This window comes from Eumetopias jubatus, unplaced genomic scaffold (genome assembly GCF_037043125.1).
Source record: "Eumetopias jubatus isolate StellerSeaLion01/CBP00866 unplaced genomic scaffold, mEumJub1_p1.0 scaffold_7, whole genome shotgun sequence".
Classification (NCBI taxonomy): Eukaryota; Metazoa; Chordata; class Mammalia; order Carnivora; family Otariidae; genus Eumetopias; species Eumetopias jubatus.
In genome coordinates this window covers 129,242,412-129,385,763 of record NW_028274813.1, presented here as the reverse complement: position 1 = coordinate 129,385,763, position 143,352 = coordinate 129,242,412, and the positions used below count along the sequence as shown (strand labels likewise).

Genomic DNA, 143,352 nt, shown 5'->3' with positions numbered 1-143,352 from the left:
AATACTATCCAGTAATAAAGAAGAAGGAGACTATTGACAACAGCAACATGGATGAATTTCAAATGCATTTTCTAAGTGAAAGTAGTCACACCCAAAAGTTGCTTATTTTAGGATTCCATTTATACTACATTATGGAAAAGACAAAACCATAGGGACAGAGAAAAGATAGTTGCCAGGTGCTGGGTATAGTGGGGAGCAGATTAACTACAAAAGGCAGCATGAGGGATATTTTGGTCGACGGGGGAGTGATAGAACTGTTCTTTAACTTGATTGTGGTATTTGTCAAAACTGTGCTCCAAAAAAAATGAATTTCACTGTATGTACATTTTAAAATAAATGTTTTTAAAGCATTTAATAACTGTACCAGAAGAAAAAAAGAAAGAAAAATGCAAACACTACAGCCTAGACCACGTGGGTGGGCAGCTCAGTCCTGCTCAGTCCAAAGAGCGAGTCTCTCTGGGTCCAGCATGGGTATAAGTGGAGGCAGAAGCCCCATTAGAGAAGTTGAAGGGGCACTACCTGCCTAGAAAGGCATCTTCCAGCACCTGACTCTGCCCTTTGCACAGTCTGGTCAAGCAACTCCCTGTGTCTGTAGGCAGGGGTTCTGCCACCAGATCCTGAGCTTTCTATTTCTCTTCTGTTAGACCCAAATCCTCTTAAACAGAAGCAAATGGAAGTCAAGAAAAGAAGCCAAAAGCTCACGGTAGAATCAGCAACTGGGGTTGAATGCCCAGCTGAGCCCAAGTAGAGTGTTAAGAGGTGAGAACACCTCAACAGAGGTGACCTGCAGAGGTCCTACCCTTCTGTACAGTGGTCTTCTTCATGAGCCCCACGCTCAAAGCCTACGCTGCTGAGTCTATGTCATTCTGCAGGTTCAATGAGATGAAACTCAATGTATAGCCCCAAGCAGCACCCAGCCAATGTTGGCTGCTGACTTTTGTCAGTGTGACTTACATTTGGCCCCTTGATCCTAAGATCTGCATCCTGGGGTGGGAGCCCTGGTTGAAGGTAGAAGATAAACAATAAACTCATGTTACACAGCCACATGTATGGCCAAACATCCTATAGAGTACACAGCCTGTAGAGTGCATCCAGGTACTGCCCCATGCCCCACCCCTCACAGAGCCAACAGATTCAAAGAGGCTGTGTGCTTCCATGAATAAGTGTGTAGTCTAAGCTCAGTTCTGCACAGAACAAGACCCTCAGTTCCCTGGGGAAAGGTATGGGTCTCACTCAAGTTTCCAGTTGGCTTGGCAGCAAGCATAGGCTTAGGTCACATAGAGTGGTAGATGAATGAATGAATGAATGAATGAGTGAATCTTGCTGCATGCACTGTCATCTGTATGTATCAAACCAAATGATCAAAATTGGTGAATAAATCATAGAGCACAAAGTAGGTAAGTTTGTGATATGTCCCTCCAAGGGCTGTGTGAGCATTAAATGAGGGAATTCATGAAAAGCACTTAGGACAATACAAGGAACAAAGCAAGTATCAACAAACAGTGGCTCTTATGATCATTATCCCAATCATTATCACTATTCAGCTGTATCAAAAGAATAGAGTAGCCAAAGCAGGAGTGAAATGTAGATGCCGCCTGCCTGTAAACCATGGACTGCCCACAGATTTAATGAAAGGGGCTGAATTAGCAGATTGCCCCGTAGGGCCTCTATCACTGTAATAACAAGAAAGTCCAAAGGATGGGTTTTTAATGGTGCTTTTTTGCTCCCCAGCCTCCAGGAATAGCAGGGAATAGCCAAACACCTCCTGATCGCCCCATCTTATATATCGTCCCCAGCATCCTCTGTGTGTTGTTGCTATTTGTGTGTTTATATGTTTCTCCATCGCGCTCTCTGAGCAAATTTGATCTCATCAGCAGCTAGGAAACAACAAGCTGTGATCTCAAGTCTTTGGAAGGTCCGCTGGAGAGGCAGCATCTTCCTAGCAACAGTTGCCAGGCAAGATTCTGAGGGTAGACTCAAGTCCCACTGGAGATGAAGATAGATGGAGGGCCATATAGTTGGTATTTGTTTGAATTGCGGGGGTCGAGGGGAGTTGCCCCTACGAAGCGCACATGCAATCGCCCGTTCATGTGCTGTTCATCCCTTTCGTTAGGAGTTAAGGCTGACCTTTTTGTTTTATCTGATGGTCACTCATTTTCTTAAAATACTCAGACTGAAAATTATCCAAAGTCCAAAGTTCCTACTTCTGTTAGACTCAACATTCCATTTTTATAGTCAATATTTCACAAATATCCTCCTTGCTATTCTTAAATGGAATTATAGATGTATAACCTACCTAAGCCCATAATTTTAAAAATAAATATAATGCCCCATAATAGAAATAATATGTGAGAAATCAAGTAATTTCTAATAAAATAAAATGATTTTCAAAATGCAAAGGTTTGCAAAAAAATGTACTTAAAAGACATAATGAATAAATCAGATGCTTATATCTAGTTTTGATGTATTATCCACATTCATTCTTTCTAGGTGACATTTTGAAGTAAGGGCTAAGTACATTACAAGTACAAATAAGTACATTAACAACAGATATAGAATTACCCAGAATTCAATGCCTGCAGGTACAGAGTTAGAATATTGGTCCCTTAAACACTAAGAATGGCATAATCATCAGTGACATGATTTTTTTCAAAATGGTGAACAACTTTTGGTAAAGCTACAAACAAGACAAAGTATATGCTTCTTCTGGTTACATGTTACTTGCCTTTCTAGAAAATTCAGTGTATATTAAAACCATGAAACAATGGTGTGAGTTTATATGTAAAACAGAGTTGGGTTTGAGACCCAGGTGATTACAAACAAGTTTTTTGCCTACTTGAGGAAAGGTGCCAGGACGCGATTCAGGATGCCTTATGCACTATAGAATACCATCACTCCCTGGTCTCTACCCACTAAATGCCAATAAAACCATTCCTCCTCACTGCAACAATCAGAAATATCCCCACAGTTTCCAAAATGTTCCCTAGGAGCACCAGGATTTAACCCAATTCCCTTCATTACAAAGGTATAAACTGAGGTTCCTTGTTCAAGGAAAAGCCAAGATGATATTCAGACTCTTCTAACTCTCACGTTAGGTATTAGAGCATTAGCTGAAACTTTGTGAATCCCCTTCACTCCTTGGATGTGTAAACATCAGTTATGAGATAAGATATTCTGATATTATCCATGGTTCTATTTATCTCCACCTCTCTCCATTTTCAAAAGTAACCTTGATTTCTGATTGCCAGTGATTTCTTGTCTGTACTTAGTTGTGAACTCTTTGGAAGCTCTGATTTTGGCAGAAAGGCATTGTTCTTTAGAGAAAAGAATCATTTCTCCACTTGCTTATTTCACTTGGGATGGCTCAACAACAGAATTTATCAATGCTCAACCAGTGGAGGACAACAGAATAAAACCATGTAGGAGGTCACAGTGAAGAGTTTTTATTTCATTCATATGCCAAAAAAAAGGGTGTGATATTCGGATATTAAGAAATATATATTTGAGGGGCATCTGTGTGGCTCAGTCGGTTAAGCATCTGCCTTCAGCTCAGGTCATGACCCCAGGGTCCTGGGATTGAGCCCGGCATTAGGCTCCTTGCTCAGCTGGGAGCCTGCTTCTCCCTCTCCTTTTGCCTGCCACTCCCCCTGCTTGTGCTCTCTCTTTCTCTCTCTGTCAAATAAATAAATAAAATCCTTTTAAAAAAATAAAAGAATAAATATATATTTGATTTTCATCCCGAGTTCCTGGACAGAACTCCTAAAACCCTTGGAATTTCTGAGTGATAGGGGTAAGGAATGTCTTTTGTTATTCATAATCCCTTTTAACCACACCTGAGTTTATGCTAATGAGGTGACTACTAAAGTAGGGGGCTGGTTGCCAGGGAAACCAACATTGTGATTAGAGGGTAGAACTTCCAGCCTCAACCCCTCACCTCCTAGGAGAAGGGGCTGAAGGTTGAGTTAATCACTAATGGCCAATGACTTAATCAATCATGCTACATAATGAAGCCTCCATTAAGAAAAATCCTTAACTGAAGGGTTTAAGAGAGCTTCCCAGTTGTTAAACGCTTGGAGGCTCTGGGAGGGTGGTGCCCCCCAGGCAGGGCATGGAAGCTCCACACCCCTTCTCCCATACCTTGCCCTAAGCATCTCTCCCATCTAGCTGTTCCTGAATTGTATCCTTTTATAATAAACCAGTAATCTAGCAAGTCAACAGTTTCCTGAGTTCTGTGAGCCATTTAACAAATTACCAAACCTGTGAAGGAGGCTATGGGAACCTCCAATTGGTAGCTAAGTTGGACAGAAGTTGTGAATGACCTGGAGACCCACAGGTGGATTGGCATCTGAAGTGGGGGACATCCTGTGGGACTGAGCCCTTAACTTTCAGGGTCTACAAAAACCCCAGGTAGAGAGTGTCAGAACAGAATTGAATTGTAGGATACCCAGTTGGTGGTAGAAAGCTGAGAATTGGTCGGTGTGGAAAACCCACCCATTCAGTGAAAAGAAGGAAACAGTTTTTCCTTCGAAAGATATTGTCATGTCTTAAGAAAAAGAGTTTTATCATCTGATTTACTTTCTTAAAAAAAAGTAGTAGATGTCATGTATTAAGATTATTATCAATAAGGGAAACATTGAGGGACTGATGCATGTTCAAAGGTGATGTCCAGGATATGGAGGAAGTAGACACTAGACACCAAAGGAGAGAAAACTGAGTTGGTGCTGTTGAAGAGACGGGGTGGGTTGGAAAGACGAGTTCACACTTGGAGGTGCTCATGGACATCCATGCGGAAATGCCCAACAGGCCTTTGGCAACGTCGCCTGAGCTTTGTGATGAAGGGGCTGGGCTGGAGGCCCAGACTGGGGGGTCATAATGAAGGATAAGAGAGTGGACACCACAAGATTAAGTTCAATCACCCAAATAGACATGTGGAATAGGGGAGAAAATACAGATTAGGGCTAGAAGAAGCTTCAGGAAAGCCCAAGGGGCAGAAAGAGGCAGAATGCGAAGAAAGGACAATGAGAAGAAAGAAGCAGGAGAAAAAGGAAAAAAGTGTTGCCAAAAAGAAAAGCCACCAAGGACAAGGTCTTGTGAAGTTTTACAACATACACTGTCTGGTTTAATCCCCACCACGACGCTGACAGGGAGGTAATATGGCGAGTCCCGATTTATATTTGAAACTACAGCAAAGAAAGGGTAAGTAACTTTCCCAAGAATGCACGGCTAGTAAGAGACATAACTAGAATTTGAAACCGAGTAGTCAGACCACAAAGACTATACTCTTCCTTCCAGCTAAATTAAAGGAAACTACAGACTAAAGATTGTGCCTTGGATCAAGCATTTATAAAAGATGCTAAGGAAAACCCAGGTTTTCAGCCCATACAGTTGAGCTGGGGGCTAGGACAACTGTTCTAGATAAAGCCCCTCAGGTAGAGGGCAGAGCCAAGGATGAGGGTGAACTCTGCCATTCTCCATTCGTAATTCTTACCCTCATGCAGTCCTCAGCACAAGCATGAAGGTGGAAAATTTATCATTGTGGATTATATTGTCTTCTCAACAAAGCAAGAATTACTCCCCCAAATAGATCTTCCCAAATGAGTAAAGGGATGAACAAAGAAAACATGAGTCCAATTTGGTATATAGAGCAAATGAATTTGCTATGAAAATGTGGAAAGCAAAAGTGATTGGATCACTGACACTGGTAATTTCTCACTCCTAATCCTTAGCAATCAGGTCATCCATGTGAAACAGCGATGCCTACACTCAGGACCGGTAGTAAGAGTAGAGTCCCAATCTCACCCCATAAAAGAAAACCAAGTTTGGACTAATCGGTCCAAGTCATCCCATAAGAATGGTGTCCTGCCATATTGAATAAAACTATCCTTACAGAAAAAAAGATGAAATCCATGGCTTATCCTCAAATTTGACAGTTATTTGACTTGTCCAATCTCCTTCAGGAGAGGAAAAACCAGGTGATGCTCAAAACCAAAATAACAATCACAGCCTTATGAGGCTGTGGTGATGGAGATGAAGAGAAGTGGAGAGATTTGAGAGAAACTCAAGAGATAAAATCAACAAGACTTGAGTGTGCATAAGATGTGGGCAGTGAGAGGGAAGGAAGTGTGGAGGCTGACATGTAGGTGTCCTCCTATAGAAATGGGGTGACAAAGATACAAATGTAGGAATCCGAAGGGGTACGCGCACCCCGATGTTTATAGCAGCAATGTCCACAATAGCCAAACTGTGGAAAGAGCCAAGATGTCCATCGACAGATGAATGGATAAAGACGATGTGGTATATATACACAATGGAATATTATGCAGCCATCAAAAGGAATGAGATCTTGCCATTTGCAACGACGTGGATGGAACTGGAGGGTGTTATGCTGAGCGAAATAAGTCAATCAGAGAAAGACAGGTATCATATGACCTCACTGATATGAGGAATTCTTAATCTCAGGAAACAAACTGAGGGTTGCTGGGGTGGTGGGGGGTGGGAGGGATGGGGTGGCTGGGTGATAGACATCAGGGAGGTTATGTGCTATGGTGAGCGCTGTGAAATGTGCAAGACTGTTGAATCACAGATCTGTACCTCTGAAACAAATAATGCAATATATGTTAAGAAAAAAAAAGAAGAAGATAGCAGGAGGGGAAGAATGAAGGGGGGTAAATCGGAGGGGGAGATGAACCATGAGAGACAATGGACTCTGAAAAACAAACTGAGGGTTCTAGAGGGGAGGGGGTGGAGGGGTGGGTTAGCCTGGTGATGGGTATTAAAGAGGGCACGTTCTGTGTGGAGCACTGGGTGTTATGCACAAACAATGAATCCTGGAACACTACATCACAAACTAATGATGTAATGTATGGTGATTAACATAACAATAAAAAATTTAAAGAAAAAAAAGAAATGGTGTGAGTCACTGATTTGGGAAAAGGACAGATTGAGGCAGAAAGATCAGTTTGTGGTGATGGACATTCTGAATTTGAGCCAAGATGTCCAAGAGGTTGTTGGCATTGGTCAGGATTTCCAGGGAGGGGTCTGAGTTGAAATAGGAATGACTGGGCCATCCTCATGTAAATGGTACCAGACGCCATTAGGGTGAAGGACACCTCCCAAGGTTTAAGAGAGACAGAGGCAGCAAGAGCACCTAGGATCCAGTACTTGAGGAACTCCCAACACTTAATGCAGAATCGGGGAAGTGTTACTTCACAATGGTCAAGTGAAGAGAGTGTTTCAAGAAAGAAGGAGTGATCGTCATTGCGCAACACTGTGGAGCGGTCAAGAGAGTACTGCAAAATACCCAGTATTTACAGTGATAGGTCATTCATGCTTTCAGTAGGAACTGTTTCCATGGTGTGATAGGGACAGGAGCAAGATTGCAGTAGGATGCACAGGGGCTGTAAGGAAATGAAGATGTAAGTGCTGCAAAGCACCCTCTGACATATCTCCTATTGTGCTTAAAAGTGGTCCATTACAAAATTTCTGCCCGTGCGCGAACCCGCAGCCCGTGGGCAAGGCTGGGCTCTGCGTCCTGCATCCCACATCCCACATCCCACACCCTGGTCCTTGGTCCTCGGTCCTCATCAGAGAGTGGTTCCTCTCCCAGGGAAATAGGGAGGACACAACCGTAAGTGTCTGGGGGTGGCTTACTGGCAGGAAATGGGGGCCACTTTTTGGCCCCTGTGCTGAGCCCAGCTGACTGGTAGCAGACCTCTGGGCTTTTCCCTTGCCCAACTGGGGTTCTTTGTATTTGAATGAAAAGCTTCACTGTCTCTTTCCCCATTCCCACTGCCTTTAATATCAATACCACTACTAATAACCAACATTTGGAGCCACTGCTACTCAAAGTGGGGTCCCCCCAGCAACAGCATGACGTCCCCTGGGAAGTGGCCAGAGATGCAGAACCACAGGCCGTACCTCAGACTTGCTGAATCAGAGCCTGCATTTCCACAAGACACTAGGTGGTTCATTTGGAGAACGAATTATATGCATTTATTCCTGATTCCTCAAGACAACCCTGTCAGTCAGGTGGATTATCTCCCATTTACACTTGGGGAAGCAGGTTCAGAGAGGCTACATGCCCAATGCCACAGAGCAGAGGAGCCAGGATTTGAACCTCTCCTTTTAATCACCGCAGTACTGGCCTTGCCTAGCTGCGAGCCGAGGCAGCTGACAGTGGGCGGGTCCCCACCTAAGGGCTGGGCAGCGGGGAGGAGCCAGCCTGCGGGGACTCCTGTTCTGGTGAACACAGCTCTGTACCAATTAAAGCCCCAAGGGCTCTCTACAGTTCCGTGCATTGGAGGGAGGGGGGCAGGACACTGGGAGAGAGGGTCAGGAAAAGTGATAGAGGTTGTGGCACCAAGTTGAGCCTTGATAGATGGGAGTCCCCAGGCAGATCTGAGGACTGAGGGCAGAGCCAGGCAGAAGGAGGCTGGCAGCAAAGGCCTGAATGCAGCAAACACTGGGGGAACGCCGGGCTTAGCATGCAGCAAAGTCACCGGGGAACCTGATTAAATATTAAAGCCTGCTTCTCTGGCCTAATGACAACAAATGACAACAAATGCTAGCTCTGTAGATCTGGGGAGGAACCTGGGAATATGCATTGTCAGCTATCATCCCAGATCATTTCTATGCAGGTGGTCCCCAGAAGGAGCCTTGAGAAATAAAACTAAGCAGGCGTGCATGGCTGTCCTCCAGGGAGGAAGGAGGAAGACGTAGGAAATGAGAGTAGAGAGGGAAACAGGGCCTTGTGTTCCTGGAGGCTAAGAGATTGAGGAGAAAAATCCAGAGTCAGAGGTCAGATGGCTCCTTAGAGCATTCTGATCAACAGCTGCCTCTCCCACTGAAATACTAGCTCGTTGCTACTGCCTTGCTCCCCAAGTGTTAGTGCATAGTAGGTGCAAAGTATTTCTGGAAGGAAGGAAGGGAGGGAGGGAGGAATAGCGGCAGAGTACAGAGAGGTTTGGAAGGAGGGTAGGAGGCTGGAAGTCTCTTACTGTGGTCTGAGCAGAGGATAGGGACCTGTCTGTGGCAGGGGAATGGGAGCAGAGAGGAAGCACAGAACATACTATCATTCTGGCAGATTCAAGGCCATAGAGGCCTCTCAGTGCTCTTTGGAGGCATTTCTATATTTCTGGCATATTCGGGAATGTCTATGAAACTAAAAAATTTACGGGACATAATCAGGACCAAAATGTATTGCAAAGCCTGCCCTCCACCCCACCCCAACCCCGGGAAGTATTATTCTTCAAGCACAGACAGCTGGGCAGTGGGATGGGGCTCCTGCTTCTTCCAAACCAGGGCACACCCAGACCAGGCGGACATGACCATAGCCGCTCCAGCCAGAGGTTTCGTTCTGGTTTGGCAGTCACTTTGGGGTTTCTGCGTCCTAGAGACATTTAACTCTGTACTTAATTTAGGTTTAATAGGCAGCTGTTATATTAAATAGAGACCAGCTGAACCGATTATTCAAGACCCAGTTATGGCCATTTAACAACTGTGGTTTGACTGCTACATCTCAGTAAAGGTTTTCCAGTACTCCATGATTAGTACGATCTTGCACTCGGCCACTGTCTTCACCCTACCACTGATCTTTCTTTAACTGCTGCCTGAGGGCCTGGAAGCTCCCTGCTCTGCTTCTTCCCCTGGTCCCCACATGGCTGAGCATCCCCATCGGAGAATGAATGAGTGACCACACAGATCCGAAACACGGAGAAGGAGGGCCCTGCCCTGCAGACGAGGAGCGGGCTCTTGTCTGCACACCGGCTCCAGTCTACACAGCTGGTCATCCGGATGCGGGACTTGCCTACTAAAGGCAACTTTTTGTGGCTTTGCTGGGCAGCTGGGGGGGCCACAGCTGAGCCCAGGAAGCGACTAAGGCACTTGGGAAGGCCCTGGGAGAAAAGAATCTGTATGTAAGAAAGAGAACCAGGATACTGTAAGGATGCAAATTCTCTGCAAGTCTCTAGGGCGGTGTTACTGGAAGTGTAATTCATGGATCAGGGCTGGCGTGAACCTGTCCTCACCGGTCCACAGACTGAGAATGAGCATTCGGAAACGTGGGCGGCCATGTGAAATTGCTGTGACGGCCAGCATGAGATCAATGGACCTGGCTGGTCGAGCAGGGTGTAGACCGGTGTGGGCATTGTTGAACCCGCACGCAGAGCAGGTGCGCGTGGCCCGGCCGGCAACCAGTCCTGGGTGCTAGGAGCATGTATCTGTCTGCCAATGTTTGGAAATGGGAAAACTGATCTTTGTGCTCAGTTTGAGAACCACTGCTGGGTTGCTCTTGCTCCCATTCCGTTTGTTTCACCACACTGCGGGCACACTTCAGGGCACACAGCAGGACTTTTGAAATCAATCTGTTTCCTTTTTTAAAAAATCAAGAAAACTATGTATATACTAAAAATCACCTAATTGTACACTTTTTTAAAGATTTTATTTATTTATTGGAGAGAGAGAGAATGAGAGAGAGCACATGAGAGGGGTTAGGGTCAGAGGGAGAAGCAGGCTCCCCACTGAGCAGGGAGTCCAATGTGGGGCTCCATCCCAGGACCCTGGGATCATGATCTGAGCCGAAGGCAGACGCTTAACTGACCGAGCCACCCAGGCGCCCTACCCATATGTGTTTTGTACAAACTATGCTAGACAGTCTTCACTGGCCCTTCCAAATCCACTCTCCACCTTCTGTGCTGTGCCCAGGGGGCTGGTCTCTACAGACCGCATCACTCCGAAGGACACCCTCTGAAGAGTAGAGGTCAAAGAACAGAGAGGTCTGGGCATCTGCTGTCCAGCGCCCCGCGTGCTGGGCCGCGGTTGGGCGATGTCTGGGTATGTCCTTCCACAAGAACACTAGTCCCGGTACCTGCGTCCTCGGGGGGCTCACGGCTCACTGCTGCCAGCCCCAGAGTGCTTCACCACTCCCAGGTGGGTCCCCTCAGCTCGGCTCACATTTAAATACCCCCTCCACTAACGTTTGCCATCCACCCTCTTGGTACGTGCTGTCTGCCCCCTTCGCCAGGACTCTGACTGAGACACAATTCACACGGATCGCATGAATCTTCTGCAAGCCACACCTCCTTTGTCCTGTTCTCTTAGAAACAAAACCTTCCTCTCAGTGAGAGACAGAATACTGGTCCACAGACCTAAGGGCAGGTATGAAATAGAGAAAAATGTTAGCCATTGTAGAATCATTGGAGAGCTTTATCCTGGGTAAATAAAAAACTTCTAAAAGATGTGTTAAATCTGCTTTATGCAACCTTTCAAAGGACAGACTTTTACCCAAAAGTTGCCAATACTCCAAACCCAGATATACTGCTGGAGGCTCTCCACACACACACACAAAAAAAGAATATCTCTGAGAAGAGAGCCCCACAGGGACCACCAAGTCTATCTCTGACATTCACTGCTGAATTCACAACTGATATTTCCGACTGCGTGCTGCACATTTTTGCCTCGATGTCTTATAAGTGCCTCCGAACGCCACATACACAAAACCGGCCAGGAACCTGGACTCCCCCCTCCCCTCCCCTTACCTAAAACAGCTGCTTTTGTCAAGCCTTACTAAACATCTTAAAAGTCCATTAAATCCAAAGATCCCTATTTCATGGGATTGGGGTACATTGTATATGCCCAGAAAGCGGGCCACTAATGAGAATGTGGAATGCACAAAGGGGTTTAAATATTTGACAGTGCTTCATCTTATCACTTCGCTGCCAAAATTTTGTTCTATTTCAAGTATATTTTTAATTGTCTCATTTGAAAACTTGACACTGTGTAACAAACCATGGTAAATAGCAGTCCTGTCATTGGCAACTGACTCAGGAACAAGCACATGGACTCAGTTCAGTCAGTCACCCAGCTGTGAGAGGGGATGTTTTCTGGGGACCTTGGGGGAAGTGTTCTTGTCCTTAAGGAAGATCAGAGGGTGAAGTGGTCCCTCTTTCTCCCCCTGGATATGCATTTGGCCCCAGTTACTCTTGGCAGCCTTCTTACAAGGGCCTAAGAAACAGCCTCAGCATGAAAGCATCTATATTCATTTCCTATTGCTGTGTAACAAATTGCCACAAATCTAACAGCTTATAAAACAAACGTATCATTTCTTACTTTCTGTAGTGTGGTTATGGTGAGGCTGGAGTCTCTGCTCTGGGTCTTACCAGGCTAAAATCAAAGTGATTCTAAATAAGCCAACTGTCTTTGATGTTGCTGCTGATGATGATTATAATATAATAATAAAGCACCAGATATCAAGAACTATTCTGCCCTCTTACATATATTAACTCACTTAATCCTATGAGGTGGGTACAATTCTTTTTTTTTCTAATTTTATTTTACTATGTTATGTTAATCACCATACATTACATCATTAGTTTTTGATGTAGTGTTCCATGATTCATTGTTTGCACATAACACCCAGTGCTCCACGCAGAACGTGCCCTCTTTAATACCCATCACCAGGCTAACCCATCCCCCACCCCCCTCCCCTCTAGAACCCTCAGTTTGTTTCTCAGAGTGAGATGGGTACAATTCTGATCCCATTTTACAAATGACGGAATGAAGAGAAAACTCAGGGAACTTGCCAAAGGCAAGACAACTAGCTAATGAATGTTGGTTCTAGGTGCAAACCCAGGTAATCTGGCTCCAGAGTCTATCTATATTCCTACCACAACTCTGTGTCAGTGCATTTCCTTACTGCTTAAGCTGACTCTAGGTGAATTTTCTTTATTTGCAGCCCAAAACATTCTAATCAATAATGGTGGCATCAATCAAAATCTTCACAATTTGCCCCCTCATGCATTCCCTATTATCCCTTTTACCTACTTTCCCTCACTGGAAGATTTTATTGCTTTCTTTTCTAGATGATCCTGAGTCCATAATCAATCCTGTCTAGATGTTTTGTGTGCCCATCCAGAGCAAATATTCTCAACAAGGGCAGAAAATCCTACTAGGAGACATGCTAGAAATGTGGGGGGTTTCCATTGTCCATTATTTAGTGGCCAGGATCCCGGGATGCCAAAGGTCTCAGTGCAGGAAATTGGAATTGCCCTGCATCCTCCACAACTTTCAAATGTACTTACAGACATTTGTGTGGGAGATAAAAAATCTACTTAAAATAATTGAGCTTAAAACCTAACTCCAGTTTAGGGGTGCCTGGCCAGCTTAGCCAGTACAGCATGCAACTCTTGATCTTGGGGTGGTGAGTTCGAGCCCCACGTTGGGTGTAGAGATTACTTTTAAAAAATTAAAAATCTATCTCTGAGCCCAAGGGAGAAAAGAGAAAAAAAATTAAAAATCTAGGGGCGCCTGGGTGGCTCAGTCATTAAGCATCTGCCTTTGGCTCAGGTCATGATCCCAGGGTCCTAGGATCGAGTCCCGCATCGGGCTCTCTGCTCGGCGTGAAGCCTGCTTCTCCCTCTCCCACTCCCCCTGCTTGTGTTCCCTCTCTCGCTGTGTTTCTCTCTGTCAAATAAATAAATAAAATCTTTAAAAAAATAATTAGAAAAATTAAAAAAATCTAACTCTAGTTTAGATATAAAAAACAAGGTCATGGGGCGCCTGGGTGGCTCAGTTGGTTAAGCGACTGCCTTCGGCTCAGGTCATGATCCTGGAGTCCCGGGATCGAGTCCCACATCGGGCTCCCTGCTCGGCGGGGAGTCTGCTTCTCCCTCTGACCCCCTTCCCCCTCGTGCTTTCTGTCTCTCATTCTCTCTCTCTCTGAAATAAATAAATAAAATCTTTAAAAAAAAATTAAATTAAATAAAATCTAAAAAAAAAAAAAAAACGAGGTCATTTTTTAGACAGTTTTCCCAAAAATGCAACTATAATAAAAAGTGTTCTGTTTAAAACTTTTTAGAAGATGTTAAAACATTTTAAAGTAAAATGTTAAAACTTAAAACGTTAAAAAGTTTTAGAAAATCCTATCACCTCTGGCAATACCACTCATAGCATCTCCATTGCCGGTAAACACACCTGAAACAGGTCCACAGTCTGAGGTAACAGCGCTCACAATAATCCTATGAATGTGCACAAATATACATATATATTTAGCCCTTACTTACACAACTAATGAATCATTGAACACTACCTCAAAAGCTAATGATGTACTATATGCTGGCTAGCCCTTACTTCAAAAGGTCAAATAAAATTTGTACTTCATTATTAAATACAAAATATTCTCTTATAACTACTTCCCATTATTTCTCCTTCATCTGGCAGTGAAAGCCATATTTTTTTAATTATCTGTGTAAATAAGTTATATAGACCATGAATTTCATTTCAGAAGCATAGACAAGGCATTGCAACATGATTGTCACGGAGGGGAGGCTGGCCCTTTAGGGTTGCCTGTCACTGGTCTGGTTTGCCAACCACCACTGTCTCATATACACCACTGTGGGGCACAGACAGATAATTTCCCTCTCTCCCTCTGCTTTACAGGAATATTTAAAAAAAGGAAAGTAAATGGCCAATGAGTTCTTTAGAGGATTCACTGTATTAGGATTTGGTGACAGCATCTTCTATGAGCTCCTTTTACAAATGAGGGAACAGAGGCCCCAAAAAGTCAAGATGAAGAAGTAGGTGTCACCTGGTGCACTACTAGAAACCCCCATCTCTGTGCCCTTGGCCCTTGGCAGCCTGGCCCAGCCCCTGATGGCCCACTCAGACCCTCCCTGGCTTGGGATGAGTACCAAGGGAGGAAAACAGCATAACAATGACCTTGGCCCACAAGCCAGGGATGGATTATTCACGCTCCACTAGAGTTCTCCAGAGAAACACCAATAGGATAGACAATGGATATTTATTATAGGAATTGGCTCACCCCATTATGGAGACTGAGAAGTTCCATGATCTACCATTTGCAGGCTGGAGAACCAGGAAATCTAGTGGTATAATTTAGTTGGAATCCAAAGGCCTGAGAACAGGAAGAGCCAATGGTGTAAGTTTCAAGTCCAAATGCCCAAGAATCAGGGGTGGGAGCACATAGTGTAAGTCTCAGCCCTGATCTGAAGGTCAGAACACCAAGAGTACCAATGTCCAAGGGCAAGAGAAGATGGATGATCTAGCTCAAGCAAAGAGAGCAAATTCACCCTTCCTCCACCTTTTTGTTCTGTTCAGGTCCTCAATGGATTGGTTGATGCCCACCTGCATTGGTGATGGTGATCTTCTTTACTCAATCTATTGATACTAATGCTAATCGTTTCTGGAAACACCCTCACACACATAGCCAGAAATGTTTTATCATATATCTGGGCATCCCTTAGCCCAGACAAGTTGGCACATAAAATTAACCATCATAACCATGAGAGACGAAGGACTCTGAAAAACAAACTGAGGGTTCTAGAGGGGAAGGGGTGAGGGGATGGGTTAGCCTGGTGATGGGTATTAAAGAGGGCACATTCTGCATGGAGCACTGGTGTTATGCACAAACAATGAATCATGGAACACTACATCAAAAACTAATGATGTAGGGAGGAGTAGGAGACCTAGATTTCGTCTGGTCTCAGGAATTCAGCTGAATAGGGATCAAACCATTCTGAACACCTACGAACTCAACAGGAGATCGAACAGGAGAGTAGCAACAACTCTCTGAACAGAGAAGCGACCACTTACTGGAAGGTAGGACGTGCGGAGAAGTGAATCCGAGGCGATATTCGGGAGGATAGACGGCGGGGGAGGGGCCTCCGCCGGCGCTTCTGGCAAGTGCTAGAGCCGCGGAGCACAAAATCGGACCTTTTAGAAGTCGGCTCCGCTGAGGGACGTCGCTCCAGTGGCTAAGCGGGGGTGGAACCCTCGCAGGACAGTGGGGTCTCAGGACCCTTGGGGTCACAGAAAGACCGGGGGAGCCTGAGTGCAGCAGAGCTCCCAGGTATCGGAGCGGGGAAGCCGGCTGCAGAGACGGAGCCGAGGCGCGGGCTCTCAGCTCGGGGTTGCCATAAACTGTGATCCGCGGCCCAGTCGGGCCACTGCTCCTGCAGCAGGGACCCAACAGGCGGCAGATCCGGGGAGACACCCCTTCCTTCCCGGGGAGGAGCGGCGCGGGAACGCACCGCAGGGATCTGCTGGGTTTGGAGACTCCACACGGGGTCGGGTGCCAGAGATACAAACGCTCGGTCACAGGCCGGGTGAGCACAGAGTGCGGCCGGAGACCAGAGACAAGGGAGTGACTGCTTTTCTTTGGGGGCACACTGAGGAGCAGGGCCCCGAGTTCTCAGCTCCTCCGGGTGGAGATTGGGAGGCCACCATTTTTGCCCTGGTCCTCCAAGGCTGTACGGAGAGCTTGCAGGGAACAAAAGCTCCTGAGATCAAACCTGAGCAGCATGCTTAGCCCGGACCGACAAGGGAGGGGCAATTCCGCCTCCGGCAAAGACATTTGGAAACCACAGCAACAGGCCCCTCCCCCAGAAGATCAGCACGAACAGCCACCAAGCCAAGACCAAGTTTACCGATCAAGGAGAACGGGAGAACTCCAGCGCTAGGGAAATACTGCACATAGAATTTATGGCTTTTTTTTTTACCATGATTCATTAGTTCATCAAAGTTAATTTTTGTTAACTGTTTTTTTTCTTTTTCTTCTTTTTCCCTTTTTCAACCAACATCTTATCAATCTCTTTTTAAAAAAAAAAAACATTTTTTATTTTTCATTTTTAGAGTCATATTTTATCCCTTCATAGTAGTTACCCTTATTTTTGGCATATATATATATAAGTTGTTCTCTCTTCAAAATTTTGAGATACAGTTTCTTCTAACAGATCAAAATATACCCTAAATCACTAGTGTATGGTTCTGTTCTAGTCTCCTGCCTGATCACATTCTCTCCCTTTTTTCTTTTTTTTTTTAAATCTTCTTTCTTTTTTCAAACAACTTCTTATCTTATCAAGTCCTTTTATAAAATCTTTTATAATTTTCATCTTTACAGTCATCTTCTATCCCTTCATTATATCAACCCTTATTTTCTACATATATGTCTTTCTTCCTTTAAAATTTTAGGAGGCACTTTTTTCTAACAGACCAAAATACGCCCAAAATCTAGTGTGTGGCACTGATCTATGCACTAGCCTGATCATATTTGATCACATTCTGCTTTTTTTGTATTGTTCTGTTTTTGTTTTTATCTTTTTTTTTCTTTTTCCTTTTTTCTTTTTTTTTCTCTTTCTTTTTTCTTTCTTTCCCTTTCTTTTCCCCTGGTTTCAGGTCTTTTCTGATTTGTATACAGTATATTTGCTGGGGACGTTGTAAACCTGTTAGCATTTTGTTCTCTCATTCATCTATTCTCCTCTGGACAAAATGACAAGACGAAAAAAATCACCTCAGCAAAAAGAACAAGAGGTAGTACCATCAACCAGGGACCTACTCAATACGGACATTAGTACGATGTCGGACCTAGAGTTCAGAATCATGACTTTAAAGATACTAGCTGGGCTTGAAAAAAGCGTGGAAGTTATTAGAGAAACCCTTTCTGGAGAAATAAAAGAACTAAAATCTAACCAAGTCGAAATCAAAAAGGCTATTGATGAGGTGCAATCAAAAATGGGGGCACTAACTGCTAGGATAAATGAGGCAGAAGAGAGAATCAGTGATATAGAAGACCAAATGATGGAAAGTAAAGAGGCTGAGAAAAAGAGGGAGAAACAACTACAGGATCACGAGGGCAGAATTCGAGAGATAAGTGATTCAATAAGACGAAACAACATTAGAATAATTGGGATCCCAGAAGAAGAAGAAAGAGAGAGAGGGGCAGAAGGTATATTGGAGCAAATAATAGCAGAGAACTTCCCTAATGTGAGGAAGGAAACAGGCATCAAAATCCAGGAGGCACAGAGAACCCCTCTCAAAATCAATAAAAATAGGTCAACACCCCGACATCTAATAGTAAAACTTACGAGTCTCAGAGACAAAGAGAAAATCCTGAAAGCAGCTCGGGAGAAGAGATATGTAACCTACAATGGTAAAAATATTAGATTGGCAACAGACCTATCCACAGAGACCTGGCAGGCCAGAAAGGACTGGCAAGATATCTTCAGAGCACTAAATGAGAAAAATATGCAGCCAAGAATACTATATCCAGCTAGGCTGTCATTGAAAATAGAAGGAGAGATAAAAAGCTTCCAGGACAAACAAAAACTAAAGGAATTTGCAAACACGAAACCAGCCCTCCAAGAAATATTGAAAGGGGTCCTCTAAGCAAAGAGAGAGCCTAAAAGCAGCAAAGATCAGAAAGGAACACAGACAACATACAGTAACAGTCACCTTACAGGCAATACAATGGCACTAAATTCATACCTTTCAATAGTTACCCTGAATGTAAATGGGCTCAATGCCCCAATCAAAAGACACAGGCTATCAGATTGGATTAAAAAACAAGACCCATTCATATGCTGTCTGCAAGAGACTCATTTTAGACCCAAAGACACCCCCAGATTGAAAGTGAGGGGGTGGAAAACCATTTACCATGCCAATGGACACCAAAAGAAAGCTGGGGTGGCAATCCTTATATCAGACAAACTAGATTTTAAAACAAAGACTGTAATAAGAGATGAGGAAGGACACTATATCCTACTTAAAGCGTCTATACAACAAGAAGATCTAACAATTGTAAATATCTATGCCCCGAACATGGGAGCAGCCAATTATATAAGGCAATTAATAACAAAAGCAAAGAAACACATTGACAACAATACAATAATAGTGGGGGACTTTAACACCCCCCTGACTGAAATGGACAGATCATCTAAGCAAAAGATCAACAAGGAAATAAAGACTTTAAATGACACACTGGACCAAATGGACTTCACAGAAATATTCAGAACATTCCATCCCAAAGCAACGGAATACACATTCTTCTCTAGTGCCCATGGAACATTCTCCAGAATTGATCACATCCTAGGTCACAAATCAGGTCTCAACCGGTACCAAAAGATTGGGATCATTCCCTGCATATTTTCAGACCACAATGCTTTGAAACTAGAACTCAACCACAAGAGGAAAGTCGGAAAGAACTCAAATACATGGAGGCTAAAGAGCATCCTACTAAAGAATGAATGGGTCAACCAGGAAATTAAAGAAGAATTAAAAAAATTCATGGAAATCAATGAAAATGAAAACACAACTGTCCAAAATCTTTGGGATACAGCAAAGGCAGTCCTGAGAGGAAAGTATATAGCAATACAAGCCTTTCTCAAGAAACAAGAAAGGTCTCAAATACACAATCTAACCCTACACCTAAAGGACCTGGAGAAAGAACAGCAAATAAAGCCTAAACCCAGCAGGAGAAGAGAAATAATAAAGATCAGAGCAGAAATCAATGAAATAGAAACCAAAAGAACAGTAGAACAGATCAATGAAACTAGGAGCTGGTTCTTTGAAAGAATTAACAAGATTGATAAACCCCTGGCCAGACTGATCAAAAAGAAAAGAGAAATGACCCAAATCAGCAAAATCATGAATGAAAGAGGAGAGATCACAACCAACACCAAAGAAATACAAACAATTATAGGAACATATTATGAGCAACTCTATGCCAGCAAATTAGATAACCTGGAAGAAATGGGTGCATTCCTAGAGATGTATCAACTACCAAAACTGAACCAGGAAGAAATAGAAAACCTGAACAGACCTATAACCACTAAGGAAATTGAAGCAGTCATCAAAAATCTCCCAAGAAACAAAAGCCCAGGGCCAGATGGCTTCCCAGGGGAATTCTATCAGACATTTCAAGAAGAATTAATACCTATTCTCCTGACACTGTTCCAAAAAATAGAAATGGAAGGAAAACTTCCAAATTCATTTTATGAGGCCAGCATTACCTTGATCCCAAAACCAGACAAAGATCCCATCAAAAAGGAGAATTACAGACCAATATCCTTGATGAACATGGATGCAAAAATTCTCACCAAAATACTAGCCAATAGGATCCAACAGTACATTAAAAGGATTATTCACCACGACCAAGTGGGATTTATCCCTGGGCTGCAAGGCTGGTTCAACATCCGTAAATCAATCAACGTGATACAATACATTAACAAAAGAAAGAACAAGAATCATATGATCCTCTCAATAGATGCAGAAAAAGCATTTGACAAAGTACAGCATCCTTTCTTGATCAAAACTCTTCAGAGTATAGGGATAGAGGGTACATACCTCAATATCATAAAAGCCATCTACGAAAAACCTACAGCGAATATCATTCTCAATGGGGAAAAGCTGAGAGCTTTTCCCCTAAGGTCAGGAACGTGGCAGGGATGTCCACTCTCACCACTGCTATTCAACATAGTATTAGAAGTCCTAGCCACAGCAATCAGACAACAAAAAGAAATCAAAGGCATCCAAATCGGCAAAGAGGAAGTCAAACTCTCACTCTTTGCAGATGATATGATACTGTATGTGGAAAACCCGAAAGACTCCACCCCAAAACTGCTAGAACTCATACAGGAATTCAGTCAAGTAGCAGGCTATAAAATCAATGCACAGAAATCAGTGGCATTCCTATACACCAACAACAAGACAGAAGAGAGACAAATCAAGGAGTCGATCCCATTCACAATTGCACCCAAAACCATAAGATACCTAGGAATAAATTTAACCAAAGAGGCAAAGGATCTGTACTCAGAAAACTATAAAATACTCAGGAAAGAAATTGAAGAAGACACAAAGAAATGGAAAAACGTTCCATGCTCATGGATTGGAAGAACCAACATTGTGAAGATGTCAATACTACCTAGAGCAATCTACACATTCAATGCAATCCCCATCAAAATACCATCCACTTTTTTCAAAGAAATGGAACAAATAATCCTAAAATTTGTATGGAACCAGAAGAGACCCCGAATAGCCAGAGGAATATTGAAAAAGAAAAGCAAAGCTGGCGGCATCACAATTCCGGACTTCCGGCTCTATTACAAAGCTGTCATCATCAAGACAGTATGGTACTGGCACAAAAACAGACCCATAGATCAATGGAACAGAATCGAGAGCCCAGAAATGGACCCTCAACTCTATGGTCAACTTATCTTTGACAAAGCAGGAAAGAATGTCCAGTGGCAAAAAGACAGTCTCTTCAACAAATGGTGTTGGGAAAATTGGACAGCCACATGCAGAAGCATGAAACTGGACCATTTCCTTACACCACACACAAAAATAGACTCCAAATGGTTGAAAGACCTAAACGTGAGACAGGAGTCCATCAAAATCCTAAAGGAGAACACAGGTAGCAACCTCTTCGACCTCAGCTGCAGCAACTTCTTCCTAGAAACATCACCAAAGGCACAGGAAGCCAGGGCAAAAATGAACTATTGGGATTTCATCAAGATAAAAAGCTTTTGCACAGCAAAAGAAACAGTCCACAAAACCAAAAGACAACCGACAGAATGGGAGAAAATATTTGCAAATGACATATCAGATAAAGGGCTAGTATCCAAAATCTATAAAGAACTTATCAAACTCAACACCCAAAGAACAAATAATCCAATCAAGAAATGGGCAGAAGACATGAACAGACATTTTTCCAAAGAAGACATCCAAATGGCCAACAGGCACATGAAAAAGTGCTCCACATCACTCAGCATCAGGGAAATCCAAATCAAAACCTCAATGAGATACCACCTCACACCCGTCAGAATGGCTAAAATTAACATGTCAGGGAATGACAGATGTTGGCGGGGATGTGGAGAAAGGGGAACCCTCCTCCACTGTTGGTGGGAATGCAAGCTGGTGCAACCACTCTGGAAAACAGTATGGAGGTTCCTCAAACAGTTGAAATTAGAGCTACCATTCGATCCAGCAATTGCACTACTGGGTATTTACCCCAAAGATACAAATGTAGGGACCCGAAGGGGTACGTGCACCCCAATGTTTATAGCAGCAATGTCCACAATAGCCAAACTGTGGAAAGAGTCAAGCTGTCCATCGACAGATGAATGGATAAAGAAGAGGTGGTATATATACACAATGGAATATTATGCAGCCATCAAAAGGAATGAGATCTTGCCATTTGCATCGACGTGGATGGAACTGGAGGGTGTTATGCTGAGTGAAATAAGTCAATCAGAGAAAGACAGGTATCATATGACCTCACTGATGTGAGGAATTCTTAATCTCAGGAGCAAACTGAGGGTTGCTGGAGTGGTCGGGGGTGGGAGGGATGGGGTGGCTGGGTGATGGACATTGGGGAAGATATGTGCTACAGTGAGCGCTGTGAATTGTGTAAGACTGTTGAATCACAGATCTGTACTTCTGAAACAAATAACACAACATATTTTAAGAAAAAAGAAAAGGAAGAAGATAGCAGGAGAGGAAGAATGAAGGGGAGTAAGTCAGAGGGGGAGACGAACCAGGAGAGATGATGGACTCTGAGAAACAAACTGAGGTTTCTGGAGGGGAGGAGGGAGGGGGGATGGGTTAGCCTGGTGATGGGTATTGAGGAGGGCACGTTCTGCATGGAGCACTGGGTGTTATGAACAAACAATGAATCATGGAACACTACACCAAAACAAATTATGTAATATATGGTGATTAACATAACAATAAAAGTTAAAGAATATGGAAAAATAAAAAAAAAACTAATGATGTAATGTATGGTGTTTAACATAACAATAAAAAATTATTTTAAAAAATTAACCATCATACACTCCCTCAGTCATTCAACAACCATCTATCGATGCCAACTAGTCATCACTCACCAGCCTGAAGACTGGGGATTGGCCTAAAACATACACCCTGCACTCGGGGGCCAATATTAGCCAGCAGAAGAGAGAAATGTGTGCACAACTAGTTGGGACTCTCTGGGTTGAAAACTCACCCAAGCTGTATGAACAAAGAGCACAAAAGCAAGAGTAAGAAACGTTTGTCTTATTCACACCACACTACACTATTGCAGACAAAACTTTTGCTGCTTCTCCCTTTCCAGTAAAAACAGATCTATTTTGACAGGCTTTTGGGGCACAATATTTTGACCTCCAGGCTCTTTGCCCAGGGTCCATCTATGAACCGAGGCTGCTCTGTAGTGCACAGGCTCCCCCACCAAATGAGTCGACACCCCGCACCCCACTCTCCCAGATTGGAGGTCTGGGGTTCTGTTGACTTTGACTGCAGCTAGCTTTGACGTGCTAAAGCCTGAGACAAATCTGGGGGAGGAAGGCCTCCCTGTGGGGCTCCTCACAGGCCAAGATACTGAGCATCAGAAACACATTTTTCAATCTGAGACTCTGGAATGAAAAAAAAAAAAAACTGTATCAATGTAAATCCCAGGAATTGGAAAAAAAAAAAATCCCAGAGGTTAGGGTAATAATGCTACAATAGGATCTTTTCATTCATTGTCCAAAAAAGAATCATGATCCAAACTGAATTGAGAATGAAACTTTAGGAAGGACTTTACCAGCGTCTTCCCAGATGAGGGAAATCGGACTTTTGGAGACAAGTCCTCAAATGTTGATTTGGGGCCTTGAGAGTGAGCAGGTAGCTTTCCGAATGCCTGGGAACAAATCAGAAGTCTAGTTGGAATTACAGTAGGCCCCCCTTCTCTGCAAGGGCCATGTTCCAAGACCCCCAGGGGGTGCCTGAAACCACGGATACCATAAACCCCATATTCACTATGTTTTTCCTATATATACATACCTTTGATAAAGCTTAATTTCTAAATTAGGCACAGGAAGAGATTAACAACAATAACTGATAATAAAACAGATCAATCATAACAAGATACGTGAATGTTATAGTTATGTGAATGTGGTCTTTTTCCCTCTCTCTCTCAAAATCTTATTGCCCTGTACTTCCCCTTCTTCTTCTTCTTGGGCTGATGCGAGATGATAAAATGCCCACGTGGTGAGATGAAGTGAGGCGGATGACGTAGGAGCTGGGACACAGCATTAGGCTATTAGTAACCTTCTGACGTCAGAAGGAGGGTCATCTGCTTCCAGACAACGCCCGACCTCAGGTGCCTGAACTTGCAAAGCGAACAAAGGGCCAGGGGACAGACTCCTGTATTTACGTTAATCGAGGCGGGCCTAGTGTGGATGATTTCAACCTAAACCCAGCCCAAAGCATCCGTCCCTCTCCCCTTCCGCTAAGCTGACCCTCCCTCCCCAGCCCGAGCACATTTCTCACCAACCCATTTACCCGCCACAAAATGACCCAATTTCGTTTCCATCTCCTGCCCAAAAAACACTCTCTACCCAAAGCTTTTATTTAAATGTTGTCCCAAATATCCCACTTCGCGTTTTAAAAAACAAAGTCGCTTTCGCTAAGGCAACTTGTAACTGAAACCACTATTTCTAATTTTTGCTAGAAAGTTATTGACTAATTTGTGAGTCAAAAAGCTGGTTTCAGCCAGTTCCAGCCCAAGTGGAATGCGCCTTCCCCACCTCCCTGCATTACAAACACAGGACTGTTGTCCATCACAGACCCCTGGCTCTCAAATCCAAGTTTTCACCATAAATTCTGAGAGAAGAGACTGGCCTGGGTGTCTACATCACCCCAGCCCGTGTTCCCAGACGACTCACAGGCATCTGAGCCTACGTATGTCTCCCCAGAGGCCCAGCGCTGCAGACCTGCCAACAGCTGAAAGTTATAAATAGGACAGTTGGGGGGGGGTGAGGATTGAGAGGCAAAATCTAATAAGTATTCAGATGCAATAGGCCAAGAAAGCTCTTTGGAGAGACAAAGAAGAAAAAGATCAGTGGTGTGTTTCTAAAACCAAATGAAATGGTTCGTTCCTGCGAACTTCATTGGTCACGGGGAACTGACTGTCCAAGAAAACCTGAAGAATTTCCCTAACCCAGTGACAACACATGCGGGATGTCACTTTCTCTGATAAGATCCTACGCAGGTTAGTGCCTGGGGGGGGGGGGGGCACTGGCAGGCCCCTCCAGAATAAGAAATCTAAGGGACCCGTGAACCTTGGCATGATGGTGCACAGTAGACATGAAGTATGGCCTGGGCCATTTTCCATCTGTTGGGTGACTCACAATGTCTCCCCACCAGGATCCTGCCTCTGTCCCACTCGCCACTCAACCACCAGCTCCTAGTACAGTGCCTGGAGCAGAGCAGGTGCTCACGGTGTCATGTCTTTACTCCCCGGCCTGGCCCACCTCTGCCCTGAGCGTGGGCTCGCCTCCCCACACCATACGGTAATGCCGCCTCCCCGTCTGCCTCCTCGTGGGCAGTTCGGAGGCCCATCTTGGGCAGCCACATGGCCCTAGCACCTTGCATGCCCTAGCACCTGGCCCACCAATGCTATGGCAGGATGAGTTGCTCCCTAAGGAAGACACACAATTTAAAGACCCGCCCCCTCGCCACCGTTTGTGATCCTTTCCTATTATAATGCATTAACAATTTAGGACTTCTCGGTTTATCCATGATGTCATATATTCCTTCCTTAGAAGTATCTTTGGCTGGGAAGTTATGAGTAAGCTGTTCCTTTATAAAACAACTCAGGGGAGATGAGAAACCACAGGAAGGGAAACAATCCTTTTTGTATCATGCACGAATTACTTCCTTAGTGATGCTTCCTTTTCTGACATATCAGGATTGGCAAGTTTTGTGTGACTGCCAACGTCCCCACTCAGGGGACTACTCACTGATTCCTCTTATAAGGCATTGAATCTTGGGACTTTAGGATCCACCCTGAACACACAGGAAGCAGATGTGTCCTTTTGTGCACCAACCACACTTCGGCTCCTTCCTAGGGCCTGGAAGGGAGTGTTCACTGAGTCCCAGTTTGCCCACGGTCCAGCGAGTCAGTTTCCTGTGTGTCAGGGGCCCTCACTCCAGGCGGCTGACCTCGTGCCCTTGGAGAAAGCCAAAACGTCCAGCACAACTGAAATAAACATCAGCCCCCTGGCTTATCTCCCAGGGCCCAAAAGTCTGGGTGTGTGGGACAGGGGAAAGGGGGCAGATCTGAATGTAACCCCCCCAAACAGAGGGCAGGAGAAGGTGGTAATTTCCCCCCTGCATCTTCAAATTATATTTTACCCCAAGAAATTCACTTGTAATCACCATCCAGTATAAACTCACACTTATTCCGATGGGCAGTTTCATGGATCACTATGTCTAAGCTAGAGTCCCCAGCAATTCAAACACGAGGCTAAGTGTTGCCATGAAGGCATTCCGGAGGTGTAATTAAGGACAATAATCAGTTTGCTTTAAATAAGGCAGATGATCCTAGATAATTATGCGTGGGCCTGGTTTGATCAGTTGAAAGGTCCTACACGCAGAGCTGAAGCTTCCCTGAAGTAGAAGAAATCCTGCCTATAAACAGAGCCTTCAACTTGGGACCTGAGAGGTGCCTGCGAGGTCTGGCCTGTTCTCCCTCCAGGCCTGTGCTATGGATTTGCCTAGGCAGCCCCCACAATCACATAAACCAGTTCCTCTCAATAAATCTCTCTCTCTCTCCCTCCCTCTCTCTCTCTCTGTCTCATACATATAGATCTGTATACAGTATATGTATGTATATTCACGTACACAGATCTGTGTGTATATATATGTTTCATACATAAATACAGATATAGAGAGAGAGAGAAAAGACACCTTACCAAAAGGAATTTTGAGGGAAAATGCACACAGACTATACTTAGTGGTTCTGCCCACTTGGCATGAGCAAGGCCCTGCAAGGCAGCCTCAGGAGAAGTGTGGACGCATAGGAACCCCCAGGGGAGGGGAGGAGTGGTAACAGAGTCAGTAACTCTGAAGTCACCTGAGAGACAGAGAGAAAGAAGACCACACTGATGGCTCCCCTGGTGAGCACAGCATTAGACGGAGCAGGCTATTCCTTCCCAGGAGCAGAGAACAAACCAAGAAAATCCTTGGCAGAAACCTAGTGGGAGACGGCATCATGGAGCCACGGGACACAGCTTGGGCGGTGGAAACGGTGTGAGTCTTGGTGGCAGGCTTCCCCTAGAGACAGTGACTCAAAACAAACTCACCTGCTGGGTTGATGGACCCAACAGAGGGGAGTTAAATTGATCCCAACATGCCCAGAACAGAGGATACCTATCCTGAGAATATTCCTGGGGAAAGAAATCCGAGGGCTTTAGCTCCTTGTGAGCTCAATCGGAACCAATGGTGTTTAAAAACAAACAAATCAGGTGCCTGGGTGGCTCAGTCGGTTAAGTGTCTGCCTTCAGCTGAGGTCATGATCCCGGAGTTCTGGGATCGAGTCCCGCATCGGGCTCCTGGCTCATCAGGGAGTCTGCTTCTCCCTCTGACCCTTCCCCTCTTCGTGCTTTCTCTCTCCCACTGTCTCTCTCTCTCAAATAAATAAATAAAATCTCAAAATAGAAAAAAAATCCATCACAATAGATCAGCAACAAGTTGCAGAAAACATAAAACATGAAACATTCTACCTAGGTGACACGGAAAAGGGGTCGGGTCCTTACAAAACTGGTGGCGGGCCTGGAGGAGCAGGCCCAGAGCTGAGCTTCCAGAACCACTGCGAACAAGCAGCCACTGCCTCAGTCATGCTTGAGAAGCCAGGTAAAGAGGAGGCCACTGTCTCAGTTGCTGGCAGCGGGGGGGCCCCCCACACCCTGCTGTCATCCTCTCCTTCCACATGCCATGGGGAACGTCCATTTAGGGGAAGCCAGAACCAAGCTGCAAGGAGTCCATGCGAATATAGAGCCTGCAGCTCAGCAGCCTCCCAGGAGGGATGCAGGACTTCAGGCTGAAGGAGCTGCCCCGCCCCACTTACCACGTCTATATCTAGGAACACACAGAAAAGCAAGCAAGTGAACAAAAAACCCAGAATCCATAGCACCTCCGAGAGTCTGGAACTCAGAGCAGACCTGCTTCTGAAATCTTGAAAGAAGTGATATCAGTGACTATTGGGGGGCCAATTGGTGGCAGGCAGGGGGCTTTGTCATGCACAAGAAGCAAGTATGTGGATTAAGAGAAAGTAAGGAGATCCTTCTTGGCGATCAGAAAATAGCACAACAATCTTGGACTCTGGGGTCCTGTTTTTAAAGATAACCAAAATACTGTATGTTTACCCCAAAACCCTCCCTCCAGCCCACCTGCAAATCATCAGCACAAAGTTTAATAGCACAGGCCCTAGAGGCAGACTACCTGAGTTTAAATTATGGCCTCACCACGTATAGCTGTGTGACCTTGGACAAATTATTAACCTTTCTGTGCTTCTGTGGCCTTTAAAAACAAAAAAGAGGGCACCTGGGTGGCTCAGTTGGTTAAGCGACTGCCTTCGGCTCAGGTCATGATCCTGGAGCCCCTGGATCGAGTCCCGCATCGGGCTCCCTGCTCAGCGGGGAGTCTGCTTCTCCCTCTGACTCTCCCCCCTCTCATGTGCTCTCTCTCTCTCTCTCTCTCATTCTCTCTCTCAAATAAATAAATAAAATCTTTTAAAAAAAAGAAAAAAGAAAGAAAGGAAATGCATAGAAAAGAAAAGATCATTGTGCCCATCTGCTTAGGTGGGTTAATACGTATAAAGCTCTACGAAGCACGGTAAATTGTTAGCTGTTGCTGGGAGAGATTATATACGAGATTACATTCAAGAGCAAACCTCGAAGTCACAGAAAGGCAGTGACAACAGTTGGGTCGGTATGGGAGCACCATCACACAACACACACTAGCACCATGTGGTGCAGACATCAAACCGGGTTCTCTGGGGGAAATTTAGGAGCCGGGGACGTGGTGGAGCACGTGGGATCCCAGAAACTGTCGCCCCAGCCTAGGTCAGGCAAGGGAGGACTGCATGCCCCAAGACCAAAGCTCCAGGAGGAAAGAAGCCACTCCCCATTATGCTCCACATATTTATCGGGCCTTGGGCAGCTAGAGATATGCTCTTTGGTAACTATGTGGCAAGAGAAAGTTCCCGTTCAGAGAAAGCAGACAGCACCCAAAATTCATTGGCTGGTCCCAGCGGTTCTGCCATTGACTTAGCTCGGCCCACGGCTGAGCCCGCTCGCAAACTGGAGGAGGAAATGAGCCTCCCGCTGTGCAGACTTGTCTCCCCTCCGTCCACTCCTGGGCTCTTGGAGATTTATTAACTGCATGTTCCTCCATAGGCTCTGACTGACACCGGGATTAGTGGTTCCCTTAGCTTTGTCTGGAAGCGAGGCATCAAGAAGGTTCCTCTCAGTTATGTCAGATGGAGGGTGGACATAGCCACACTCAGGAGCCGATGACATTGAGTCTCTGCCTGGGGCATCCATGCCTGGACAAAGAAGACTTACTCGTATATTCCCATTAGCCCTTCACACACTTCCCCAGGACAGATATGCTCATATCTTTCTAATCAAGTTCTCTCTTCCTTAGCTTGGGCGATGAAGCCAGTCTCTCCTTTCTCCCCAGCGATAAAGTCTATAAGGATCTGGGTGCCACCGTTTGTCATTGTAAGAGATCTTAGGGCCAGGGGAGGGGACTGCAGAACCACCCAAGGCAAAGTCAGTTCCAAGTTCATGTCTATTCAGATGTTCTCAGCCTAAGCAATATGAACCCTCAGATGACATAACATAAATTACCATCTATCTCCTGAGGTCAAAGCAGGTACAAAAAGAAAAGCAAGAAGTGTATGGTTCTTTAAATGTGTCCTGTTTGAAAGAAAGGAGGGGGATACAGTTGTCAGAGCCAGGCAGACCAGCAGGCTCTGCGGAAGCTGTCACCAGAGATGCTGGCCCAGGTGACATATGGCCATCTTTGCAGGGAACAGTGGCTTTCTCCTTCAGCATCGAAGTCCACGGTGTGGGCTCTGTTCCCGCTTAGGATCCCAGCACAGATCCAGAAGGCTGGAGTAGAGGCAATCTTCTCCTATGCTGACTGGTTGCTTCCCTCTGAGTACAGTTGCTTCACATACTCTTAACACGGGCAATGTGTACATGAGTAACACAAAGGTCCAGGTCACGATCAGCTCCTTGCATTCATTTCCAGAGGCAATTGCCTCTGTGGGTGATGATCTTAGCAGTCCGATCCCGGATGTCTGGGGGCCCAGCCACACAGTTAGGTCATTAGCAATGGTCTGTGCAATGGTTAAAGCCGGGTTTGGGCATTAACTGGAGGTGGCATTTCCATCTCACAGTGGAATTTTCTAGAGTGTGTGCCACCTTCTGAGAATCTAGTTCCACCAAGCATCGCTACAGAATCCAGGACAGCGAAGGCGTGAAGTATGCTCCTTGCAGGAGGAACCGACCGAAGAAGTAGACGTAGCACAGACAGCTCAAGTGCGCCCAAGGCCACCTACCAAGTGCAAGAGTAGCCACCCCAAAGCAAGTGGGTCATTAAAGTGAGGCGGATTCACGAGCGAGGGGCTGCTGGTAGTCTGGGAAGAGGAGGATGGGCTTTGCTGAGTCTGGGAAAAATCTGCAAAATTATATAAGCTTTGCAGCTGAAAGCTGGGGATCAATAGAAAGGGACAAGATTGTAGTCAGAATAAAGCCATAGATGTCAATGTTTCCATTAATTAAAATAATACGGAAACTTAACATTCAACTTGAGAACGTTTAAGCCCAAGGAGAGTAGATGAGAGGGTATAACAAAGATACAGCAGAAATCAACGAAATTAAAAAAAAAAAATCAAGGAAATTAACAGCCAGTAGAAATGACTGAAAATTCTAAGACCAGCATGCATTTCATGCTAAAAAAAACATGCATTTCAATAGAGAAATGTCTGAAAAACCCTAATACAGATTTTAAAAAGGGAAGAAAAGAGTGAGAGAGATCACACACAAAAAAAGAGGACTGGAAAATAAGATGCAAGAACAGATATGAAGGGGGTTTTTTTGGCTATAAGAGAATACAATGGTACAACTTCATGCTAATGTATTTGGAAGTCTCAATGAAATGAATCACTTTCTGAGAAAACACAAATTACTAAATTTGTCTCAAAAAGAAGTTAAAAAAATCTGCGATGGCCAGCAAGCACGGAAGAAAGCAAACCAATTTCAAAGAACTGCCTCCACCCCAAAAGGCTTTGGGGTTAGACTATTGTCACAGAGTGTTCTTTCAAAAGCTCATGGAACAGATAATTCTCACGTTATGTAAACTGTTCCAAAGTGCAGAAAAAGATGGAAAACGATCCAATTTATTTTATAAGTCTAGCACAGCATTAGGAACAAAACCTTAAAAAAAATGGATGTAGCAGAAAAATGAATAGATTAATTTCAATAAGAAATAAAGATACAAAGACTCTAATTAAATCCTAATTCAATATTAGCACGTTGAATTCAACAGTACAACAAAAGACCGTGGCAGCTTCTGGGGAGACACAGTACGGTGCACACGCTCTTGCCATTTGCCCCAGCAAGGAGGCAGGAATCTCCTGAGGGCCATATGGGGGGGCTGGTGCCTTGACCAAAAGGACAAGGGCTCCCCAGTTTCCCCCAAATAACTCCTCTGTGTGCCCAAGGTTCTCAGCTCTCAGAGGGGAAGCGCTGACAGCCAGGTAGGGAAAGAGACAGCAGGACTAAGCGACAGAAGGAAGATCACTGTCCCCTCTCTGCTCCCTGTCCCAACGCACTGAAAGAATTGCCCCAAAATGGAGGGGACAGTGGGGGACAGTAACAGGACCAAGAGCTAGAGGTCCCTGCTGGAGTCTGTGCAGAAGGCGGCAAAGTGGCAGGATTTAACCTGAATTTGAGATTGAAGTATTAAACCGGGCTGGATATTGGTAACTCAGAGGGACCAGAAGGCCACTGCAGGTCCAGAGAATCTCAGAGTTTGGCTGAAAGAAGTGCCCAACAGACTGGTCATGGTCATACTTTTTCTCCTTTTTCTTTTAATTGTCTGTGTTTTCCTAATTTTCCACAACAAGCATATATTACTTTTAGAAACAGAAAGAAAATTTTAAGATGAAAACTGACATTGTGGTGTGTATGGAAAGGAAAAGTTTGCCATTTAAGGAATGTGTGAAGGAAGCTGTGATATTTCACCCAGGGAAGACTTAGAAGGCACTTATCACACATCTACAGAGGTATCCTTTGTAACCAGAAGCTCCCTGCAAACGTAAGCCATAAATAATAATGTAATAATTGAATAAAGGGTGGGTTAATTCTGGGATCTTTCCAATGCCAGAACAAGGCCCACTGATTTCCAACCTCAGGGAGACAGATTTCAGTTCCACATGAGGACACTTTCTATCAGCTGGGGCAGCCCAGCATGGATCAGCTGGTGGTCCACGTTCTGCACTAAGCCATATTACCAACTTATAAAGAGTGGCCTTAGTGGCCTAAGGCCAGCATTGCAGGATTCCTGCCTACAGGGCTGGCCAAAGCTGACTGTTTAAAGCTAAATCCAGTGGAGAAGGGCGAGCCCACAGCCGGCATCATCAGCAAATAGTGTGGGCCTGAGAGCGTCTCAAACTCGCATCCATGAGGCCGTGTATTTAAAATATTCACTGTGGGGGCACCTGGGTGGCTCAGGCATTAAGCATGGGCCTTCCACTCAGCTCATGATCCCAGGTTTCTGGGCTCAAGTCCCGCGTGGGCTCGCTGCTCAGCGGGGAGTCTGCTTCTCCCTCTTCCTCTGCCCTTCTACCTGCTCATGCTCACACACACACTCTCTCTCTCAAATAAATAAGTAAAATCTTTAAAAATAAAGTAAAATAAAATATTCACTGTGATATGCTTGTAGGATATGCTATTCTAAAAACCTGGCTTGGGGTTGTAGGGATAGGTGGAGCACGGTGGGGGCAGGGGGAAGGCAGGGGAATCTAGGCTTTGGAAAAGTTTAGAAGGCAAAGTCACCCTTCTCCCCAGAGATGATCAGCGGGGCCAGCCAGTGCTGCTGGGAACACTCCTCTCTGAAGCGAAACTCAGGGCATCACGCCCCGCTGAGTAACCCCTGGACCAGATCAGAAGCTGGGCCAGCAGAGGCCCAGGGACCCTTCTTCCTTTATCAGCACCCGGAAAACAAGAGCCCTGGACTGTGCCTCAAAGCCCTCAACAAACAGCTCTCAGCCAAACCCTGGCTACCTTCCAGCACAAAGAGAAGGGACCTGGCAGCCAGGACCGCCTCCTCCCCCCAAGCACCTCGGGCTTCCCCAGGCAGGTCCTTCAGCAGGGGTGACCCTCGATTGCGAAGGACACGGGGAAGAGCAGCACAACTCTGTCTCCCTCTGTTCTTCACAATCAGGCGGTGAGATTGTTCTGGAAGCCGAAGCAGCTAGGAGGAACCTGGACATCAGGTGCACTGTGCAATGGTGGCTCTGGTTAGCAGTCGCGGAGTCCAAACTCACGGGGAGCCCTTGGTTCTGTGGGAGTCAGTGAAACAGACTTTCCTAAAGTAACGAAAGGACCCTGCCCAGGGTTAGAGGGATCAAGCCACCGGAGTCTCCAAGATAATGGTGAGGATGCCCTGCCGGCACCCTGACAGCCACAGAGACTCGGCGCTAGCCTCTGGCTACCTGTCCAGTCTCAACTCCAGCCTCCCTTCCTCCAGCCCCCACAACGCCAGGCCTCCGACACACCTGTGCCTGGGCCTGGCCCCAGATGCTCCCCACCCTGCTTTCTGCAGCAGCCCCCCAGTCATCCTTTCACTTTTCCTGAACGTCTCCTTGCCCACTCAAGACGCATTTTGTTGCTCCCTCCCCATCCTCTCCTAGTGACTTGGGCATGCCTCCCTCCCAGCCTTGAAGATGCTTCATTGTCCCATTCCCTGCCTGCCGCTAGGCTGCAGGCCCCTGGGGGTAAGACGTCTGTCTTCTCAGCTCTGCATCCCTAGCACCAGGCCTGACCCAGGTAGGCACTCGGCAAGCCCAGCTGACTGATGGGTAAAGCAAACACCTCCCAGCGTAGATGTGTCCCTTTTTTAAATCCATGCAGCAAACAGTACTCTGAGGCCAAAGTGACTGCATTTGGCACTGCTTAAAATCCTGATGGCCCACCATCCCTTTCATAACTCTCTAAAGCACACTCTATGCCTCATAAATCAATGTAGGGAGACATGATTATTGTGCGCTTTGGTTAATTGCAAACCCAATCAGCTCCCATAAAAAGCTGGTATTTTACATAGAGCTGAAACGGGCCACTGGCTTTGAAAGTGCATGTGATGCAGTTTCCTGATGGGCAGAGGAACTTCAGGGAACTATTTATCGTGTTCACGAATGACATTCGAGCTATTGTCCATGTTCCTTTTTATGGCATCGTAAAGATTACTTTTTACGGTCAGGCTGGCTGACATCTTCATCAAATGCCCTAATGCGCACATTCACCAAAGGACGATTTGTGCCAATGAGTAACATGCAGCAACATTCAACAAAGGTTTATTGAGTGCCTGCTATGAGCCGGGCACTGAGGAATGGGATCTGTCTCCAAAGCTTTCAAATCCACTAAAAATACTCTCAATTTCACAAGCAGTGAGGACCAAAAAAAAAAAAAAAAAAATAGTCTGCTCTAGTCTCCCCCCTGGGGCCCACTGGGTGAAAATGCACCTACAGTTGCCCAGGGAAATAAAACCTCTCTTCATGGACCTTTCAGGTTTCCTGCAAGGTTTTGTCTCCAGCTGGCTCTGGGGAACTTTCTGTGGCATTCCATCGGCAAGCCCTGTCTCTAAGCAGCTGAGCAATGCCTCAGCCCCAGGAACTCGCTAGTCCAGTCCCAGAGACCGGGGGAAGCGCGGACACTGGCCAATCCTCTTCTCCCCCCTTGTCAAAGTTCAAAGGCACCTTCAGAGCCGAGGGAGCAACATGGTTAGTTAACCCCTAAATCCCCAGGCTTCCCTCCCAGGAAGGTTATGAAAATTAAAGATAACACATTTAAACCACCTAGCATAGTGCAAGGAATCAAGTAGGTACCCAAAAAAGGTTCATCTCTTTGCATTTCTTTGGGCCATGCAATGGCTAGACAAGATCCCCCACGAGCCCACTCCGCCCACCCAGCTACCATGCAGAAGTGGCAGAAGAGGTAGAGACGAGAGGACCGACCAGGGGAGGAGTGTGTCAGAAGGAGACTCAGTGACAGACCAGGCATGGGAGGGGAGGAAGGGGTTAGGTTGAAGATCATGCCAAGTCTTCTAGCCCGGTGACCATGTGGATGGTGACACCATGGACACGGGCAGGGCAGAGCCCCACTTGCTTTGAGAGCTCTTGGCTCTGGCTTTTGCTGTAACTTCTGGGCCACCTCCCCCGCCTTCTTCACTACTAAACTCTGTCCCCCCCCCCACCTTATAGCCGCAGCGCCACCTCCTCCAGGAAGCCTTCCTTCACATTAGAGAAGGAAACAATCTCTCTCTCCTTTAGTGTTGTGTTTGTCACAGCATTCCATGATCATTGGTTCCAATCCCTCTCTGTTAAGGGGGAGCGATGGGCCCAGGTGCCTAGGACAAGAAGGTAAGAAGTACTGAAAAAAAAACGTGAATGAACAAGCTGTACCCATCAGCACTCCAGCAGAAAACAGAATCTAGTGCAGTGGATCGGATAAAGAGACTCTCCTGAGGGAGAGTTTCAGATATGCTGGCAGGGTTTAGGGAACATCAGGTGATGCTGAGGCACCCAGAGGTAAATACCAAATGCTGGGTTGGGGGGGGGGGCTCTTACCACCTCTGGGCGAGGGGCGGGAAGGCATGTACAGGAAGGGAGCAAGGGAGGAAGAGAAGCTGCCTTTGCCCATTCGAGGCACAGGAGCAGAAGGCGCGGAGAGCGTGCTGGTCCCCTCCTCCTCTGATCTCCAGCCCGCGGTTCATATACTGTTGCTGGCTGAGTTGTGCCCTGCTCCCTGCAAAATTCATATGTTCAAGTCTTAAGCCCCAGCACCTCAGAATGTGCCTGTATCTGGAAATGGGGCCAAAAGAGGTCATTAAAGTAAATGTGTTTTTTTTTTTGGGGGGGGGGCTAGCGCACAGGACTGGTGTCCTTATAAGAAGAGGAGATTTGGACACAGGTACATGGCTGGGGCCGGGGGCAGGGACCATGTGAAGACGCAAGGAGGAGGCAGCATCTGCAGGCCAACAAGAGAGACTGAGCAGAAGCTAGCTTTGCGGACACCTGGATCTCGGATCTCCAGAACTGTGAGAGAAAATCCCCAAGTGTTCTAAGCCTCCCAGTCTGGGTGAGCTGTTAACTGAGACCCGAGCAAGCTCCTACAACTACCCCGCTGGAATCCAGCAGACAATACAACATGGCTAGCTGGTCCTTAGGGGTCAGCCTCCTGGATGCCGGAGCAGAGAAGGGCAGAGCACAAATGGGGGGGTAGGGCAGGGGGCAAAGGAAGAATAACCGATAAACCACCGATCATTAGCTCATACTGGATACTGAGAGCGGAGCTCGGAGGCCATTCTGCGCTCGGAACTCGGCATGACTTTGGAAGTGGGAGCTGTGTCGGGGTGAAAAGCCTCTGCGCGGGAGCCAGGTCTTCGTCCCCTGGCAGAGGGGACACCAAGGATTCTGGGAGCCGCAGTAGACAGGAATACAGAGATCATAGTGAATCACAAGCCCGGAGAAGCAACACGCAGACATGGCTTACCCTGCAAGCCCAGGACACAAACGGTGGCCACCAGCGGGTCTTCTCCACGGACTCGGTGAACTGGTGTTTCCAGGAGCCGTACAAACCTCAAGCACCATGACCAGCACGGCCGTGCTCCCATCTTGTCATACCTTCCACGTGTCCGACGGCACACTGCGTTTCACGTGCATTACCTCATTCCAGAATCCCACGATTTCCCAGCAAGAATTGAGCTCTAATTTGCAGGTCAAGAGACTGAAGCTTCCGAGAGGACCTGGCATGTGCCGGGAGAGATTCTTGACTTTGTTCTTAGCACCGGATCCAAAATCAGTGAACCTGAGAAGCACCTGAGGAGCACATTCAAAATGCAGATTCTAGGGTCCCAGGAGAGGAATTGTAATTCAGCGGGTGAGCAGGGGGGTTCCATCATGTACCTGCCTCGGAGTGCACGCATAGCCCCGTGGCCACCGTGTGACTGACGTCTTGGGCGTGCTATCGGTGCCGGGGCGGGGCACAGCGAACCGCTAGTGAAAGAGGAGCAGAGCAATGCCTGCGGGAGGCTGCAGGAGCAGAGAGATGAGTGGGGCCCGGGAGGCGGAAGTGCCCCCTGGACGTGTCGATGGGGTGTGGCAGTGGGAGGGGCCCGCTGCGGGGGCCTTGCCGCTAGCCCCATTGATTGCCGAGGTAGCAAGTGTGGAGGGGGCTCAGGTCTGGGGTGAGTGCTGATGAGGGGTTACGGTGGCTCCACATATGGAGGCAGAGGCTGGGCAGAGGTGTGGGCTGGCGCCAATCCTGGCAACATCAGGGCGTGAGGGCAGGTGACTCTGAGGACCATCCAGGGAAAGAATAGACAGGAAGGAACGCAGTTGCCATAAGGTACTGAGCAGAATGGACAGAGAGAGGGAGTGCAAAAAGCCAAAGGAAGGAGGTAACCGCGTCATATGCTCCCAAAAGGACCAGCAGGACACACGAGGGTCGGAGCAGATTGGACATTCCACGCACCTCCCAGGAGACGGTTGGTCTCTGCTCTGCAGTAGAGCAAGGATAGGGAAAACCAGGAACCTAGGAGCCCACCCACGGGGGATGTCGTCATAAATTACACTGTGGAGTCCTTTGTAAAGCAAGGGAACAACTTGTAGAAGTTTAAAATGGTGAAGTAGGTCCGTATGTGCTGGTGTGGACAGAGATCAGAGCCATTTTAAGTGAAGAAGACAACTTGCACGGCCAGTATATATATAATATAGAGACATCTTCCAAATATCTCTAATAGAGGGAGAAAGAGAGAGGTGCACCAGTATACATTTAGCCGCATGCTGAATGGCCAAGAGTGAAACAAAATTAACAGTCAGCTGAAAAGAGGTCAAATCCAAGTATCCCCACGTAGCATGAACTTTGGGACACAAATCAGTCACGAAGTCTGTAAAAATTCATTACACATACTTTTTTACTGTTAAAAATTTAATAACTGGGGCGCCTGGGTGGTGCCATCCGTTAGGTGACTGACTCTTGGTTTCCACTCAGGTCATGATGTCAGGGTCCTGGGATCAAGCCCTGTGTCGGGCTCCACGCTCAGTACGGAGTCTGCTTGAGATTCTCTTTCTCCTCTCCCTCTGTTTGTGGACTCGTGCTCTCTCCAAAATAAATAAATTTTAAAAAATGTTTTTATTTTAAAAAATAAACATTTAATAACCAAACTGAAGAGTTAGACATGATATCTTGTAGGTAAATAATTATTAATCTATATGTCACACACACACACTAGAGCTAGCAGGAGGGGAAGTTAATTTTTGTCCAGTCCGACCAGGACGAAACACTGCAGGTGGTGAAGCCGACACCAACTTGCTGAGTCTCTTTTCCTCCCCAGTAGTAACCTGCCACCGAAAGGATGTCTCTCCTCTTCTGCCATTGCAGTCCTCCTGGACTATCTCCCCCAGCACTTCTCACGACGTCCCTCCAGAGCAGCCCCGCCCACCGATGGAGCCAGGCCACGTGACCTGCTTCGGCCAATGGCATGTCAGCAGGCAGCGCCCCGGGCGGAGGCTTTGAATGCGCTCCCTTGTGCTCTTGCATAAAATCCCGATAGCTTCGTTCCGGAAATTTGAGTGACCTTCTCCAGGTAATGGTAGTAACTCCAAATTCGCTTCAGCAGCAACCCTTCTCCCCTGCCTGCACTGGACGGGCTGCCTGAAGCATGATCCTTCTTTTCTCTCCCCTTTGTCCAGAGTTTCTCTCTTCCTCTAGGTCCTATCTGGTTAGTGACCCTCGTGGGCAAGGCCGATTAGGGCAGAAGGGCCTAGACCTATTTTCTGGGTGCTGTTGTCCAGCTGCATCACTGCTGCACCTCGCAACTCCAGGGACGGGACGCAGACCTCAGTCCTCAGTGTCCTCAAATCCAGGGGAGGATGGATTCTCCACACGTCCCTCTGAGGCCTGCCCTTGCCAGCCAGGCTTGAGACAGGGAGAACTCCATCCTTCTTGACCCTCTCCTCCAAGGACACCCACCTCACAAGCCTTCCCCTTAGGACTCTAACCCCTGTCCACATCCTCAGGGCAATCACGGAGGGGCGCAGGAGTCGGCCATCATTCCCGAATGCCTACCTGGAAAAATCAGTGATGCAACTGAGCACCTCCCTTTGCTATGGAACACCCGTAGTAGCTGAAGTCTCCGTAGACTTGACAATTGTAACCCCCTGTTGATCACACCCCCTCCAGGACAGTTGGGTGACTTTAGTAACAATGTCCTCTCCCTTTGCTCCTTGTTCTTTTCGTTTTGATAACATTTATTTATACTGCACATCCTTCCTGACCATCTCTGGAATCCAGGAAACCCTTCCCCCTATTGAAAGATCAGGCTTCATTATCTCTCAACCCAAGACTTGTGTCTGCTTCCAGGCCCGCTCTCCTCACCCGAGTCCCTCCTCCTGCCACCAGTCAATTCTACTCCTTGGCTCCAAAACCTTCAGTGGTTCCCCACTGTCTGAGAAGTGAAGCCCCTGGCTGTGTCCAGTTGTGTATAACACCCAGTGCTCAGCATATCACATGCCCCCCTTAATGCCCATCACCCAGTTACCCCATCCCCCCACCCACCTGCCTCCAGCAACCCTCAGCTTTTGCATCCCACCATCATTCTCTATCTTACCACACAGCAACTGTTTGCTAACACGTCGATCTCCCCTCTGGACGGTAGAGGGCCCAGGCTAGGAGGCCCGGATATGTCATCTCTACATGCCCAAGACCTAGCCCAGTGCCTGGTGATAAACACCTTTGACATGTGGGGGTAGCTGGATGGATGAACGGATGTAGAAATGGATGGATCTTTTTTCAGAGTCACCTCCAATCTTTTTAAAAGACAGAAATAAAGGAAAGATAACAACAAAACAATAATGATAATAAAAAGCCAGCTATTGGACAAGGGTCTTCTGTGCCATGGCGGGGGGGGGGGGTGTCCCCAATTTCCAAACCCCTCCTCCACCTTCTGGCTTTAAATCACAATTCTTGGCAAATCCTCTGCAAGTGGCAGAGGCCACCTATGGGGTTTGTTCTCCAACAAGTTTCCCCAGGAGCACAGGAGACACGAACCTGTGCACACAGCTGCTCACCATCCTTCCCCACCACTAGGGACACTCCTTAGATCCCAGCAGCCCCTGCCCGTCTCTTGGGCCTTTTCTTTCTCAGCCAGTCACTCCAGGAGCTACCCCAGGGCCTGAGCCTTTCATGACGACAGCTCCATAAGGTGGACAGGCCTGGGTCTGGCATCTGAAAGGCAGATTCCCACCACCCTTGTCCAGTGGATTTTGGAGACTTTTGGGACAATGAAATCCTTCCTCTAAAAATGGGAGCTTATTATGAAGCTGGATACAGTTGCCAGATCTACCCCCCTCCCCCATTTAGCAGCCATCCCTACCCTGCAACATTACCAAGCCACAGGGCTCTGTTGGCATGAAGTTTAAAACGCACTGCCTTCGTCTTGAGTCTGGGCTTGAGCCTTGACCTCCTCCCACCCACTGAAAATGCTCAGGCATCCTTCTGGCTATCCTAGGCCCCTCCAAAAACAGTGTCCTGACTGAACCCCAATAACTTAGCTGGGCCCCAGAGGCCCCTCTGCCCCCGGCAGGCTCGTCTTCTCATCATACTAGGTCCCTACCATGAATGAAGAGGTTGTCCAGAATTATAATGCCACCCAAAGCTTCTGCTGCCAAGCCCTATCTATCTCATTGCAAGACTCCTATTGTGTTTTACTGATTCAACTTGTTCAGAGCCCTGAAATTCCTTGGGGCAATGTCCCCCACCACCACCATTTCCAGTCCAATGCCATACCATTGGGATGGGGTTGACTCCACCTCTCCCCATCTCAACATGGAGACATGCCACCCAAGCTGGATCGATCAGAGCATCCAGCCCTGTAAACAGCAACACAAATGAGATTCAGTTCTGGGACTTCAACCAGAACTTTCTTCCAAATGATATTGCTAGCTGCATGTAAGGAGCCACAGCTGCTGGTGGCCAATGCTTAAGAAAAGCCCATCCCACAGTGGAGTCACACAAAGGAAAGAGGAAAGTGATGGACAGAGTCCTATCTCGGGACCTTGGAGCATCTGTATCCCATCACGCCTGATGCTGGTCTTACCCCCAGGCTTCTCAGTAATAGGAGCCAATAACATTACTTTCCTTTCCTTAAATCAGTTTGAGTTGGAAATGTATACAATCCTTCCTAGCAGCTGAACTCTCCCTGACCTCGCTTAGAGGTCAGGTGCCCCTTAGAGCATATGGTGGATAAGCGCTCTTCCTTGCCTGGGCAGGTTTCGAGCTCGGTGCCCACAGCATCTTGCCTCCCGGGCCACTGCCCATCGGGGACATCCTCTGCCCTTTCATCCTCCAGGGGCCATTGTCCCAAGATAGCTGAGATCTTCCTCTGGCCACGCTCTTTTCACAATCAACAATGCCACTTCTTCCAGCCCTTTTCTGGTCCTATCTGATCCTGATGGCTGAAAGGAAAATGAAACAATCACTCAAAAGCAAATAGCAACATTCTTTCAATGTGTTTTTTTTTCCTCTGCCTGCTGCAGGCACAGCCCCATGGGCCCGCTAGCCCTGTCTCTCCAGCAGAAGCGTCTGAGCCAGAGTTGATGGGGCATATTTAACTGGTGAGAAAAACTATTGATTGTTGACATGCCGCTGGGTCCAGCATATCAATAGCTCATCGGTGCCTCCTCCTGAGTGTTTAGCAACTTGCCCCCTTCCCTGCTCAGACAAAACAGGTGCATACAGTTCCTACCCTGGGAAAGAAACTGGAGCTGGCTACATGGCAGTGAAACATATTTTCTTTGTTTTAAATACTTTGTCTCCAAAGATCTCTGTCCCTAGGGCCCAAGATTGAGCCAGCATCTCAATGCTGGTATTCATTCACCCCACAAATACCCACTCTGATAGTAAATACACCAAATTCAGACACCCCCCCCCCCCGGCCTTCTACCCAGAAACTATGGCCCTGCTTATGCAGGTGTCCTGTATAAGATCTCCACCTCCAGCCCAGGGGCTGGCCCTTACACTCCCAGGTACAAGGGATTCCGCTGCCTCTCTCAGTGTCATCAGGGCAATGGGCATGAGAAATATTAAATGCAAATGTTGTTGACCAATGAGGTTCGGTGTCCATTGACCTGTAACCTCCCTGGACAATCTCATCCACCATGGAATCCATTTCTGCTCTGAAGCTCTGTTGCTAGGTCTGAACGTCTCTGATGTGACAAGGCCTTTGAGCCTCAAACTGCAGCACCCTACTGTTAGGGCATTTTCAGATAACCCACAGATGCTTCAAACTCGGTCTGTCCAAAACCGAACTCAGTATCTTCCCCCGCCCCCAACCTGATCATCAATCCATGGCTCCTGTTTCAGTCTATTGAACCATGCATGAGCTCAAGGCATATTCATGAAAATCATCCTCAACTTGTCCTTTGACCAACTGCCACCGCCAGAGCCTGTTGGTGCTAAATGCTTGACATCTCTCTGCCACTCACTTTTCTCCATCCCCACAGCTTGGCCAGAGCCACAGCCTTCCAATCGATCCCTCATTTCCCTTCCAACCCACCTTTTGCCCTCTAGCTGGCGTAATCTTCTCTGCCAACGCTGACCTTCTAGAGTAAACTCTGCTTCCAAACCTGGTGGTCCAGCCGGGTAGATCTGCCTGCACTTCCCCAAGACGTTTCATGCCTGCAGACACTCATTCAGGCAGCCCTCCTCTGGGCCACCTCCCCGACACCTGTCCCCACCTTCAGTGTTGATCACTCCATCTTCTGGGTCCCCCATAACTCAAGCCTCCCTCTGACATCGTACTTGCCATGTTACTTGTGGTCCTTCACTTCTGGGTCAGTGTCGCTCATCAGGAATGTGAGCTCCATGTTTTACCCCTGGCTGGATCTCCAGCATCTAAGCAACATTCAGAAAGTCCCTTCCAACTAAGGATCGGAAGGAGAATTTCTGCCTTATCAATAATGTTGCCCTTAGTCTTAGGATGGCCCTCCAACTGACCTCAAAATGCCTCCGGTCTTGGTGCATGGACCCCTGTGGACAGGGATCCATGGGGCAGTTCAGACTACTGGGATGAAGGAAGGTGCCCCAAAAGCTTACAGCAGGCCCCAAAAGCCTGCCCTTTCAGGGAAGAGAAAATGGTGCAAGCCCCTTCCCTACTCCCAGCAAGCCCACTATGCCCCCGGAAAACACTTCCTGCCCCCATGCATTCTCTCTAGTCACCTAGGAACACTGCTTGGTATTTATGGGTATAGGGAATGCTGCTATTAAGGTCCTTTTCCTTCTATTAAAACATTTTATGGTTTAATGCTTGCTGTTCTTTTCAAATGCAGAAATGTTAGTGGCTGCTTACCCTGAAGACCCGTCTTCTTCATTCACAGAGGATCACTTCACCCGAAAGTAATCTACAGGATCCAGATCCCCAGCCTGACTTCTGGAAAAGCCACCAGGATGTGGCCCTCAAGCCCCAGAAGCCCCAGCTCCTCAGACAGCTCAGCTCCTGGTTGAAAATGAGGGAAATGATGAAGAGAAAGAGCCCACGCTTCTCAACAAATTCCAGAATACCAAGTGATGGCCTGTCAAAAGGCATCATGAAACACACATACTTTGAACTGATATTCTCAAATGAGTGCCTTCATCACAGAAGTCACCACCCCGCCATCAGCCTTTGCTCAAAACACGGAATCCCAAGGCCCACAGTGAATTTGGAGTCCGATAGTCAGACAGAGCAGCAGGGAGGCTGAGGCAGGAGTAGAACCAGTCCATCAGTCAATCAACAGCGACTAAGCTCCTACTACATGGCAGGCCCTGCAGGCTCAGCGCCACATGGGACAGAGGCATCCCTGCTCTTATTCTACTAAGAGGTGGCAGACAGTGGACAGGGCTGGGAGGGGCCTTAAAGCCAAGAGGAGTCTAGATTTCATTCTAGGGGCAACTGGAGGTCATCAGGGGCTCTTAAGCTAGAAAGTGACATTCTCTGGTTTATACTTTTTTTAAAAAGATTTTATTTATTTATTGGAGAGAGAGCGCATGAGTGAGGAAAGAGGCAGAGGGAGAGGGAGAAGCAGACTCCTCATGGAGCATGGAACCCAACTCGGGGCTCGATACCAGGACCCTGAGACCATGACCTGAGCCGAAGGCAGACGCCTGACTCAGACACCCAGGTGCCCCTGGTTTATACTTTAAATGGGCCATCAGGCAATTAGGAAAAGAATGGATTGCTGGAGGACAACAGTAGAAGCAGGAAGATCAGTGAAGAGGTATTATAGCTCTGGCAACTGAGGAAGTAAGTCTGGGGTTGGCTCTGGAGATGGGAGGGGACAATCAGAGTCTTCTGTTGGACATGTTAAGTTTGAGACCTCAGCATAGCCATGTCAAGGAAGCATTTGGGACACACGAGTGTGTGTTGTGTGCTACAGTCTGTGTTGTCTACAAGGGGGGAAGGTTGAAGAAAATTACCTGGTAAGTCCTGATTCCTTAAGCTCAGAGCCCGGCGTAAGATCCAAACAGCTCGATCATCACTCAGTGTAAGAGTCTGGTCCCCACCATGGGGGACGGGGCAGGAGAAGGGGAGGGCGCAGGATGAAGGGGAGACAATGCTGCTGCTGAAACTAATGATAAATATTGATTGTTGCAAAGATAAGATAAATAGATGCACGCCCATGGTCTGGAACTAAAATCCAGCTTTACAAGTGGCAAGGCGATGATGAAGGAGTAGCGGGGTAAAACTGGCTGACATGCGGCCAGGACAAGGAATGAAGTGTGGATTCCTGGGCCCGCACATTAGCATTATGCAAAGTGTAACAAGCCAGCTACAGAAAACCAGATGCCGCATAAGCCCATTTACATGAAATAATTGAAATGTCTACAATAGATGAGTAAATCCACAGACAGAAGGCGGATACAAGGTTACCTGGAGCTGTGCGGGAGGGGGATTTGGGGGGTGGGGGATGACAAAAGGGTCCAGGGCGTGTTCTGAGGGGGATGAAAATGTTCTAGAACTGATGGTGGTGATGGTTGCACAACTTTGGGAATACACTAAAAATCACTGAATCATATACTTTAAAGGGTAAAGAGTATAGGGTGTGAGTTATAGCTCATGAAAGCGGTCATGTATATTTTTTTAAGTGCACTGAGGCTCTTGTTCTTGTTGCACTGGGGGGGAGAGGGGTATAGATCCTGATTAGTTCTAAGGGAATCTAGATGAAATGCTGACTGTTAATTCAATCACTGAAGCAATAGCCACTCCTCTGTCACAGGAGAGCGGAAGCTAATCAAGAAATACGGCCCTCAAAAAAGAAAAGAAAAGAAAAGAAATACGGCTCTCAAAAACTACTTGCCAAACTCATTCTATTCCTAGACTCATCCGGGGGGTGGGAAGAATGTCATGGCTGGTTGGTGGGGAGATGGGATAAAATGAAATCCATGTTTTATAACAGGTGTCCCTTCTGTCAATTCTGGCAGTTGTAATGTGTGCCAAACCAGAACACTCCCTGTCAGGTGTGGAGGAGACGTGATGCTTGGGGGTGCTGGGGGGCAGAGCCAGAGGGAGGCAGCCTGCCCTAGTGGAGACGGTGCTGGAAGTACACGGTGGGGGGGGCGGGTGGAGAGCAGGGCAGTGGTGCGGGAGAGCAGGGCGGGGGATGGGGGTGTTGCTCACTGGCTGTGGGAGAAGAAGGTGCATACCTCACAACTCATAATCCTGCGGGCCACGAAAAAGCAGACTTGCTGGCAATTAAAACTGAATTCTACTTGCACTTAGCTTTCCCGTCATCCAGTGGGTTCTCAAACGTAAGTGTGCATCAGAATCATCTGGAGGGTTTGTTGGAACACAGCTTACCGGACCCCATCCCCAGAGTTTCTACCTCAGTAGGTCTGGGGCGGGGCCCCAGGATTTACATTTGGCCTCCCAAGGGCCAGATGATACTGATGCTTAAATGGAATCAGCCACTCCGTGAACCACACTGAGTTGCCCAGTGAAAGGACCCTACCAGATGCATCCCAGTGCTGGATGGGAAGATGCTGAGTGCTCTGCAAGAGGCATTTGGTAAGACCACTCTGCGGATGGTCCAGGAGCAGAAAGAGTTAAGAGAAAGGCGTTGTGTCCCTAGATGACCAGCTGGGTTAGTGGAGTGCAGTGGAGATTGGATTCTAGGTTTCTTGCTTATTGATTGCCATCGGTCAAGGTACCCCTGTAACAAATTGCCTTAAATTATTGAAATGGTAATAGGCGCAGCTGGGTAAATAATGCACGGGGTGGTGCAAGTCTATATTCATTAAGAGGTTGCCCACACAGCATGGCTCCCACTGGATCTGACTCAAACTGATTTGTTCCCACCAACCTGATATTTCTCAGTGCTTCGCCCACCTGCAAACTTGCCGTTTGAGGGGATTGAAATCCCCCGTGGATTTCTTACCTGTCTCTGAACACACGCTTCAAGGCTTTGCTGCACATTTCTGTGGGGTGGTCACACAGACACACATCCTCAGTATCTTCAAGCTGTTTCATAGTATGGATGCTAAGTGTTTACAATCTCCTGACAATGATACCAACTCGCAACTAGAAACACAGTTACTCTCAGTTACGGGAGGCATTAGAGAGAGGCAGATTAGTGAATTTGAACCTGAGAGGTCTTTGCTTCCAAAGTGCAAATTTTATTTTTTTCCCTAGCTTTATGGAGATATAATTGACAAATGGAGTTATATAAAGTGTACAACGTGATGATTTGACACATGAGTATGGATTGTGAAATGATCACCACAATAAAGTCAGTGAACACATCCATCACCTCAAATAGCTTTCATCGTGTGTATGTGTGGGTGTGTTTGTGTGTGTGTGTGTGAGTGTGTGTGTGTATGCTGAGATCATTTAAGAGCCACTCTCAAAACAAATTTCAAGTATATAGTATAAAATTGTTAACTCTAGTCACCAGGCAGTACATTGGGATTTTTGCCCTGGTGAAAGAAGCATTAGGAAAAACACTGTTTTCTTAAGGAAACTTCCCCTGTAATGAGATACAGCAGAGACTAGTCTTGGTGGGGCTGACGAAGATTAAGATAGGCTCCTTAGAAAGCATCATGAGACGGAACATGCAAATCACCATGGAAACCAAGCCATGTTTTTATTGTATAATAGGTTTGCTAATTAACCTAAAAAGGTCAGAAAGCCCACTGCCTCAGGGGAGACCAGGGTGAGTAGTAAAGAGTAAGACAGCAAGCAAAAAGAGGAATGGGGCAGCTAGAGAGCGTCCATCTCTCCTGGACCCGCCAAGCGGCGGTGATGTGCGGGGCTGGGTGGTAGAGTATCTTACTGTCCCATTGGAGGCAGGGGCGTGGGGATCAGCCGTGGACTAATGCCTCTTTTCCCCAGCCTCTGAGGCTATCAGCTGCCTCTCTGAAGTTTCCAGTCCCCAGAGGGCCTCTCAGACTGTCGGGGAGCAGGCCAGTGGGAATAGCTGCCCCAGAAGGCGAAGACAGAGAAGGAGGGGACGGACCCATCCTGGGCACCTGTCCCAGGAACTTTCACCCACCTTAGCTCATTGAATGTTCTCTTAAAGCCTAGTCCAAACAAAACTGAACACTTGCTGAATACCACCCCAATGTGCCCATCATCGGCCCCTTTTCTTTTTAACTCTGAGCATAAGGGGATATGAAGTAAGGCACAGGACAATCCTCTAGGTAGACACAGGCTAGATTAATATATATAGACTTGCTGCGTTTATTCAGACCTCTTTATCTTCTAAACACACATCTCTGATATAATTTCCGTAACTTCGGAAACACTCACCTATATGGGTAAATCCTTCCATATCTCCATGTTTTTGCTCTTCTAAATATCTATCCATAAAAAAATAATAATAATACTGCGTTTTAAATTTTACATAACTGGGGGCGCCTGGGTGGCTCAGTCGTTAAGCGTCTGCCTTCGGCTCAGGTCATGATCCCCGGGTCCTGGGATCGAGCCCTGCATCGGGCTCCCTGCTCGGTGGGGAGCGTGCTTCTCCCTCTGCCTGCTGCTCTCCCAGCTTGTGCTCTCTCTCTCTCTCGCTGTCTCTGTCTCTGCCAAATAAATAAATAAAGTCTTAAAAAAATAAAAAAAGGAAAGTACCTTTAAAAAAAATTTTACATAACTGGTATCGAGTTATATTTATATTCTGCCACTTAATGTTCTCATTTGACATTGAGTGTTCAAGAACTATGGGTATTGACAATGTAGATCGATACATGAGTTCAGCAACACTGCTGAGTCTATGCCATGAATACAAGGTTGTCGCCAGGAATGGAATCAGTATATATTTTTAAGGCTTAAGACTTTGAGACCTAGAATACACTCAGTCCATGGAAATGGGCCATGTGGGCCTGAGAACATGCATTGTCTTTGTTTATGGAATTCTGTCTTATAGCTATTAGATCGAGCATGTAAGTGGCATATACTTACGACTGTGTGTCTATTTAATCTGGTTTCTAAAGAATTGTGTTTAATATTATAGTAATAAGACCTGACCTGTGTCAGTTATTTTATCACAACTTTTTTTTTAAGATTTTATTTATTTGACAGAGAGAGAGAGAGCACAAGCAGGGGGAGAGGCAGAGAGAGGAGAAGCAGGCTCCCCGCCAAGCAAGGAGCCCAACATGGGGCTTGATCCCAGGACCCTGGGATCATGACCTGAGCGGAAGGCAGATGCTTAACGACTGAGCCACCCAGGCGCCCCTGATTATCACAACTCTTCAGAAACATGTGTGATAGGAATCTTACAGATGAAGAAATGTGAAGTTCAACACCGGGAAGTGACAGACTCAGGGTTGGAAACTTTCTGCTTTCAAAGGCAAGTGTTCCTCCACAAGTCCATGTCTGCAACTGAAGAAATGATCCAGCCACCTGGGCAAAGAGACGCAATTCGGCCTACATTGAAATCCAGGTCTGTGAGGCTCTGAAATGGTAACTTTGGACATCTGAACTATTGTACGAAATCTAGCAAACAAGCCTGGCCTCTCTGAATGACATCTTACTCTTCTGCACTTAGCATTTCAGTTGATCTTGTCGGTTGACATTGGACTGATTCCCTGACTTTCCCCAGTGTGGACTACCTCCAATTGATGTCCCTGTAAGTACCAGGTCCTCCAGGCTTCACACTCACCCTCTCCCTCCTGTCAGGGCTCCCCTGACTGACGGTGAGCCAGTAAGAGCAGGTACATAAAGTAACAACCAAAGCCCAATCCAAAATGTCTTCCCGTTATGTCTGCATGTCCCGCCCATTAGAATGGAAATTGAAATGGCAGATTCACCATGACATTAACATGGCTGAGGCATCAAGGCCCCTCCCGGTACTTAATTCTGTACTGATAATTTTGTTTTCTTGAAAAGGACTCCAAAAATTGTAAGAACTTCAGGCCACCCAAAACCTGGATCCGCCCCTATGGAAATGACTTCTCTTGGAGATCTCCTAGTCAAGTTGTGAGGCATTCTTGGGGAATTTACACAGGTCATAATCTCAGGATTAAAGTTTAGATCAGAGGCACAGGCCGAGGCCTCCCTGCGCCCAGTCTCCTTCCCCTTGTGCATCAGGCTGGGTGCCTTCTCCAACCCCGTGGGACATGCTGGCCTTGGTCAGCCCTGTCCCACCGTGGCCTTCAAGCCAAGGGAAGGCCACAGCTCCCAGCTCAGCAATCTGCCTGGGCCCCGCCCTGCTCCAGCTGTGTCCACTGGGCTCTTGGGGAAGGGCCAGCCAAGCCAGATGATCTGACATGATGAAAAGGGAAATTCTCCACATTCCTTCTGCAGAAGACATTTGCCAAATGCAATGCAGTGAAGAGAAGCAGGCTGGGGTTTTCTTGGGCAGCCAAATGCATCTTCAACCCCAACAGAGTTCAATGTAGCAAAAACTGGGTCACATCTAATTAAGTTGAGTTTCAGGGCTAACTAGTGTCTGCTGTGGACAGAGCAGAGGGCCTGGGAAGGGGAGGCCAAGGGAGGATGCGGGACCAAGCATCGAGATACTCTCCCAATGCACACGGACTTCCAGTTTTGGAAAAATGTCTCCATATTCCCAGAAATGACCCAATGGAACAATCAGATTACATTATTTTCTCCAGCCATCAATGCACAGTGATGGTTCCAGATGGAAAGGGCCAGAATCCTGTTTTTAACTCTGCCTTGAGTCTCACACTAACCAATTGCCTAAAGTTTCTCATAAAGGTACTTTCTCCCAAATGCTCATTTTCCTTTCTCACCAAGAACAAAGGAGGGTCGGTGGGGAAAATGTCAGTCTGTCAGTTTGAACTTCCCAAGACAGCTTCAGCTGGTCCTTCAGCAGGACATCTGAGGCGTTCTCCAGAAAGCTGACCAGAACCCTCTTTCCCCCACAGCTAGCGGGCAACCTTTGGCTCTAGAATTACCTCCTAACCATCCCTCTAGAAGCCCGTGCATTGCAGTTATTAGAAGCATGAGATTACTTGGTCATGTTGGCAAAGCCAAATATTCCTTCGAGATTCGGCTAATCACCTCCTCCATGAAGCCCTATCTGACTGCCTGCCACCTTGAAGCTGAATCATCTTCCGTCCTGCCACAAACATCTCTGCATAATAGCACTTATGATTTTCTCTACCTATCTACCTCAGTCCTACCTCCCTCACCAGCCTGGAGGCCCCACATACATAGGTTTTCTATATCCCCACCACCCTCGAGAGTTCACGACATCCTGTCACTTACTGCCCAGTTAGTCATGGTAATGAGCCTCCACTTTACAAATAAAGAAGCTGAGACTTGGAAAGACTGTGTCTGCCCAGAGTCCCAAGGCTGGTGAGTGCCAGCACCTACACGTACACCCAGGGTCAAGTGTCCCTTCCACTGTTCTGGGGCTACAGGTAACAAGGCTTTAAGGACATGAAGATATTGGGAGGATGAAAATCTAGAACATAGCTTCCCTGCCCTCACACAGATTAGATGATAAATTATGGATGGAGGCGCCCAAAATATAACACAGTCACAAACGAAAATGCCCACAGAGGCCAGGCAGAGCATGTGAATGGTTAAAGTAGGCTAGACAGGGGCTGTGAGCCCCCTGGGAAGGCATGTTCATCTAAAGGGCACATCCTTTATTCAGAGCTGGCAGAGGGGAAAACACTCAAATGGTAAAGCCAGGAGTTGGACCCCAGTCAAAGCCATCCCAGGGTCCACCCCCAATGACACCCGTTGTGCTACTGCAGGGGGTGCTGTGATTATCCCCACGTTACAGATGGCAAAAGAAGCCAGAGAGGTTCCAGACTTCCCAAACATCACCCAGCCCCCCACCTGTAAAAAAGCAGAGTTCACGATTACATCAGGTCAGCAATAAGCTCAGACCCAAGGAGCAGTTCTAGATCCATTTCTAAATTTTAACACAGGCTTCGTTGAAATGAAAAAAGAAAAAAAGGACTATAATAAACAGAAGAAAAGAAGTTTAATGCTGGCTTTGCTCTAATCCCTGCGAATCATGACTTTAAAAACCTATAAAAAAGATACACATGAGCTTAACATGTTGGCTCTTTCCCTTCATTGGTGAGTCTGATTTTCTTCTCTCTTTACAAGTATGCTCTTGCCTCACAGCCTCTTGCTACTCAATGTGTGGTCCGTGGACCAGCAGCAGCAACATCTGGGGGTTTCTTAAGAATGTGGGGTCTCAGGCCCCATCCAGACTCACTGCGTCGGAGTCTACACATTAACAAAATTGCCAGGTGACTTAGGTGCACGGGGAAGTTTGAGAACTGGGCTACATGACCCCAAGAAATGTCAAATATAGCCATTTTGTGAATAATTCTCTTCAGTGTATCTAAAGACGACATTGAGGGGGCGCCTGGGTGGCTCAGTCGGTTAAGCGTCCAACTTTTGGTTTTGTTTCTGGTCATGATCTCAGGGTCGTGAGATCGAGCCCCACACAGAGTTCCGCACTCAGCATGGAGTCTGTTTGAGGATTCTCCCTCTCCCTCTGCTCACACTCACTCTCTCTCTCAAGTAAATAAATAAATCTTTAAAAAAGAGAGAGAGAGAGAAAGAGGCGCCTGGGTGGCTCAGTCGGTCAAGTGTCTGCCTTCGGCTCAGTTCACGATCCCGGCGTCCTGGGATCAAGCCCCTCATCGGGCTCCCTGCTCAGTGGGGAGTCTGCTTCTCCCTCTGCCTCTTCCCCCCTGGCTTGTGCTCTCTCGCTTGCTCGCTCACTCTCTCTCTCTCTCTCTCAAATAAATAAATAAATCTTTTTAAAAAATGACATTGACTAGTGAGTGCTGGTTTTTAAATACAAAAAAAAATCTACCCAGCAATACAGCTCCCAAGCAAGAACGGCCTGAGGGGACCACAGTGAAATGTCTCAGAAACCTCATTTCGCAGGTGAGCAAACGCACTTTTGGGGGCCCCCGGATTACCCCCGAGTCCTCAGTTCCTCTGCAGTCAGCCCTTAGCATCATCTGCCATGGCTACTCTGCCTCTTCACCCACCGCACCCACCAAACCTTCTGCAAGTGCTCTGGGCCTGTTTTTCACAGAGCGGCAGGGTGTCGTGGCTTTCAAACTCCGCGCTGAATGACTAGAGAAAAACTGATCTTTTGCCACATGGCAAAACGCACCCAAAAATGAAGTAATAGGGGAATAGCCATGAACCTTAGGGGCCGTCCATAAAGCAAGCCTAGGATGGGTTGGAGAATGTCCTTATAAAGCCATATGATGATTCCTTGGTGGCCAAGCTGTGGGTGGTATGGGGCTGGAACCAGAATCGTGGAATCCCGGGTTATAGGAAGGTCGGAACTACTTTGGTCACTGGCCAAATCTACAATTAGTCCTTGGGGGGAGATGCACGGGAAGGGACCCTTGGCTGGAAGAAGGACGAAGCCCGGGAAAGCCAGAAGCCTTCCCCAGAAGGCAGTGCCCGGCTTTTCCTAGGGCCTGTTGGAATTTCATTATCCTGTTCACACTGTACAGATGGGAATTTAATAATTAATCAGGGAATAGCTCACCCCAGAGCCCGGGCAGGGGGGATTATACAAATCAACTGAGATGTAGCAAGGGGCTGAATATTTCATAGAGTGTTTAATTTGCAAACACTGCCCACTGAGAAGGCTTAGGCAGGAAACCGATCAACATAATTATTATTATTCTTGCAAAACTACTTGAGCTTCCATCAGGCCTCCTTCCTTTCGATTGTTTTCGCCAAACACTTCTTCCAAGACATCTAATATTTTTTAAAAGTGGGGGGGGGGGGGAATAGAGCTGAAATGTAAAAGAATATTTATTAGGAATGAAATGAACCTGTTCAGATAAAATAAAAACTAACCTAGACCTTACATTTGTTCAGTCTACAGCTCTTTTTAATACTCAAACAGCTCCATCCTGATCATTTTCTCTCCTGTGCACTCTGAGTGAGGAAGCTGGACACCAAAAGAACCCAAGGCATTACTTCTCATGTGTTCCACACATGATTTCATTCATTAATTCAGCCACCCACTGATTCTGAGCACCCCTGATAGCCTTCCTGTAAATGCTCTTCCCCTTACATAAGCCACAGTAATTACCTACAGTCTCTGCAACAAGAACCCTAACTGCTCTAGCTGGTGTGGATAATAGGGGCTAGAAGATCACACACCCACAGGCTTCTAGCTAATTCCATCTGTTCCACCACCACCATCATCACAGGTTGAAAACTCAATCATCTAGAACAGGGTCAGCAAATTTTTTCTGTAAAAGGACAAATAAATACTTTAGGCTTTGCAGTCCATATGGTCTCTGTTGGAACTTCTCAACCCTGCTGTCTTAGGGGAACGTGGCCACAGACAGTATGGAAATAAATGAGCACGGTTGTGTTTAAATAAAACTTTATTTACAAAAACAGGTGGCAGGCCAGATTGGCTGTCAGTCAAACTTTCTAGTACTTGATGTTCTGCTATAGCATTTCTTAAGACTTCATCCAATTTTATTCTTTCAAAAAAAAAATAAAAGAGGCTCTGGAAGTGGCTGTAGCAGCCTACACAGTTTCCATGGGGACTGAAGATGGTGCCGGGAAGTGAGTTTCCAGAGGGAAACGGCTGGGGTTCACCCCCACCACTGGAAATCCTGTTCTTTCTGAACAGATGCTATTATGTTCCCTGTTTCCTGCTGGAACTCTTCATATTTCTGCGTAAAGCTCTCCTGCAACCATATCCAACAGACAATCTAGTACTAGATGTGGTGATGCTTCTCCTTTACCTTCAAATTGAAGTAATTCAACTATTTTTTGGTACAAAGGGAAACGTCTGCCAACAAAAGATGCCTCTTGGTGTCAGCGTGGCCTTGACCTTCCCATGTGCCATGATGGCCTCTATTATCTGCCACTGCAGTCCTACACGCCCCTCTGGGAGCCATCATGAACCGCATCTTGCTCTTCTTCAGTGGTTCAGAGGTGCTGTTTGAGGTTCTGACCCTGATAGCTTTCTCCAGTGTGGACCAGATTGGAAGTACAGAAATTTCAGCCAGCAGCCCTCCATGGGTCTCTGTGGAGACCACGGATACTTCCAGTCTTTGACCACACCAGTAAGAATTGGTGGGTCAAGTTGTCCTGGGAAAGGTTGCCACTTTTCCTCCACACGGACATTTGGGCACCAAACTGAGCATAGGCCACTGGGCATCATCTTCTGAACCAGGGCCATCAGCCTTCAGCCTGAGAGGCTGTTCTCTCGCTCCAGTGTTGGGAGTGACAAGGCTGTTCCAACCTGACAGTTCCCTTCTGCCCTCATGTTCTCTTTGGTCCTCATGGCCAGAGCATCTTGTCTGGTCCATGTAGCCTCCTTGGGCTTCCAGCAGGACCAGAGCTGCTTACTCCCCATATGTGCTGTACCACACCTGTCCCATGAGCTCAGAGAGGGCTCGGGACGCTCTGCTCCCAGAGTAAGCAAAAGCCTCTCACCTCAGTCCTCAGAGACCAAGCTCCAGAACCTTTTAAGTAGCTCCTAGTGTTATTTTTCTACCTCATCATGAAATAAACATTATTTTATAATAAATGTGTATTTTCCGTCAAACAAAAAAAAAGATAGACTTTCTCTACGACCCTGAGTATATGTCTTAAGTAGACCTAAGTCTATGTAGATTAAACCAGTGGTTCTCACATTTGGCAATGTCTGGAGACCAGAGTTAGCCTCATGGGTGTATATGTTGCGCAGTCAAATGGGGCACCATAATTAGAAGGGCCCCAGCCCCACACTTGATTTCACGCTCTGCTGTCACAGTCTTGAAATTCTTAATAGTTTTTGTGCAAGAGGCCCCACATTGTGATTTGCACTGGGTCCCCCAGATTGGGTTGCCAGTCCTGCTGGAGACATAGAAAACATCAAAGATTGTCACACTTGGGGAGGTGCCGCCAGCATCCTAGTAAGTCAAGGCCAGGGGTGCCACGAAGTCAAGGCCAGGGGTGCCACGAAGTCAAGGCCAGGGGTGCCACTCAACATCCTAGAACACATAGTTCAGCCCCCACAATGCAACAAAATAGTATCAAATGGTCCACAGTGCCAAAAATGGAGAAATCCTGGGTCTGACCATGTGAAACAGCCGGTATCCTGCCATCTTTGACGGACACAGTCACATGGTATGGTGCCACCTCGAGGAACTCTGATTTACATCTTTATAGGACTTATTTTGTCAAAATATTTACAGACCAGAGAAAAGTCCTCTCACAATCTCTGCTCTTCTGACTTCTCTTCGTTCAGCACAAGTAAGCCTCTTTAAATCTGCCCCCAGTTCGTGTGCTCGTGTCCTTATTGTCTGTTTCCTGGTTTTTGTAGGAAAGTAATACACGCAAATATTCAAGGTTCTGAAACATTCCAGGTAACAGCGACTCTCCTGCCTGTCCTATCCCCCGTCCTTGTTCCCCTTCTCAGAGCAATCCTGTTTATCACGTTTTCTTCTGTCATTTTGTGAATGGGGCATTCTGCACGCACGGTTACGCTCCTGTTTTCCTTGGGATGTCCCTTATTGGCCCACCTAAAACGTTCACCAGCGATTCCCTGTGCCTGGTCCAATCCTGCTGTGCTTCACATTTTTCTGGGGCCACTACTTCAGTAACAGGGACTGCAAATGTTCCAGAGTCTTCTCCTCCAGCAACCCTGCCTTCTGGTACCAACTAATTAGATTCCCTTACTCCCCCTCTTTTGAAGTCCTAGCTGAATAAAAAATAACATTCCATTTTCCATTTCCTAATTTCTCCCCCTCGGTGCTCTTTGTCACAGAATGTATTATTGCTCTATTTAAAGTCTGTTGGGACCCAGTGCCTGTTAACGTTGTTGAACAGAATAAAAAGCTCTTGAGCTTGATTCAGGCCAAACCTATACATAGACTTGACCCTCATTTCTGTTCCACGAAGAGCAGGAAAGAGCCTGATGTTGGAGGCTCGAACTTGCCTCGTATTGATTTTGACATGCAGAGTAAAGAGGGGGGTGGGGGACTCCTCTCCCTCTGCGTGTGAGCATGAGTGTATGTGACCACACGTCTGCTCATGAATCATTAATACCACCTTTGAATCAAAAAGGGAAAAAGACGAGCAAAAGCAACCCGAAAAGCATAAGTAGGTAGAAAACACCAATTCAAGAGAACGATTAATTATTTAGAGGTATTTAACCACTGTCTTGATTCAAGGGCAATATTTCTAGTTGGGAGAAGTGAGAAGCGCGCAGGAAGATGTGGCTCCGGCCCCGGCCAGCAGCAGAGGGCTGGCCAAGAGCACAGCAGGTCCCTGGGGATCTGCCCTATGTTTCTTTCTCGATCTTCCATCTCCCACGGCCGCCATATTTGTCTCCCAGGAGGAAGGCTGCAGGCTCCAGTTTCCCCTGGCCCTCCAAGGAGGTGAGAATGAGGTGCCCCGGGAATGGTTGTCCCAAATGCCTGATGTTGGAGGTGGCAGCTTGGTGACAGAGAGAAGGCTGGGCCCCACCCTTACGGATGGGGGAGTGTGGTCTCAGAAGCCCAGGAGGGTCTGGCATTCATCTCCCCCAGGCACTGCTGTCCTCATGCTCCAAGAAGACTGGTGGAGAGGACAGGAAGGCAGGATCTGGGGGTGCTGTGGCTTGAAGGAAGGATCACCACCAGCTCTCCCAGCTTACCTTGTTCTGCTTCCCAGGGCTACTACCGTTTTGTCCTTCCAGGCACTGATGGGTTTGTCCTCGTTGTGGTCACATTCCTGCCTAAATGAATGCCTTAAGATGGTGATGCTGGGGAGACAGATGCGTGCAGGGTAAGCTAGGGGCCAAAGAATGGAAAGTAACCTTTTGGAACGGTGAAGTAGTCTCAATGTCAAATTCCCAGACTCGTTGCCCTAGAAAAGCTTGTGCAGCTTTGGGTGGGGAGGGGGAGGGTGGTAATAAAATACATATAATGTAAAATGTACCATTTTTACCAAATTTACCACTGTTAACCATCTCAAAGCATATAGTTCAGTGGCATTAAGTGCATTCACACTGTCGTGCAACCTTCACCACCATCAGTTTCTAGAACTTTCTCATCATCCCAAACTGTTCCCCATTCCTCCCCTCCCCAGCCCCTGGCAACCCCCATCCTTCCTGCCTTTATGTATTTGACTACTCCAGGCACCTCATACAAGTGGAATCATACAGTATTTGTCTTTTTGTGACTGGCTTATTTCCCTCAGCATAACGGCCTTGAGGTCCATCTCTGCTGTAGCATGGGTCAGGATCTCATTTTTGGAACATTCGGCTAAATGTCTCATCTTCTACCTGGAAGGAGTGTAGACTCTGGAGTTCCTAGAAAAGGGTCCTTTGTCTAACCAAACCTACAGTATGTCTCTCAGCTACTATAACACTTATTTCTTTGTTGCTTAATGAGATTCTATGGGGCATTTTCACGGAACCATAGAGTATGAGTCCATCATGCTTCCTGTGATAGTTTACAAATCATGTCCAATGTCCTTCAGAATGCTATATACATGTAAGTTATTACTGCCTAGATGAACCAATAAATGCATGCACGTTCCTCCTATGTTGTGAGCTGACCTGTTTGAGTGCTGTGTTAGTCACGGTCCTCCAGAGAAATGGAACCGGATATATACAAGCAGAGATTTATTTTAAGAAATCAGCTTACATGATTGTGGAGGCTAGCAAAAAATTTGCTGGGCAGGCCAACAGGCTGGAAACTCAAGCAGGGTTTCTATATTTCAGTGTGGAGACAGAACTCTTTCTTATCCCTAAACCTGATTTTCCTCGTGGCGGCCTTCAACTGGTTGGATAAGGCCCACCCACATTATGGAGGACACTTTCTTTAAAGTCAACTGACTGCAAATGTTAATCATATCTAAAAAATATCCTCACAACAACATCTAGACTAGTGTTTGACCAAACTGGACACCATAACCTAGCCAAGTGGACACACAAAATTAACTATCACAAACACATACCTCCAGAATTTAGAGATTTATAAAAATGCAAGTTACTATGGATACTCCAGAAGGGAAGGAAAATAAAGATGTTAAAGACTGACAATTATTAATAATAAGATTACTATGAGCTTGTAATCACGAAGTCTGGAGTTGGGATGTTGTTTCTATTTATATCCTGCTTGCTTACAGAAAATATTCGAAGAATCAGAGTCAAGAGCAAAAATCCAGAAATTGTCAAGAGAACTAAAATTGAGCTTCACTGAACATTCACTCTAGTGAGTAATAAAATCACATATTATTTTATGTTTACTAACTCACAGGATTTGGGAACTAGGAAGATCTCAATTTGGAAACCACTGTTTCGTGTCTACAAAATCCAGGACTAGAGAGAGAAATTTACGGAAGGTCATACCCTATGAAGCCGTGGACCTCAGCCACTCTGCAACCAGTCCACCCATTCAAATTAACCTAACCTTTATTGAGCACCTACTGCATGCCAGGCTTTCTGCCAGACACCTTGCTAGGTACTGAGAACACATGCCAGGCCTTTTAAAATAGTTACCATCACAAGGTATGTAACTTTAAGGTATGTAACTATTATCCCTGGTTTCCAGAAGAAAGTACTGAGTTGTAGAGCATAAGGGATTTGCCTGAGGTCACAAAGCTACCAGGCCAGTTGTTGGAATTCAAACCCAGGCAGCAGGGGCCTGAGTATGGGTCCTTTCCATCATATGATACTGTTTATAGTAGGGAGAATAAAAGCATACACAAAAGCTTTTCAGGGTTTGCTTTTTTAATGTATTAGGAGGGACAATATGAGACAGAAGTCTTAGAACGTGCCTGACAGTTATGCCCCTAAGACAGCTGAGCAGAGAAGTGGGGTGTGCGTAGATCCAGATTTCGTGGGGCCTGATGCTAATGTAACCTGGAGAGTGTCTTTTCAAATACAAAGTTACGAACACAAAATTAGGTGCCAAAATGAATATTCACTTAGCACAAGACAACACCACGTTGCAAATTTTTTAAAAGTTGACCAACTGCTGCAAACATTACATGATCCCCCCCCAAAAAAAGAAAGAAACACAAACTAACGTGCTCATTATAAAGAACTAAAATTAAAAAATAAAAATAAAAAATATTTAAAAATAACAAAGAAAAGTATATAAAATAAGAGTTTAAAAAAATGCCACCACCCAAAAGCTACCAGCATTCGCGTTATCCCAGGAACGGCGACGCGCCCACATGTGGATAGGAGGATAGACAGAAGGAATGTTAGGTGGAGAGTTGCCCAGATTTGGGCACAGTGTTATGAAATGGCATTGTATCAGAGATGCTATTTCCAGGTCTTGGAAGCATTAAGTGTAGTTTCATTTGAATTAAAAAAAAAAAAAATGAGTGGGCTTCTGGAAGTTCAAATAAGCATCTGCCGCCATATCCCAGTCATGGAGTTAGAGTTCTGTAGTTTAACGGATTCCACGCTCACTCCTAGTGAATGTAAGCACACAGCTTCTCCATTCCCGAGTCACTGATTTCTCTTGTGCCATTTCTTCACCACGTGGTGTTTTCAGGGAGGGTTCTGCGTGTTTTAATCCCTGAATTCTTCCCTGTTGGAGAAAGCCTGCCCCTTTCCTTCACACTTGAATGGCATTTCGCTTGGGCGTCCGTCAGATTCTTGGGTCATGTTGCCTTTCCTTCAGAACGTTGTCTGCACTCCTCCGTTGTTCTTAAGCATGAATTATGGCTCTGGGAAAGCCCGAGGCCAGTCTGGTATTGCTTCTCCTTGTAAGCAATTTGTTTCATGCCTGGACAAACTTTATCCTTGAAGGTGTGTACCTCTTTTTCCATCCTTCCTTCCGGCTCTAAGCCCGACGTGGGGCTTGAACTCACAACCCTGAGATCACGAGTAGCATGCTCTGCCGACTGAGCCAGCCAGGTGCTCTGCACTCAGCATCCTAACTAGGACATGTCTTGGTGTTGAGAATTCTATATCAAAGTTTTCTGGGATACAGTGTGCTCTTTCCATCCACAGATTACCTTCTTTCTGTTTCAGGGGACTCTCTTGCACTATATGGTATTCATCTTCCGTTCCCTATTTGGGTTTTGCTACCTCAGGAACACTTGCTCTCTCATCCTGGAGCATCTTTGCCTTCCTCACATACTAAGCGTTCTCACATTGCTTTCGCCTGTATTCACTGGGATTGTCACTTGCCTTTCTTGTAGGACAGTCATTCCATTTAGCAGCATCTATTCTGTTCCTTGCTATTTCTGACTTACTAGCTCTGAATGTATGTTGTCTTGGTTCTCAATTTGTTTATCTAGGCCTGAGTTCTCTCTTTTCGTCTTATTCTGTTGTTTACCATTTTGTCTTTGAGTCTTGTCTTAATAAATACCTGTTTTCATTAAGTAATTCTTAGCTTGAGGCCCCTGAGGAATTTCCTTCTGTTTGTTGAGTTGTATTTCCTCCTAAGTTGATGTCATAGGTCGGGTTTCCTAGATCCACACCTGTAGAAGGGAAGGGACGGAGGGAGGCTTGAGCAGAAGAAGCAGAGCTTCACAATGCCCCAGCCAACCCTGTGGGCACTCTAGAACTGGGAGGGCCTTTGGAGTTGTCCCATGAGGGCGCTGAGGAGTGGAGCCTTAACACCCTAACGTTGATCAGTCTGGAGAGGAAGCGTGACCTTGGGTGAGAGGGTTCCCGTTCACTGAGGCCGTCTCCAACAGGGGCTGATGTTGGCTCAGGCTCAGAATGTAAGTCCATTCCTGAGGGGACATCTAGGCAGTTCATGACAGGGGCCACCACAGTCAGGCTCAGTCTCTGGTTCAGGCTATTTACTCCTTCATTTCAGACATGGGTCTGGATAGTCCCATTACCATTTCTTTTTCCCTTGCTCCTGCTTAGTCAGTTTTAGCCCGTCTGTTCTGATATGGTGGTGGTGTGGGGCGGAGCGGGGGGGGGGGGGGGGTGTTCTTTTTTTTTTGTAATACAGGATTGGTTTTTGACTCAACTCTCCTGGCTACTCAAACGGAGCTGCTACAAGGCAGATCTGTGAGATGTGCTACTCAGAGTTGGGTCAGTGTTTGAATGCCTGAACGGAAAGATGCCAGAGAGCTATAAGAAGTAGGAAAATATGGAAAGCATGCCAAGATGTGAATCTAACTTCTGCTTTATGTTCATGATCTACCTGATCCACCAAACTTTTATCCCTATGTATTTGTCCTGCCCACTCTTTGATTGCCTCTTCCTATGACAATGCAGTATTTTTCACAGAGAAAATGGATAATGTAGTCCTTCCTCTGAAGTGGTGGATAGAAATGTTATTTTTGTTCTTAATAGTTTAGAACAAATTCTTTGTACTTCCTGCTAATTTCTGGTGTGGTCATGTAAATTTCAGGATTGTTGTTAAATCTGAGAAAACCTCTGAAGGTTTATATATAAGCTGTGAGATTTCAGGGTATTCCAAGTTTTCTTAGGCAGTGACTAATCTTGTAGTCCTCAAATTCTCTGAATTGATGAAACTCATTAACCAGTTTGTTGTTGATTCCCTCATTATAGTATGTGTTATAAGTTTAAGTTATGTTGTTGAATGTCAACAACAAATTTGGGGGCAAATCAGCAAGAAACTTAAATCTTTCCCCAGTGTTGTTCAAATGATTGACTTCTCCTAGTTAACTAATCTAGTTATCAAAAAAATTGGGGGACAAATCAGCAAGAAACTTAAATCTTTTCCCAATGTGTTCAAATGATTGACCCCTCTTAGTTAACTAATATAGTTATAAAAAAAATCTGAGGGCTTAGTCATCATTTCCATTAGAAATAGAATATTTTGGGGCACCTGTGTGGCTCAGTTGGTTAAGCGACTGCCTTCAGCTCAGATCATGATCCTGGAGTCCCGGGATTGAGTCCCACATCGGGCTCCCTGCTCAGCAGGGAGCTGACCCTCTGACCCTCCCCCCTCTCATGCTCTCTCTCTCTCTCTCATTCTCTCTTCAAATAAATAAATAAATAAAATCTTTTAAAAAATAAATAAAAATAGAAATAGAATATTTTGCCTAATGAATTTCTGCCTTTGACATATCTTTTAAAAAGTTTTACAATTTTTTAATGTCAGAATGATTTCTATTGATTTCATGTTTTTTTTAAATCACATTTTGTGTATAATCCATTAAGTTCACCTGAATTTGCTCTCAGTTCTTTTTTGTTTGGTTTTACATTATTATTTTTTACTTGTTCATTGGAGTAGAGTTGACACACAATGTTACATTTAAGTTCAGGTGTACAACATAGGGATCCAATTTCTCTATATTTATGTTGCTCTCGGTTCTTTAATAAATTTAAAGATGACACAATAGGTTCATTTTCATCCAAATTAAGAGTCTGTGATTTCTCACTTCTTTTATTGAAGTGTTCCAAAGCATCCTTCCAAATTCTAAGAAAAATGCATATTGAAGGTTTATCAACTTTTTGCGTAAGCTTTGTGCCTCTCGTTTATAGTCAATCTCCTCTTCCAAGTCTTCGAAAATATATTTTAGAGCTCTTGACCCATCCTACACTGCAAGGCTCAAACAGCTTCATCGTGGGCAGACATTCTCATGACACTTAAACTCCTGAAAGAAAAATCCAAGCTTAGCCAACCTGAAAAGAAGACATGCAACAGATACAACATAGGAAGTCGTCAACAACTTTAGGCATGCAGGGGCGGAGGGGGGACAAGGACAAGAAATGCCCGAGGTGGCTCTGATTGCGGTGAAAATATTTCATTTTTGCAAATTTACAAAAACTTATGACCATGAGAACACATTGGCTTCCTCCCAGACCTCGGAAGGACCCTGAAACAGAATTTGCAAGGTGGAGAGGCGGTAGCCCGACAAGGATGGGATAAGACAAGACGGGGTTCACAGGACTGTGGGCAGATAAGCCTGCAGAGCAAGGGCAGCTCAAGGACACTGACAGAGCTCGAGCTGTGGGTGATGAGATGCTCAGGAGGGTTTAGTGGGGTTTTTTTAAATGTATGGGGGAAGGGAGAATGGGAGCTTAGTATGTAATGGGTACAGAGTGTGAGTTGGGGAAGATGCAGAGGTTTTGGAGATGGATAGTGGTGATAGGTGCACAACAATGTGAATGTGCTTAATGCCCCCGAACTGTACACTTAAGAAGGGTTATGGTGGTAATTTCATGTCATGTATATTTCACCACACCAAAATAAATTTAATACAAATACATTTTCACATTTTAACAGTTTTTTTAACTGAGCTCATTATAGATTCACAGTTATAATAATATGGAAAAATTTCTGGGACGCCTGGCTGGCTCCAGTCAGTAGAGCATGCAACTCTTGATCTTGGTTATAAGTTTGAGCCCCAAGTTGGGTGTAGAGATTACTTTTAAAAAGTTTTTTTTATCTTAAAAAAAAAAGAAAGAAAAAAATCTTATACTTTACCTAGTTTCTCCCCTGATAATTTTTTGCAAGACTCTGGTACAATATCACAACCAGGATATTTACACTGATACAATTAACATATTCAGATACTTGTACGTGTGTGTGTGTGTGTGTGTGTGTGTGTGTGTGTGTGTTAGTCTATGCAATTTTATCCCCATGTGGGTTCAGGTATCCACCACCACAGTCAAGCTACGCAACAGTCCCAACACCACAAGAATCCTTCATACTGTTCTTTTGTAATCACGCCCACACCCCTCCAACCCTGCCCCCAATCCCAAACCCCTGTCCTCCATTTACAAAATGTTATCATTTCAAGAATGGCATATAAATGGAATCATACCTTCATCTCATTCGTACATACCTTCTTGGTTTGGTCTTTTGCACCCAGCATAATTTCCTGGAGATGCATCCAATCTAATACACGTATCAGTGGTTGGCTCCTTATTGTTCCTGGGTAATGCTCTGTGGCATGGATGTGTCCCAGTTTGCTTAACCACCTATTACTAAGGGACATCTGGGCTATGGAAGGATAGTTTGGGCTATTATGAATAAATTTGCTCTGAACGTTTGAGTATAGGGTTCTGGGTAAACAGGGGTTTTTATTTCTCTGGGGTAAAGGCTCAAAAGTGCACTTGCTGGGCTCTCTGGTAGTTGCATGTTTGTTTTTTCAAGAACCTGCCCAACAGTTTTCCAGAGGGTTTCCAGAATGTTTTTCAGAGCTGCTCCATTCTACATTCCCACCCACAACGTATGAGCTATCCAGCTTGGCTCTGTCCTCACCATCATTTGGTGATGTCACTAGTTTTATGTTCACCATCCTGACAGGTGTGTAGTAGTGTCTCGTGATTCCGATGTGCATTTCCCTAATGACTACTGATGCTGAGCATCATGTCACAGGAGTGGGGTGGCAAAATGGGCATTTCCGAAGGGTTGCTATTGGAAGGGATTCGGAGAGTCCTGGATACCAGCCACTGGGGGCCTTGAGAGCCAATGGACAGAGAGGGGTGGGCATGGGGGATTCCAGAAAGGCTTTAGGAAGTAAAATGGGCCAGACGTGGCGACCAGTGAGACAGGGGGAGGAAGGAGGAAAGAAGAGGGAGGAACCCAGAATACAATTCGGTCTGGCAATGTTGAGTTTTGCCTATGAAACATTCACGTAGCCCAGAGTATTTGGATATGAGTGTTCGAAATCAGCATTGAATCTGGGCTGAAGACATGGATTTGTAAGCTCTTCTATTTCCATCACTAAGCCTGGCAGGGGAGGGACCTGATTTTTTGAACTTCTAGTCTACTGATTCCCTTGATAGGCAGTATACCCCAGGCAGCTGGGGACCCCTGCAAGGACCCAGCAATCCACACACACACCAAGCATTTCCCAAAGCACATGACTCACCTCACACACCTAAGTGCCATTTTTCAGTTATATGTAGATGGGGTTATAATTTCACAAATCCATTTACAAAATTTAATTTTAGATTTTTCTATTATGCCTACTTTTCAGTCGGAAAAGAAAAAGCGCTCAAACTGATGGAAAAGCGTACAAAATGTTTAATCGCCTAGAAGTGGCCGTAACTTCTGGCTAGTTTGTCTTCCCAGGGACCGGGGGCCTCTGCTGTTCTGAAGCCCCGGCCCTTGGGTTCCCTGGGTATTCTCTCCCTGAAGGCGATCTTCCACCTGCTGTCCTGGGAGACTCCCTGCCACTTCCGCCTGCCCCGAGGGCTTTCCCACCAGTTGCTCTGCGGGTAACAGGTGGCTGCAGACCTTCCTGTTGAACTTGAGAATCCCCCTCCCCAGCCTACCCCGAGCTCCATAGTATGAAAACAAGCTAAGCCACCGAGGTGGGCAGAAAAGCAAATCATGGGGTCTCAGGGCTGACTCAGCGCCACGAAGCACCAGGCTGTGCCTATCCACGTACAATACAGCACGCAGGGGAGTTGAGCAAAACACAGTGAATGTGGATTCCAGCCTTGCCTCTGGTATCTCATAAGATTGCTGCTTAAATATAATTGCAAAGAAATTGAGGTTATCTTTGGGAGGGAGGGAGAAGGGGAAGGAAGAGCGAGCTTGGCCTGTTCTGTTACTGAATTGCAATCACTGAGCCCTTGTGACACAGAAGCCGTAGGTCAAATCCAAGACCTTACTGCAGACCGGAGGAAATTGTTCTCCCAGGAATATGAGACTGGCCTCTTATCTCGTAATAATACCCCTGAAGTCTCCTGCGCTGCGAATTAGCAAGGATGATGACACGGAAGGCAACAAGAGGACCCCTGCCTGTTGTCCTTGTGTATCCATTTAACTGATTCTGTCTGTTTTCCATCTCTGGCCTCCGAAAGCTCTATTGTGCTTTTCCAACAGCAAGAAAAATCGGGAAGCTTCAATTTACTTATATTTATCTTTATGCCTTATTTTTGGAGTTTTCTAAAATTAAAAATCCAATGTCCAGACCCTGGTTATTTAAAAACAGGCAAGTTAACTTCCGCTGCATAAAATTTCCCTGGAGGCCCCAAAATTCCTAAAACTAAGCCATCTGAGGAAGCTGGGAGGTAGGGAAGGAAAGGGAGAGAAATAGTCATCGAGAAGACACTGCTCTTACTTTCTCTCCTTGGTTTCCCTTCCAGAATCTTCTCGGGCCCGTGATCAGAGGACCTCGCACCATCACCCACCCCGGGCCGCCTCTCACAGCTGTGCCAGCCCAGGGGCCAAGGGGAGGCCCAATCTGAATTTGGCAGCACTCAGAGTGACGCTGGAGGAACCCTAGTTCCCACGGTGGGTAAGGAAAAGGCCTCCTCAGCAACTGAAATGACTTGGTGTCATTCTTTTGAGGCTCACTGCAAAAAGTCTCCCAAGTTTCCCATTAAAACAGAATGTCACAGGCACAATTCCATGGAGAGCCTCTCCCTGAAATCAGTAGATCCAATGATTTGGGGAGTTCACAGATTTTTTGAAAAAAAAAAAATGGAGAAATACATACACATTTGCCAGCTCTTTATTGTGCCAAGAAAGGGTATTTTTAAAACAACTACTTTCTACTAGCACTTTTTAAGAAAAGCACTTTAACTCAGGCACATATACGGATGCACACACACAAAAAGAGAAACCCTCCAGAGTAAGGAACAGCCCGTTAGTTGACAATGAACCTCAGGTTTTCGGAAAAGCCAACCACTGTTCCAGAAGCCCTGGTTTGGGGTATCAGTACCCTCCTTCAGCTGTGTGTGGGGACCCAGCTACATCTCCATCATCACTCAGCAAAGATCAGTGGGTTTGAAGGCCCCAATGTTCTTCTGGGAACTTCTCTGGGAAATGTATGTTAAGAACGAATCACTCCTCCGAAAGCCATCCCCTCCCTGGAGAAAGAGCAGAAAAATGAAAGACTGGTGACCAAAAGGTCATGGCCATTACTTACCTGTTATTTACCACCCCTTCAGGGTGGGTTTCCCAGGTCAGTTTCAGTCTGCTGCTTTAACTTCAGGAGTGATGGTGGCCTGGCCCAAAGGGTGGCCAGCACTGCACCATAGCCTGCTCCCGGGTCAGCCGCAGAAGGAAGGCTGCCTGCTTTCATCTTACCATAAAGCCTAAGTTGCTCCAAATGCCCCACAAAGACCCAGCAAGGCACCTCTAGACTCCACCTAATCTGCTAACGGATACCCATCCGATTGCAGCGTAGTTAGCTCTGCACAGCCCTGCAGAGTGGAGAATCGGATGCCTTCGTTCTGATGAAGATGCTGACGCCCCAGCTTTGTGCAAGGTGGGAGGGCCCCATTGTCATTCCAAAGCAATTTGTAAGGGATTGGCAGCCTTTGAAAGGGGGACGCACCCCTGACCAGGGTTGGATAATCCCGGCCTCCTAGTCACAGTTGACTTTTCATCGCAACTGCACGTTTCGAGCATCGAGCATCGGCACTGTCCAATTTATATTCTAATGGGAGGAAGGACAGGGCCTCTTGGGAGCTTGGCGAGCGTGGCAAGAATCAATTCCTCTCCTTCCTGCAAAGGTTCTCCCACCTGAATGTGTGCCTCAGAGGATGCAAGAGGAAACTGATCACCAAGAAATAACACATGCAGATGAAGCTCATTCTGAAAAGGGGACAAGTTGGTGAATAGGCCGTTAGAAAAAGACAAAAGACAGAAATACAAATGGCCAACAAACAGATCTAAAATACTGAACACCACTGGTAACTTTTTGAAAATGTGAATTGAAACAGTGAGATTCAATGAGTGCATTTTTAGCGCATCCAATTGGCAAAATAATGTTACAATAGATCTTGTTTCCTACCCCGACCCCATCAGAGGAATAGAAAGAGTTGCCATTTTTCTGGAAGTCAGTTCTTCTCTACATAGCAAACCTCAGAAACTCACATATCCTCCATTACTTCACCTGCACAAATGTATGCTAAGAAATGATGAAGAAGGCAAAGGTGTCTTTATGTAAGGGTGGTCTCTAAATATCCCAACAGCAGGAGCTGATTAAATTGTTCCAGAACGTGGACTGGATCGCCCAGTGGAAAAACCAAGCGGCGCCCGGAGATCTTGGAGGATCAGAGGTTTATTTAACACCGACGGGCTCAGAGGAGAGTGGTCTCCAAAGGTCTGAGCCCGGAGCACAAACAAAGGGGGCAATTGATACAATTCTACTTCCACATACTGGATACTTTTGGAGCGTGCTAGAAGCAGAGCAGGGAGAAGAACCCGGAAGAGCCCCGGGGCAAGGACTGGGACTCCCCGGCGGCTAGGTCGGCCATCTTTGGACACAGATTTTCCTTATCATTCCCCCTTTGACGCCCCTTTAAATACCTAGTTTAGAGGGCATCATTCTGTTTGACTCTGAGGGTTGACTGCAAGGGTTGGGGCGGACACTGACTTAATCATAAACTTAACAGCACACCAGGTAGCAGAAGACCAGGACTGACCGGGGCCAGGAAAACCATGGTGAAATGCGCTCAGGAGTAGACAGCAGAGGGCCAGTAAAAGTGGGATCTATGACCTTAGGTAGGAGCCTCTGGGGGAAAGTCTAGTCAGGAGGGGCAACAGTGTAGAGTCCAACTCCCAAGATGAGGGAAATTACGCCGATGAGAGCCAGGGACCATGGTGAGCAAGTGTCCATCAGTCGGTGGGGTCTCATCAAAGGTGAAGCTGGAGTGGGTTCCTGAAGTCTGGCTGGACTCTCCACTGGCGCGGCTCCTCGTCCAAATGATGAGCTTTCTTCTTTCTTCCAGTCTTTGATGCAAACTGAGTCCCCTGTCTGGGAGGAGTGTACCTGAGACCCTAAGGAGATTGGGGCCCTCTCAAAGGTGTACTTTTGTAATTTATTTAGGGTAGCCCCCAGGGCCTGAAGCTGCTCCTTTATCCCTTTATCTCCAACCTAACACAGTTTCCTGGAAGGCTTCCCAAGCATGGGGGAGGCCGTCCATATATTAATTCGAATGGGGAGAAACCTGATGTCCCGGGCTTGCAGGGACCATGCAGGAGAGCTAGGGGTAGCAGATCCAGCCATGGGAGGTTAGTCTCCTGACAAAACTTTGCTAAGGTTCCCTTGAGGGTGCGATTCATTCGCTCTACTTTCCCTGAACTTTGGGGCCGGTAAGCGGTGTGGAGTCTCCAGGTGATGTTGAGAGATTTGGTCAAGACCTGTACAATGTCTGCCACAAATGTGGGTCCATTGTCACTACGGATTTTTTTTAAAAGATTTTATTTATTTATTTATTTATTCATTTATTTATTTATTAGAGAGCAAGTGAGAAAGAAACGGCATGAGAGGGGAGAGAGTCAGAGGGAGAAGCAGGCTCCCCACCGAGCTGGGAGCCCGATGTGGGACTCGGTCCCAGGACTCCGGGATCATGACCTGAGCTGAAGGCAGTCGCTTAACCAACTGAGCCACCCAGGCACCCGTCACTATGGATTTTTAATGGCAGGCCGAACCGGGGCACGATCTCCCACAAGAGAACTTGAGCTACTTCCCGGCTTTGCTCTGTCCTGGTCGCGAAGACTTCGACCCACCCAGAGTATGTGCATACTATTACTAGGAGATATCTGAACCCCTGCTCAGCTGCACATCTGTGAAGTCTACCTCTAGATCTTTGAAGAGGGTTGCTCCCATCCTCTGGGCAGGGGCTGTGGTACAGACTGAGCATTATTTTTAGCACATGTTATGCATCGTTCACTCGTTGCTTGGCATAGTGCCGGCAGCTGACTGATGAAGTAGTGCTTCTTGAGAAGGGCCTCTAATGCAGTTTTCCCCAGATAAGTGAGTCGGCGGTGTTGCTTGACTAGATGCCCTCCGTTGGAACAAATATGCTCCCAACTGGCATCATCCACCATCCATTTTCAGTCAGGGTGGCCTCCTCAGCCATGGCCCATTCCTTTTCCTTTTTAGTGTAACTGGGCGGAGGGACTTCTTTCAGGGGTGTGAGGGCCATGATGAGGGAAGGGGCTCTGTCCATGTCCTCACTGGGCCTCATCTGCCGGATGATTTCCCTGCGCTATGGGTCGTCTCCTTTCTGGCGTCCCTTACAGTGCAGGATTGCTACTTCCTTTGGAAACCAGACGGCTTCGAGGAGTCTCAGTATCTCCTCCTTGTTCTTTGATAGCTTTTCCTGCTGCGGTTAGGAGGCCCCTTTCCTTGTAGATGGCTCCATGTACATGTACAGTAGCAAAGGCATACCGAGAGTCAGTATAGATATTGACTCGCTTGCCTTCACCGAGGGTGAGGGCTCGGACTAAGGCGTATAATTCAGCCCATTGAGCTGACCATCCAGCTGGTAATGCCTTAGATTCTAGGACTTCAGTGTTTGTGGTTACTGCATAACCCGCTTTCCGGGCACCCTCCTGTAGGTCCCGCAGATCTGGAGGGCTCGCGTAGACTTCATCAGTCACCTCGGAGCAGTCGTGGTCTGAATCCCCCTCTTCTGTGGGGAGAAAGGTTGCTGGATTTCATGTCCTTACTGTTTCGAGGGTGACCCACGGGTTTTCGCAGAGGAGCCGTTGGTGTTGTGCTAGCCGAGAGTTGGAAAGGAAGCGGTGTCCCTGTGCGGTTAAGTTCTTGCCCCAGGGTAAGTCTGTCCGCCTCCTTGATGAGTAGGACTGTGGCTGCCAGCGCCCTGAGGCACGGTGGCCATCCCACTGCCACGGGGTCCAGCTTCTTTGACAGGTAAGCAACTGGCCGTTGCCAGGGCCCAACAGTCTGGGTGAGTACCCCAAGTGCTATTTTTTCCTTTTCATGCACAAAGAGATTGAAGGGTTTTTTTACATCTGGTAGGCCCAGGGCTGGAGCCCGCCCCAGGGCGCTCTTTATCTCTGTGAAAGCGGCTTCTGCTTCCTCAGTCCAGGCAGGGGTTTCTCAATCCGGTCCCCCTAAGAGATCATAGAAGGGTCTTGCTATTGCTGAGAGCCCAGGGATGCAGGTGCGGCAGAATCCTGCAGCCCCCCGGGAATACTCGTAGGTCCCTTTTTGTCTGGGGCTGTGGCAGGGAGATGATGACCATTTTCCTCTCTGGCCCTAGTCCTCTTTACCCTTGGGTGAGGAGAAAACCAAGGTATCAGACCTGCTGTTGGCAGATCTGTGCCTTCTTCCACGAGGCTCGGTATCCCGAGTCTGACAGGAGCTGTAGGAGGGCCTTTGCGCATTTTGTGCAGTTCTCATGTGTCACTGGCGAGGAGAAGGTCATCCACATTTTTTTTTCTGAGCCTCTTAGGTGCCCCCAGGGGTTGCTTTTTATTTTATTTTTTTTAAAGATTTTATTTATTTATTTGAGAGAGAGAGAATGAAAGCCAGAGAGCATGAGAGGGAAGAGGGTCAGAGGGAGAAGCAGACCCCCCGCCGAGCAGGGAGCCCGACGCAGGACTCGATCCCGGGACTCCAGGATCATGACCTGAGCCGAAGGCAGTCACTTAACCAACTGAGCCACCCAGGCGCCCCTCGGGGGTTGCTTTTTAAACACACAGTTTCTGGGATATTGCCCCCATCCCACCCATTTTGACTCAGTGGGTTTGCATACGCCAGATAGTATTACACCCAGTGCTCATCACAACACGTGCCCTCCGTAATACCCATCACCTGGCTCCCCCATCCCCCAAATAGTTGCCTTTTTAACAAGGTCATCCCAGGTGACTCTTATAAAGGAGGTTTGGAAACTGCCTAAGCCTTGCTGTTCAGAGTGCGCCCAGTGGACCAGCAGGATCCGTATCGCCTGGGGTGTCTTGTTTCAATTGCCAATGTCAGCCCTACCCCAGACAGACAACCGGAATCTGCCTTTGAACAGTGTAGTCGGCCCAGGAGAGGCATGGGGCAATCAGGCAGATAAAGGAATTCATGTCAGGCCTTGTGGCCCCCGAGTTCGCACCGGCGAGCCCGGCAAAAGGGCTGCTGTATCACCCGCGTCCTGCTGGCCCCAAAGATGGTCGCAGTCCTTTTGCTGAAAGGGGCCACTGGGGAGGTGACAACAGAGTGCTTGGCCCCAGTATCAACCATAAAAGTCACTGGTTGGCCCCCCACCTTCATTCTGACCGTGGGCTTGTGGGGGCCAAGGAGGAAAGAGCCTGGTCCCCCCCAGTCTGAGTCCATTCCCTCAAGGCCTGTGAGGTCTTCCCCTTGGGGTTCGTCTTTGTAGTGGCTGGGCTTCTGAGCCTTTCCCCAGTTGAGACATTCATTTTTTCCAATGCCCTTTCTCTTTACGGTAGGCACATTGATCGCTTGCCAAGGGGGTTCTGGGTTTCCCCCCTTTCAGTGGTTGGGGTCTCCCCATCTTGATGTTGTCCTTTTCTTTCAGGGTGGTGGCGAGGAGGCTGACTTTCTTTTTCATCTTTTTGTCAGCTTCCCATTTGGCTGCGACCTCCCTGTTCATGTAGACCTTATTGGCAATCTCTATTGGGTGATGTTCATCCCGGCAAAACCTTCTAGTTTCTGAAGTTTTTTTCTGATGTCTGGGGGCGGCCTGAGCCACGAAGATGCTGTTTACCATCTGTTCGCTTTCCCGTGCCTCAGGGTCAAATGGAGCGTATATCCTGTAGGCTTCACATAGTCTTTCGCTGTAGTCCCTGGGGGACTCCCCTGGTTGTTGAGTGACCGAGGATACCTTAGTCATGTTCATGGGTTTCTGAGCTCCTGCCCGGATTCCCCAGAGGAGGGCCTCCAGGTACCGGCGGATGTGGGCCTGTCCCTCGGTTGTGGCGAAGTCCCATGCTGGGCACTCTTCGGGTGCGGCCGTGTTCACCCAGGCAGCAGGGTCGATGACTCCCGCTGGTGTGTGCTCTTCCAGGTTCTGCCGTGCACCTTTCATTATTCTCCTCCTTTCCTCTGTGTTAAACAGGGTGCAGAGTAACTGTTGGCAGTCTTCCCAGGTTGGCCGATGAGCCTGGAAGAGGGATTCTATGAGGTCTACCATGGCCTGTGGTTTCTCAGAGTAGGATGGGGTGTTACGTTTCCAGTTGAGGAGGTCGGTGGTGGAGAAGGGCTGACAATACATCATGGAATGGCCGGGTTGGACCGTCCCATCTTCAGCGCGGCTCTTGGGTTCCTGCATCTTTCATACCAGCATTTGGAGGGCGCTTGCGCCCTGGCCTGGGGCGCAGCCTGGCTGCTTGTCCTGGAGAAAGTGGATCCTTTGGGCCTGGGGGTGCCAGTGGGTCCTCTGGGCCTGGGGGTGCGGGTGAAACCAATGGCAACGGAGTGTCTGGAGCTGAAGGGCCAGGTGTAGACGATCTTGGGGGTACGTACAGTGGGGGCAGGTTTGGTTCATTCTCGGGATCTCCGGCTATGATTTGTGGAGACTGGGGCTTTTGCTGATTTTCTTTAGGTCACTTGGATGAGGTGATTAAGACCCTGGCCTGTCCCTGCCTATTGCAAGCGAATTGCACCCAGGGGGGAAGGGTCTGAGCAATTCCTAGCCAGGAGTCAATGTACGGAAACTGGCCAGGGTGTCTTGGTTCTCCTGTTATGACTCGCCATACTCGATGAATCACTGGGACATCTGATGTCCCTTCTGAAGGCCAACCGACATCAAAGGTGGGCCATTCCAATTCACATAGCATTCTCAGCTTGCCGGGGTTCATCCTGACTCCATAGTCTCCTGAAAACCCCTTCTTGAAATTTTTGATCATGGTCTCTAGAACCGCAGGTTTACCCTGCCCTGACCCCACGGTGATGTCCCCGTGTGCGGTGGCACGGAGACAGACGAAGGGGGGGGTGCCTCCTGAGGTGAGGAAACCAATCAGATGCCCGTCTGGCCGTGTCCCGAAGGAGCTTAGGTGGGGCTTAGCCGTAGCGGTCTCAGCGTTGTGACTTACGGTCAGAAACTAGTTGGATGCCACCAGAGACCATATGCCGTTCACCAGGGAATCACAGATGGGCCCACTCAGACTCCGTAGGCTTCTGGGGACCTTAAGGGTGCCCACCCGTGGAGTTCACAGAATCAGTCCACTTGAGCAAACCAGGTCGGACTGCACATTCACTCACACATTCACACTCCAGAAGTTATTACATTCCCTCCCTGGGAATCCCTACCTGTGAGACCTCTAAGAGGTCTCTGGGAGGTGATGAGGCTCCCCTTCCACCCCAACGGGGGTGGGCCTGAGTCCTGGGGCCCCAGGCCTTACCGGAATCTGACGTCGGGACCAGGTGTTCCCCTGCCAAATCTCCTCGAGTCTGGCGGGAACAGTGGATCGGGGCCAGCCCAAGGCGACAGGGGCAGGAGACTGCCAAAAATTAGGCAGGGCGCGCCTTCTCCATTACAATTCCTCATTCCATCTCTATCCCGCCATTTCCCCAAACTGGTGGCAACAATGGGCCAGCACGGTTGGGTTTCCCGGTCAGGGAACCAAATGTTATGGAACCTGGACTGGATCGCCTGATGGAAGAACCAAGCGGCACCCAGAGATCTTGGAGGACTGGAGGTTTATTTAACGCCAGTGGGCTCAGAGGAGAGTGGTCTCCAAAGGTCTGAACCCCGAGCACAAACAAAGGGGGCAATTGATAGACTTCTACTTCTGCATACTTGGCACTTTTGGCGCGTGCGAGAAGCAGGGCAGGGAGAAGGACCCGGTTTGGTGTGCGTGGGAAGCAGAGCAGGGAGAAGAACCCGGAAGAGCCCCTGGGCAAGGACTGGGACTCTCCCACTGGCTCCGTTGGCCATCTTAGGACACAGATTTTCCTTATCAAAATCAGTTATGGTATACCTAAGTGATGGAAGGGGAAGCTTACAGGATATGGTAGTTGTGTATTTGTTGAAATGGAAAGCAGTTCAAAATATACTGTTAAGTTGTAAGCATTTCTATAGCATAGTAAGCATAGGAGCACCTGGGTGGCTCAGTCGGTTGAGCATCTGACTCTTGCTTTGGGCTCAGGTCATGATCTCAGGGTCGTGAGATCCAGCCCCATGTCGGGCTCTGCGCTCAGTGTGGAGTCTACTTGTCCCTCTCCCTCGGCTCCTCCCCCCACTCGTGCTCTCTCTCTCTCTCTCTCAAATAAATAAATAATCTAAAAAAAAAGAATAGCAAGTGTACATTTTTTTGGTTAATTCATCATTTCAATCAATAAATATTACTAAGCAAGAAGAATGCATCCAAGGGCAAGAGGGATAGCTCCCCACTCTCATAAAGATTGCATTTAGTGTGGTGATGGGGACTGGAGATTGGATAACAATAAGTAAATAAGTCAGTGAGACAATTATCATAGTGTGAGAACTGCTATGCAGGGAATTAAAGTAGGGGGCATAATAAGAGATGTTTCTGAATTTTAAACTGAGATATGAATAAGAGAAGGAGAAAGGAGTGAGAGCGGTCCAGGCATAGAAAACAGCTTGTGCAAAGGTCCTGAGGCAGGACCGAGCTTTAGATGACATGTTTAGATCTAGCTGGACCATGTAGGTAAAGCCAAGTGAAGGGGCAGAGTGGTAGGTGAGGCCAGAGAGTGGGTAGGAGCTGGATCATGTGGGGTTTGGTAAACTAGGCTAAGGAGCTGGGATTTTATTCTACGTGCTTTGGGAAGAATTGCAGGTCTCAAACAGGAGGTATGATCTCATCAATGTTAGTAAACTTCACCCTGACCCCTGTGTGCAAGAATGGATTTAAGGGCACAAGAATGAAGGCAGGGAGACCAGTCACGGAGGCTGCTGCAATTGCCCACACCAGGCTTAAGGGTGGCTTGGACCAGGGTAGCAGGTGGCAATGGAGAGAAATGGACATAGTCACCATTTATTTTGGAGTTAGTACCAACAGTATTTGCTAGTGGATGGATGACTCGGAGGACTTCCCCTCATCCCTCCTATTTCCCTCAGATGCTTCCAGCCCCACTTCTCTGCCAAGGTTCACCCATACCTCCTGCCTTTGGGTTCTGTGGGATGACTGGCTCCTTAAATGAAATCTCCCTTTCCTCAAACTACCTCAAGCTGCTTTTCGTTCCTTGCAAGGGAGGCCATCGAGCACCTGCCGTGTTACAATCCTCCCAGTAGCCCTGTAAGGAGAGCACAGCCGTTGAAACAAGCAAATCTCAGAGAGATGAAGTGGCCTGCCCAGTTCTGAGTGGCAGAGCGAGGATTCACACCCAGGACTTCGGGGTCCAGAGCCAGCACATCCTCCTCTCCACCATGCTGGATTACTGAGACGTACCCAACTGCTAGTTGACTAGCAAATACGGCTAGTTAAGCACTGAAATCTCAGTTCCCTTGTTCCACAGAAGAAGAACAATGGCCACCAAACCACACTAATTTCCCAGCCTCCCTTGCAGCTAGGTGTGGACATCAGACTTTCTCCAGTGGAGTCTTCGAAGAAATGATGATGCAAGGAGAAGAGCATAGCTCCAACATGTTCTTTCCCCTTCCTACAGGCTGCAAGCCAGTCTTGGCAGTACGCCAGCTTCAATGATGCAGATCGCAATAAGGCTTTGGGGGGATTGTGGAACAATGACTCAGAAGGAGCCTGAATCCCTGAATGACCACATGGTGCTGAGTCTGCCACCAGCCTGGAAAGCCCACCTGGCCCGGGTACGTGAGAGAGAAAGAATATAAACTGTAATCTTTAAGTCATACTATTGTCACGTCTCTTTGTACTGCAGTTCAGCCTTAGGTTAACTGATACATCACCTCGACAAGAGCCATATATTTTAAATACCAGTGGCCTCTGTTGTTAAACACTAATTGAGCCCCTCAAACAGTACCTCCAGACAATGTGTAGATCCTTGAGTTTCCCCACTCCTGTCCGTGGCTGAACTTGTCTAGTCCGTGGACTAGAGTCAATGCCTCATGCTCTCCTAGGAGTTCCTTCAAAACCCAGTTTAGGGGCACCTACGTAGCTCAGTCGGTTGGGCGTCTGACTCTTGATTTTGGCTCAGGCCATGATCTCAGAGTCGTGAGATCAAGCCCCACGTTGGGCTCCAGGCTCAGTGGGGAGTCTGCTTGAGATTCTCTCCCTCTGTCTTCCCCTCACTTCTGCTTTCACACACTCTCTTTTCTCTCTAAAATAAATAAACCTTTTAAAAAAATAAAAATAAAAAATAGAATGCAGTTTAAGTTGGAAACCAAAATCAACAAGACCTCCATCTCCATGCATGAGAAATTTTTTTACATACCATTATTTATAAAAAATATTTGAAGTATTACATTCTTCCTTAATAAATGCTTAACAATTGATAAAGCAAAATTTAAAAATCATGCAATCTAATGTTAAATCTGCTGGGAAAAGATCAATGTATTAGTATTATTATTATTATTATTGAATTGGGTTTGTTCCAGAGAGGCCAGCTTCTGGGGAACACGGGATCTGGCTTTCGTATGTTAATAAATCATTTTACTTTTAAAAAATGTGGTTGGTTAGTCAGGGAGCAAGCCAAAAACCCTAGTTGATCATGATGAGAATTTATTTATATCAGCCTGTGAGCTTCTTCCCTGAGGGTCCAAATTTAGAGACCAACGTTAAGATCCACAGAAATAGGTGTGACTAAGTTACTTCCCGGTAAGTTCCACTGAATACTGAAATAAACCTAGTATCTCCCTGCACTTCTCCGTGGCTCACAAGCCTGACAAAGCCCTCCAGAGCCCACTAGGAAACAAAACCCAAGTCGATCCTGCCTCGAGATAACGAAGTCAGCTAGCCTGTCCCCTTTGCCAAGTCTCCAGGAAGGAATGCGGCATGCCCCCTGGCCTCAAGATTTCTAAATTGTCAAGGACAGGCTTCTGTGAGCTGTCGTGGGGCGGGTGGATATGCTCGCTGACCACATCCCAGCTCTTCTCCGGCAACCATGGCTGCCCCAACCTTCCAGCTATTCTCATGACTAAACCAGCCAGCAAAGCACAGTCAAGGCCCATGGAAAAGTCTACGTCCCCGTCACCTCCTTCTGTTGTCCAAACTCATGAACAACAGTGAAGGACTGCCTTACTGGCTTTCTATTCCTGAGGCTGATAATTCACTTTTTTAACAAAGAAAAAAAAGGGCAAAACCAAAAACGAAACAAAAATAAATCCTTCATTTGCCTTGATTATAGTCCTTACCGTTAGAAAGCAAACAACTGGCCTATAGGAAAGAAGCCTATAAAAAGCAACAGTGAATTCATTAGGCCTTCTTTTTTTATGATGGGCACAGGCCCTGGGTTTTTGGCTCCAACACATATCCATAATATCAAATATGGAAAATCAAGTAATGTTCTCAGTATAGTTTTGAGGCTCCCTCCCATGCTGAGACCATGATGGTTGGTCTGATGGCCATGCACCCCTACTCCTTCCAAGCTTCTCCTCATGACTTCCCAGTCTCTGTAATGAGCACTTACTCCCTCTGATACTTTGATACCCCTCCACCTCCCAATGAAGCCTCTGGGTCTTCCATCAGCCCCTACTTCCCTGTACACTCAGCATCTTGAGTCATGCTCTCGATAACATTGTATCAAGATTATTAGGGTCTTTTGCTGGTCTCCCACCTCCTATTTCTCCAAACCATCCTCCATTGACCTACCAAAAGTGCAGCTTTATCTGCATCATTCCTCAGCTCAGTAACCTTCAATGGCTCCCTATTGCTGATTCTGCCACCAAGGTTCTCCACGATATGACCCTCAACTCCCTTCTCTATCATCTCTCCCCAGTACCCACATTCCCACTAGATTTAATCACTCCTTATTGAACTTACCCACCTTTTGCCATCTCCGTGCCTTTTTCATGTGATTCCTCTGCCTGGAATACTCATCCTCCTTCCCATTCACCCACACACTAAACTCAAATCCATCTATCAGAGACCATCTCAAGGGAGACCTCTTCCATAAAGACTTTCCCAATCCTTCCAACTAGCAATACACCTAACTTCTAAATCCCACTGGACCTTGAATTTGCACTTACTTTCCTTCTGTCTCTTGTTCCCCTCTACCTTGCAGCATCAACTCCTAAGTGTCCATGGGGGCTTCTGAGCACGGTCTGGTTGGAAGGGAAGGTGGGGAGACAGGCCTTCAAAGCCACACTTGCAAAAGCACTGGTTTTACTAAAATGAGATGGGCAGGGAGATCAGATGGAGCTGCTCAGGCACAGACAACCCCCCACACACGCCACGCAGCCATGGAGAGCTTCTTGCCCTTCTTTTCTTTCTCCCACTGGACTGCAAGTGTCTGAAGGGTAGAGGCTGTGTTCCTTATGTAAACTCCTGCCGCAGGGTCGAGCACAATACCAGCTGTGAAGAGCTTCTTGACACCAAGCGCACTGGATTTATAAGAGCAGACAGTGCCTCTGGGAGGCGTCCAGCCTGCACAGCTTCTTCCAGTCTGTGCAAAACAAACAAGTCTCCGGCACCCATTCCCTCCTGGCGTCTCACTGAGGCCAAGTGTGGGACAGTCAGTCCCTCCCCCTATGAGAGCTTCTGACCTGCTTCTCCTCTAAGCTGCCCTTTTACTTTTGAACCCGTGTTTACCCAGGAACCCATAACGGGGTGACCCCCCCCATCCAAAGGGACAGCCCCCAATGCCAGCCCTGAGTGAAGAGTCCTGTCAATTCGCTTCGTGTTATTTTGCCAGCTCAGAAGACTTCCTCCATCAGTTTCATTGGGAATCCACCTTCTGAGGGTGCCCGCTCGGCCCACAGGCGCCACCCCTAATTTGAAGTAGCCAAGACAGCAAATTGCCCCACACCTTGGTCGCACCCGCTTTCCCTGCGCTGGGCACGGGGCCTCCTTCCACCCGGCTCGAGCCCAGCAGCCCCACTGACACTGTGCCCTTCTCGGCAGGCGAAAGTTCTCCCCATAAAGTCAGGGCTTCCAGAAGGGGCATGGAGGGGGATCCAGCCACTGCACATATCCCTGAGCCAAAAGAGAGAGAGACAGAGAGAAGGAAACAGTGGCCAAGACAGGGTGGGAGCCCCAGCTCCCCCATTTTCCTATACAAATGCAAGGCCAGATTTTAACCTCTCCCTTGGCAACTCTGCACGTGAGACAAGAGAGAAACTAATACAGACATGACTCTTGCACTGCGTTAGACATTCACTTCCCCCACCCCTTGTTTCTTCATGGCCTTACTTTTTTTTTTTTTAACACTTGAACCCAGGTTAGCCTATTTCCTGTTCCTATTTTTAAGGAATTCAGGGCCTCTGCAGTAAAGAAAGACAAGCATTCCCTGGAGCTTTCTATTAGGAATGTTTTTAGATTGTTGGTTGAAAGCATGTACGTTTGTTAACTTGCACCCTAAACACACCCCACGGCCTCATTTAACTCTGAGCACTCATGTGTGTATTGCAACTACCTGTGCATGGTTCCAACTTAATCAAGTACTTAATGAGCAGCATCAATATTCGTTGTCTTCTCCATGGGAGCCTATGCTCATCAAGTAACTGTTGGCTGTCTCCACAGCCTGTGGTTGAGCTAAGAATTGTCTGTCCTTTCTCGAGACAGTGAGCTGTTGGTCCCCCAAGATGGGAAAACCCTGCTGGGTGCTTTCCAAAGGCTTCATTTTAAAACAAGATGTTTCCACTTAACAGATCTTTTGCCAACGCCAAGCGATTTGGAAGAGCAGTAAGAGATCCACCATCTGGGTGATAGTCATTCAGAGATCCTTGTAGCGTGCCTATTATGTGCCAGACACTGGGGATCCAATGAGGACCTGCCCTCATGGTGCTTATAGTCTGGTGGGAGAGACCTACACTTATGGAAAGGTCAGCCTAAGGAATACATAACTGCAAAGTGAGATCAGGGCTTGTCAGGAAAAGCATGGGGTGCTGGGAGAGCCATTCCCTAAAGAAGAGATATTGGAGTTGAACTGAAATACGAATGTGGGGAGAGATTAGTTATTCACTGACTATTAGGTCTGGACACACACACGCGCGCGCACACACACACACACACACACACACACAGTATAACTCCTCTATTTATACCTAAAGAAACTGAGGCCCAGCAGAGCAAAATGTCTTGCCCAAGGTCAGAGCTAATTATAGAAACTGGCCATCCCAATACCTAATCCCTTCCTGCTAAATCACATGGATTTTATTTACATCCCCACCATAGATTATTTCAATACATTTGGCCAATAAAACGCAGAATATTGAGTTAAAACCACATCCCTCAAGACCACAAGCATAAATAACGATCGTGTTTTAATGTGGATGATACCTTTTCATTTTGCAAAGCCAAGTTCTCATCATATCAAAATCCAAGACAGTTTGTTTTCAGTAAGAACGGGAAGGTCATAACCCTGTCTAAAGAGCACTGGCAAATCTCTCTAACCGTGCAATGCTAATTTGGGCGTGAGCTGTGTGTTTAGGCTGACTTCATGCCCCAGCTGGGTTTCAGATTTGCACATGGCGACTGGGGGGCTCTGTGCTGTTGTACAGCAAGGGTCTCTCCCTGGACTCCGGAAGCCTCCGGGGATTTACCGCTGTCCTCGCCAGTGTGTGCCTGTGCTGCGTGGTCAAACATTCTTTTGAAAAGCCCGTGAGAATCCACTTGCAGTCTGTGCGCTTGCACGTAAAAGCCAGGTTCTGGAAAGAACCGCAGAGGATCACACTCTGACCCGAGGTTACCTCTGGGGAGCTGCTGCAATGGGGAGGGGATGTGACACGGTCTTTTTATTCTAGATACGCCTGAGTTGTGTAGAATTGTACACAAGAACGTATTCGTGTAGTACGCATTTAATGCATGCGTATCAATTTTTTTAAAGAAAAATCTTTAAAAAAACTAACATCTCAATAGAACAAAGGTGCGTCTCCGCAGAGAGCAGAAGCGTTTCTTCTGGATGTTGACTGTCTATTCCAGAAACCTCAGAGTAACTCCCCCTTGACCAGCACAGAACTGAAGGTGGAAAACGTGCCCTCCCCTGCATCCCAGCGGGAAATTTGGAAAGTTGGAGGCGCCTCGAGGGTCGCCGCACTTGCGGCCCGCGCCCCCCTTACGGGTGCATTTCGGCAAGTCGTGACTTCACCGCGTGCGCACCCAGACCCCCCGCAACCCCCCAATCAACCGGTGCGGGTGCCGGAGGGTGCGGCTGCGGCGGGGCGGGGCCATCCGAGCCCGCTCCCCCACCTCCTTTCGCGTCCCCTCCCCGCCAGCCCCGCCCGCGCTCGCCCCCCGCCCGCGCCCGGGGCGCCTGGCCCGCCCCCTCCCCTAGCGCGCAAACGAACCTCGCAACGCGCTCGGCGGCGGCGGGCGGCTGGCGGCGGGCGGGGGCCGGGCGGGGGCCGGGCGGGGGCCGGGCGAGGGAGGGGGCTGGCCCGAGCAGCCCGACTTCGCAGTTGTCTCCCGAGCGCGGGCTGCGCCGCCCAAGCCGCTGGGCTGGGGAAGCACTAGCCGTGGGCTCCCGGGCCGGCTCCTCCAGGCGCTCGCGGGCATGCAGCCCGGGAGCAGGCGGCGTGCCCCGGGCCGCTGCTGAGCCGGCCGGGGCGGCGGGGACCAGCGCCTGCCGAGCCCCTCCCACCTTGCCCCGGGGCCGACGAGCAGCGCCCCGGCACCCCCTCTCCGCCCGCAGCCCCGCCAGCGCCACCCCCCGCGGGCCGCAGGGGCTCATGCAGCCGCCAAGGTAAGCGCGGGCCGGGAGCGGGGCGGACCCGGCTCTGACATCCCCGAGACGCCACCCGCACTTGCGGGGGCCACGGCACTGCTCTGCTCCTCCCCATCCCCGCGTCTCATCTTGCTCCGGTCTTGCCCAGATTTGGAGCTTTGCTGCGCCTCGATCGCTTTAGCTCTTGGCAGCCGTAAAGTTTTTGTGGTTTAGTATTTGCTCTTTTTTTCCTAAAATGCTCTCCCCGGGCAGCCGGCAGCGCGCGTGCTTGGACAGACCTGGCGAGCGTCTCTTCCACTGTGTGCGGGCTGGGAGCTCCCTTTCTCCCTCGCGGGCAGCCGCACCGGGCAGCCCGCGCAGCCTGGGACGGAGCCGGAAAGAGGGCTGTCCCGCCGTGAACCCCCATTGGCGCGACTCACCCGGGTCCCCTCCTTCTGCCCCGCGCCTGGCTGCCTAGGCCAGCTGCAGAGCCGCGGGACAAGCGCCTGCCCCCGGGGGCGTCGGTGCTGCACGGTGCGGGCTCGGGTCCGAGCGGTCCTTTGAACGGGGAGCACCAGCGCGCAGGAAGGTGTGGGACTTGGGTTCAGTGCTAAGGGGCCCTAGTGGCCCCGGCGTTCCTAAGTGGACGGGTGGGCCCGGCGGGCGGGGCACAGAGACGATTCCGCGCCCGGGTGGAGCGGTGGCTCATGCCAGGGAACTAGCTGAAGCAGGGGTACAGGTGTATTTAGGGGGAGGGCCGACGGGGGGTAGGGGACGCTCGGTTGCAATTCTTGATTGCATCCTGTTAATGTAATTGCATTAGATCTGCTCGGAGGCCGAATCAATTCCCCCAGATTGCGATTTTTAATGGGAGCCTGCGAGTTGCTATTATGTGGTGTGGTTTCGGAAGGCGTTGGATTGTATTTATTTTTATAAATCGGGCGTCTCGCGGACGGAGCAGGGGAAATCGCGCCATCTAGCGGAGATTGCAAGCTGCGGGTTCCTTTTAGGCAACGAAGTTGGGTGTTCTCGAAGTAGGAGACTCCAGCGCCAGGTAGAGAGAGGCGGGATGAGCCCTCCAGGGAGGAGTAGTTATGCGTGTATCTATAGTCGGGCTGAGCTGGGGCGTCCCGACAACCCCCAGTTCAGCACGCCAAGCTCAAGGGACAGAATTACAGGTTGCACTGCAGGGCAGGCTGTCACCTCGAAGAGATCCGTCACCTCCGATCTGGCTTTAGGGTCCGCCGGCAAAAACATACGCTGTTACCTGCCAATAAGTGGATACCCGTCATTCGAACATCTTTTGCGGGGGGAGGGGGACAGAGACTGCTGTCTTCTCCACTGCATCATAGAGAGGGGATTTTTCAGGCAGATCTTGAGCCATGACCCCTAGGAAAGAGATTGGCGGGGAAGGGCAGCTGAAGGACAAGTGGGAAAGGGCCTCCCGCTGATCTGCGCAGGGACGGGAGAGTATACCAAAATGGTATTTCTTTTAAACGCAACAAAGAGTTTCCTGATGTTCCACTGCCACAGCGGGTGACAAGCAAGCCCCCTTTATAAGGGATATGATCTCCAGTGAACGATGGGGCTGACTTTGCTGGGTGACAAGCCCAGCGGACAAAGGCTCTGGGTGGGGCACCCACACATCCAGGCGGGCTCCACATTCTCTGTGGCTGGTTTTTGCTGCCACCTTCCAGGCCGGATGATACTAGCAATGAGCTGAGTTCTCCCTATTCTAAAGGATACCTTGGTTCCTTGGAGAGCAGCATGGTGGTGCCCTTATGGTAAAAGACCCTTGCCACCTTGAAATCCTCTTTCCTGTGGTGCTGGGGAAGGAGGCCCCAGATCCCTTTTCACAATAGCTCTGCTCCTACCTCCCCCCCACCCCCGTGACAGACCGGTGCTTACATTTCAAATAGACAAGTGGGATGGGGGGGCGCAGGGGCGTCTCTGCCTCCCCCATGCTGTCTCTTCCTTTGCAGGTGTTTATTTAATAACCAGATTTGTGACCAAAAGGGTCTTGCAGTAACCTGGCCTCTTATTCAAGGAGGGCTTCTCTGACTTTCACTAAGAAACCCCTTACAAGGCATGACCACTGTTCCCTAGTGTGCATAGTAACACAGAACAGAGCTGGGAGAAGCTCCTATTTTATAGGACCCTTGACTTGGCCCTTCGGCCTCCCCACATGGGGCCAAATACGGGAATTCTTAGATGAGGAGATGCAAAATAGAACGAACAGGTACTGAGCATCTCTGACATTGGGACAGGAAGTCTTTCAAGCCACCGCTTCCCTGATACTCACCAGAAAAGGTGCTGGCATTTCCATTTCTCTAAAGAAACTGAGGTCCAGACTTAACATATATTTACCCTGAAGAAGGGAGGCTCCAGGCTCTCCCACCTGTCTGGTATCCAGCCCCATTCAAAGGACAGACTCCTGTTTTCTTATTTTGACTGAATGATAGTTCAATGTCAGCCTCCCTTCTTTTCACAGAACAGAGCTATGAAGGAGCAATGAACAGGGCAGTGGATAAACTAGGACTGCCTTACCCAAGTGTGCATGCATCCAAGGTCAGGCAGAAGTCAGTTTCCTTGGCGACAAATAAACATCTTTTGAAAGGATGCCCAGTTTCTTAACCAGGTGTGACCCTATGAATAGAAAACGCAGCATCGTTTTAGAGTCTAGGGGTCAGGAGGCGAGAATGCCTGCTGATGGGTGAAACTTGTTCTAATTCTAAGGGCGGTAAGAAGAAGACATTTTGAAACTTGGGCAGAAATTTTGTAACGGAGTAAATGCAAATATCTTTTATAGCCTCACTTAAAAAATTTCAAGTCACTGCTACTTGATGAATATAAAAATGCCCTCTGTACTTACTTGACTTATAAAATTATTGTATCCAGATTACTAGGGTGAAGAATTAAAGTGTAGCAAACACTGTTTATGCAGGAAAAAATAACAAAGCGACCGGTTGCGTTTACTTCTGGTTTTTCAGTTGTTTGTTTAAAGCAACACTACAAGATGAGGAACTTTCTGGAATCAAGATACTAGATTTGCCAGAGTCTGAAAAATCTGGCAAAAAGTTGAAAACAAAAGATTCTTTCAGCTATCTGGTGAATCAAGGCCAGTTCCTATAGATTCTGCGGCCTCCACAAGGCAGAGCAGAGATCAGCAGATATGAGTAAAAATGCCCTAAAACTTATTGATTTGTATCTGTGAGGCATTGTTTAGTGGTTACCATCCTTCATGGCCGTTACTTATGTTTTCTTTTTCCATCTTTGGGGACTCTCCTACTCAAGGTCTTTGAAGCAGCTTGCCTGGCTGATAGCAACAATTTGTCCTGTTTCCTGATAATGCTCAGCTCTTCTGCCCTTGTGAACCGAGATATTCTGGCCAAGTCCTCAATAAGAACCTCAGTATCATCCCTTTATTCTTCATACACTGTTCTTCTGAAGATGGACGCAAACATTTTTCATCCTCTTTAGGAGCTCTGAGGACTTTTGATCGATGACTTTTTGAAACGAGCTTAGGTGGAAACACACAAACACACCAAGATTCACAATTATGGCGTCATAAACGTTTGTGTTATAAGCCTTGGCGGCCACAACACAAACACTCAACTTCAGAGTTCAGTCTCCTGTTAGTCTTGTATATATTTCATTCATCTGTGCCATGGTGTGTCTCTTCCCAGCTGGTTAGCTACTTAAAAACCAGGATACCTCGTTGTTCCAGGTGCTTCCACAAAGTTTTCTCCCCTCTATCAAAGCCTGATCCTCTTTTGTGATCATAAGATGTTTCTGGTTACCGCCAGCCGGGATGCCGCATTACTCGGCTCCCCAAGAGGCTTGCTCAGAAATCATCTGCTGGACAAAAGTGACTTTGAAATTCGCTGCCAGTGTGCATTTTCAGCTTCTGACCCTGGCATCCTGGAGAACAGACTGCTTTCATAAGAATATATCCCTTGGACTGCTGCGAGTTGAAGCTACTCTGTGGTGTTGCTGCCTCCGCAACCCTTTCGTTTGGCCACATAGCCTGCGGTGGGGGGGGGGGGGGGCGGGTCTTAAATTGATCATAGCCTCCCCCCCTGCCCCCGAGCAAGTGCATGCCCTAGACAGCAGCCACAGAGTCCCAAGCAGATGTAAGTCCTAATGACTTCCCCAACGACCTCTGTGATAAAGTCTCCCCCACCTCCCAGGGCTGTGCCCTGATGCACCCCTTAGAAAAATCCCCCGTGGGGCTCACCAAAAGCCCACTCTTTTGGTTTGAATGGACCAATCTGGCCTTAGCACAGAAACCCGCAAACGCTCTACCCATGCCCCCTAATGAAGGCTTGAGTCCCCTTCCTGCCTCTCTGTGCACTCTCCACTGGCCCCGCCCCACCTGGCCCCTCGAGATGTGCCCTGCTCTTCCTCTAGGTTCTGTGAATAATAAATTTCTCTATTTCAGTTTCCCCTGTGGCTCACCATTGAACTATGGCTCGCCACCCGGCACCCCGGGCTCCACTTAATTTAACAGATTCCTAACAGAAGAACACGTGTAAATGCATATCTCATTCACAGAATCGTAAACACTGTAGGGTTTCCTCAAAAGAACTGATACTTTGGAAACAATAAGAATTAATGTTTGTTTGGAAATTTGGGTGTATAATACACTTTCCTTTACATTTAATTTAATATCCAGCATGGAAAGAGGTAGAGTATAAATAATAAATAGATTTTTTTAACACCACTGCATTTTCTCAGATGGGGTTCCATTTATGCAAGAGAGGCAAAGCAATGAGAAATGTAGAGCTTAGAGACCAGGCTTACCTGTAGACACTATGAGGTTCACGACAGCACCCCCTCACAGGTCCAGACCTGCTGGTAACCCCTCCCTGCTAAGTTTGGCAGCTCATTTTGCACCAGAACAAGGGACTCATGGGACATTCATTTATGTTGTCTCACACCCTTCAGTGCAGCTAAAACAGTCTGATATTCACATTTCAGGAGACTGATTTCAAAATGCTTACCTTACTATCCAGAAGCACACTGGGCTTTGTATCTTTAAGTATCTCAAGAGCATATGGTAAAGAAAAGCCAGATGCCACCATTTTCTTGGCTGTAAGGGTGTTAGCTTGTTGTTTTTTTTTTTTTTTTCTCTCTGCTGAGATGCCTAAACTCCCAAGTGTCTGATTTCTTTATGAGTAAATGGATGCTACTGGCAGAAGCTCCAGACCTCAGGCCTAGTTAGAAATGTATTGCCTCCCTTGAGCCTGGGCCAAGAGTCAATGAGGACAAAGGAAACCCAAGCCAAGATGGCACCCAAGCCTTCCCTTTCCGGGTCAGTGACCAATCTCTAGGGGCAGAAGCCCACCTGGCTTAGAATTTGAGACAGTGTCTGGATGGCTTATGGTCTGAAGGGACTGCAATGAATTGATACTCTAGATAGGTTTACCTAAACATCTTGTTGTGTAATATTTACCTTGTCGTTCAGAGGCTACATCCAAGTAAACACTCTATGAAAACTTGACCTAAAAATACCATTTAGTCTCCTAAAGAAAGAAAAGGAATTCTATAACTACTTTGACTTCCTAAGTCTTAAGGGGCTGGGGGAGATTGTTCAGGGAAGTTGTTCTTTTCTTAAAACATGTTTAAATTTGTGTTTATTTCTGGAAAGCAGCATATCTCTAAACATATTCTCCTTTCTTGCATTCTTTTTTGGTTTTTAAGGTAGGCTCCACTCCCAACGTGAGGCTTGAACTCACAACCCTGAGATCAAGAGTCACATGCTCTACCAGCTGAACCAGCCAGGTGCCCCACCCCCATATTCTCATTTCTAACACATAACCCACTATTATACAAATGGAGCATATTATTGGACTAACAGAAAAAAGTAAACCCCAGGTGAAAAAGCTGGGAAGCAGCTGGGGAGAGAAACACTGAACTTGGCATCCCAAGGTCTGGGTCTGAGGCTCTTCCTACTCTGATCTTCCTAGTGACCTTGGACAAGTCACTTAATCTTCCAGAGTTTCAGTGTCCTCATTTATGAAATGAAGACAGTTGTCCCGTGACACAGACGAGACAACTCGACAGTTAACGTGGGAAACTCTGCTGTATTGTGGTTGCTCAACAGAACTTGAATGTCACTGGTGATGCACTTAGAACCCACCCAGGAGTCAAGGATATCCTGGCATCCTTGGGGAATTCTGCAGATCTCCCCCCAGTTCCCACACAGACAAAGGCTCTAGCAGAATCGGGCGCACAATAGACACTCTGGTCAAAGCCAAGCGATGGTTCTTGTCCGTGATATAAAACTAATATTGTCAGCTACTTACCAACACTCACTCTATGCCAAGCATCTGTTCTCAGTGGTCTGTATTGTGTTAACACATCTAATCTCTGTAATAACCCTCGGAGGGAGCTAGAGTATATCCCCACTTTACAGATGAGATCACTGAGATTTAAGGAGCCCATGTTCAGACCGCACATCCTCAGCTGGCAAGCGGTGTTGACTCTCTCATATCAAAGCGAAGCCTCCAACAAATGTAAAAGAAGAAAACAATGCTGGAGGAAGATGTCACGTAAAGGAACACATTTGTTCATGTTTCTGCATTGGCTCTTTTCCCCACCTCCCATCAGCCAGCGATCTTCTTTATTTCAGCTTTGCATTAGCCATTCTAAACAGTTTTGAATTTGATGAATAACTTGGTTATCTGTTTCTATTGCTAAATGTCTATGGTATTTGTGCTTGGCACCAAATTGTTCATTAATCCAAATCCTCCAGCCTTCTGCCGGTTGAGAGAAAGAGAGACAGACTCACTGTCAGTTCAAACAGTTGCCATTTGGTGGATAAATGGTTCCAAGCTGGTTCTTCTCCCCAGTACTTACTGGAATGGGGAGAAGTAAACACTGGGTGGTCTGTTCTCCATTACAGGAACCTGGTGTGTCTTGGTATGGGTACCCAAAAATTTCTTTAAAACAAGAGGTTACTGGGGCACCTGGGTGGCTCAGTCAGTTAAGCGTCCGACTCTTCGTTCCAGCTCAGGTCATGATCTCAGCATTGTGGGATCGAGCCCCATGTGGGGCTCTGTGCTCAGTGGGGAGTCTGCTTAAGATTCTCTCCCTCTGCCCCTCCCGCCATTTGCTCGCTCTCTCTCGCTCTCTCAAATAAAATAAATCTTTAAAAAAAAAGAGGTTACTCAGTGTTTTTGAGGCATGGTTTCAGGCATACAGGGGTATTGCTGGGGATTACTGCTGAAGACTTTCATGGTGACACTCAAACATAAAAAAAGTCACTCTTCAAATAACATTTCCTACTTGCTCGGACACATTTTTACTTGGGGAACCCAGAAATGTTACAGATGAGGCCCCAGAATGGCTCCTTGGAGTCAAGTGCGGGCAAGGCCAGTTAGTTATAGGATCCCTAGAGATGCTAGAGCACGGAGCTGGCAGACCCCTCCAGGGGCAGCCAGGCCATGATTCTGCAGATTGCAAAGCTGAGGATCCAGAGACAGGACAGACCACGAAGGGGCCTCCCAGCTCAAGGCAGAGCCACCCCAAATCCTAGGTCTTTCTCTCTCTCCCCAGATGCACTGCAATGTCTAGAAAGTCTCAGTTTCCACACTGACAGCTAAGCACTGCACAAATGCTATCCTTCTGTAGGCAGAAGAATTTGCAAGCTGTAGACCAGATGGTAGGTCTGCTCCAGCATCACAGTCCTGAGGCTCAAGAGGAAAGTGAGGGGAGGGGAGACTTTCATATACGAAACTTCCAATTATATACTAGTTTGTCATCCCCAGAGGGAGAGAGGCGAAAAGCATCGAAAGAAAAAGTGTTGGCACCTCCAAGAGTTTACTGCGAACCTCAGAAGTCAAGAAGGAGAGGTGAGAAAAGGCGGAAGGGGGTGCTCAGCTCCAAATACCATGGACATGCAACCCCAGAAAGTGTTAGCCCGTGATCAGGAGGGCTCCAACCCAGCCTGAGTAGGCTTGGAACACAGAGGGAGTCTGGGCAAGGGGATGAACACATAAGGTGAAGCAGGTGTAGTAGAGACAGAGGGGAGCCCTGACATCTCTTGCCTGGGAAGGAGTTGGGGAACTCATCAGAGGTGGCATGACAGCTAGGAGTCACCCAAGCTCCGCTCTGCCACCAAGCCAGCCAGGTGACCTCGGGCAGGTTACCCACCTTCTGCAGTGTTAGTGGGGGTACCTGTGAGCTGTCTAGCTTCCAGACGAGAGGGGACAGAATCAGCATCTTTAAACGGGAATGAAGTCCAGTTAGAGCAAAGGATGAGGTCTGTCTGTCCATACATCTGCAAATCCCCTTTCACTGGTGAGCTCAGTTCTTCTCTGACTGCTTAGCCCCTTCCATGATGGAAGAGTTCACGGGAATGTGTAACCGAGAGGAAAGCTAAAATGGGAAATACCTACTGGGAGGGAGCAGTCAGAAGGTTGCTAATCATTTTGGGAGAAATGATAGCTAACGAGCTAGATTGATTGCTTTTTTATATGTGCTTATATGCCCATGGAAACATCTAGAAAGATGCACATGAAACTGTTAATAGTTATTGCCTCTAGGGAGGCAATAACTCACTTGACAGGAAGTTGATTTTTTTAACATGTGCATATATTACTCTTTCAATTTTTTTAAGATAAATTTGATGCTGGAACGAAGGACATGGAAAGCCCAGAAAACTTCCTTCTATATGGACTCTGGGAAACAAACTGAGGGTTTTAAAGGGGAGGAGGGGTAGGGGGATGGGTTAGCCCGGTAATGGGTATTAAGGAGGGCATGTATTGCATGGAGCACTGGGTGTTATACGCAATGAATCATGGAACACTTTAAAAAAAGAAGAAGAAGAAAATTGTCCTTCTAGCATTTTCTTTTTTTTTTTTTTTTTTACAAAATCCCTTTTATATCTTCCCAGCACAGTGAAAATGTCCATGCCTACCATCAGGGGTATGTTTCTGGGAGGTTCTGCAGGGGGTGGGGGGTGAGGGCCCACTCCATACTGATGTACCAAGCCCAGCCAGTTCACCAGGCTCTGAAAGTCTCCAGCCTCTGCTCCTGAAAGCAGACTCATGAGCAGGAATGTTAACCCAGGGGGCAGTCTGATGTAGTGTCCCAACAGGTGAAAATTTGATGGAACGTGTTCCAGACCGTGAGGCTGATGGAATGTAGATGTCACCAGTCTTCACCATCAATGGTCCCATTTGTTAAAGAAGTTACTGACAGAGACTCCCCACCACACCCCAACTCTGAGAGACTAACCAGTTTTGTAGAGTCCCAAGTGGATTTGCAGTAACGACCAAGGGGCGTAAACGCGGGGCTCCCGAGACACCACATGAACACCCATCTCAGAGTACTGAGCACGTGGTGTGGAAATCATTTGTCTCCATATCTGACTGCTCCCCTGGGCTGCCAGGAGGGGCCAGGACTGACTGCTGCCCTTCTGAGAACCCCCAAAGCCCCCATTCAGAGTGAGTACCCCAGTACACGGTGAGCACTCGTTGAATGAGTAAAACAGAAACACAATAAATAAATAGGAAGAATCTGTCTTCTGCGGGGACAAAACAGTGTTACTGGTCTGATCACATACATTTAAAGCCATGCCCAAGAGCAAATAAAATCTGCTAATGTGTCTTAAATCCATATGAAAGAATTCAAAGAAAAAGTGGGATACGTCTTCAGTTTCTTAAGAGAGCTATTGGAATGCCAGGGGACTCTGTGTTTCAAAACACCACTAAAATATTGGAATAAAATCTCCACGTTTTAATTACTAAAAATAAGCATCCCTCATGGTGAGGGAAGGAACAGTGTACACACAGGACAAAGGAAACCTACGGCAAGAGCTGAGAAGACAAGATAGGCCAAAGGCTTTCTGAAGTCTACAAGGAAGGGGTCCTTCGTGCCAGAGTAAGGACAAGACTCACAAATGCTTTGGAAGAAAGGAAGGAAGAGGCCCTCTCCTCAATCATCATGGAAACAAACAAGTGAGGGAAATTCTCTAGCCCCCTAGCCCCCCCACCATCTAGAGGGAAGGGAGCAGGGGTAATTAAAGATGGCGGCCACGTCCTGGTGGGCAGAATGGGCACTGATCTTCCACACTGGACCTGCACCCAAGGGCATACACCCTGGGACCCCCTGCCCACAAAAGGAGCCCCCCCATCTAGGAAGGGTGACTCTTGATAGCCTCTCTATGGACTGTATACTAAGAAGTAATATCACCAAGCACATTTGGAAGTTCCAATTAACCGGACCAAGCACAACACACTTTCTGAAAAGAGAACATGAAACCAGAGGAATCTATTAGTATTCTTGGAGGAGGTAGAAACAGGCCTGGAGACGAGGGAGAAACCCAGGGATGAATTATGTTTAGACTTTCAAAATTCCTTCTGAGAAAGTTCCACCCCAAGGGTCACTCGAAATAGTAAATTGCTCCAGAATGTGCGGGGAAACGCCACGGGCTGGAACTGTCCTTAGAGACAGGAAACAAAAGATAGGATAAACAGGTACTTTGCTGGATGAAGAATTATAAACAGTGGGGATCCCCAAGGATCACCGGTGCTCCCAGGCTTAGTTTCAATGTCCATAGATCATCTGAAGGAGCGAATGCTCAGATGCTTCCAGGCCTGCAGATGAAATGAAGGGTCTGGAGACGGAGGGCAGACAAATGGTGGATGACCGCAGGCACGCTTATGAGTTAGCAAGAAAATGCACATTGCAGCTATAACAGGGGCAAGCCTCAGTTAATGCATTTAGGCGCACCGCATCCAAATGATAAAACAAAATGGACTCCATCCAGCCTGTTTACAGCCCAAAAGGGGATCCTGGGGGTCTTTGCAAAAATGTTTGTTTCCTAACGGCCGTGCAGGACCATGTGTGTTCAGAAAGTGCCAAAATGCTTTCAGAAACTGCTTTGGGAGCTAAGCCTAAAATAGGATTCTCCCCGGGCTATACCCATTCCCCCAGAGAAAAATACCTCAGTACTATATAGAAAAGTAAGTAAAGTCAGCACCCAGGTAAAGGACTTGCCTGAGAAGCTGGACTGCTTTGTTCTTCAGTGTGAAAGATGAAGCAAAAAAGATGATATGGTCAAAGTCTATAAAGCCTTGAAAGTTATTGTGATGAAGGGGCACCTGGGTGGCTCAGCGTCTGTCTTCGGCTCAGGTCACGATCCCAGGGTCCTGGGATCGAGCCCTGCGTCAGGCTTTCTGCTCAGCTGGAAGCCTGCTTCTCCCTCTCCCTCTGCACCACCCCCCCCCCGCTCATGCTCTCTCTTGCTCTCTCTCTCTCTCTCTCAAATAAATAAATAAAATCTTTTAAAAGAAAGAAAGAAAAAGAAAAAAGAAAGAAAGAAAGAAGAAAGAGAGAAAGAAAGAGAGAAAGAAAGAAAAAGGAAGAAAGTAAGAAAGAAAAGAAAGAAAGAAAGAAAGAAAGAAAAGAAAGAAAGAAAGAAAGAAAGAAAGAAAGAAAGAAAGAAAGAAAGAAAGAAAGAAAAAGAAAGAAAGAAAGAAAGAAAGAAAGAAACAAACAAAGAAAGAAAGAAAGAAAGAAAGAAAGAAAGAAAGAAAGAAAGAAAGAAAGAAAGAAAGAAAGAAAAAGAAAGAAAGAAAGAAAGAAAGAAAAGAAAGAAAGAAAAAGAAAGAAAAGAGAAAGGAAGGAAGAAGAAAGAAAGTTACTATGATGAGAAAAACAGCTTTCGTTTTTCCAAGTTGCAACCTATGCATTTTACAGTAGGAGAACCCTGCTCACACCCTGGACATATAGATCAGAACTCAGGTTTACGGTTCCGGCTAGAAGCCCCTGCTTTGCTTTTCCCAGGGTAACTTTTGAATTAACCCTTAGGGTTCAGTCCAAGAAAAGTGAGTGACTTCCACGCCCACGCCCTGTAAGCAGTAGGTGCTTCTACCCTGCTCTCTGTCTCCTGCTCTTTCTCATCCTGGGATGGAGGGCTGCCCCTTGCCTGGCTCACTGTGCACCCCACCCATCCTGCTCTTTCCAGGACCTGTGAGCAATAAATCTTGTGACTCTAATTCCTTGATGTGGGCTATTGAAACTGCACCTTCAATCGAAACAGGACTGTGGGTTTCACTTGCCCAAAGTGGGAGCTTGGATGCTGAGGGAACCCCCTGCTGACCCCACGTGGGAGGGGGGCTTGTGCCCCCTCATCGAGCAGGTCATAATCTGCAGATTCTTAATGCAATACACCAGCTCTGGCTTCTCAGCACAGTTACAGAGAGAGTGAACAAGGTCTGGTTCATCGATCTGAGACGACCAGACCCCACAGGAGCCCTTGAAGTTTGAAAGAGGAACTTGAAGTTTTATTTCAATTAAAGAGAACTGGGTCCCCCTCTCAGTTGTAAATTGAAGCAACTGAGTTCCTCAAGACATGGCACAGGCAAAATGTTTTCAGAGGTAGGGGGTGTAGGGGATGAGAATAGGCTCAGGTAATTTTACCAGTAAATGAATGATGGATTAGGCATCATGGACAACGTATCTCTGCACTTCGGGAGGCTGGCGAAAGGACTTCTTGGGACCCGTGTGGGACCATTAGCTCCCTCCTTGCTGGACGTCTGTGCGCACAAGGGAGAGAATCCTCAGTCAAACCAGTTTCCGCAAAGTAAGGAACTCTGTTGGCTTCCACGGCTGGAGCTGGTATTCATATAGCTCAGAGGGGGTATAGTGAGAATCAGTTGCTGGAGTGGCATGGGGAGCCCTGAAAGTCTCCATCAGTCCCAGAAAAGCTCACCAGATAAAGTACAATGCTAGTAAAAACAGTATGCCAACTCTGCCGACCCCGCTTCCACCCGCCAACCCTCATACACACTGGCCTCCCCATCAGGTTGCTACCTGCAGACCCATCCTATTTCGGAATCAGAGACCGGGACGGGGCTCCCCCATAGCAAGAGTCTCAGGACAGACACTGATTGGTCAGCTTGGGTCACGTGCCAGTCACTACTTTATTGAAAGTGATTATTAAGTTATCTGTCTCGCCTCAACTTTAAGTCTAACAGGATACGCTGATGGAGTCAACCCAAGTCTTAATGGGCACCCAGGGTGGATGACGTGTGATGCAACTTTCCAACCTAGCAAATCCCTACACTTTAGTCACCTGAGAGAGCTTGTTAAAAGTGCTGATGCCCAGGCTCTACCCAGGGATTCAGATTCAGCTGTTCTGGAATAGTTCCTGGGCAGTATTACTGCTAAACTCCCCACAGTGGTCTACCCAAAAGACTAAATCTCTCCTCTTCTTGAGGCCTCCAGTGGGGCTCCCAGGTGCTAAAAATGGACACCCTAGCGGAGCCCGTGCAGGCCTTTCACGTGCTTTCCCAGGCTCCTGCTCTGTCTTCCTGCAGCCTCATCCTCAAGGTTTTCCAGCTCCTCAGGCAGGCCACACCTTGGGACACATTATACTCATTGTTCCTTCTGCCTGGAATCCTTGCCCTGCTCCCCCTCCCTTGCCTACCATCTCCCCCACCCCCACCCCCCACACACATACCACCCTCTTCCGCACTGGGAAAACTTCCCTCGCCACCCTGCACCCCAGTCTGAGCTGAAGGCCCCTGGCACCTAGGTTCTGTGTTTCAGCTGTCAAGAGTCTGTGTTCTGCTTTATCGAAAGTGATTGTTAAGTGATCTGTCCTCTAGCCTTGACTTGAAGCCCAGTGCGGACTTGCATCACTGGAATCAGTGGCCCATACAGCACATCAGGCGTGGGCTTGGTGTGCTCAGCTCTACAGTTTATTAGCCAGTCATTGGATGAATACTTGACTTTACTCAGCCTCAGTTTCTCATCTGCAAAATGGGGATGATAGTAGAACCTACCTTAGCTTAAAGTGTCTAGAAATGTACTTAGCCAGCGCTTGACATAATGTGAGAGTGTGTTGAAACATGAGCCATAATTACTGTCACTCTTACTAAAAATGAATCCTTCAAAACACCCCACAAGACACACCACCTTTTCAATAAAGCCTTCTGCAGGCAGTTATTTGCCCCTCACCTTCCTCTAATATTGGTTTCTACCAGCAGTCAAAGATTGGGGCCTGTCTTACTTATTTCTTTATCCCCCAGGGACTAGCATGCAGTCGTCCTGAATATACATTTATTGACTGATGACTCAGGCCCTGGATTTGGGAACACCCTGTTTGTACCCAGAGGCAGGGAAAGCTGGAGTCCCTGACACCCCTCGCCCCTGGGAGGGCTTCTGCCTTATGTAGAACCTTGCCTTTCCGAAATCCCCTGTCCCTCCACCACACAGCCCCAGTGCCTAAAGGTGGAGGGTGGGGGGCTGGGCCCAACACAGCCAGGGTTGGGTGATTGGGAGCAAAAGCCATGCAAGGGAAAATCGCTAACCTGAGGCTCAGAGTACAACCTAGGGACAAACCCGTAAGTGGTCACCCTCTATAATGGGAACTGTTTATATGCAGTCAGCTATGCTTTGAGTTAAATGAGTTTCTTTGGTGGATAGACTGCTGAGTTCCATAACCCCCAGTGTTCCAAGAATTTCTTACTGCAGAGACCTGTGGAGTTGTCAATAAGCTGGTTGGTTTGGCCAGTATAGACAGATCGCTCAAGGCCAACATGACCCTATCCTGCTTTTTTGGGGACTGGCTTTCCCTTGATAGTCTAAACTACATAAAGGCCAAATCTCCACTTTTGTGATGTCCAAATTCAGTCTCACACATCTCTCCTCGTGAGGAAAAAAAAAAGGGGGGGGGGAGAAGCCCTCTGCATCCATCCCTTTCCTAAATCATGTGCTTATTTATGTCCTAAGAATTGGATCTCCTCACAAAATGGCAGCCAGTCTTGTAGCAGGAACTCTGGGGCATTCCCATGGCCTGGTGCCCCTCCCAAACTATTTGGTTGCAATCTCAGGGCGGCAAGATTATCAGCCTGCCCCTACAGAAGAAGAAATTGAGGTACCGAGGCTCCAAGTCCTGCTTCCAAAGGTCCACCCTCAAGCAAGGACCACATCGGAAAGGCTTTCGGGTCTTCCAGAGCCCGCACAGCTTGCCCCCCTGGGCTGCGTTCCCTGCTGCACATGCCCAGCAGTGCTTGTGGCTGAGTCACTGTCGGGGCTGCCGGGAATGCGGATGGATCCCCTCTCTCTCATGAGCGAGAAGCTCTAGAACTAACTGTGCAGGGCACAATCCAACAAATGGTGTTAATGGATGGACCTCGGAGGTGCCTCTGTGCAGTCTGGCTCTGTGCCTGCCTCGGTGGGTCAGTGCTGCCCTAGGAGTCTATAGAATAAACCGTTACATCTGGCCCAAGAATGCCATGAGACCCCTGGATTGTGAGGTGCTGGCCTTCCACCAGACAGAACCGCAGCATTTTGCAAATCAGGGCTTAAAATGAACCCCAGTTTGGGGAAATGATAATTACAGCCTGTTGGACTGAGGCCTGACTATTTGGGGGAAATGCGGTGGCGCAACTTTAAAGGCGACTAGTTGCCTTCGTGGTATTTTTGCCCCCAGGGAACAACAGCTTCCTGTCGCCCCATGGCACAGCTGGCTGAGACCTTAGCCCCCTTTCTCACCTGTTTTGCAGAAGCCAGATTCAGAAGGATGACTGCTTGGGTTGCGTCTTCACGGGGACAGTGGGCTTTCTTCCCCTTGCCCAAAGCTTGCTCCTCCAGAGCTACACTCCCCTCCTGGCGGACAGAGTCCTAAGTGCAGGGGCAGGCTTGCAGCCTGTGTGGCCTTCAGCAAGTGAGGACTGCGATAGTGCTTAAGAGAAACATCAAAATTGGATAGAAATACAGAATTTTTTTCCAAAGAACCAGATGAGTAGGCTTGGAGGAGAGGTGAGGGGGGCCAAGGGAGGAATTGGTTCGACGCAAAACACTTGCCCTGGCCTATTTGCGTTCCATCCAAAAGATGTTTCTCAGGGCAAGTTGCCAGTCTCTTAAATATCCCAACAGCGGCAGAAGAGCTGCAGGTCCTAGGCAACCTTGGGGAGGAGACATTTTTCTCCTGGAAAAATAAGCGACCGAGTTAAGGGAAGTCACCACCCTGATGCCCTCCCAAGAGCGGCCTTGGTGGCCTTGCCCTGGCAGCCCCAGGAGGCCGGGCCCGGCGCACCGCAGAGACCGCTGTATCCACACCTCCTCCGGGGTGGCAGCCGTCCTGCCGCCTCCGTCAGGCTCTCAGGTCCCCAACTCGGGAGTGCAGCCAGGGCAAGTACCGGGGAAGCAGTGAGGTGCTCGAAGGGGATGCCGGAGGCCCAGAGCCCAGGTGGGGTGGGTGGCCCAGGGTCTCGGCGGGAGGGAGCCTCGTGGTGCGTTGGCGGCCGAGAGCCAGCGGACCGTCCCGGACAGCCTCGGACAACTCGGAAGCGGATTCTCCAGCCTCCTGCCTGGGGGACACATCTGAGTGAGAGAAATGAACCAGGGGCTGTGGGTGGCGCCTTCGGGACGGCAGTCTGGTTGGAACGGGGTCCTGGGGTTTGTCTCCCAGCGCAGTTTCTACTTGGGTTGGATATCTACAGGTTGGATGGGTGGGGGCGGGCGCTCTGCAGGCCGTCCGGGGGCGCTGGGCCTCCCCTGCCTGGGCTGCCGCGGGGGTCGGGGAGCCGGGGCGCACCCTGCACCCCCCGGGCCCGGGTTCCCGAGCTCCCCGCAGCCAGCGTCGGAGCCCCGCCGCCTCGGTCCCCGCCCAGCTGGTCCCCCCCCCACCCCCCGCGGGCCGCGCTGAAACCCGAGCGCGAGGGGGCGGACCGCGCGGCGGCTGGGGCGGCGGGGCCGCGCCGACATTGGAGGGGACCCGGGGGAGGGAGGGCGAGGGAGGGGCGCGCCGTGAGGGGGGGCGCGCCGGGCGCCCGCGGCCGAGGGGGAACGAGCCTCCCGGCTCGCTGCTCCCGCCGGCGGAGCGAGGCTGCCCTTTCTCCGCAGCGTGATTTATTTTCCTCTTCTTTTCTTCTAAACTCTTCTTCCAGGGAGAGGCTAGTGGTAACAGGCCGAGCTGGATGGATGGGTATGGGGAGAGGGGCAGGACGATCAGCCCTGGGATTCTGGCCGACCCTCGCCTTCCTTCTCTGCAGCTTCCCGGCAGGTAAGGCACTGCCCCCGGCGCGGGGACGGACGGCCGGGCCCGCTCCCGGGCCTCGTCGCGGCCCCTCGGCCACACATCTGCTAGCCAGTCGGAGCTGAAGTTCGCCGGCAGCCCCGGGACCCCCGCCTCCCACTTCCACCGGTCTTTGTTTCTCCCGCGCCCCGCCGAGAGCGCGATGGATGCCCGCGGGGACCCGGGGGGCGGAGGGAGGGGGGGTGGAAGGGCCCCGCCTGGCTGCCACGAGAAGGAGCCGGAGCAGGGAGGTCGCAGAGGCCGGGGGCGCCTCCCTCCCTCCGAGAAAGGGGGTGCCGAGGACGCGCCCCTTAGGGGCCCCGAAGGAGGGGGGAGGGGGAGGGATCGCGGACTCGCAGCGGGGGGCACTTTCTCCTGCAGCTCGCCCACCAGTGTGCGAACCTGCCGGGTGCCCAGGGGTGGAGCTGGGGCCGCCCCTGAGGTCCCGGGCGCGTCCCCGGCCGCCCCCTCCTCCGGGACCCAGTGCCGTCCCGCCCCCACGCGCCTGCCCACGCGGGGAAGCCCACGGACCAGGCTCACGCGAGCCCGGATTCCTGTTTGATAACATTCCGCGTCGCCCCCTGTTTGTTTTTATTGTGTCAGAAAGGGAGAGAATTTCAGAATTAAAGCTGAAAAAGCCATCTGTTTCCAATGAATCCCCCATAGTTTTTCACAATGTTTTTGGCAGATCGCTGCTTTCAAATTCCTCCGAGCCCGGACCTCTTGTTTTTGTTGGGGGAAGGGAGGCCAACTCCACAGAGAAGCATTTGTTCCTTCCCAAACGCTCCAGTTTCTTTACTTTTTTTTTTTTTTTTTCCTTTCGGGGGGCGGGGGAAGGCACGAAACTTAAATCCCCGGTCTGTTTTCTTTATAATGTTTCATAAAACTTTATTTCATTTTGGCCATATGCTACTCACAGCCTGGAAACGCCAGTTAAATCCTTTATACCCATTTTTCTCTTGCTAAAAATACAAATAAACGCAGTGTCACGGGCCAAGTGGTCCCCGTCGCAAGGCGGGATCTCCCGGCCGGCTCCATTGTGTTGCGGGGTGCCGAGGTGTCCGTCTGCAGAAGTGCGAGCTTGTTTCGCCCTGCGGCCCGGACGCGAATCCGCAGCCCCCGCGCACAACCGAGCTCTTTGCAAGAAAGAATTTCAGTTAGACTGGGATTGGGTTGTTTTGTTTTGCTTCCCAGCCAACTGGGTTTCAGGAACTGGCAGAACTGGGCAGTCCGGGCTCGGCCTGGCTGCAAGTTGGGGCTGCGGGCGGGCAGACCATGCTGACGGCGGTAAGGGGCAAGGGATCAGTTTACCTTCTCGCCCCAGCCCCGCTCCGGGGCCTCCGGCGCCCGCGGAGGCCAGCGCGCCCAGCTCACTCCGCAGCTGTGCGGCCCAAGGGCGTCCAGGAGAGCCGGAACCTGCTCCCAGCTCTGGATTCCACTGGGGAGGCCCCAGCCAAGGACAAGATGAGAGGGAAGGGTGTCAGTGACCCAAAGAGCCCTTGGACCCCCGTGCACCCCCGTCCCGAAATATTAACACCCCTTATACTGAGCCCAGCAGCGGGGTGGCCTACTCCCTCCCCCCACACACACCTTTTAAAAGGCAGTTCCCCCTTCTACAGAAGGGTCTGGCTGACAGGCTGATTTGATTCTCTTCCCAAAACTAACAAACTAAATAAATAAATAGGACAGTCTTCTTTAAAAAGAAATCCACCTTTTGGAGAAGCAGGACTTTGCCGTGTGTGTGCATCTTGGTTTGGTCTAGATAAAGATCCGGCCCATTGGAAGTTTTATCAGATGGGTTGATAAATAGCTTTTGTCCCTTGGCTGCCTTGGGGGATGTGATCTCAGCTCGGAGCTGAAATTGAGAAGGGGGGCTTAGAGGCCCTTAAAACAACACCTTCCCGCTCTTAAAGGGGCAGCGCTTGTTAACTGCTGGAACTGGACAGAGAAAAGGGAGGGCCGGCTGGAGGGCCTCGGAGGTAGGAGGCGGCCTCCAGCACCCCGGTGGTGGCGGTGTTTTCCGTGTTGCTCATTTCATGTCTCCATCTGAAGAACTTTATTTTAAAGTATCCCCCGCCCCCCACGGTCCCAGGAAAGCTAGTGGGTTATATAATTCACAACGCGCATTCCATCACTTTTGTTTCCTAGAAGCCCATTTCATTTTTGGCTTCAAGGCTGGTAACTAAAACCTGGCAGATAGAACAGATAGCTGCCACACGGTCATGCCAACTGGCTCGAGTTTCTTCTAATTTGAGGCCTTGACAGCTACATTTAAGTCAAAATTGCCCACCTTACTGAAAACTGAGCTTCCAATCTCCCCACACCAAATACACCGGGGGCTCTAAACACTTGCGTGCTCAAGGACTCTGGATCAGAAGACAAGTTTCTTAAGTAAGAGATGAAATGGGTCATTTACACCACGAAGAGACGGACAGACTGTCCTCCTCTTTGACCCAGTGGCAGAGGGGCTGATCTGCACTAAAGTCGGAGAAGCTGCAGGTCCAGTGGAGAGCCAGGAGGAGAGCAGGCTGGGTGCTGGAGAAAGCACAAAGGGTAGGCAAGTGCAAGGCATGGAGACCCCCAGGGGCCCCGCCTGCTGGGGCCTCTCCCACTGAAGACAGGTGGACTCTGGCTGGAGCAGGCCCGTGAAAGAATAGGTTTGTTCGGCGCTAGTTAACTTGAATGGGCTGCCAGGAGTAAATACATAAGAGTGCGAATTAAATTGGACATAGTTCTGTGGAGAAAGATCCCTTAACCTCTGTAGACTGAGAGGGTTTGTGTCTTTGGAGAGAATTTGCCAAGTACTCGCTCAGTGCCTATGGCACACTGGCGGGCCTACTGTGTTCCTGACTCAGTGACAGCCCTCGGGGCCCTCTCCCAGCACGGCCTGCAGACCCCCAGCCTCCTAATGGGAAAGGGCTCCGTGGTGTTCCTCGGGCTACAGGGCTGTGTGCTGGGATGATGTTGCGCCCACAGTGGATGTGGATGGACCAGTGGCCCATGTCTAGCTGCAGGGCGTCGGGGAGGGGATAAATAGATGCTTCTTAAACTTTGAAACCTCTCTGACTTCACAAAACAAATTTCTAAGAGAAACCCGTCAAAGGGTTGTAGATACGTTGGCGTGCCTCTCGTCAACATCCTGTGGATGCTCTGTACTCTAGCACAGGGCTTCTTCGAGTCTGGTCCCTCAGCCTCCCCTGGGAGCTGGTTAGACATACAAGTTCTGGGCCCACGCCAGACCTACCGAAGCCCATACTCAGGGTGAGACCCCGCAGTCTGTACTCCACCAGGCCCTCTAGGGGGTTCTGATGTGCGCTCCGGTGTGAGGACTGCTCTTCTAAGGATCATTGCCTGTGGTTTCCCCTCGCTCCTTTCCCTTTACTTTTAAACTGCACCTGCTACAGAAATATTAGTCCTCAGGAGGGAAACTAAGGCTCGGGGAGACCAAGGCTCTCTGCAGTGTTCAAGTGCATCTGTGTCATTATGGAGATGAGAAAAGTTCTCCCAGAGCTGGTGTTTAGAAATCTGCAAGCAAGTCAATTTGCTTACCACATTTTTGTCCTCCCAGTGGGACTCGGTGTCCCAAAGGGAGAGAATGAAGTGATGTCTGGTTGCAAGAGCCAGAGGACAGCAGAGCCAGCTAGCAGGTCGGCGTGTGACACAGCAGGGCCTTGGTTCCCAGGGAGGGTGGGATGTAAGATCCTATGGATGGTTTGCCCTTTAGCTCCTGAGGGTAAACTGGGCATAAGGAGAGGATTTCTGGTCTTGTGGTTGAAGAAGGGAAACCTCTCTGCAAGGTTCAAGTAGTTGCTAGCAATCACCCCAGAGCTCAAAGGAGAAGTGGGGACAGGTGATCCATGGGCTCAGATAAGGACGCTCCGTGCGATGGGGAAGAAGGGGTAAGACCTTACCCCTGTGGGGTAAGAGGTCGGGGTGGGGACCTGTTTATAAGCTGGGGGACACGTGGTTCCTGCGAAAAATCCTCTCTTCGGTGAAATATGCAAGGCCCTGCACAGAACTGGGCAGAGAACCCCAACTTTATGTTTTGATTGAGTGGTTAGCTACCATGCTGTTCTCATCTTGGCTGAATTTAACCTGTGGAAAACTGAAGGCGCTGTTTCTTCTAGAGTGACCAACTCATCTTAGCACACCCCGGGCTTTTCTAGTTTTAAAGCTGCAAGTCTGGTGTCCTTAGAAACCCTCTCAGTCCTGGGCACACCAAGATGGTGGCTCACCTTAGATTCCCCCCTCCCGCCCCCGGGACTAGTGCCTGGTTTGAGTATGTTAGCGAGTGCCCAGAACCATAAAGCCCTGAGTGGGACGTGGGCCTGTCCATTCAATCCATGCTTGGGGTTGGGCCTCCTTCCTACACCCTTTCCTGCCCGTTCCCATTGTCTCCTTGCTACAAGAGCTGGCCAGCCCTAGGACCTGCCTCTCAGCGCCCCCCCCCCCGTGCACACCCCCAAATGAATTATTCTGAAAGTCCTGCTCAGGAACTCGTGCCTCCTCTTAACACTCTTTGGAGCATTCAAAAGGAAGGACCCTCTTTCTTCCGGGCCCCTGAGCTTTTCCCAGGCCTCATTCCCATGGCTTCTGGCACATCCCCAGGCTCCAGGTCACTCCTGCCCACACACACACACCCCGCCCCCGCCACACATACACACTCTGCCACCATCCCACCACACCTTCCCTGTGGGCAACCCCCAGGCTTGCCCAGTTTGGAATGGGAATGCCCCCTTGATCAAAGCCCAAGTTCAGTGCTGCCTGTCGGGGTCTGGTGCCATCCCTCCAACGACCTAGACACCTGTCCCGTTGGCTACAGACACCTGTGCTTCCTCTCAGCCTCATTGCTTCGTGGGTCTTGGGTTTTTGTCCTCTCCTAGATCACCAGTTCTCTTTTTTTTTTTTTAAGATTTTTATTTATTTGACAGAGAGAGACACAGCAAGAGAAAGAACACAAGCAGGCGGAGTGGGAGAGGGAGAAGCAGGCTTCCCGCGGAGCAGGGAGCCTGATGCGGGGCACGATCCCAGGACCCTGAGATCATGACACAAGCTGAAGGCAGACGCTTAATGACTGAGCCACCCAGGTGCCCCTCACCAGTTCTCTTAATGAGGACAGAACCCCATTTTCTGTTTCTTCATACCCTTCTCCTTGCTGCACACCCTGAACACGCCCCACGAGATCCTGGGAATTATAGGGCCCTTGGGTTTTTGGCATTTCTGTGTCATTTTTTCTCAAGAGACAGAGACCACAGGGTTCCCCTCCCAGATACCCCAATCTTTTTTCTAAAATAACTTTTTTTTGGTTATAAAAGCAATACTCATTTTTAAATCTAAAAACCAAAAAGGATAAGTAAGTAAATGAAAATAACCCAAATTCCGACCTCCCACAGACTTCCATCACTACTTAAGATTATGCACATCCTTGGAGACCTAATACCTTATACTGTTCTCTCCAAAGTATGATCATTTGAATGGAGAACGATAATTTTTAAAGCTCTTTTCATTTATTGAGTGGCCGTAGTATACCAGGCGCTCTGCCAAATGCTTTAAATACAACACCTCATGAGATCACCACACCTTCCTCATGGACGTCATCACTCCCACTGTCCTGAAGAGGAGACAGAGGGTCAGAGAGATTGCCTGACATTACACAGCTAGCTAGTGACAGAGCCAGGGGGAGAACACAGACCCCTGCCCTTACCCATATCCCCTGTTTTGAATAAACACGCTCATTAAGTTTGTTTTGTGGCATATGAGAGTTTGTGCTGTGTAGCATGTAAGGCTTTAAGGTGAGGGAAAATAAGGAACAAAATTGGGAGAGATTCGATAGCAGAATGAAGAGTGACCGCATTTCCTGCGGACCTAGCGTTTTTGCCTCCTCCCAAGGGCCCTCTCTGCTCCCTATCCATCCCTGGCTTAGTATTTCAAAGAAGAAGATGCCACCCAGCCGTAGGTCAGGAAAACAAGTTGGCAGGGCTGACATTGTGCAAATTTTCCCAAGTCAAATTTATGTCTTTTGGGTTTTGCTTATTTATTCATTTCATGCACCATTTCACCCAAGCAGTCGGAATACCGAGACGCCTATTAAAGTGATCTGTCTGCACCTAGGTCCCTGCAGAAAGGAACCCATTATTGCTCCCCATGCTGAGGAATGTCCCATGAACACAGGCTCACACATGTGTGCGCCAGCCGGGCATGTGCCCAGCTGGCATGCCTTTGCCCTCCCACTGCAAGGGGGGAGGTGGTGAGGCCAGCCTGCGGATGGTGGTGAGGGTGACAAAGCCACTTCAAATGAATTTGGAGGGACACCTGGGTGGCTCAGTCGTTAAGCGTCTGCCTTCGGCTCAGGTCATGATCCCAGGGTCCTGGGATCGAGCCCCACATCAGGCTCCCTGCTCGGCGGGAAGCCTGCTTCTCCCTCTCCCACTCCCCCTGCTTGTGTTCCCTCTCTCGCTGTGTCTCTGTCAAATGAATAAATAAAATCTTTAAAAAAAAAAATGAATTTGGACCTGGAGCGGCCAAGCAGATGAACCCAGGGTTGCTAGAGGAAAAGCCAGGATGGAAAATTATCATTATGAGAGCCAGCCCCTAGACTCAGGAAAAGGGGTTACGCCTCAAAGCACCAAGACCAAATTGCTCACCTGAGAGCTTCATTTATATCGGAAAAGTGGTGTCTTTGCCCATAACCACCCTCCTTGTGGAACCCGGGGTAGCTCAGCTCTGTGCCCTAGACAAGATGCTCAGGGCATGGCATCTCACTCCCCGCTCAGCCCTTGGCTGGCATGGGTCCCTCTTATCCAGAGGAGCCCTCAGCCGCCTGATGGCCAGGCCTGCCTGTGGCCTTTAGGCCTGAGGCGAACACAGGTGCTTTTTTGAATGTCCTGTTTGCCATTGATCTAGCCCCGCGTGGCCCCAGTGGGAGCGGGGAGGAGGGTGTCCAGTTTGGCAAGCTGAGGTGTGCCCTTTTCCTTGGCACTCGGCGTGCTTTCGTGTAGCAACTTGGCATGCGTGGCTGGGGCGGAGCAGCCCTGGCTGGGTGGGAGAGGGGGCAGTGCTTCCTGCCTCGGCTCAGTGGGTGGCAATGGGGCCCTTTCCCCGCGGGGGGGGGGCACCGAGTTAACCCCTGGCACCCCAGCCTACCCACCGCCCCTTCCTCCGGTCACTTGAGATTCTCTGTGAAACTTCCTCTTGCCTGACTCCTTCTCCTGTAGGCCGGTTCCTGGAGGAAGCTCTGAGAAAAGATCCGGTGCCTTCAAGGGAGTGGCAGGCTAGGTGGGAGGATGTTGGGCTGCCCTGGGGAGGAATGCTTTTTAGGAAAGATGACCACTTCTGGCTTGCTGCAGGTTAAGTAAGGTAGGGTCGGCCGCACCTGACAGAATACCCAGGCTGTCACCTGGGTGTGTCCCTTGAGGTCCCTGCTGTCAAACACGTCGATGTTGACGCCACGATGATCCAGTGCAGTTCCTGCGGGAGAGACACAGACGGGCGGGTTCCGGGCATTTCTGAACTCAAGGAGACTCCAGGACACTGCCCAGGCCAGAGGGAGCCACATACGGGCACCAGCTCCGTCCACTGCCCGGGCCTTGGTTCCGTGCCGAGGGGACAGAATAGGGTGGAGAATGGCCCGCTGTTCCCACTGCTCCTGCCAAAGCCAGAGTCCCATGCTGGGGGCCCTCCCCACCTCCTTCAGGCCCCCCATCACAGCTTGATGCTAGGAGGGGAGCCCCCATGCCTCCGCGGCCCAGAGCGAGCGGGGGACAGCAACGGGAGGTCTCGGGCTTCGGCGGACTAAAGCCACCTTCCGATCATGCCGTGCACCTACTGAACATTGGCGGGGGGCTCCCCACAATCAGCCACATCGAGTCTGAAATCCTTAGGCTGGTGCGGCAGGGTCCAGTTAGGAAAACAGAACCACACGGGGGTATTCGCACAGAGGGACCTGAGTATAGGGGACTGGGGCGCTTATGGAAGCACCTTCGGAAAGGCCACTTGGGACCACGGAGGCAGGCGCACCGCAGGAAGCCTATTCCACCCGTGCGGCGTGGGGGACCCAGGGAAGAGGAACTGGGAGGGGGGCCGGGTCTCCGGGGCGGATAGGGTGATGGAAACAGCCCGAGGCCAGCGCCCACTTATGGTGGTATCTAACGGAGCTGGGGAACAAGAGGAAAGGGGTTTGGAGTCCCCTGGCCACCCCTTCACACAGCAGAGGAAAGCACTTCGGAGCTCAGTGACGTTTGCTACCAGCAACCAACCAGTATTTCGGCTCCAGCCAACCTCCGCTGTTCTGGAGGCTGCTGTGCTTCCAGACCTCCATCCCACGCGACCTGCCAAATCCCACTTGCCCGTCCAGACCTGGTTGACAGAAGTTTGCTAGCTGCCTCCACCTGAGCAGAGAAACCCACGGAGGCTTGTTGCAGGAACAGCACGAAGCACCTGGTAGGGTCCAGAACTCCCAGCGAGTAAACGAATCCAGACAGTTATCGTGCTCGGGGTCCCCCGCCCCCCACCGCCACGTTGGACAAAACCAACTCGATCACAGGGCTTGTATTCCAAACGAACCTTACCCCTTTAAGAGGAGGCAGGTTCTTCCCCTCTGCCGGCCCACCCCACCCCTCCTACACAGCCACTGAAACCCGATCTAACCCCTTTGCATGCGGGTAATTTATTGGTCTATTGGGCTTTTCTTGGTGGCAAATTGCATTGTCTTTATTCCTGGGTTCTGGCCTTGGAGCGGCTCACCGCATTCCTGAGACTCGTTTCTCAGGGCGATCCTTCACACCCCCTCCGCGCACAGTGAAATAAGTTTTATTGGGCTTCTTTGTTATGCAAACAGGGCGGTAATAATCAGCCTATTATTCCGAAAGATTGGGCTTGATTAACAGTTCAAAGGAGGTCTCTGAAAGCAGCTAATGCCGCGCTGGTGCATAAATATCTTCCTCCTGCCCGGGTGGGTACGGCTGATGCTCCGAGCTCCCTGCCCCCGGCTTGCTGTTTCCGAGAGGCAAGGCGCTGGGTTGCTATTGAAAGGAAAGGAATTAAGTCAGGCCGGCTGTGAGGCTCTGATTCCTCTCGCGGGCACATCTCAGCCCCCAAAGGAGGCAGTCCGGAGCCCACCTCCCCCCCACAAAAGTGAAGTGTTACATATGCGGGGTGCCGGGGCACGTGCAAGCCCCCAGCCTCCCCCAGAGACCTGGCAGAGCCCTGGGTGGGGGGCTTTAAAAAGGCATCAGATCTGCTAAGATGCTTTGAGTGCGGGGTGGGGGAAGATGAGGGGCCCCTGCTCTTGGGAGGTGACCCCTCAGCTGGGGCGTCGATGGATGATGCAGACCATTCAGTGAGGGCCAGAGCCTCCAGAGGCTGAGGAGAGTGACACGCGAGGGCCGAGGGGTCATCTTCAGTGTTTGCAGGGTGGTCCCATGTGAGCCTTTTCTGTGTGGCTCTAGACAAGAGCCGAGGCCCCTGGGCTATCCCTGGAGGCAGATGCAGGTCCCCAGCTGGAGCTATCTAGAACAGGAGGGGCCGGTCCTGCCCCCACAGGCTTCGGGTGGTGGTGGTGGAGGCTGGCTGGAGGTGGAAACCGGTGACCAGCGACCCTGGGTGTCCCTCAGGCCCCCGGGGTTCTAAAACTCCATGGCGCATCTTGAGAAGCCAACATAGTTTTGTCACAAAGTGATCATTAGATAAAGTGATCTTGATTAAGTCGATGGCACAGAGAGACAAGGAATTCTGGCCCCAATCGCACGAGTCAGGAGCCGCCCTGCCCAAGTACAGAGCGGCTAAGATGGAAATGAAGCTCAGGAGAACTGACTTCCAGTCAGGTTCTTGATCCCCCGGCCCTGTGCCTATTAGCGGTCTTGGATCCATCCAGAGGTGGCCAGAGGGCCAGAAGGGGCCACTTTGCTGTCTGCAGGAACCAGGCAGGGAGGGGGCAGCCATGACCTTCTGTCACCCCAAAAGCACCAAGGGCGGCTCACCCTGCAGAGCCTGGTCTCCTCTTCCTGCCTGCATGAGTTGCAGGAAGATTTGTTTCAACCTCTCCCACTTTCCTCTCCTTGCGTCCTTTCCTGGATGTTCACATCAGAAAAAGTCCAAGGCTTCCTGCCTGGAATTAAGGCCTCATGCTTTTTCTTTTTCTTTTTTTCTTTTCTTTCTTTCTTTCTTTTTTTTTTTTTTTTTTCAGATACGGGACATAAAAATCAGCCCCTCTGTGGTTTCTTTAGCAGGTGACACTGCAGCCAAGAGCTTTTCCTTTTGATGCTGGGCCAGGTTACATTCAGGTTCCTGACCTGGGGTGGCCTCCAGCCCATGATTTAGTGGAGTAGACATGGGGCGGCAGGATGACTCCAACAGGGGGTCGAGGGCCCCTCGGCTCTCCACCCGTGGGGACTGTCCAGCCCTGGCATTCCCTTCTGTGTGACCCCCAGGAAATGACAGCTCATGCATGACCACCTTTAGGCAGACAGGAGCCCTCCAGGAGGGCTGGAGACAAGGCGGGTGGGGGGGGGGGACGGGAGCCCCGCAAGTCTGGTCCCAGCCAGTCCCTGGCCTCTTGAAAGCCATCCCCCAACCCTGAGCTCTAGCTCCTTCATCTGTGGTGGGAGTGCTTGGCCGGGAGCCTTAAACGAGGGCTCACCGTCCATTTGGTGGGTGGTCACTGACCTGAGAACCTAGGGGTGGCGATGGCCCGACGTCAGGAACTGGGTGCGGTCAAAGAAAACACATCTCGCTGTTGGGAATTTCAGGACCTGGATCCTTCTCAGCTGGTGTCCCCCGAAAGGTAGGGCACAAGCACTTTGAAAAGCAGAGAAAAGAGCCCCCCAAAGCCTGTTGGCTGTGTGAGCCTGGGGTGCGTGCATGTATCAAATGGAGAAAAAAATTCTTGCCCGCCAATTCAGAGTAGCCGTGAGGATCTGGCGTTCGAGAGGTTTGCGGTCCACACGGGCCAGGGAAGATCGGGACGTCATTATTGTCATCATTATTTACTCTTTGGAGAAGCCTGTGTGTCCTGTGGGTCACACCCCCTGCCGCCCCCACTGCACTCCCCCGCACGTACGCATGCGCGCGCCGCCCCTGCCCGGTCAGCGCCGGGAAGGGCAGAGCCTCTTCTTCGTTGTCTTTGTGGACCAGAGCCCGTGGGCTCGGCCTGGTGTGTGTGGAGGTACCTAAGGTGAAGGAGGAGGGGGCTATGTAATGCCGCTAGGCCTCAGTTTGCCTGGCTGCTGAATGGGGATAACAAATAACCTTAGGGCCGTCGTAGGATTAATGGAGATACCTGTACAATGTGCTGCATAATAGTAAGTGCTCAGGGCACATTAGCTGTTAGGCAGACCTGAGTCTCCCCCACAAATTACTATTTAAGCGAGCCAAGTTAACACAAAACTGACTTCCACTGAGCTTCCTTCCAGTGTTCTCGGGGTTTGCTTATATCAGCTCCACGGGTCCCTGAAGCTACTGATGAAAGTCCTGACGCATCTCTGTGGCACAGAGAGCAACACTGAGCTCAGAGAGGTTGGTGGATTTGCCCATGGCCACACAGCACTGAGCGCCAGAGCTGGAATTGGACCGTGAGCATCTGCCTCTAGAGCACATACCTTTAAACCCTCCCCACCAGCACCGCCTCCCAAAGTCAGGTCCCCCGGTTCCCGAGAATCTCCAGCGTGGCATTGCCCAGTGACACAAAACCTGTCACTGGCCGCCTTGTTGACCCAGTGCAGTGTCTGGGTGGGGAAATTGCAAGTGCTCTCGTTTTCTGTGTGTCACGGGACCCAAGGTCTCTTCCTTTATTCATTAACAAGAGCAAAAGCGAACTTGTTGAAATTGTGCTACAGGACCCAAAGTTTCTGATTCCGCCATCTCTCAGGAAATGTCTGGGTGGAAGAGGCATCGTGGGGCGCCTCGGACACCAGAGAGGAAGGGATGGCTGCAGGAGAGAAGGCGGGGCCCCGCAGCAGGAGGAGGAGACTGGGTCCCAGGGGCTGGTGGGGGGGAGGGCAAACGAGATGAGAGCTCTCTTCACCGCCTCCTCCATGCCTGTGCCCCTCAAGAGGTGGGAGAGTCATCCCAGCCGAGGTCACCCCTCGGTGACCACAGGTCCTTTCAAGGAGAGGGGACAATGGAATAGCAGAAGCCGAGTCCACCTGGTCTTCTGGCCCCTGGCCAAGCGAATGTCTCCAGTGATCTGGCTTCTGCAGGGGGGCAGTCAGGAGGGCCCAGGAAGGGGAGGAGAGACGGGGCAAGGCTTGTAGTTCCCAAAGCTGAAAGTCAGGCTGCCAGGCATGGTCGGGTTCTGGTGGCAGCTCTTTAACTAAGCTCTCGAACCCACACCTCCTTGCTGTGTCCTCACGTGGCCGAGGGTGAGCCCGCGCTCTGATGTCTCTTCCTAGAAGGACACTAATCCCATCATGGGGCATCCACCTCATGACCTCATCTGAACCTCATCATCCCCCAGAGGCCCCCCCTTTCCAAGTACCATCACATTGGGGTGGGGGCTTCAACATAGAAATCTGGGGGGGACACATTCAGTCCATCCTATCCTCCCCCGGAAAAGACAGTGAGCGTGGTGGTGGGGGAAGTCATCCCGGGTGGCGCCCAGCCAGTCATGGCCGATCCGGGTGGGCTGCAGGATGGGGTGGTCAGTGCACTGAAAACAGCTGTATGCACACTCAGTGCGTCCAGATCCAGGTGGGGGGCAGAGCCCAGCCAGGGCCCCAACGTGAGGACGAGGGCGAGGTGGGGGAAGGGACACCCCAGTCCAGTCCAGTGTCCTCCCTGTCCCCTCCCTGTCCCCTCCCTGTCCCCGCCTGTGACTTCTAGCCTCTTACCTCACGGGGGTGGAGGTGTTTATCCCCCTCTGAGACTTTTGTCAGGGCCCCCGTTTGTTGAGCGCCCACGGGGTCCCAGGCGACCAAGTGCATCTTCTCGTTCAACCCTTGGCAACTCTCTAAGGTGGGTGCTACCTCCAGTTCATAGAGAAGGAAAGTGAGGCAGAGCCAAGTTCCCACAACTACTGGTCGGGGACAGAGCGGGACTTTGAGGCAGACACTCTCCCTCTGGTGCCCACTGCCCACCACCCCATCTGACCAGTGTCAACCTTCACACCTCTCCAGGTCTGTCCCTAGTCCTAGGTGATAGCAACGGGAACATTCTCCAGACCACTGAGAAACGGGATCAGTGGGACTTCACGGGAGCGAGGGCCTGGAGGAGTTCACCCCTGTGTGGACCCTGCCTGGGGTGGAAGGCCTACCTCTTGGGTGCAAGGGCAGCCCCAGAACGACCTCGGTCGCCCCCTGGGGGTGGTGGGCGGAGCTGCCATCACCACTCTTGGGAGGCTCTGAGATGGGGAGGGGAGCAAGGGAGGGAGCTCCACTGAGTTTGAACTGAGAGATGAAAGGCCTAGTTTCCAAGGGTCCAGGGCCTGCGGAGGGGGGTGGGGGTGCCCAGGACTGCTCAGGGTTGGCAGCTGTGTCCCTGCTGGGCTTGTGCCTTGGGAGAGCTGCCTCCTGACCCTTTGCCCCTCTGCACCCCCCTCCCACCCCAAAGGAAATGCCCCATTCACACACTCCGGACTGGCCGGGCTCCAGCAGGTTCACACTTGGCCCTTTCGTGACCATTGGAACGAAAATGGCCCAACTCTAAAGAAGTGTGGCCAGAAGTGTGACCAGCAGCATGGGCCTCCCTTGGGAGCCTGGCAGAAATGCAGAGCCTCGGGCCCACTGAGGCCTGCTGACTCAGCCCAGGCGGTTGGTGTGCATGGGGAGGTTTGAAGAGCGCTGCTCTGAACAGAGGATTAAGGGCCAGCCGCATCTGTACTGGCAGATCCCACTTGATGACCCCCTTTCAGGGCACCTCTGTAGGATTTCGGTCACGAACCCCAGACCTGCTGGAGAACTCTGCCTCTGGGAAGCTGCTCTGAGCCCTTCTCAAGGCTGTGAAGACATCAGTCTCCTATCACCACCTGCGGAGTCGCCCCTGGGTGGGGAAAGAGCCACAAACGGGGGTCAGGAGTGAGACACCCCGCATACCCCACACTGTGTGCAGGCTGGTCCTGCCCCAGACCCCGTTCCTGACCCCTGCCTTCTAACCGCTGCCCACGCTGGAAAGCGGCCCCTGGGGACTGGTCTGCAGGGGCAAGGCCACGGAACGCCTGGGGACCACGGGCCTCCCAGCTGGTGGGGTACTCTTGCAGGGAGAGGCTGAAGGTCACTGGTGGTGAAGCATGCCCTTGAACCACTCAGCGGCTGGTGGGCAGAGGCGATCATATGTGCTAATTGTATAATGTCAAGGAACTGCCCTGGGTGTGGGCTCTTGGGCCCAGCAGGCCAAATGCAAAAATCCTGCTTCAGCTTCTTCCCAGAGACCTGGGGCCAGAAAGGTAGCCAGCTGAGCCTGGCTGTGCCCCTCAGGGAGGCGGGCAGGGCCGTGGGGCCTGGCCCTGGGGCCGCGAGGAGGGCTGGCTGAGCTTAGGCACCAGCCGGAGACAGAGTCAGTAGTTGTGACTTGGCTGTCTGCTGTCCCGGGTCAGCTTTGGCGGAGCTGAGGCCCACACAGCTCCTGCTTGGGTTGCTGCCGTCTGGTTGTAAAGGGGCCGGTGGTGGCCTTTCTCCCCTTTGGGCATGCTGAGCACCCGAGGGGGACCCGAGCCTGGCTGCAGGCAGGGCTCCTGAGGCTGGCGGGCTGGTGGGCGGTGTGGGCACAGCCCGGGTGGCCTCCACTCAGCACAGGCCCGTGTGCCACTCAGAGCGTTTTCTCGGACGTCCCAATCTCCATGATTCTGAGAAAGCATCGCGGGTCAGCACGCCCTGTGCCCGGAATCAAGGAGGCTGCCTGAGCGGGCCATGCGTGGGGGCAGCCGACCAGAGACGGAGAGTAGGTGGCCCCTCAGCGTGTTCCTCTGCACGGCAGCCCCTCCACTCACACCTACCCTCTCTCCTCACCTCACCTCCACCGTGAGGGACTCCTTCACCTTCTCCCACACAAGCCACATTAGCCTTTTGCAAGGTCGGTTGGGCCTTGCGTGTCTTCTGTAGTTTGGCGAAATATGAAGACAGCAGGGCCAGAGAATCTTCTAGCTGCCTTTCAAGGGACACCTGCCGGCAGGAGCACACATCTGTGGGAGGGAGACCTTGGAGGGGGGAGGTTCTCAACAATGCCTTTCCCCTGTTCACCCCAGGTGCCTCTTCATGGCAATTACCCCCCCTCCTTCACCAAATCTGCTTAAGTCAGCACGCCTCTTCAACTTAAAATAAAGCTATGAAAATGGAAACCCTGTAGCTCTTATATCAAATTTGCTTTATTTTTCCTAATACACATTTAAGTAAATCTGCAACTTCTCAAAAGAAAAAAAGTCCACCCAGACTTCACCGGAAACAGCCTCATTTGTCAGCAGTGAGGCAAATACAGGGGAAGTTAGGAGAGCAGCCCGAATGTTAGGACGAGCACGGGCTCCCCCATGCCCAGGTGTGTGACCTGGGCAGGTCAGCTTCAGCTCATGCAGGGGCCTGCGGAGGCCTAGATCTCTAAGAGATAGGCCATCCAGGTGTCCGGGCACAGGGCCGATGCTCAGATGTTCCGTAGCCTGCCCTTAGGTATTTCTGTCCCTGGCTTTATTGGCAACTTAATTTTGGAGGTAAAAAGCCAGCACCACAGAAGCAAACTGACTTTTCCAAGGGTTCTCAAGCCAGGCTAGGGGCCTGGTCAGGAGCAGCTGGAGCGGTCGTTCCATCCTCCTGTGGATCACTCCAGCTTTGGGCTGCAAGCGCAGAGGCCAGGCCTCCCAGCCAGTCTGCCAGCCCCTGTGCTCCTGGAGCCTGTGTAGAACCTTCCTTCCTGCCGCCGGTCTGCATGCCTGGCCACTGAAGTCACTAGGGACTGTGCAAAAGAATCGGGGAGGCCAGGAAAGGGCAGGCTCCAAGATTCAGGTGTGTTAAAGCCACAGTTTTCAGGCATGGTCCCTCGTAGCTAATTGTCACTAAGGTCTCAAAGCTTGTGAGTGACTTTTTAAAAAAACATGAATTAAGGCCAGACCCAAGGCTATCGCTCTCCGTTGCTTCCCAGCATGCTCTCCTAAGCAGGACAGAGGAGGGAGGGATGGAGCAATGGCAACCAAGAGGGAAGCTGCCCTTGCTCTTGCAGACAAGCTGGCCGGAACCAGGCCTTCTGGGACCGGAGCTCTTGGAGTAATCATACTAGCCAACATTCACTGACCTTCTGCTCTAGTCAGTGCCATTCTTGGTCCTTAACCACTCTGACCAACCTCCTAAGGTACGTACTACTATGACTCATTTTCTAGGTAAATCTAATGAGGCACAGAGAAGTCCAGGGCTTTGTACAAGGTCACACAGTAGCAGAGCCCAGGACACATAGTGGGGCTTAATTCCCAGCCACATTTCTGTTGAGCGTGCCAAAATGCTTGGGGATAGCTGTGACGGTGTCAGCAGACGTCAAAGGCCCAAGGGTGGCTTGTCAGCCCCGGGAGTCCGGCTGCCCAGGAACACTGACCACGCCACAGGTGGGAACTGTGGGAGGGGCCTCCACGGGCCCTTGCGGCAGGCCGCTCTGCACGCCTGGCCCCTTGGGGTCACCCCAGGCCGGAGGAAGGCTGGGAAGGGCAGGTTCTGCACCGCACGCCCACCTGCGGGGATGATTTGCCATCGGGGCGAACGTGCAGCGCGGGTGGCGCGTCTGGGAAGAGATGTCCTGGGGCGTGTGCCGGCGGCGCTGGTCCACGGGGGTGAGGAGGCGGGAGCCCGCCGGCTGGCCTTGACAGCATGTCCCTTCCTTCCCCCCCTTCTCCCCGCCCCCCCCCCACCCCGCCGCCAGCCACGTCCCCGTGCAAGATCCTCAAGTGCAACTCTGAGTTCTGGAGCGCCACGGCGGGCAGCCACTCCCCGGCCTCGGACGACGCCCCCGAGTTCTGCGCAGCGCTGCGCACCTACGCCCTGTGCACGCGGCGCACGGCCCGCACCTGCCGGGGCGACCTGGCCTACCACTCGGCCGTCCATGGCATCGAGGACCTCATGAGCCAGTACAACTGCTCCAAGGATGGCCCCACGTCGCAGCCACGCCTGCGCACCCTCCCGCCGCCCGGCGACAGCCAGGAGCGCTCCGACAGCCCCGAGATCTGCCACTACGAGAAGAGCTTCCACAAGCACTCGGCGGCCCCCAACTACACGCACTGTGGCCTCTTCGGGGACCCGCACCTCAGGACTTTCACAGACCGCTTCCAGACCTGCAAGGTGCAGGGCGCCTGGCCGCTCATCGACAATAATTACCTGAACGTGCAGGTCACCAACACACCTGTGCTGCCCGGCTCGGCCGCCACCGCCACCAGCAAGGTAAGGGTGAGGCTGAGGCTTGGGCGGCCCTGCTGTCGCCAGGGCCCAGACCCAGACACCGCCTGCACCCCGCCCCCCCCACGTTCTTATTTCCAGTAAATGGGCTGTTTACAAAGGAATGTTCTAGAGGGTCTTTGTCATGAGCTAAACCGACCGGGAACCACCTCTTCACGTTGCCGAGAGAGTGATATTTCTCAAATGCTGGATGCTGCCTGCTAGGGGTTTGTGAGATCAGTTTTCTGAGGTCAGAACCCAGCAAAAGCATGTCACCTTTTTTTTTTTTTTAATTGGCCAGGGTAGAACAGGCTGGCCTAACCAAACACCGATAGGAAAGGCAGATTGCCAGTGCGTTGTACAGGGGAAGGGTGCACATTTCAGGAAGCTGAGTTCCGGTTGTGCGCATGCGCCTGTGCGTGCTTTCGGACCTGGGCAAATGCCGGGTCCAGGTGTAAAGGAGAAACACAGGCCAGAGCACTAGACTTCAGGCTTTTGGGCTGTTCTTTCTTGCCCTCAAACTGCGTTTTGGTAGAACTCCAGTATTAAATCCCGATAAAAGAGAAGCCTCTCTGCAGGTGTGTCTCCATCATTGCCCCCACCGAAGAACTCCGTCCTTCCTGGACACGTGGACCCAGCACCCCTGGAGGTGATGGCGGTCCTGCCCAGGGGTTCTCACGTTCACACGTTTACAAACTGAACAGATTTTAGAAGATAGTGATTCCGAGTCCCCCTCCAGGCTGGTATGACACCAGATCTCTGGGTGGGCGTGTGTGTGTGTGTGTGTGTGTGTGTGTGTGTGGTTTTTTTTTTAAAGCCCCCAGTGATTCTGGCATGGATGGGGTTAGGGACCCCGGCTTAGAGGCCAGGGCTCAAGGATGCTGATGGGGTCAGCAGGGCTGCAGGCTACCATCCTGCCTTTTCTTTGCCCCGTGCCTAAAAGGAGAGGTTGCAGCCCCAAGGCAGAGCGGCTGCAGTGTCTGGGAACACAGGGAGATGGAACAAGCCAGGATAGAGAAGCAGCTTACTGAGCATCCCAGGGGCCACCCATGCAGCTTTCCCTCCTCCCTCAGGCCAGCCCTGCCTGGCTGGAGAGCTCCCTTTGACGCATCCCGAAAGTGGGATGTGCCTCTCCGCCCAAAGTGCAGTGGGCTGGGAACGCTGAGCTAGCATTTGACCTGGGCCAGGTGGCTCTGCAGATGGGCATGTTCTCATTTGCCATGAGTGGCTATCCCCATCTGGAGCCCCAGAGGCCGCAGAGAGCCGGTCATCTGCTGACCCCAGAAGGCCTCAGACTCAAGTCCTGCTCACAGGGCCACAGCCAGAGGCAGCCACGGATGTGGCCCGTGGCCCAGGCACTTGGACACCCTCATCTTCTCCCTTCCCTACGTGCTTCCAGGAGGGTCTCCCGTGACCCCCTATTCAGACCTCAGCCCGAAGGAGCAGCCTCAAGGCCAGAAGGCTGGTGGGGTCTCAGAGTGCAGGGGATGGGGACCCATGTGCCACCTCAAGGCCTGGCCCACCAGAGCCCCCGAGGGGTTCCAGATTGGCAGTGGGTCTGTTTTCCTAGGAAAAGCACGTTGCAAAGCGACACGTTGGCCAGCGCCAGGCTGGTCCACAAAGGGCGTTTCTGTTCCTTCTTGTCCCTCCACGCCCCACAGGAGGACAGCGAGGTGACCTGGCAGCCGGGAAAATTCCCGCCATCTCCCTCTGCCCTGGTGGCCCCCACATGCCTCCAAAGGGTCTCTTTCTGGGCCCAGCTGCAGGATAAGAAACAAGTGGGTCTTTGCCCTGTGGACGCCCTAGCAGGCCCTTGGCACCAGGCCGTGCAGCCTGGTGGGCGGCAGAATTACGGCCAGCACTCTCTCCAGCCTGGCCGCCCTCTCAGCCCTCCGCAGAATGGGGGGGGCCTCGTCAAGGACCCAGCCGCCTTCCCTGGGGCCCCTCCACCTACCCACCTCCCTCCTTCCCTAGAGCCAAGATAAATGAACGCCAGGAGCCTGAGGCTACAGCTTCTAAATCCAGCAGCAAACAGACTGTGGGAGGGGACCCCGCCTCCCTGTCCCACCCTGGCGGGGGCACACAAAGAAGTCTAAGGGTATGAGAGCGACGTGTACCTCAGAAGCCTGGCCCCTCCTAACCCAGGCTGGTATGAGCACCAGATGTGATAACAGCACCAAGCACAGACCTGGGAGGAATTATGGTTTGTGACCGGCGAGGCAGGGGGGTGGAGCAAGAGCCTTTAGGGCACGTCCCATCGGGTCCCGCAAGCTGGGGTGACATGCCCGGGCTTAGAACCCCTGGATACCACACTCAGCTCTTCCCAGGCACAGCCTGGGACCCTGAGCCCAGCGATGCTGTCCCCAAACCACATGGATTAATGATCCAGGCACTTGAGGGTGTTCTTCAAAGGCCCACTCGGTTCCAGGTTCCCAGGCATTGGGCAGAAGTGCCCAGTCAGGGATGGGAGCACCTCTCTTCCTACCCCAGCATGGAGGCGCCAGAGAGTAGGGGGCTCCGCAGCAGAGCTTGACCAACCCGGCCCCTCTCTGCTGTGACCTAGGGTCACCTCAGTCTCCCCAGCAGGCTGAGAGCCCCGCAGCCTTCCGTTACCTCCTCACCAGCCAGGAGGCAGCACGAGGCTGGGCCCCCGGAGACCCAGCCGTGACAGGGTCCGTGTCTGTGGCCCAGTCGGTCTCAGGCCCCCGGGCAGACCGGGTTACCCGGGTGAGAGACACCAGTCTCTGCTTTCCAGCTTGGCCTGCCCGCGCCTGTTCTCTTGGGCCTCTGGTGCGCAGGTGCGTCAGTTTTGTTCATTCGTTGATTCCGCAGATGTTGACAAAACACCGCTTTGGTGTCAGCCTCTGTGCTGGGGTGGGGGGGGGCTTCCTCCCTCCTGGCCACTCCCAGGCTGATCGTGGAGGACCAAAGCAGGCAGAGGGGTGCTTGGGGTGGATGCAGGATGCTCTGCCCGGAGCACTGGGGAGGGCCTTCTCCAAGTCCTTTGCAGAGCTTGGCTCGGAAGGACAGGGGCAGAAGACTGGCGGAGGGACAGGGACTGGAGGGCAGCCTGGAGCCTCAGGGGAGGCACGAGAAGCCAAGGGGCTGTTACGTCTGAGGGGGGTTTTGCGCCTCCCCCCAAGAGCCCTCTGCCAGGCTCTTCTGCCCACCTGAGCCCACTGCCCTCGGCCCTCCCCTCACCCCGAGGGGCCTTGGCTCGTTTCCCGGGACCCCGGCAATATCCAGCCCGGCCCATCCCTCCGGTTCTCATAGGTGGCCAAGGTGCCGTGTTTGCCAGCCCAAGCTGACATTTTAGCCAGCCTCCCGCCACCATGGGACTTCCTTCTGTGCTCAGCCCCCAGCTCCACCACCCTCCCTCCAGCTGTGTCGGGAGCACCCCCATTGTACAGATGAGAAAACCGAGGCTCCGGGAGGGGAGGAGCTCGCGCCTCCGCCTTCCTCCCCCCTCCCCTGTGCTGGTTCTGCCTAGAACTCACCATCCATCCCACCGCCTAACTCATCTCCTTGGTCTGTCGCCCCCCTGGAGTGTGAGCTCCTTGAGGACAAGGCTCTTGGACTCTTTGCCCGCCTTGTGTGGGTACAGCCCCTAGCACCAGGCCTGGTGCGGTGAAGGGGCCTCGGGCCCCCCTGGGAAGGGGGACGGCAAAGACAAGAGTGGCAGCCGTACCCCTGGCCGAGCTAGCAGCGAACCGCCCGGCTCTCGACAGGCCCCTTCATGCTGTGACTTGTGGTGGAGTCCCTGGTGCTGGTGCCAAGAAGAGTCTAGTAGGCTGTCAGCCTTCCAGGAGCCTGTCTCCACGAGAGATGACTGTTAGAGGGAAACCAGCTTTTCCTGTTCCAGGAGACGGATAGCACTTGGAAACCAGCAGCGCCCCCCCGCCGCCCCCCTGCTCCCCGGCACACCAGGCAGCGACACCGGAGCCCCTCGTCGCTCGCCCCCTCCCCAATGGCAGGACCACCCACTGCCCAGACCACCCTGGCTGCACCTCCCGCCCCCCCCACAGGCAGCATCCACAACGGGGCAGGCGCAGTGGGATCGAGAGAAGGAAGCAGCAGGAGGTGGAGCTATGAAATGGGCATTTTTGTCGGCCAGGGTTGGCAGGGTAGCGGCAGGCTCCTGGGGTCCGATGGGTAGGGCTTCAAGCGGGATGGAGGGGCTGCGGCCACCTGTGACATCCCACAGCAAACCTGGGGTGCACTGCTTCGCAGGACTGGGCGGTGGCCTCCCCGGGAAGCATGGAGAAATCGAGTCCGGTGCCCCAGAAGCCGTGCCCGCCCCCAGGCCTGGACTCTGGCAGGGCGCCCGGCCTCCGGCTTTGGAGCACCAGCCCCTCCTCGTGCCCCATGTGGACAGCAGAATGTGTCCCCATCCATCCTGACCATTCACCGGGCCCCAACAGGCACAGCGCCAGGGGCCCCAAGACATCCAGGGACCCATGAAAAAGCTTTCATTTGTTTTCAGGTCAGAAGGAAAAATCAGCATCATCCAACCTCAACTGTATTCGTCGACACCAGTGCGGTCACAAAATGTAATTTTAATGTTTGTGGAGGGGGCCCACAAAGGCCCAAGAGTCTGAAGTCCCCAAAATTCCCAACTGCGGCCTGCCTCTCATCCTCAGCTTTCTGAGTATCAGGCTGGGGGGCGGGGGTAGTTTCTCTCTGAAGGTCCAGGCCCCTCGCGCACTCCCGGCCCGGCCCAGTCACCCACACGCTTCACCAGTGTGAGCAGTGATGAGACAGCCTGGACACCTCCGGCCTGGGCCCTGTTGGTTTGCTCAGCCTAGAACTTTAGCTTTGCTCCTGAGACTCCAGGCTGAGGCCGCTCCCTGCCTGCTGCCCCCTCGGCCTCCTGTCTCTGCCCCTGGCGCCACACACACACACACACACACACACACACACACACACACACACACACACACACACACCCCGCCCTGTAGCCACACTGCCTGGCCTATGGCCTGGCCCCAGACCGTACCCTGGGCCCCGGCCTCTCCGGGCCCTCGGCCCAAGCTGAGGTCCTTCACAGCTCCCCTGCCTCCCCCTGCCCGCAGGACCTGCTTGCTAGGCCTTCATTGTGCCTCTCCCACTGCCACATTGCCCAGGGCGCCCAAGCACAAAATTCAGCCACGGCCAGGACATCCGGGGCCCCCTCAGCCTGCAGGTACGGTACCCCTCAAGGATCCCATTACACAGCTGGCTAGGCCTCTCCCCTCCTGGGGGCAGGGGACAAGTTCTAGGACTGGTGGCCCAGGGGGGTGAGGGCAATGCACAGGTTAGGGGTCGGGGCTTAGGGCACCCACCCCAAAAGGCCTGGGTGCCCTCTTGCCCCATGACCTGGCCTCCCTCCCTGGCCTTGGGCCAGAGTTCAGGTTCCAGCTACCCTTGGTTCAGGGGGCAGGGGTCTTCAAGCCCCCGGTGGTAAAAAGTTGGCACCTGGGCATAGGAATGAAGGGGGGGTGGTGGTTTCTCTCCCACATTTGACTCCTGTCTCCAGCCCGCGCAATCTTCCTAGTTAGGATTAGGTGGGGAAAGAGCAGCCTGGCCCTTCAGCCAGGATAACAAGGGGAAATGCTCGCTCCCCAGGCTGTTTGTCTCCATCCGTCTCCCAGGCCTTCCCACCCTGGGGGCTTGTGGCCAAAAAGAGCCCAGGGGCTGGAAACCAAGAGACTAAACCCCGTTCTACCTCTTGTTGGCTGTGTGACCTTGCGCGAGTCCCTTGACCTCTCTGAGCCTGACTTTTCTCCACTCTAAATGAGAGGTCATGTCATCCGCCCCACCATCTGCTTCTCCTCCGGCAGCTCGGCCCAGGCCCTCACCCCCGGCTGCAGGCGCCAGCAGACATGGGCCTCCCTGCCCCTCACGGGGGCCGCGTGCCCACCCTGGAGCCCCCACCCCGCCCCCCGTCTTCCTTCGTCTGACTGCTGCCCTCCTCGTCATCTTCCCCCCGCTCACCTCCGAGGCCTGGCTGGGTGACCACTCAGGGCAGCCCTGCCACAGTGGCCTCTGCAGGCCTCGGCCCGCCCGTTCTTTCTGTGAGCATGAGCCTGTCCGCATCCACCTGCCGTTACGCTCAGCCAGGGGCTGACAGCCCTTTCGAAGGCATCTGGCGGCAGGTCTGCAGGCAGCTTGAGAGATCACGTGAGATGGTTGGGGACCATCTTAGTTGCCTGTCACTGCTATAACCAGCACCACAAACTCAGGGTTTCCAACGAGCAGAAATGTCTGGTCTTGTAGCTCTGGAGGTGAGAAATCTGAAATGAGTCTTTCAGGGCTAACACGAAGGCATTAGGAGGGTCCGTCCTTCTCGAGGCTCCCAGGAGAAATCCGTCAGTGCCTCTCCCAGGCTCTGGTGGTTGCCAGCATCCCTGGGCTATGGGCACCCCCCACTCCGGTCTCTGCCTCTGTGGAAAGAGCCTTCCCCTCTTCGATGGTCCCATCTCCCCCTGCCTCCATCTTAGGAGGACACGTGTGATTCTATTTAGGGCCCACCCAGCTAATCCAGGATAACTTGGCCATCTCAGTGTCCTTAACCTAATCACGTCTGCAAGGTCTCTTTTGCATAGAAGGTAACATTCACTGGTTCCAGAAATTAGGGTCTGATATCTTGGGGGCCGTTACTCAGCCTACTATAATAGATAATGAAGTTTTATTTTTAATTAGCTGGGCTTTTCTTTTTATGGTCCACCTCTATATATAGTAAATGAGCTGGTTTTCTATTTAGGGGAGTGATTGAAAGTTCCCATTCTAAGTCCGCTTTTTTTGTTTTGTTTTGTTTTGTTGTTTTCAATAAAGCAAGTTGGGTTTTGTGTTTTTTTTTTTTTTACTAAGTTTTTCATTCCAGTATGGTTCGCATACAGTGTAACATTAATTTCAGACGTACACTGTAGGGATTCAACAGTCCCGTACGTTCCTCCCGCTCACCAGGATAAGCGCGCTCTTCATCCCCATCCCGTTTCCCCCAACCCCCCCCACCCACCTCCCCTCTGGGAACCATCTGTTTGTCCTCTACAGTTAAGAGTCTGTCTCTTGGTTTGTCTCTCTCTTCTTTTTTCCCCTTTGTCCTAGAGTAAAACAAGTTGTTTTAAAGAAAAAGATTAAGTGCATAATCATGCAGGTGGCACCAAAAGGTGACCAAAATGGGGAGGGACGGCTTGGGGCATCATGGGGGCTCCTCCCGCCCCCAGCATCGCCAGCATGGGCTGGGCCTGCCCTGCATCACCATCTCGGCACCGCTAAACCCCTCTCTCCGTCCCCTTCCCCCTCCTCCCTGCAGCTCACCATCATCTTCAAGAACTTCCAGGAGTGCGTGGACCAGAAGGTGTACCAGGCGGAGATGGACGAGCTCCCCGCCGCCTTCGCCGACGGCTCCAAGAACGGCGGGGACAAGCACGGGGCCAACAGCCTGAAGATCACAGAGAAGGTGTCGGGCCAGCACGTGGAGATCCAGGCCAAGTACATCGGCACCACCATCGTGGTGCGCCAGGTGGGCCGCTACCTGACGTTCGCAGTCCGCATGCCCGAGGAGGTGGTCAACGCCGTGGAGGACCGGGACAGCCAGGGCCTGTACCTCTGCCTGCGGGGCTGCCCCCTCAACCAGCAGATCGACTTCCAGGCCTTCCGCGCCAACGCCGAGGGCCCCCGCCCGCACAGGCCAGAGGCCGCCAGCCCCGCGCCCGCGGCCCCGGACACCTTCCCGTACGAGACGGCCGTGGCCAAGTGCAAGGAGAAACTGCCCGTGGAGGACCTCTACTACCAGGCCTGCGTCTTCGACCTGCTCACCACGGGCGACGTGAACTTCACGCTGGCCGCCTACTACGCCCTGGAGGACGTCAAGATGCTGCACTCCAACAAAGACAGGCTGCACCTGTACGAGAGGACTCGGGAGCCGCCGGGCCGGGCAGCCGCCGCGGGACTGCCCCCCGCCCCCCGGCCCCTCCTGGGCAGCCTGCTGCTCCTCGCCCTGCTCCCCGCCTTCCTGGAGGCTGTGGCCGTGTAGGGCAGAGAGGGGCGGCTGCCCGTCCCTGAGCCAGTGGGCGGCTGCAGGAGGGCTGGGCCGGCGGGGGTGGGGGGATGGGGGCGGGGGGGGGGGGGAACGGCCCTGCAGGGTCTGCAGGGGTCAGGAGAGGAGGCAGCCGCTGCCGGCGGGCTATGGACGGTTACCTCAGAGCTGCCCTGGGCTGTGTGCTGGCAAGGGCTGGGGCAGGGGGTGGCCTCTCCCCCCCCCACCCCGCCCCCTCCGTCAGGGGGCCGTGAGAGGTCGTGGTGACTGGTGCTGTGATGTTTGTGACAGTTGAGCTGTGTGAGGGGGGAGCCGCTCCCCTCCACCTGCCCCACAGTGTGAATGTGCAAAACAGAGCCCCTCAGGCCGAAGCCCCCCCACCCCTGCCCTGCCAGAGACACTGGGATTGATCAGAGTCGAGCTCCTCCCCGCCCCGCCCCCCCGCAATGCACTGAAACAGGCCCAGCCGACCGCTGCCCGTGCCCGCCACACGCACACACACTCACACGAGCACACTCGCACACACTAAGCTGAGGGGCTGAGGCATCCGCGAGGCTGGACCCCCCCCCCCAGGCGGGGCCTCCTTTCCCCTCGGGCCTTAGGACGACTCTGGGGGGCTGCTCGGCATCTTTAGCAAATTGTCATCCTTGACCCAAAGGTTGTGCCCGCCTGGTGCCCTCCTGCCGTGGCCTGCCTGTGAGCCGAGGAGAGACTCCGGCGCGCAGCCTGGCTGCCGGGTCCCTGCTCCACCCGGGTTAGCAGGCCCCTGCCTCCAAGCCGGCAGCTGGGTCAGCAGGGGCTGTCAGCACGAGGTCTGAGCGACGCCGCTCACGGGCTCCCATGCTCCTCTCGGGCTCCTTCCCTCCCCCGCCCCGTGCTTAGGAGGTCACGTCCTCATTTCTTAAACGTTGAAACAGAAGTACCCCTTGCTTTCTGTTGCCTTCTTTCTGGCAGGTGGCAAGAGCCCCGGGGCAGGGGAGCTTGGGCTGCAGGGCGTGGGCAGGAGGCGCAATGGACAGGGCCAGCTGGCCTGCCCTGATCCTCTTCGTTCCCCTGACCTGCCCCCCAGAGCCCTGCTCCCCACCAGTCCACCCACGTCTGCAGGCTGGGGAGAGGAACAGGGTCTGCAAGCTTCTCAGCCCCGAGCATCCCTGGCTGGTCTTGTCCCTCGAGTCCCCTCCCTTAAGCCCGTGGCCACACAGCCAGGAGAGGGGGCTTGCCGCTGAGAGCCCTGGCGCCCACCTCCGGCCAGCGCGGGCTGCCCATCCAAGGAGCCCTGAACCAGTCCCGCCTCCGCTGCTGTCCCAGAGAACCGGGCCAGGCTCCACGCGCAAAAGGGGCCGGAGGGCGGTTCCCACAGCCCCGCACTGTCCCGGCCCTCCGGTCTCGGTCTCGGGGCAGCCCTTCTGCTGTTCCCCAGGGACCTCTCATACACTGGCGCAGGAGGCTCCCCGCCTCCCCTCCAAGAGGTCCCCTTTCTCTGCCCGACCCCAGGGCAGGCAGGTAGGAGGCTCGGCCCCGGCCGCCCTGCTGGTTTTTAGATGGTCCCTGTGTTGGAAGTAAAAAGTGAAGCACTTTATTTTGGTTGTGTTTGATCGCGTTCTGCTTGGAAGTGGGGACCCCTCACTGCGTCCTTGTGTCTGCGACCTGTGTAGAGTGTCACCGCATGTACATATTGTAAATTATTTATTAACGGCTAAATGCAAGTAAAGTTTGGGGGTTTTTTTGTTTTGTTATTTTCTTTTGGACTGCGTGTTGGAATTTGCTTTCTGAATAGACTGGCTCCTTTGGAGGGGTGGAGGGTTGGCTTCGATGGGGGGAAGGCCCCTGACGCTGTGTACGTCCGGGCGCAGCTAGCCCATGTGTGTGCGCACGTGAAGGGGAGCTGCGGACACTTGTGGGCCGTGAAGCCATTTAACGGAAGCTCCCTACTTCTCTAAAATTATTTTTTCTCCTTATGGGGCTTGAGGGCTCCAAGTGTTCTTGCCCCAGTGAGGCTGGAACAGTTTTGGGGACAGATGATGGCCACATGGCAGAGGGGCATGAAGGGGGTGGGGGGCAAGAGGTTGGGTGGGGTGGCCTCAGACTCAGGATGATGCCGTGTCGGCTGCCCCCGTCAATCTAGGAGCCCTAGAGCTGGGACTGTGGCTACTCCTGCTCACACAGCCCAGGGCCAGAGTGATGGCTCCGCAGAGGGGATCAAAACTTGCTTGGAGCCAGGTTCCCTACTAGCTGTCATCACATTTCACCTCTTAAAAACCACTCGATGAGTCAAGAACAAATTCATGCCCATTTTACAGACAAAGAAACAGAGGCTCGGAGAGATGAATTGATTTGCCTAGGGTCCTTGGCAGGGCAGACCCAAGAGGTCCTTTTTTGTCCTGTCTGGGCCTGCTCTTAACACCAAATGTCATAAGGGGGAATAGCAGCACCGTTAAGCCAGGCCACATCCCGGGTTCTCCCCTTTCCTAGCCCTGTGACCTTGAGCAAGTCACCTAACCTCTCTTGAGCCTCTGATTCCTCCTCTGTAAGGTAGGGAGTGCCTATCCCATACGGTTGTTGGGAGAATCGGTGAGTTAATTCCTGTAAAGGACTCAGGACAGGGCCTGGCACACAGCGAGTGTGCCAGGGCTGGTATCCCTGTTTTCCCAGGGCAGGAGGGGTTGAGTGAGGCTGTGGGTGGGAGGAGAGGGGAGAGAGCCACACAGACCCTGGGAGCTTGGGAGGGGGGTAAGCTGAAAGGCTGGCGAGGGCAGGAATCCAGAGAGTGAGCATGTAACCCATCCAAACCGAAGAAGAAGGTCAAAAGCAGGAAGGGAGAACCTTCTAGAACCCAGGTTCCCAGAGGGAGCATGAGATTCCGGTCATTGGCAGGTAGCAGCAGACTGGAAGGGACAAAATGAGTCCGAACATACCTACACATCTTCTCTTGTTGCCCCAACTGTCAGGACCGGTAGGCCTCTCTCTCTCTCTCTCTCTCTCTCTCAGTAGTAGCCGGGGTTGGAATAACTCACAGGGGAGGCGCCACGGAGGCAGCAGAGCCTCTGGCACTTGACCAGCGCGGAAGAACCGATGATGGAGAAGCCAGGGCACACAGGATTGAAACTAAAAAAAATCCCGTTCACCATCAGATGAAAATGCTGCGGCACTTGCCAGAGAATATTCTTGGTTTGGAATTCGTTCAGGACCCTAAACTTAACCAGCTGGAACTCTTTCCCAGTACCATGCTACTAGTAGCCCATGAACATGGAAATTTGCATTTCATCATGAATATGGAACACGGAGTCTTGAGCTAAATGATCCCCAAGAAGTGGCTTCATCTTGCACTGCCGGCTGGGTTTGGAGCAGCCTCCTTTGCCAGCGAGATGCGTGCGGGCCAGCCGGCCTGGAGGTAAAAGCATTAGCAGATGGAGGTGCGTCTCCCCTCGCTGCACCCCAGCACTCTGATGTGTGGCAGAAGCTCTTGGAGATTTTGTGTGGCCAACCAGAATTCATGAGGAGGGAAAGGGCTGCTAGCAACACACCCATGAGGGTCATTCATAACGAAGGGGTCAAATTCTGGGGTGAAAACCCTCACCGGGACCCCTGCGCAGAGACGCATCCGAGCCAGGCGTGACTGGGGCTCATCAGTGATGCCAGGGAGCCCCGTGGAGCGGGGCGGGGGGGGCGCAGCACTTGGTCTCGGGCTGCAGGCCCGCTTGGCGTCCAAACTGGCTCTGCCCGTCACTAGTTGTGTGGTCTCCTTTGGATTTTTGGAGCCTTGGAGTCCTTATTTGTAACACGGAATTATGAGTCCCTCCCTCCCGAGGTCATTATAAAAATGCAACGAGCTCATGCTCATACACTGCCTCGCACATGGGCCCCTGAGCAGCACCGCGAGGCCACCCAAGATGGCGGTCGCTTCCCTTGGCAACGGCGCATGCTCTGCATTCAAGCGCTAACTCCTTCCGGGCCGCCTGTGCTGGGGGCGTCTGGCCGAGTCCCCACAGACAGACTTTCCTGCGTTCTCGCTGGAGAGACCGGTCAGTACACAGTGACCCGATCGGATGTCCCCGGGGGACAAGCACCGCAGGGGAAAGGGACGCGGGCTCCTCAGAGAGAGAGAGAGAGAGACCCACCCGGACTGGAGGAGGGTGGGGAGGAGCTTTCATCCGGCGGGGTGGGCGTGGGGGGGAAGGGGGGACCTCTGAGCAGATCAGCTGCGTGCATTTGGGGGACGGGCCAGGCAAAGAGCGGTGGAGACCCTTTTGGGCAGAGGGCCTGGCCCGCCAGCGGCGGCGTTTGAGGGGCAGCAGGAAACTATGGGACTGGACGCCCTGAGCGCACGGACCGGGGTCCAGGTGAGGCTGACGAGCGGCCGGAGGGAGCACTGCAGGCCCACCAGCGAGGGTCGGAGACGACGTTTTGTTCCAGCTGCCAGAGGAGGCCGTTTGCCGCCGTGAGCAGGGGCGGGAGGTGTCCAGCTTGGGTTTTAATGGAATCCTTCCAGGGAGAAAGAGGAAGCCGGGCGCTCCAGCACGGAGTTAGTCAGAAGTGGGATGGGGGGGGTGCCGGAGGTGCCACGAATGACCCACTTCGGGGCATAACACGATGGAGCTGCAGGCCGGGTTTGCGAGTGGGAGAACCAGGGGTGGGTGCTGAGCGCCTGGGTAAACTGTGGCGCCACTCACTGAGCCACGGAGGAGCACGTCTAGGACACAGAAATCAAAATTTTACTTTGGGACACAGTGGAAACCACATGCAGCTGAGTTGTCTTTAATTATTATTATCATTATCATAGATTTTATTTCTTTATTTTGAGCGTAGGGAGGAGCAGAGGGAGAGGGAGAGGGAGAGAGCGAATCTCAGGCAGACTCCCCGCTAAGCTTAGAGCCGGTGGGTGGCCTCCATCCCCTGACGCTGAGATCATGACCTGAGCCTAAACCAAGAGTCAGATGCTCAACAGACTGAGCCACCCAAGCGCCCCTGGATTGTCTTTCAAACTTAAATTAAATGATGTACACTGCCCAGGACCAAATGTTTACAGAGCGCAGGGCTCATAAAAGGAGCTCCCAGGACAAAGGGAAGGTGTTGTCCTTGAACAAGCTGGTTGCAGTGCTGTGGTTAGTAAGATTGGCAGATGTCACTTGGTGGCTAGTCCCAAGGCCACGCTCCAGCAGAGAATCTCAGGAGCCCCACACCTCAGGGGGGCCCAAGGCCATATGCTTGGAAAAGGACAGCTGGGCTCCCCAAGATGGGGCCTTACCCCAAATACCAAATTAGGCAGGGACCAAAGTTCTGATCGTGATGGGGAAAATGATATTAAAATTGTAAAACGGAAAATTCAAAGAATAGCAAGGAACCCCTGGGAGGGGCGTTATCGACTCCCCACAGCTACTGGCTGGTGTGCAGGAGCCTCTGTGGGCTAGAAGGAGGCCCGTCCCGTTCCTGGACTTGCCTCTTGCTGGCTGCGTGACCCGGGACTTAAGTATCCTTGTCTGCACAAGGAATGTGGTGGCCCCCCTGCAGGGATGCTTGGGAAGACTGGTGCAAGAAATAACAATATAGGGAGCACGCCCCAAGCAAGCCTTACACCCCAACAAGCATCCACTCCCTCCGCTTCTCATCCCACTGGGTCACACAGCCTTCGTGGGCTCACTGCCTGAGCCGGTGTCCAGGGGAAAGCTCCAGCACGCTAGGCAGGCCCCTGGCCCTTCCTGCTCCCAGGCTGACTGAGATCGGGACAATCCCACCCTCTAGCCTCACACGCGGGTCTCTCCCACCAGACACTAAGGGCAGGGACCCTACTTTGTGCCGTGGGTTCATCTCTCAGAGATGCTCCAGAAATCACATCTCTTTGGTCTGATTAGCCTTACTTGTCCAACTCTTGAAACAATTGAAGAGTTCTTTGTCCAGCTCCCACCTTGGCTGGAGAAGTTTGGTGTTCTGGCCAGGGGTCGGTGGGAACCCTACATGCCCTAAGCAGGAGTCTAAGGACCTCTAATTCCATGGAGGCCCCCATTTTCCCTGGGGAATCAGCCCCACCCCCCCGAATCTGTGGGCCAAGAACCCCACTACCTGTTTCATCAGCTTCCCCTCAGCTACCTTCCCCATCCTTCCGGGCTTTCTGCACTTTTGACCATTTGATCACTTCCTGCCTGTGACCCAGATCTACGCCCTGAAGGAGAGGAACAGAAAGGAACACTCTCAGGAAGGCCCCCAGCAGAACGGACTTAATTAAGAGATGGCAGGAGCGCGCGTACAAGGCGTGGCGTGGTGGGGGTGTTTCTGGGATCAGGGGACGCCGTCCCAGGCAGCCTAGACCCCAAGGCCAAGGCAGCCACATCACCTTGTCCAGAGGAACACTGGGACCGCTCATGGATTCTTCGCATTCGAACCCATTCCTGCTCACCTCATGCCTCCCTCCCGCAGGAACCAGACAGAGGCCGCTTAAGGCCTGATGCGTTTGTTTTGTTTAAAGTGGTGGTCAAACCTACTCACCGTGTGGCAGGCGTGAGATGCAACCTCATTCTCAGTGTCAGCTACCTCCACCAGGAGGGCACAATCACAGCACCTCCCCCACTCTCTCCTCCTGAAGAGCGAACACCTACCTACGACCCTGACCTTGAGTCTTGCAGTTGCTTTGACAATTTTCATGACACCCCAGAAGGCAGATGCCATGGCCTAGTTTCCAGATGAACACCCACACCCATGCCACCTACCTACTCTTCCCTCGAGGGCGGAGAAGGGGCTCGGTGAAGTCAATCCAGGGTTCGGTCCTGGGTTAGCAGGGAGTGAGGTTAGACCACGGCCGGGAGACTGGGTGAGTAGAGGGAATTCAAACCTGGACCCTGAAGAGAGGAAGGATGGGAGAGATGATCCCTCAGATCTGAAGTCTGAGAGGCTTAGGGTTCCAGAAGGAGACGGCGCCAGGGTGGGTCAGCATGGTCCAGGGGTGGTCATCAGCTTCCCCAGGTGGGGGAACAAGCCTTCTTAGCAATCCCAGACATGATCCAGCTGCTGCTGTAGACCCCACCCCCATTTTAATGGGGACTGGAGTCACCCCAGCATGACAGCTACGTTTTTTGGCCACCTGCCATGTGTCAGGCACCCTGCCAAGTATTTGATCCAAGCGCTGATTTATCATGGTGGAGCCCCCTTCTGGCCACCTCCCTCCTGAAGTTCAGGTGGCTTGAAGCCCAGGCTCCATCCAAGAGAGGGGGCTTGGTTCGCAGGGCTCGCGGGTGGCCTTCAGGTCTAGGGCTGGGGGCCTGGACCACCAGAAACCAAATGCCAAGGTAAGGGCCAGGGCCCCTCTCCCCTGGGCATTACAGGACAACAGCAGCATCCCCCACCTCACCCCTGCAGGAAGGATTAGGACTGAGTCACAGGGCCTGCCGGAACACGATGACACGGGTGCAAAGGTGCTTGGGTGACGGTGGAGGAAGCCACTGAAAGAGGCAGTGACAAGGTGGCCCTGAGAGGTGGGAGGAGCTGGGGTGGAGGCCAAGTTCTAACTCTCCTGGATGTGTGACCTGAAGTCTCGAGGCCTCCTAGCCTTTATGAAGACGAGATTATTAAAATACAAGAAAGCAATGGGCCGGGCCCAGAGCTCAACCCCCAGTAGCCATCAGCAGATGATGGTCTCTGCTCACAGGTGCATCCCCCCATGTGGCTTCATTTACTCTCAAGTCTAGGCCACCAACAGCTCAGGGTCCCCAAACATACCTGGCGAATGTTCAGACCCCTTCCAGGGGCCAATATTTCTCCAGGCCCTTCCTCCATGGCTGGAGTTTTTATCATTCATGAGGCTAAATATAAATTCTTAATTGTAATAAATTGTAATTATAGCTCCTTTCAACCATAAAACTCAGACACGTTTACTAATCAAGCCCAAACAAAACTACAAAACCATGTGATGAAGGTGGGGTTGTCCAGGCCCCCGTCATTGATGCCAGGGAGTGACTCGGGTCCCCTCTACTTTTCACTCTTTGGACCCTGTGAGACCTGTCACCGTGCGTCCCCCTGTCCCCTTGGGTAAGGAGCACTGACCCCTTGGCTCCGATACAACCCTAGAGTCCTGGGTTCTTTTCTCCTTCCCACTCTTCCAAATGATCCAGGGTTTGCTGAAATTACTTCTTTAAAATGTTCATCAAAATGGAAACCCTGGTCTGAGCCCCCGCCTGCTCAGCCCCCCAGGGCCCCTTCTCTGGGCATCTCACAAGACACGGCTCCAAGCCCAGCCCCCGCACGGCCCACGCGGAGGCCACAGCTGTGACAAAGTGGAGGCACCAGGGTGGGCCGGGGCTCTGATGGCATCTGTGGGCGCAGGGCAGGGACAGACGGGAACGGAAACGGGAACAGCAGGGGCCGAGAAGGCTGCTCAGAGGAAACCACGATTGAATTGCATCTTGGAGATGAAGGAGATTCGTCAGGCAGGGGGAGGTAATGGAGGGGTTAGAGGGACCGCAGCCTGGAGACCAAGCTCTGCAACGAGTATCTGCAAGAGGATGCATGAGCAGGTGGGGGCCTCCCGGAGAGTGACCAGCAAGGGCAGGTCACAGAGGGCTTTGGCCCCAAGCCAGGGAGCTTAGAGCTAAGCGGAGGGTCGGGGGAGCTGCAGTGATGCCTGGGCCTTGTGGCTCGGGACGTCCCTCTGGCGGCCACACGGAGGGGAGAGGGGGACGATGCCGGACCCCGAAGGAGCAGGAACCCGCGCGTCCCCCAACCATTGTGTCAGTGAATCAGGGGCCGCCTGGACGGAGAGGGCGGGGCCACGGCCGGTCAACCCCGCCCCCGCCCGGGCCTCCAGCGGCTGGAGCAGGTGAGGCTGGCCTCGTCCCGCCGCCTCTCCTCTCCCCCATCCCGTGTCACACTTCCTGCAGGGGTGAGGTGGCTCCCCGCCCCTGGCTCCCGCGTGCGCTCTGCGGCCAAGGGAGGCCGCCCGCCAGGCCAGAGGAGTGACGGGGAGCCTCTCCTGGGGGTTCTGTAAACTTAAGTGTTGGCCGCAAGGCAGGCTGTTTGTGGAAATCTGCTGCCCCCTGCAGGAAGATTCCAGAACCACATTCACTCAGGACCCTCAGTCCGGGAAGGAATAAGAACTAACTGCCCCTCTTCCAAACACGAGGGGTAGGCCCCCAGCTCTGGTGGCCGGAGTGGTCTCCGCTGGGCCTGAGGATGTCTCAACACCGCCCTCTGAGGACGACAGGTGCCAAGCCTATCTCACCCACCCTCAGTGACCTTACTCGTTCCACCAGAGCCTGGCAAACTCCGTTTACGCGACTTCTGTAGTTGCGGCTCGCAGAGGGAGAGTAAGCCCGAGAAGGCCGGCTGGTTCAAACCCAGTTCTGTCCCCTTCCTAGACCCATGCCTCCCCGACCGTCCCCCCCGTCCCTATGCCCATCTCCTCTTTTCTTGGCACTTAAGTGACATTTTGTCCTGTTGTTGGGTCTAGGTGTGCCCTGCCAACCCTCAGCTCAGAGGGTGGGGCCCCCGTCCTGGTTTGCCGAATGTGCGTCCCCAGCTTCCAGAACAGGGCCTGGCCCACGGGAGGCGCTCAAATCTTGGTCAAGGGAAAAACTTTCTCTCTTGTGACTGTCTAGTCCCCACGGCACTGTGAGCTCCCTGCTGGGCCTTCCTACCGGGGTTTAATCTCCTCCTAGAGAGAGCCCTCTTCCTGGGCCCCTCCAGTGAGCTGGGATCCGAGAGGAGCAGCCCTGCTGGTCTTGGAAGGTTCTGGGCTGACGGCTGCTGGGGCCGAATGCTAAGCTGGGGCTGCCCTCTGGGCTGGGCAGGTGCCCTCCTCAGTGTCCCCATCCTCTGCCCTCCCAGCAGGGACTGGTGAACACTGTCTCCCTCTGGGTAGGTCTTAGGGGGCGGTTTACAGGCCTTTAGCTAACACCGCGCTCTCCTGGTAAAACCACGTGAACCTGAGAAGCCAGCTCCTTCGTGTGCAAATGAAGATGCGCAGGCCACCTGCCCAACTGCACACAGGGAGTGGCCGAAGGGAGACAACGCACGCCCTTCCTGCCAGCCCCCTGTAGACCCCCCCGGGCCCCCCCAAGGCCACCATGGTGCACAGGGTCAGCGCAGACCACGCTGTAGCAATGACAATCCCCTTTTGGGTCACAAAAAATTTTAAGAAAAAGATACCAAGTGCGAACCCTCCATGGGGCAGCTGGCCCCAAGCGGGGGAATATTTTGCCTGCTTTTGAGGGGGAAAGCCTGCAGGTCGCAGACTCGCCCGTGTTCCCGCACAAAACCAGATCTCATGGCCACACAACTGACCGGGAAACACCCAGCCCTCGAGCCTAAGGAGGGGGGGTCCCCCAGCACCATGAGGGGCCTGATTTCTACAGCACCAAGAGTTTTTATTGGGTCGGGCTCCGTCTCTTCCCCAAGGCAGGGAACAGAACAAATACACAGGCAGGTTGGGAGGCAACGGGCCGAGCGGGATTCCAGCCTCAAGGTGTGGCGGGCAGGGCCGGCGCAGGGCGGGCGCTAAGACGGGGCCTCGAAGGTAGACCTGGTGCTGCTCCTTTAAGAGCCACAGGTTAGAATCCCGAGTCCAGACCCGTCTGGCAAACTGCAGGGCCTTATGTTTCAATAAGTGACCTTCTGTTGGTGCTAATTGAGGAGGACTTGCTTTGATGCCAGACGTGCGAGGCCCGCCAGGGAGCAGGGAGGGGGCCGGGGCCTGCTTCTTCCAGTAAAAGGCAGGCTTCTTGGCAGCCATGGGTTTAGAAGCCGCGTTGCTATTGTAAATCATAAGCTGATTATTGCAGCGCTTTAAAGTTTCCCAAAGCGGTTCCAGCCGAGCTGTGAGTTGCAACACGATTGCTAGTTGGTTTATCGAGTTATCAGCAGGAAGAACCCTCGACTCTTGAGTCTTTGACTCAAGAACTCTAGGCGCTACGAATCCCAGCCTCTCCTTCCCGCCCAGACCAGGATGAGCGAGGGCCCCTGCCACCAAGCCTCCGGGGCTGACAGTCACAGGAGCTAACTGAGCAAACACACGGGTTTATTTGGTATCAAGAATTAAGAGCTTTGCAAAGATCAGAGTTTGGTTTTGCAGTCCCCAAAGTACTAGCAAAACCCCTTGGGTCTGGCAAACTCCTCCAACTCCTACTCAGACGGGATCTCCACCCGCGGGCTGTGCCACGCTTCCTCTGTCTGGGCCTCGCAAGGGTTGAGCCTGCCCCTGTGCCAAATTGCTAGAGTTAACATTTGTGTCAATGTTTCCATTATAAAATGCCTTTTTTCCCCCTTCATGAATATATAACCCAACTGTTAAATTACCCTCAAGGCAGTGGGCTGGCAGACACAGTGTTTTCACTTCCTCTGGATAGGGGGCGGTGCGGGACAACACGGGTCTTCAAATGCACCTTCCCGGGCTCCTGGGCTCCATCCCCGGCACCAGCAACGAGGGAAGCTAAGGGAGGCTCTGCTCCATCAGGGGCTGCAGCTCCTCTGGCTCAACCCTCCTCACCCTGCCCGGTGCAGGGACGCGGGCTGAGGACTCCAGCTGCTCGGCTAGGGGCTGTTACCCGCGGCGGGGGCTGCTCAGGGACAATCTCAGAAACCTGCGGTGGTCAGGTCCCCGGCCCAACACCACAGCTGGTGCCGGAAGGAAAAACGATGAGACTTTTAAGAGGCTCCATTTCAGAAGCCAGCAAGCAGTCTGAAGGACCCAGCGGCCAAGGGAAGGCAGGAGCCAGGGGTGCAGCCAGTCAAGAGTTCACGCCGACGCCACGCAACGTAACAGTGTTCGCCCGATTCTAAAAATCCTTAGTAACACTTTTTAATATACAAGAATCAAAAGTACAGCAGTTTTACAATGTAGGAAAATTTAATACATACTATATAAACAACATTATTTACATCAGAAATCACTAGGACAGTGGCATTTTTCACAAATATAAATTAATTACTGTTTAGTCAACAGGTTTTAAAAGTCCACAATTTTACAATAAAGAAAAACCACCCGTTCCCCAAACGTGTGGGGTACGGACGGACTAAAGCAGCCTGGACCCTTGGCCTGGCTCTCTCCGCCCGACACGGCAGCCCTCAAACAAGCCGGAAGACCACTGGCGCTGGGCCCCGGGCCACCGCTCCTGCTGACGAGTGGATTTTGGTCTGTAGGATTCCAGTGTCCCTGTGTGAATTCATAACTGAATCACGTGTGCACCGCACGTCCTGACACAGCTCTCGGGCATCAGGCTACAATGTCTGCAGCACGATGTGAGAAGTGTTCTGGTTTCCCGTGGAAGGGTTAAAGGAATGACGGGGCCGGGGGCGGGGGCGGGGGGGGGGGGCAGGGGCCATCAGATCAGGCTCTGCGGAGGGCCTAGCTGTTTCTCTCCAGTCTCTGAAAAAACCACAGTGCCATGCCTGGACTTTCACGGCATCCTTGTGCAGGGTATTTCTTACTCAGATCTCAGGTGATGCTAACTCCCCACCCTCTTCCTCAACCCCTGCTGTTTCTACCCAATCATTAAATCCTTCAAAGCCAGGCTCTGCACAATACCACCCTCGCCAATTCCTGGGGCAGTTTACCCCATCCACAAGGGAGAGAATTCCTACCTGTGCAAATGTGTTTGTGAAAAAAGCATACAATATACTGATTCAGGTCAATGAGGAAATGCCTTTTTCCCAACCCAGTCTTCAAACATACTTCAACACCTAAAATAGTTGCTTTTATGGGGATACTGTAATTTTATAATCAATTTAACACTGATCTGGTGAATATTGCCTTTTGCTACATCATATGGCACTAAAAGTCCTGAATGTAAACAAAAGGAAGTTCCTTTTTCTTCATGATGAGACATCTTTGGGAATAACTCACATCTCCTACCAACTTCAGAGAAAATCACCCTTGCCGAATTTTGAAATTCAGGGCCTCCTGTAAGGGAAGGGTGACGCCGTGCCTCCCAGAGGACACAGCCTGACTTCCCAGGGGAGAGACATGCTGGGGCTCATCCCTCCCCCCCCATCCCAAAGGACCAGGCAAGCCAACCTAGCCTTCCTCTTTGGCCTGGGCAAGGAAGACACAGGGTAGTGTCAGTACTGTCAGCAAGAAGCTAAGCTGGTGGTGGCCAAAGCGGTGACTCTCACAGAGCAGTCACAGTGGGATGACTGTGGCCAGGGGCGCCTATGCATTCCTTTGGGCTGTGCCCCGGGCCTGCTGCCCCACTATGAGCCCACGCTGAGCAACGCTAGTACCATGAGGAGATGAGTAAGGATGGGACAAGAACCACTAAGCTCCCAACACGAGCTATGAGGACCCAGAGTCTGCTCCGGAACTCACGCCTGGCCAGCCCCAGGATGCTGCGTACAGCAAGCAGCAATGACCCACCAAAGCCATGTGTGCTCCACTGGGGTGCTGGGACTTGAGGATTTCTTAGTAAAGGCATGAATGGTGCTTCCCAGGGTACCAGCAAGTAAGTGATGATCATTTTATGAAGTCCTCACAGGTTAGTTCAGGGAGTTTAACCCTGTGCGTGCCCAATGGGAAGGTTTTCACCAGCTCTGAGCCTGGACACATTTAGGCACGGTGTAGGTTCAAGTCAGTTATTCCATCCAGAAAGGCCTTTGGATACTCAAACAATACTGGTGATATCTAAAATGAATAAAACGGAAGGCCCAGTATCAGAACGAAAGGAGCCTGATGAAGTGGGTGCAACCAACTTGCCTTCTGACTCCGTTCAACCCTGGCAGGACTTTGTCAGCGCAGTCCCCTGTCCTTGGGGGCTTCCTAGTTTGCAAAAACTTTAACTTAGGTTTATACTTTCTTTGATCTCATTCTAAAAAAACACCAGAGTTCAATTCTACTCATGTCCGACTAGCTGTGGGACCCTGTTCCCCACAGGTCACTGAGCTTCACCTGCCCACCCGCCACACGGGGTCAGCAGACGTGTGCCACGCGCCATCTACTTCTTCACGCTGCGCGAAGGGAACTAAAGTCACTACGAGGCAGCTGCAGAGACGGAGCGGGCACAACACCCAGAGCCCCCCTCCCCCAGAACCCGCTCCCCACCTGCACCTGGGCACCTGCCAGCAGCAAGCCTCCCCTTCCGCCCTGGGCCCTGGGCTGACACTTCTCATCCCAGGATCAGAAATCCACCAGGGATTCCGAGCCCCTGGCCTCACTGCCCCCACCCTAGCCCCGCTGTCAGCCCACTCTCAACCAAGCTTGAAGACCCACACCAATGCCAGTGCTGCCCCACTCACAGTACTCAGGAGTCTACCAAGCAGGCCCTGGCTTCCGTGGCACCAGGGCGGAGGCAGCCTACTCTGGAGACCAAGTCTCTGAAATATACAGATAGTGTGGGAAAAATTAGTGTTGGTCGGGAAGGGGCCGCTGGGGAAGCTCTTCCCCTCTGTCCTCCGGCAACACAGGTGTCAGGCTGAGGCCCGAGTGTGAGGTTTCTCCCAAGAACACGTCTGAGGAGCGTACCTGCTCCCCTTCAAGTCCCATTGGCGAGACCCATGCCCCGCTCCCCATCAGCAGCATCCGTCACGTCACAGTGAAGCAAATCGTGTGCCGTCCCAGCAGGTCCCGGCAGCCTGCACACACACGCTCCTACCCAGCCCACCGCACCCAGGCTCAGGGTGCACGGACCCCGGCGACAAAATACTCATGACTCTAAGAGCCTGTCTTCCTTCCCTGGGGAAATACAGCCCACGAAGCTGGTACATACACAAAAGTCACCTCTTCCTCCTAGCACCCATCGCAGTGACAGGCCAGAACCAGGCTGGAATGGGATGGGGTGTCAAAGTGCAGGAGTGGCGACCCAAACCCAAGCTGGACCAAGTGAAAGGCCCCCACTCCTTGAAGTGCTCCTTCCGCCGGCAAGCTGACAGCAGCAGCATGTCCAGAAACTCCGCTTGCTGGTCTAGGTAACTGGCTCCTACTGGATCAGACCAAAAATATCCAGGTGCTTAATGACTCTTGCTCTCCCCTTCTTGCCCAGCTGTCCTTTATGTTTTCCGAACATTCCAGTTATAATCTGGGTTGTTTTTCTGTTCTAGTGATCTCTCCAAAGGAGACCTGTGATCCAGGGGTGACTTGGAATCGTGAGGAGACTTCTGAGAAGGGGGCGAGCGAGGGTCTGAGACTGCAGGGTGCAGGGGAGGCAGGGGCTGTTTATACTCCCCCAGTTTGTCTGTGTGGAAAGAGCGGTAATGGTCCGAAGGTCCTTGGCCATGGTAGCCCATAGGGGGGCGGTGGTCAGACATTCGTCGGAAATCCTGCTGGTGGTAATTTTGAGGCCGAAATTCATCGGATCTCCTCCGCTTAGAGTCATGATGGTGCCTGAAACGGAGAGGCAAGGATTAGCTGAAAAGACCAAACCCATCCCTTTCTTCTTCGTCCACTGGCTCTTCCTCATGCACTCATATTCAAGGACACTTCCAAAGAACTCGAGAGTCTACAAATGCTTACATTACTAGGAATTGGGGGGGAAAAAACCCACAAAAGTAGTAACAAAGGGCTATTTTACAGTTACTGGCAAAACACAACCTATGAAATGACATAAGCCTCAAGTCTGCAATGAAACAAGTACAACTTGAATCACTGGTGGCTTTGTAAAGCCGTACTCCCTTCAGGAAAACTGGCAAGATCTACAAACGTTTTCACATTCTTTAACCTGGCCCAGGAGAAAAAGAGCCACGGAAATTATTTGAGAAGTTATTAGTAACAGTAAAAGCCACAATCAACCCAGTCAACAATAAATGAAAGGTTAATTAAATTATTTTAAAAATTGACTCAATATGTGAAGAATATTAAAATTTTTAATTAGCACCACAGTAAACTGCTTGTTATCCTATTAGAAAAAAATTGGTACTAATCAACAACAAAAAGACAAACAACCCAATTCCAAAAATGGGCAAAGGACACGAACATTTCTCCAAAGATCTACAAATGGCCACTAAGCACATGAAAAGAAGTTGAACATCTTTAACAAAACAAATCAAACAAACAAACACACACACAGAAGGTACCCGTTGGCAAAGAAGTGGGAAAATGGCAACTCTGGTACATTGCTAGTAGGAGGATAAAATGTTTCAGCCACTGTGGAGAAGTCAAACACAGAACTCCCATATAACTAAAAATTCCCTCCTAGGCATATACCCAAAATAACTGAAACAGGTATTCAAACAAATACTTTTACACCCGTGTTCGCAGAGCACTGTTTACAAGAGCCAAAGGTGGAAACAATTTGAATGTCCATCAATGAATAGATAAAAAATACACTACAATGGAGTATTATTCAGCCACGAAAAGAAAAGAAGTACCAGCATGTGCTACAATGTGGATGAGACTCAAATATGATGCTACATGTTCAAAGAATCCAGCCACAAAAGACCACATCTTGTATGATTCCACTTATACAAAATATCCAAGGGAAGTAAATCCATAAAAACAAAATACAGATTGGTAACAATCAGGAGCTGAGGAGACAGCAGAATGGAGTGAATGCTTAATGGTTATGGAGGTGTTCTTTGGGGTGGTGTTTGGAACTTGAGACCGAGATGGTTGCACAACATTGTGGATGTATTAAATGTCACTGAATTGTTCCCTTTAAAATAGTTAATTCATATTATGTGAATTTCCCCTCATTAAATGAGAGAGAGAGAGAGAGAAAGAGGGGACAAAATGTATAGAACAATGGTTTTCAAGACACCAGATGTCAGGTAAACAAAGAACAGTGATTCCCTGAGGGATGGAAAGCAAATGAGACGAAGCTCATAATAAACCCCGCACTGCCTTGAGACAGTTTCCAGGCCTCAGCACAGGGGTAGGGAGACTTCCAGAATTAGCAGGCAGGGGCAGAACCAAGGCAGCTGGAGTTCAAGAGGATGGAACGCAAAAGAGAATTCTGCACACAGAAAGAAGTTCAAAGACCTGCAAACGGCTTCCCTTGGGGATTCGGTGAACACCGTTTAGGGTGTGCATGTGAAGAAACTACCCAAGGCCAGGAAATAACCACCCGGAAGGCTGGCGGCGCAAGTGCCCTGTTCTCACCAGCTATACCAGAAAACCTCAAGTTTCAAGGGACATCAGTAGAGTACCATGAAGCGTCCCTGCCTCAGTGGTGGGAAAAATTAGCCCTTGCCAGAGAGCAGCTCCCATTCTGCCCAAAGAATCTGAACAGCAAGACCTGAAAGGGTCGAACCGTTTGCAAGTAACCTGTGTCTCACAACAAAGCTCCAGAATATTTATAGGAATACAAAATACTTGGCACTCGGTGAGGCATCTAATCAAAAATTACCAGGCATGGAGAAAACCAGGAAACTAAGACCATAATGAGGAAATAAGCTAATCAACTGAAACTGACCCAAATGGTAGAACTAGCCAACAAGGATAAAACTATTTATAAGCTGTATTCCAGATTTCAAAAGGTTAGAGAAAGACTTAATTTGGGGGGAAAAAAATGCCCAAATACAACTTCTAGAAATAAAACTCCAATGTATGAAATGCAAAACATATCAGAGGGGCCTCAAGGCAGGTTGACATTGAAAAATAAATCTCAGTGAACTTGTAGACACAGCAATAGAAACTATCCAACGGAGACAGAGAGAAAACAAAATTTAAAAAAAAAACAGCCATCAGTGAGCTGGGAGACCAATACAAACAGCCGAATTATAGGTGTAATTAGAATCTCCAAAAGAGGTGAGAAAGAGACCAGAAGAAATAATGGTAAAAAAATATTCCTAATTTGGTAAGATAAACCCACAGATCCAAGAAGCTCAACACTTCCCAAGCAAAACAAACACGAGGAAAACTACAGCAAGGTGCACTATACTCACTGATAGAAACTAGGAATAAAGGAATAAAAATGTTATGTAAAGAGAAACAAAGATAGAGATGACAGATTTTTTTCATCAGAAACAGTTCAAGTTGACAGAAGAGGAACATCTTTAAGGTGCTGAAAGTATTCATCTAGAATTTATGCCCAGCAAAGGTATCTTTCATACATGAACGCCAACTAAGGACTTTCTCAGACAGAGAAATGCTGAATTTATCACCAGCAGACCCACAGTAAAATGACAGTCCTTCAGGCAAGAAAAAAAGTGATACTGAACGGAAATACAGATCTAGACAAAGAAATACAGGGCAAATGCCCACTGGAGCCTGACTAGAAGATACGGAAGGGTGGGAGGTGAGGGGGACACAGACCCCTCCTAAAGGAGACAGCGGCTACTCAGCTAGAGCCACTGTGCTAATGTGTTACCAGATGCTCCAAAAAAAAGGAGATGTTTATACAAAACTTTCTAAACTTAAATTCAAGCCCAAAGCATGTTGTTAGCCTAAGGAAAACCAAAGCTGCTGTGAGGTTAAAATACAGTCA

The 143,352-nt window shown here is 50.4% G+C and overlaps 2 protein-coding genes and 1 pseudogene across 6 annotated transcripts in view; 2 read left to right on the top strand and 1 right to left on the bottom strand.

The window, feature by feature from the left end:
- The first annotated feature begins 53,893 nt into the window (after positions 1 to 53,893).
- Positions 53,894 to 54,417, top strand: LOC114223272 (transmembrane protein 216 pseudogene; annotated as a pseudogene).
- A 22,183-nt stretch (positions 54,418 to 76,600) lies between these two features.
- RGMA (repulsive guidance molecule BMP co-receptor a) lies at positions 76,601 to 125,017 on the top strand. Its single transcript, XM_088025192.1, is given in 7 exon segments — positions 76,601 to 76,681; positions 81,912 to 82,196; positions 82,198 to 82,362; positions 82,364 to 82,426; positions 82,428 to 82,671; positions 116,492 to 117,006; positions 124,295 to 125,017. Coding segments are annotated over 7 exon segments (2,076 nt in total).
- A 12,296-nt stretch (positions 125,018 to 137,313) lies between these two features.
- CHD2 (chromodomain helicase DNA binding protein 2) overlaps positions 137,314 to 143,352 on the bottom strand; it is a 134,601-nt gene continuing 128,562 nt past the window's right edge. For all 5 annotated transcript variants that reach the window (XM_088024952.1, XM_028122121.2, XM_028122120.2 and 2 more), the window contains one exon: positions 137,314 to 140,312. In XM_088024952.1, coding sequence (XP_087881078.1) covers positions 139,979 to 140,312 — 334 coding nt within the window. In that variant the 3' untranslated portion in view covers positions 137,314 to 139,978. The remainder of the gene's footprint in view (positions 140,313 to 143,352) is intronic.